The 144,179-nt window shown below is 41.9% G+C and overlaps 6 protein-coding genes across 12 annotated transcripts; 2 read left to right on the top strand and 4 right to left on the bottom strand.

The window, feature by feature from the left end:
* Positions 1-15,099: 15,099 nt before the first annotated feature.
* Positions 15,100-16,211, bottom strand: LOC146633267 (pleckstrin homology domain-containing family F member 2-like). Its single transcript, XM_085352097.1, has 2 exons — positions 15,965-16,211; positions 15,100-15,695 (listed from the first exon to the last, which is right to left on the bottom strand). Exons 1-2 carry the CDS (start codon positions 16,209-16,211, stop codon positions 15,100-15,102), a joined length of 843 nt encoding a protein of 280 aa, XP_085208223.1.
* Positions 16,212-26,395: 10,184 nt separating this feature from the next.
* On the bottom strand, positions 26,396-27,211 carry bglap (bone gamma-carboxyglutamate (gla) protein). Its single transcript, XM_085352096.1, has 4 exons — positions 27,154-27,211; positions 26,998-27,045; positions 26,647-26,731; positions 26,396-26,498 (listed from the first exon to the last, which is right to left on the bottom strand). The coding sequence occupies exons 1-4, from the start codon at positions 27,209-27,211 to the stop codon at positions 26,396-26,398; spliced, it is 294 nt and encodes a 97-aa protein (XP_085208222.1).
* A 5,762-nt stretch (positions 27,212-32,973) lies between these two features.
* On the bottom strand, positions 32,974-35,531 carry mgp (matrix Gla protein). Its single transcript, XM_085352095.1, has 5 exons — positions 35,480-35,531; positions 34,117-34,201; positions 33,955-33,984; positions 33,659-33,764; positions 32,974-33,373 (listed from the first exon to the last, which is right to left on the bottom strand). The coding sequence occupies exons 2-5, from the start codon at positions 34,175-34,177 to the stop codon at positions 33,217-33,219; spliced, it is 354 nt and encodes a 117-aa protein (XP_085208221.1). The 5' UTR covers positions 34,178-34,201; positions 35,480-35,531; the 3' UTR covers positions 32,974-33,216.
* Positions 35,532-74,728: 39,197 nt separating this feature from the next.
* On the top strand, positions 74,729-75,946 carry pde6hb (phosphodiesterase 6H, cGMP-specific, cone, gamma, paralog b). The gene is made up of 3 exons (XM_085352094.1): positions 74,729-74,773; positions 75,580-75,737; positions 75,829-75,946. The coding sequence occupies exons 2-3, from the start codon at positions 75,595-75,597 to the stop codon at positions 75,944-75,946; spliced, it is 261 nt and encodes an 86-aa protein (XP_085208220.1). The 5' UTR covers positions 74,729-74,773; positions 75,580-75,594.
* A 5,504-nt stretch (positions 75,947-81,450) lies between these two features.
* LOC146633263 (retinoic acid-induced protein 3) lies at positions 81,451-83,596 on the top strand. Its single transcript, XM_085352093.1, has 3 exons — positions 81,451-82,579; positions 83,309-83,364; positions 83,507-83,596. Exons 1-3 carry the CDS (start codon positions 81,460-81,462, stop codon positions 83,594-83,596), a joined length of 1,266 nt encoding a protein of 421 aa, XP_085208219.1. The 5' UTR covers positions 81,451-81,459.
* A 4,979-nt stretch (positions 83,597-88,575) lies between these two features.
* LOC146633262 (RNA binding protein fox-1 homolog 2-like) lies at positions 88,576-143,144 on the bottom strand. 7 transcript variants are annotated; one of them, XM_085351423.1, is made up of 14 exons: positions 142,174-143,144; positions 130,037-130,087; positions 115,335-115,538; positions 111,821-111,994; positions 111,370-111,423; positions 111,028-111,120; positions 100,802-100,889; positions 99,693-99,749; positions 99,230-99,377; positions 98,075-98,117; positions 93,960-94,063; positions 92,953-93,028; positions 91,574-91,657; positions 88,576-90,903 (listed from the first exon to the last, which is right to left on the bottom strand). In XM_085351423.1, the coding sequence occupies exons 1-13, from the start codon at positions 142,426-142,428 to the stop codon at positions 91,622-91,624; spliced, it is 1,383 nt and encodes a 460-aa protein (XP_085207549.1). In that variant the 5' UTR covers positions 142,429-143,144; the 3' UTR covers positions 88,576-90,903; positions 91,574-91,621. The 7 variants fall into 7 exon arrangements, with proteins under 7 accessions (XP_085207549.1, XP_085207547.1, XP_085207548.1 ...); XM_085351421.1 differs by lacking the exon at positions 91,574-91,657; XM_085351422.1 differs by lacking the exons at positions 91,574-91,657; positions 98,075-98,117 and adding an exon at positions 97,597-97,639.
* Positions 143,145-144,179: the final 1,035 nt, after the last annotated feature.

Below are 144,179 nucleotides of genomic sequence, written 5' to 3'. Positions count from 1 at the left end.
GTAATCCAAATAAGGGTAGACAGACCGTACTACTGGTGGCATACCACTAGAGTGAGCCAACACACCACAAATTAAGTGAGTGAGCCAACACACCACAAAGTAAGTTAAGTTTCACTTTCCTTCCCATTCATTTCAATGGGCAAAAACTTGCATTAAAATATTCATATTTAAAAAACAATAGAAGTAATAAACACCAAAAGTCATAGCACACCATTCCTGATCCAGCCGCACAAAATGATATAACATATATGAAGCTTGTTCAAAATTTCAGGCGGAAAAAGGAAAATAAAAATAAGAATAATAAATCCGAGAAAGAATAAGAAGTGTGCCTTTTGGCATAGGCACACTTAATGAAGGGTGATTCTCGTTACAGGTTCCAAGACTGCACTCTAGCGATACTGCCCCCTGATGGTTACAAGCAGCAATTACAGCCTCACTGCACTGATGTGCCAAAAAGTGATCGTATGCCAATCACTTTTTGCGTGTTTTTTATGTCTAGATCTCTTTTTATGTTTTTATATAGTTGCTTATATTGTTAAATAGGCTGCAGTAAACAGAGTTTAAAAATGGGTTATATCAAATTTTAAAGCAGCTCTATGAATCTGCTTTATTGTACCTACATTATAAAGATCCACCCAGTCCTTTTCGGCCACTTGAAGAACATCACAGTTTTTTAAAGGACTGCGATTTTTTTTTTTGTGACTTCTGCAGCCCTCCAGGCCAGACCTCGTTTGAAAACGACATTTTTAATGTCAGCGACACTTTTTACCTGAATAAATGAAAGCTGAATAAAAGTCACATCTGATGAAAGGAAGTTTCTTTTTGGATCAAAATGAATTGATCTCATTCATGAGAGAAACGTTTGACAGATTATATGACAGCAAGTCATTTACATCTGTTACCATCAATTATTTTTTGGCAAATACCAGAAATCACTTTGGCAAACGATCACTTTTTGGCACAACACTGGGCACCGGTCATTAGAGAACATGAATGATTATTGAATATTTAGTATGCAAACAGAATGACATAAATCTCTAGCATTCTGCACTGGTGTTGGCCAGAGGGGCCGATGGCGCGATATGGCAGCCTCGCTTCTGTCAGTCTGCCCCAGGGCAGCTGTGGCTACAACTGTAGCTGCCTCCACCAGTGTATGAATGTGAGAGTGAATGAATAGTGGTATTGTAAAGCGCTTTGGGTGCCTTGAAAAGCGCTATATAAATCCAATCCATTATTATTATTATTATTACTTTATTCAAGGAAGTTAAGTAATGTGTTGTCTTTAAAAAGACAAAGATGCGAGTGAATTAAAGTTGGATGTTAAGTTTTGTTCACAGTGCCTGAATATATATCATGGTCAAGAATGATTTCAAATGAGCCCTTTTGAGTCAGATAAATAATAATATAAGTAGTGATAGAGCTGGGCGATATGAGATTTTTTCATATCACGATATGTTTTTTTCATTTCAGGCGATAACGATATCTATCACAATATAAGCCAAATAACTATATTTGTAAGATTTAAATGTGCCGTTGCTCACAAGTAAAATGTGAAATAATCAGCAGCTTGTTTTTAAATATTTATTTCCCATAATAAGTTCAACAGGGTAGATGTACTTAAGGAACATGAGACTTTTTCAGATAAATAAAGGCAAATATTGCAAACTACACAAAAGACAGCCGCTAAAGCGTTTAAGTTTCAAAATAGAACAAATGAAACAGACTAAATTGTCAATTCCACTTAGAAACAAAATATTAATTCTAAAAATAAATCTTAGTTTGTTTTACAGAAGAACAGACAAAACTGACTAACTTTTGTCAATATCAAATAAACTGAGAACTAAAAGGAAATTCTCAATCTCTCCTTGTTGTATAGCTTAGCTTTTCAAACAGTTTTAACAGTTACTTTAGTCTGACAAAAGCCGAATGACGAATTAGCGCTTCCAGTCAGAGACTGAGGCTACGTCCACACGTACACGGGTATTTTTGAAAACGGAGATTTTCCGTTTTCGTTTTAAAAAATAATCCCGTCCGCACATAAAGGGAGAAATGAAGGAAAACGCTGCTATGAACATGCCAAAGCAGCAGGTGGAGCTAGATTCCTAACCGTGCAGAAATGTTGGCCAATCAGAAGTCTAGAAGCCTCGGTGGGAAAAAGTAAACAAAGCTGCGGCATAGAAGCAGAACCGAGTCGTATGTGTGGACGGACAGTAACTGTGTGTATGTGTAAGCATTTAAACACTGCAGAGAGTAGAATTAACAGTAACAGTATTGTAGAAATTCATTTCACCGAAACAATAACGTGGCGCACAGTGTGACGCATGCACCAGTTTATTGTATTTCCAGACTTGCTTTCGGCACAATTTACAGTGCACGCTACTCTGTTTTTTGTCAGACTTGAAATAGCCGAAATACCTTCAAACTACGGAACTTCTATGGCTCTTCCGTTCGACAATCTCTCCGGCATTGGAACCATCATCTGTTTTCTCTTCGGTCACGCTCGGTTGATTTTTCTAGTCGGCACACTCATTTCCTCCATTATGCGCTGGCTCCATTACCTGCTGGCTGCTTCCCAAACAAACACACGTGCGGCTTGGCACTTGTGCTGTACGTAACAAGTGACGCGACGTGACACTGCGGCTGTGATTGGTTCGGCTCTGCGCTACTTTATTTGGATTGGCTGACCTTTTTTTTTTTTTTTTTTTTTTTTTTAAGAGGACAAGAGCGGCGAGGTCTATCGCGATAGCTTAATTTCTCTATCGAGTAAAAGTTATATCGCGATACATATCGTTATCGTTCTATCGCCCAGCTCTAAGTAGTGATTTCTCTCCAACCTTCCTTTCATATCAAAAATCCTTGAAAGAGTAGTTGTCAAACAGCTAACAGATCATCTGCAGAGGAATGGTTTATTTGAAGAGTTTCAGTCAGGTTTCAGAGCTCATCACAGCACAGAAACAGCTTTAGTGAAGGTTACAAATGATCTTCTTATGGCCTCTGACAGTGGACTCATCTCTGTGCTTGTCCTGCTAGACCTTAGTGCAGCATTCGATACTGTCGACCATAATATCCTATTAGAGCGATTAGAACATGCTGTAGGTATTACAGGTACTGCACTGCAGTGGTTTGTATCATATCTATCTAATAGACTCCAATTTGTTCATGTAAATGGAGAGTCCTCTTCACACACTGAGGTTAATTATGGAGTTCCACAGGGTTCAGTGCTAGGACCAATTCTGTTTACACTATACATGCCTCCCTTAGGCAGTATCATTAGAAGACATAGCATACATTTTCACTGCTATGCGGATGACACCCAGCTCTATCTGTCCATGAAGCCAGATAACACACACCAATTAGTTAAACTGCAGGAATGTCTTAAAGACATAAAGACCTGGATGGCCGCTAACTTTCTGCTTCTTAATTCAGATCAAACTGAGGTTATTGTACTCGGCCCTGAAAGGCCTAGAAATATGGTATCTAACCAGATTCTTACTCTGGATGGCATTACCTTGGCCTCCAGTAACGCTGTGAGGAACCTTGGAGTCATTTTTGACCAGGACATGTCCTTCAATGCACATATTAAACAAATATGTAAGACTGTGTTCTTCCATTTGCGCAACATCTCTAAAATTAGAAATATCCTGTCTCAGAGTGACGCTGAAAAACTAGTTCATGCATTTATTACTTCCAGGCTGGACTACTGTAATTCATTATTATCAGGATGTCCAAAAAACTCACTGAAAAGCCTTCAGCTAATCCAAAATGCTGCAGCAAGAGTCCTGACAGGGACTAGAAAGAGAGAGCATATTTCTCCTGTTTTGGCTTCCCTTCATTGGCTTCCTGTTAAGTCCAGAATTGAATTCAAAATCCTGCTCCTCACATACAAGGTCTTAAATAATCAGGCCCCATCTTATCTTAATGACCTTGTAGTACCATATCACCCTATTAGAGCACTTCGCTCTCGCTCTGCAGGCCTACTTGTTGTTCCTAGAGTATTTAAAAGTAGAATGGGAAGCAGAGCCTTCAGTTTTCAGGCCCCTCTTCTGTGGAACCAGCTTCCAGTTTGGATTCAGGAGACAGACACTATCTCTACTTTCAAGATTAGGCTTAAAACTTTCATTTTTGCTAAAGCATATAGTTAGGGCTGGACCAGGTGACCCTGAATCCTCCCTTAGTTATGCTGCAATAGACGTAGGCTGCCGGGGGATTCCCATGATGCATTGAGTTTTTCCTTTCCAGTCACCTTTCTTGCTCACTATGTATTAACAGACCTCTCTGCATTGAATCATATCTGTTATTAACCTCTGTCTCTCTTCCACAGCATGTCTTTTATCCTGTCTTCCTTCTCTCACCCCAACCGGTCACAGCAGATGGCCGCCCCTCCCTGAGCCTGGTTCTGCCGGAGGTTTCTTCCTGTTAAAAGGGAGTTTTTTCCTTCCCACTGTTGCCAAAGTGCTTGCTCATAGGGGGTCATATGATTGTTGGGTTTTTCTCTGTATCTATGAAGCGCCTTGAGGCGACTTATGTTGTGATTTGGCGCTATATAAATAAAATTGAATTGAATTGAATTGCTTTTTCAAAATAAAAGTCCTATGAAGGTTTTATGAATTTTCTCAGCAGTGACCTTAAACAGTTGTCCAAACACACAGTGGAATATATCTATAATACACAGAAACACAAACTTGTGCAGAAATTACATTTTAATCAAAGTCACATGTGAACTATTTACAGAAAATCATATTGTGGGATTTTGACTTTTTGCCCATACACAATGTCAATTTCTTCAAGTCCGTCCTCGTTGGTTGATGTCTCCACCATAGGACGATTCAGTCTCTCCCACAGCTTTTGTTTAATACTTCTCCCCAGCTCTAAACTGTAGGGACGTTTGCGGCCATTCTTGGACCTGCAAGAAGAAATTCAATCAAAATGATGCATGTGGTCAAAAACCATACTGTAACCATTTTAGAGCTGGCGATTTTAAAAAGTGACAGGACATTTGGAGACAAACGTACGTCAGCATGCTATCTACCACCTCATGGTAGACTCGCTGATAATCTTCCACTGAGAGGTTGTGGATTTTTAAAGGGCTGTCACTGGAGCTGGTTGGCTGGTGGTCGGTACTGCATGGCTCGGGTCTGGGGGGCAATTATTTTGACACTGGCAGGTCATCATGTGAGATTGCAGAGGGAGGCACTGAGGTCTTTGGAGGTCGGGAAGAACTGGATGCTGGGCTTCGCTTCCTTTTCCGGGGCTGACTGACTGTTCTGTCACGGCGCCGGGGCCTCTGGGTTGAATTAACAACCTGGGAAAGGTCAGAAGCACACAAGGGAATGTCAGTAGTTAATAGCAACCTCATTTTTTTTCAAACAAGACAAAAATATAAATTTGATGAACCACAATGAAGTCCAAACTCCAAAACCCTCAAATGATTCTGTTCCTGAAATTTTACACATCCAACCTGGTCCTTGCTGCAGCACGGTTGTTTCCTGCTGGCTCTGGGTTTCTTTGCATCACGGGCCTGGCATGCAGTGTTTCTCTTACAATAATTATGGTCTTTGAGGTGATCGGGCACCGTAAGCTGCAGGTATACACAAAAATGACAGTAATGCAGACATCAGTTAGTAGTTCATGAAACATTAAAAAAATAACAAACCCTTTCATATGTCCATAAACTACTTAAACCACTCGCACGGTTGAATAACTTGTCCACAGTGATTGTAACGACAAAAAATATCCAACATGTTCACATAAAATCATAAGAACTAAAACCAGGACAATGCATCAAGGTCAGTGTAATAAAAGACGTGTCAACTTATGGGCTCATCGTGTTAGAGCTTCACTGCTGCATACCCCCAAATGACATGTCAAATAATAATTTGCATAAGCTAAACAAACACCAAAGTCCATGTTGTATTAAACTCTAATTTCTGTTATAATCATTGCTGCTTATTGCCGTTTTTGAACAATGCAGATGCACAAAATACCTTTGTAACTGGCCAAGCTTGGTCACGTGTGGCACTTATATGGTTTAAAATGACATGTAGGATATAAAGAAAAGCAAGCTGCAATAATAGGAGAGCCCTGCCTTGTGTGTGGGGGGTAATGAGTTCAAGATCATCATTAGGCTGTGGTGTAATGAGGGACCTCTACCCAGAGGTGACTGTCTTATCAGGTGAATAATTGTAGCATAAGCCACAATGAAGAAGGAGATTAAAACTTTAGTTAAAAAAGCCCAAAAGCAGAAGCTTTGAGGATTTTAAAGATGATCACAGTTACATGTGGCTCCTGTAAACATGTGACAGTGTGTGTACATTTGAGAATTCAGATGATGCTGCAGAACATGGCTTGCATATTTGTAAATAAACATTTTGGGGATTAGCTTTTCTACAGTGAATAAAGTCTCAGTGTTTACTTGTTTTATTCCCTGATTTTAGTTTTAAATACAAAATAAAGGCCCCCAATCAGGAACATGCACAGCCCCCCCCCCTCCCAAAAAAAGCTAGAAACAGGCCTGGTGATTAGTGATGGGATTTCCGGCTCTTTTTAGAGATCCGGCTCTTTCGGTTCGGCTCACTAAAAAGAGCCGGCTCTTTCGGCTCCGAACCGGCTCTTCAGGTTGTTTTGTTGCTTTAATTAATTTATTATTAACAATAATATAAAATTATGCACAAAAGGAATTACTAACGTAAAAACAAGTGGTTTTATTTATATATGTTTATATATAAATATATGCGGTGGCCCCTAGAGACAAAACACGTACAAACTCCAAAACACATTTCTAGCATGAACTGAACTTCCAAAGCAGAGCTACTAGATCACTTAAATGACACAATTGAAAGCATGTGTGTATTGTTTGTGTATTTATACACAGGCACTCATATATATATTCAAATAATTTAAAAAAAAGTTCATTTACCTGTTATTACCACACACCAAATCCGGTCGTTGGTACTTGCTGGCTTGTGTAGCCACAAGATAACAAAGGCTCAACACTGCGCCCAGCATCCTGGAGCACTTCTGTTGTCTTTTGTACGTGTTTTGAGTTTTTATGTGCTTCTGAGTTTTTACGTGCTTCGGAGTTTGTACGTGTTTTTACGTGTTTTGGAGTTTGTACGTGTTTTTACGTGTTTTGGAGTTTGTACATGCTTCAGAGTTCGTACGTGATTTGAAGTTTGTATGTGCTTTGTCTCTAGGGGCCACCGTAAATATACTTTTATTTATTCACTCCACATAAAATGTAATAAATAAATCATATAATACAAAAATCAACTATTCACATTTCAAGTTTTAACTATTTAAATTTTCAGCTTTTTCCTTTCACAAATTTAAAGTGAAAAGAACACAAAACACTGCAAACCACAACACAATTAAATATAAATTATAATATGAAAACTAAAAGAACATGCATATTCTCTGTCATATGGACCTGCATAAATAAACTTTCTCAATCCTTTATCATCTGCAACCGAAAATAGTTGTGGATGATTACTATACCTTTCTAATGTTGTTGTCCCTGCCTCTCTTTCTCTCTCTCTGGCTCTGTTCCTGTGCTACTGAGTGTAACTACCGCCCCTCCCCCCTCTGCCCAGCGTAAAGCACAAGGCTCGCGTGCAGAGTGAAGCGGAAAAAAAGTGCGAGAGAGAGGCTGAGAGAAAGAAAAAAAAAAAAAACCCTACGTGACGGCTCGCGATAAGGAGTCGGCTCGCGTCGTTCACGTCAAAGAGCCGGCTCTAAGAGCCATTTCGTTCGCGAACGACCCATCACTACTGGTGATCATTATGCACTTGAGTTAATTCGAGATGTAAGATACTCTACTTATTAGCAAAAACTGAACATTTTTATCCCAGCTGCAAACTTTGGTGACATGTCTGCCACAAGATCATTTAATACACGCAAAAGAAAACGTTATTATAGGTAACATACTAGTTTAAATGACTTTATGCACAGTTTACCCGTTTACAGCTACAGTGCAACAGTCTAACATGCAAGTATAACTCCCACGTGCACAGGCCTAAGTTTTTAATGCTTTTTATCCACATTTATGTCGTCTATATTTTCATGTTGCCCTGTTGCAAAGTGAACTCTTTCTGGCCGTCGAGTAAATATTCAAAACTTATTGAAAACGGTCATAAAATCTCACATTTTCCATGATGGATGATGGTTGCTGGGTCGCTTTCCTCCGTGACATGGGAGTTGGACACTTGTAAGGCTGCAAGAAGTCTTGAGCAGAAAGTTGTCTTACTTTTGCAGAAATTTGCAGAAATCCCTTGTAGCTTTGCACAACACGCCGAGTGAAATCTGTCTGAACTATACCAAAAGATGCAATGCAAATAGAACCTGGAGACGCATAGCAACCACGCAACCTGTCATGTTAAATCACGCATTTTTGTACCTACTGTTAAAAATCACTGTAATAATTGTTTTTAGTGAGTTTTTCCCTCAGTTCAACCTCAGTTATGGCGGCTTTTTTAATATTTAGGCATCCACATAATTACTCCATCAAAGTGGTGCGTAATGATCATACGAAAATACGTCAAAACAGAGCAAAAGTGGTTTTATTTGCCACAGCATATCACAGCAGCTCATTGTATTTGAAAACTACTGGATTTCATAAGTTGTGCTTATTTTATAAATGGCCCGGAGAGTAGCAAATTCTCTCTTTCTACTCACTGTACTGAACCCGCTGCACTACCCACTTTCACCAATAGGTGTCACCCTTTTACCGTGGAACCAGCTATGTACAGCTCCAAAGTCAATCGCTAGAGAGATCTGTTGCAGTAATAACTTCTTTCCAAAAGGTGTCTGTATAAAAATCTCTGTTATGCTCTGTCAGTTTGCAGTGCCTTAGTCTGTGGTGACATTTTTGTTGGCTCATGCTCATGAATCCACATGCAACGCACCCTCTGTCCCAGCCTCAGAAATGGATTTAAGACGTTTTAGTTTGATATATCGCCCTGTGGTCAGTTTTTGACATTCGTTTTGTTGCGGTCTTCAAAACAGAAAACAGTTACATCTGAAAGAAGATTTTAAATAAAACAAAAAGGGACAATTATATAATACATAATAATACATAAATGTAAATTGTCTGTTTTTTATACAGCACTTTTCTGCTCCACTTGCACACTCAGAGCACTTTATGAAACATGCCTCATTCACCCATTGACACACACATTCATACCCTTTTATAGTGTTTTTTAAATAACATTGACATGCATTCTCACTCTATACTGTTTATGGCATACAGTATCTGCTTTGTTGTTGCATCACTAAAAGAACTTTTGCTTAAGCAACATGAACCCAGATGGTTTAAAAAACAAAAACAAAAAAACGAATGACTACAGGGAGTGCAGAATTATTAGGCAAGTTGTATTTTTGAGGAATAATTTTATTATTGAACAACAACCATGTTCTCAATTAACCCAAAAAACTCATTAATATCAAAGCTGAATCTTTTTGGAAGTAGTTTTTAGTTTGTTTTTAGTTTCAGCTATTTTAGGGGGATATCTGTGTGTGCAGGTGACTATTACTGTGCATAATTATTAGGCAACTTAACAAAAAACAAATATATACCCATTTCAATTATTTATTTTTACCAGTGACACCAATATAACATCTCCACATTCACAAATATACATTTCTGACATTCAAAAACAAAACAAAAACAAATCAGCGACCAATATAGCCACCTTTCTTTGCAAGGACACTCAAAAGCCTGCCATCCATGGATTCTGTCAGTGTTTTGATCTGTTCACCATCAACATTGCGTGCAGCAGCAACCACAGCCTCCCAGACACTGTTCAGAGAGGTGTACTGTTTTCCCTCCTTGTAAATCTCACATTTGATGATGGACCACAGTTTCTCAATGGGGTTCAGATCAGGTGAACAAGGAGGCCATGTCATTAGTTTTTCTTCTTTTATACCCTTTCTTGCCAGCCACGCTGTGGAGTACTTGGACGCGTGTGATGGAGCATTGTCCTGCATGAAAATCATGTTTTTCTTGAAGGACGCAGACTTCTTCCTGTACCACTGCTTGAAGAAGGTGTCTTCCAGAAACTGGCAGTAGGACTGGGAGTTGAGCTTGACTCCATCCTCAACCCGAAAAGGCCCCACAAGCTCATCTTTGATGATACCAGCCCAAACCAGTACTCCACCTCCACCTTGCTGGCGTCTGAGTCGGACTGGAGCTCTCTGGCCTTTACCAATCCAGCCACGGGCCCATCCATCTGGCCCATCAAGACTCACTCTCATTTCATCAGTCCATAAAACCTTAGAAAAACCAGTCTTGAGATATTTCTTGGCCCAGTCTTGACGTTTCAGCTTGTGTGTCTTGTTCAGTGGTGGTCGTCTTTCAGCCTTTCTTACCTTGGCCATGTCTCTGAGTATTGCACACCTTGTGCTTTTGGGCACTCCAGTGATGTTGCAGCTCTGAAATATGGCCAAACTGGTGGCAAGTGGCATCTTGGCGGCTGCACGCTTGACTTTTCTCAGTTCATGGGCAGTTATTTTGCGCCTTGGTTTTTCCACACGCTTCTTGCGACCCTGTTGACTATTTTGAATGAAACGCTTGATTGTTCGATGATCACGCTTCAGAAGCTTTGCAATTTTGAGACTGCTGCATCCCTCTGCAAGATATCTCACTATTTTTGACTTTTCTGAGCCTGTCAAGTCCTTCTTTTGACCCATTTTGCCAAAGGAAAGGACGTTGCCTAATAATTATGCACACCTGATATAGGGTGTTGATGTCATTAGACCACACCCCTTCTCATTACAGAGGTGCACATCACCTAATATGCTTAATTGGTAGTAGGCTTTCGAGCCTATACAGCTTGGAGTAAGACAACATGCATGAAGAGGATGATGTGGACAAAATACTCATTTGCCTAATAATTCTGCACTCCCTGTACATAACAAGAGAGAAACAATGACTGGACTGTGCAATGTGGATTTCGGTAAGTGTATAAAAGAGGCAACATTTCCTTGTTCCATGTGGTCATAAACAGGTTGCTCTTCATTCTAAGAAAGAGCTGGATGTTTACAGAAGATGTGACGGTGTCACCATTTAGTTAGAAAAACAAAACAAAGCTACACTGTCAAAAAAAAGTTCTGCAAGTGTTTAAACCATTAAAAAAATAAAGTAATCATTTAAAGCACAAAAAATGATGAAAGGAGGTTAAAGTTTTATTGATTTTTGAGATTATGAAGCTTTTGCCTCAGGCCTGTGTCAAGAAACATTAAAGCTATGGAGCAGTTCCAATAAAAAGTTGTGCTGTTACATATTTGAAAGATTACCCACACAAATGTCTGTCAAAGAAATTGTTCATCCATCAGTGAAAGAACAGAAGATACTCTATCTATTCATTGGCACACCTTCAAACCTGGTAAGAAGACGGTAAGAAGTAAGAAGTGCAGGGCACATAAGGAAGGTAAATAACAAATATGCACCTTTACTGGCGTAATGCAAAAACAGGAAAAAGTCCCAAAGAGCTAAGCTGTGCACAAGGAAATAAAACAGAACAGGAATCCAACACCTGAGCACAAGAAAAAGGAAGACAGGTGAACACCTTAACAAAGGGGAAAGTCAAGACTATCCACTACGTTGACAAAAGTATTGGGCCAAACTCTTTGAATCTTTGAATTTAGATGTTTTCAGTCCTGTGGCCATAGGTGTGTAAAATGTAGTACCAAGCCATGCAGTCTGCCTTTATAACATATTGTTTGTGAATGAACGGGTTGTTCTTAAGAGTTCACTGAATTTGAGTGTGATAGTGTGATAGGATGCAACAGTTGCAACAAGTTAGTTTGTGAAATTTCTTTGGTCCTACATGTACAACAATCAGCTGTTAGTGCTATTGTTGCAAAGTGGAACCACAGCAACTTAGCCATGAACTTTTAGAACGTGTTCTCGCTGAGTGCTGAGTCTATAGTGTGTAAAAATCACCAACGCTCTGTCAACTCAAAGCTGCAGAGTTCCAAACCTCACAGAGAGCTGGGCATCTTTTATGCCCAGCTCTCCTCCACTCTCAACATACCCTGGAATAGGAGCTCGAAGAAGGCTCCTCTTCTCTCAGAGGATGGTCACATAAATCAGTCAACCTCAAAGAGCAATTAATATTACTCCCCAACATTATCATATCTGCTATACATAATAATAATAATAATAATAATAATTAAAAGAATGCCAAATATATCCAAGATACTGACAGGTGAGGGGATAAACTTTCAACAGTTAAAGCAGCACATCATCTGCCAAAGCCAGTGGCCTATTTTTCATATTTCAAGTAAGCAGTCTGAATCTGTACCAAGATCTTCATTTCCTCATGCTCCACCTCTTCACCCACTTTCAGGAAATTCGCTGACAGATATACAAACAGACAAATAGCTCTATGTGTCTGATCATATTGTAATTAAAGCATGGGAAGCCCCAAGCATCCCGACAATATGGTAATTTTACTTTTGAACACTAGGTGTTCTAGTCTTTGTGGCTGTACTTCTATTAAACTTCTCAAAAGGGATTCATGTATTTTTTCTTAAACCAACAAGTATTTATTTGTACTTCATGCTCTGTGTTGACCAGTATATCAGTACTAGTGCTGATATTAAATGGGTTCTGTGGAAACCATTCCACATGACTGAGCGAGAAGCAGTTTGCCTCTCAGTCTAATAAACCCTTCACTGCACAAGGAGCCATTTTTGGTAACTTAAATGGACATCAACATTGACCTCGTTATGACTCACTGTGATTTCGTAGAACCAGGTGAATTTCTTCCAGTCAATCAGCAAAGATCAGGTTATGTGGCAGATAATGCAGTGAGATCACTGCATCAGCTCGATCAGCCTGAAGTATTTCAAACTTCAGCGTTCTTCAAGAATTCAGGAAACTGGGTGTTTTTGGCCTTAGCTACTCACACACTTGTCATCATCAGAGATGGGCAGTAACACGTTACAAGTAATGTATCATTGTAATCCGATTACTTTTTTCAAGTAATGAGTAAAGTAAGGGAGTGTTTTACTTGCATCTATTTGAAAGAGTGAGTGTAAACAGAAAAAAATATATCTTATTTTATATTCTGGAATATGCAGAAAATAGGTTTAATTGTCAAAGACTGTTGCATATAATTTAATTTTTGCTTGATGCAATGTGCACAAAGTTAAAAGATTAAAACTAATAAAACAAGTTTTGAAAAGAGACTTTTTTATTTGATTACATTTTGTATGATGGATTATGCAGAAAAAGTAGAATTGGGCTGAAAGGTCTATTGCTTTATTGCCTATTCAGGTTGTGTATCATGTTTTTAAAAAGTAACTAAGTAACTGAGTAACTAACTACTTTTGAAAATAAGCAGTCAGTAAAGTAACGGGATTACGTTTTTTTGGATAAGTAATCAGTAATTAGTTACTAATTTTTTTTTTCAAGTAACTTGACCAACACTGGTCATCATAACATCAAACAGGGGTAACTTAATGAAACCCTTGCATTAGAAAAACTTAAAAGATTGTTTAACTTTTAGAAATTAGTGAAATGTGTAGTATAAAGACGGTGACCTGTTTACTTAAAATTAGCAGCAGGTATTAGACATTGACCAGACGGATCTAAGGAGCCATGATATCTCCAAAACAAAACAAAACAAAACAAAACAAAACAAAACAAAACAAAACAAAACAAAACAAAACAAAACAAAACAATAAACAAACAAAAAAACCTCCAGAAAAACAAAAAACACTCCTAATAAATAAATAAATAAATAAATAAACATAGAACATAGGTAAACAGGATATTTGATGTTGCCAGAACCTTGCATATCACTGTACAGTGATCCAGTGACAGATTTGACCCATTTATACATCATTTTATTTATTCATTTATTTTTTGTGACCTTATAATAGTTTTATTATACTTAAATCACATATATTGGTGTTTACTTTTACTGTAAGTCTTATTACTGCTAAAATTAACGGAATAATTCAATATTTATAATTTATTTAGTTTTAATTGAGTTGCATACAAAAAATGTGCAGAAACCACCACTAGTTAGAAGGCTATTTGTCTACTTCTTGTTACATAGTTACAATTTCTACATCAGTATTTTGCTTTCAGTCGATTTACTGTTCTTTCAAAACTGGCTGACTGACTCAAAAATGTACTCCCTTTTGTTTTGGAGCTGTCTACTGTATTAGGATGTGCTCGATTCAGAGAGTTAACTAGAATGAACTTAAATCTTTGAAAAGAAGTGTAAATGTTTAGCCACATTCTGTTATTACCGCATTATTATAGCAGCGTCATCAAGTACTGTAACACTAGGACGTGCTACAGTTTGATATGTATGTTTGTATGTTATATTTATGAAAAATGCCAGTGAGAAGAAAAATGATGATAAATCAATGGTGCTGTAAAGGTTCTATGTGTTTTCCCGAATGGTTTTTATATACATGCTTATTGGAAAAATGTATACTGTGGGTGAGGAACTATATACGGTTACTTCACTGACCTTGACTTGCACAATAAAAACCCCAAAAAGTCACAGAAGTAAAAGAAAACACTGTAATATGCTCCAATAAGACTCTGAGGGCTAAACAGAGGACTTATTACTAAATGATGAGAGATTTCAGTGTTGTAATAACATCTCTCACAAATTGATTATCTGCACTTTATTGTTGAGGTTAAGGAGCAGCAAAAGAGCAGATACTGGATGCAAATACTTTACATGCATTCAAACAAAGAAACGTGCATTCAGAGTCACATGCACAGGGAGAAGACAGTGCTTTTTGGAATAGAAATATCCTTTATTGTGAAATTCAGCTGTTCCAGCAGCAAAGTGACAGGCAGATGGAGCATTATTCATTTAACTAGCATGGTTAATGGCACTGAATATGTACAAAGATGATATATTCTTGTCTTTTTAAAATTATTTTTTCGACTCACTCCTGATTTGTTATTTACAGTGCAAATTGTTGCGTGTACAGCCTAAGATTAAAACACAAATAGACACAAACAAATAATACGTCGTCACATTTATCTTTACATTTATGTAACTTCATGTAAGAAAATCAACTTTGTGTAATCTGAATCCATTCAAAAGCGTCTTTGTTGCAGTTTATTGGCTACTGTGATGGTATTGACTTTGGGTAATCATAAATGCTCAGTCGTTCCCAAGTCCCGTTTTTGGTGTCCAGCCAGTTGCTGGGAGAATAGATCCCTATCTCTCCTTCCTCCACTTTCTCATTTTCCTCACCAGAAGGACAAAACTCTTCCTCCTCTGAGCTGCTTTTCCCGGCGCTGTCTCCCCTGTCGCGAAACTTCTCTTCATTAATATTCTTGTAGCAGAAACTGCAGATCCTCAGCTTTTTAGTGGGGTGGATGTGATCGATAACGGCACGTTGCTTGGAGCATGAATTGCAGACCAAGAAGCCGCAATTCCTGCAGTGGTGTCGACGATTGACCCCACTAAACTTTGTAGAGAGGCACCGCATGCATTTGCAAGCAGCCGGATCAGGAATCCAGGAAACAGCAAACTTCTTGGAAGGTTTGCAGCTGGTGCCCTGCATTAGGCTGGACCGGCATTCATTGATGTGCTCTATCCAGGCCTTCTTCTCCTCGTATGAAGGGGCGGACACAAAAAAAGACTTGCTCGGTGTTCGGATCAGCCACTGATGCTTGAATATGTCACTGTCCTCCAGGTCTTCCAGCTCAATGTCCTCTAAAATCATAGTGAATTTGATAACAACATAAAAATTACATGGATAAAATGGTATGAGCAGAAAGCTGAACATATGAAGTTAAATTAGCACAGCACACTTGCTATTTTCTACTTGCCAGTCATATTATGAACAGTATTCAATAGTGTTGGCTCTTCTTGAAGCTTTTGTCTATATTTCTTTCTCTTCAGTCATAAAATTGTTTTTTGGCAGTTTCACATTAATCTTCTCACAGTAGGTTAGCTGCAGGAAACGCAGATGAATGTCTCACCTAAAGGGATGATCTTCTGCTTTTTGTACCAGCGACCAGGCACAACAATGCTGCCGTACACCAGAATATCAGTGAAGAGGAAGAGGATTTTCTGCTGTATCTTCTTGCGACCCTGCTTAAACACAGTTCCCTCTCCGATTAGAATCCGGCCCGGCTTGGACAAGGGCTTCCCTGCTTGATGGAATGAACTCTCCACCGCCTGCACACGCTCTTGGTTCTCTCGTTCAAAGGTTGGGTGATCCATCATTTCTTTGGTGTGAACAAGTTGTGCAGCTTGATAGTGTCTGAACTCCAGAGTGCCTTTTTAAACTATTGGTGGTGATGTAACGGGGCGGGCCAAGTGACAAACATGTTATACTGGAAGGCAAGAAAAGGGAGTAGTGAGGCAGTACTTACTGGAAAAATAGAAACTAGTCAAACAAAACAATCAAGAAAGAAAGAACATTTAAAAAAAGTGGAGTCGTTATGGAAAGATTATACAGTATTACATATTTATAAGTTGCTTTAAACGAGGAAAGCTCCCTTTTGTGCAACAACAACTTTCACTTGCTATTTCCAAAACAATATCTTAATTCTTATTTGGCAGAAGAGTGCACGGTAAAATCAACAGTATGATTGTCTCCCTCTGCAGAGTCACTTCACAGAGAGGTGCAGGAATGTCAGAATTCTTTTCCCGTCCTTAATGAAAAAAACAAAATAAATTATGCTTGCACAACATTGCTCAATCAGTATGAGCATTTTTATGGAGAATGCGAACATAAGTTTTGACCCTTTGGGTTAGAGGTGGGATGCCCGGCAGGCTGACTTTATGATTCTTATCGCCTTGCTAAAAGACTTCTAGAGTGAGATGTTTTCATTTTTAAAGTTTTTTGTTTTAAAAAGTTTGTTTTGTTTTCTCCTCCTTGAATCGCTACCTTATCGTGGTGGAGGGGTTTGTGTGTCCCAGGGATCCCAGGGGCTATGTTGTCTGGGGGCTTTTGCCCCCTGGTAGGGTCTCCCATGGCAAATTGGTCCTGGGTGAGGGACCAGACAAAGAGCGATTCAGAAGACCCTTATGAAAAGGATATCGAGGGAACAGTTTACCCTGCCCGGGATAGGGTTACCGGGGCCCCGCCCTGGAGCCAGGCCCGGGGAGGGTGCCCGAGGGCAAACGTCTGGTGGCCGGGCCTTAGTCCATGAGGCCCGGCCGGGCACAGCCCGAAGGGGAGACATGGGCCCATCCTCCCGCAGGCCCACCACCCGCAGGAGGCGCCATAGGGGTTGGGTGCATTGTGTGCCGGGTGGCGGCCAGGAGCGGAGGCCCTGGCGGACTGACCCCCGGCTGCCAAAACTGGCAATAGGGACATGGAATGTCACCTCTCTGGTGGGGAAGGAGCCTGAGTTAGTGCGTGAGGTTGAGAGGTACCGGCTAGATATAGTCGGGCTCACCTCTACGCATGGCTTGGGCTCTGGAACCAGTCTCCTGGAGAGGGGCTGGACTCTGTCTCAGTCTGGAGTTGCCCCTGGTGAGAGGCGGCGGGCTGGGGTGGGTATTCTAATATCCCCTCGGCTTGCTGCCGGTACGTTGGGGTTTTTCCCGGTGGACGAGAGGGTTTGTTCCCTGCGCCTTAGGGTCGGGGAACGGGTCCTGACTGTCATCTGTGCTTATGCGCCGAGTGGCAGTTCAGAGTACCCAGCCTTCTTAGAGTCCCTGGGGGGGTGCTGGAAGGTGCTCCACCTGACCTGGAGACTCTGTTGTCCTGCTGGGAGACTTCAATGCTCACGTGGGTAACGACAGCGAGACCTGGAGGGGCGTGATTGGGAGGAACGGCCTCCCTGATCTGAACCCGAGCGGTGTTTTGTTATTGGACTTCTGTGCTAATCACAGTTTGGCCATAACGAACACCCTGTTCGAACATAAGAGTGTCCATAAGTGCACGTGGCACCAGGACGCTCTAGGCCGTAGGTCGATGATCGATTTTGTAATCGTATCACCAGACCTGCGACCATATGTTCTGGACACTCGGGTAAAGAGAGGGGCTGAGCTGTCAACTGATCACCACCTGGTGGTGAGTTGGATCAGGTGGCGGGGGAGGACGCTGGACAGACCTGGTGCACCTAAACGCGTAGTGAGGGTGTGCTGGGAACGTCTAGCAGAGGCCCCGGTCCGCGAGATCTTCAACGCACACCTCCGGCAGAGCTTCAACAGCATTCCGAGGGAGACTGGGGACATTGAGGCCGAATGGACCATGTTCAGCGTCTCCATTGCCGAAGCTGCTGCATTGAGCTGCGGCCACAAGGTGGTTGGTGCCTGCCGTGGTGGTAATCCCCGAACCAAATGGTGGACACCAGAGGTGAAGGGATCCACCAGGCTGAAGAAGGAGTCCTATCGGGCTTGGTTAACCTGTGGGACTCCGGAGGCAGCCGACAGGTATCGACAGGCCAAGCAGAATGCGGCTCGGTCAGTGGCTGAAGCAAAAACTCGGGTGTGGGAGGAGTTCGGGGAGGCCATGGAAAAAGACTTTCGGACTGCCTCGAAGAGATTCTGGCAAACCGTCAGGCGTCTCAGGAGGGGAAAGCGGTGCTCTACCTGCACTGTGTATAGTGCTGGCGGAGCGCTGCTGACGTCGACTGAGAAAATTGTCAGGCGGTGGAAGGAATACTTCGAGGACCTCCTTAATCCCACTGACACGTCTTCCAAGGAGGAAGCAGAGTCTGGGGATGAGGGGAATGACCCGCCAATTTCCGGGGGCGAGGTCACTGAGGCAGTTAAACAACTCCTTGGTGGCAGAGCCCCTGGTGTTGATGAGGTCCGCCCCGAGTTCCTGAAGGCTCTGGACGTTGTAGGGCTGTCTTGGTTGACACACCTCTGCAATGTTGCGTGGAGATCAGGGGCAGTACCTGTGGACTGGCAGACCGGGGTGGTGGTCCCCATCTTTAAGAAGGGGGACCGGAGGGTGTGTTCCAACTACAGGGGGATCACACTCCTCAGCCTCCCTGGGAAAGTCTATGCCAGGGTGCTGGAAAGGAGAGTCCGTCCGCTAGTCGAACCTCGGACACAGGAGGAACAATGCGGTTTTCGTCCTGGTCGCGGAACACTGGACCAGCTCTTTATCCTCTCGAGGATACTTGAGGGTGCATGGGAGTTTGCCCAACCAGTCTACATGTGTTTTGTGGACTTGGAGAAGGCATTCGACCGTGTCCCTCGGGGTGTCCTGTGGGAGGTGTTGCGGGAGTATGGGGTGTCTGGCCCATTGCTACGGGCCATTCGATCCCTATACAACCGTTGCAAGAGCTTGGTTCGCATTGCCGGCAATAAGTCGGACTCGTTCCCGGTGGGTGATGGGCTCCGCCAGGGCTGCCCTTTGTCTCCGGTTCTGTTCATAATTTTTATGGACAGGATTTCTAGGCGCAGCCAAGTGGCGGAGGGCTTTCGCTTTGGTGGCCTCAGAATCTCATCTCTGCTTTTTGCAGATGATGTGGTTCTGTTGGCTTCATCGGGTGAGGGCCTCCAGCTCGCACTGGAACGGTTCGCAGCCGAGTGTGAAGCAGCGGGAATGAGGATCAGCACCTCCAAATCTGAGGCCATGGTTCTCAGCCGGAAAAGGGTGGAGTGCCCACTCCGGGTCGGGGATGAGTTCCTGCCCCAAGTGGAGGAATTCAAGTATCTTGGGGTCTTGTTCGCGAGTGATGGGAGAAGGGAGCCAGAGATCGACAGACGGATTGGGGCTGCAGCTGCAGTAATGCGGACGCTGCACCGGTCTGGCGTGGTGAAGAGGGAGCTGAGTGTAAAAGCGAAGCTCTCAATTTACCGGTCGATCTACGTCCCTACCCTCACCTATGGCCACGAGCTGTGGGTAGTGACCGAAAGAACGAGATCGCGGATACAAGCGGCAGAAATGAGCTTCCTCCGAAGGGTGGCTGGCCTCTCCCTTAGAGATAGGGTGAGAAGTTCGGCCATCCGGGAGGGGCTCGGAGTAGAGCAGCTGCTGCTCCACATCGAAAAGAGCCAGCTGAGGTGGTTCGGGCATCTGACAAGGATGCCCCCTGGGCGCCTCCTGGGTGAGGTGTTCCAGGCATGTCCCACCAGGAGGAGGCCCCGGGGCAGACCCAGGACACGCTGGAGAGATTATATCTCTCGGCTGGCCTGGGAACGCCTTGGTATTCCCCCGGATAAGCTGGAGGAGGTGGCTGGGGAGAGAGAGGTCTGGGCCTCTTTGCTTAGGCTGCTGCCCCCGCGACCCGGCCTCGGATAAAGCGGATGAAGATGGATGGATGGATGGAAGTTTTTTGCTTTTCCATATTCTCACGGACCTTAGAAAAAAGAAGCATTTTTAACTTTTTATTTTGTGTTTTGTTTTTGTTTTTAGCTCTAACTCATGCAATGTGACGTTTTATGTCAGGGTAACCTGTAAAATGCTTCTTGATGAAACAACAGATTAAAATGGAATAACAAAGCAATCAAAGAGTTAAAATTCATAGTAAAACAGGTTATGAAACTCAGCCAGCCACATGTAAAACAAACACAGTGCACTGCTTTATGCTGCCAAGCCCTTGGCCTCTTTAATTCAGTTCTAAATATAGAAACTAACTATGCAAATTAGGCAGACAGGAGGTATTTATTTCATGCCTAAAGGCTTCTATGGGGTGTGCACAAGGCATAATTCCTGGATGTTTCTGTTATCGCAAAGGGGTAAACAGTTGCCAGTAAAATTGTCAGTTGTGGACTGAAAGTAGAAGATAACCTATTTATTAATGAATAAATAAAAACAATGCACAACAATCCGATTGTTCAGTCTGACGTCACTAGCCGTGTCTGGACCTAAACTCTGCTGCAGGTCCATATATCAAACGATCACTATGGCATTACTGAGAGTTGAAAAACTGTCTAAAGTCTTTCATCTTTAATAAAATGATCAGCGTTCTGCTCTACCAGGTGTAATAATTGAGTTTAACATCCAGGCATCCATGAAAACGGAATTTATGATATTTAACGGAGTTAGAAGTTAGCAGGGAGTTAGCTCGCTAGCTTCTATCTAAATACAATATAGTATGTCCTGACTGCGGCGGTTTGGAAACAAATTAAAACGTACAGCTCTGTTATCACTTCCAACATAAATGAAGACAGAAAACTAAACAGCAGTGACGTTTGTAGGGTTACTGAAGTTTGGCTAGCTGGTATATAATGATGTGCTACGTGACTGCTAGCGACACAGCTATGTTAGCATAATATAAGCAAGCTAACTTTTTTTCCCACTCGATAAAAGTTAACGTGAGTGTTCTCGGTGGTCAGGAACAAATGTAATCGCATGGCAGGATGCTGTAAAAGGACCAAACTCCAGCCAGGAGAACAACTGAGATAATCCATCCACAATACGAGGTTAGTCATTCATATACTGCTGCATGGGCTGAGCTGTAGTTACATCCTAAGGTTTTAAAAACTGAGCTTAAATAAATGATTAGCGGTAATAAAAGCCGAGGGAGGTCAACAGTGATCACTGACTGTTTTAGGAGCTTTTTGAGATCAAATAGAAGAAAATACATAACATTAAGCACGTTAACAACACAAAAGCCATATTAAACGCAGACTACTTTAGGCCCGGAAGTAGGATTCGTCGTGTCATCACTGAACAACCAGATAAATAATGAACAATTATTAACTCTTTTTTTTTTTTTTGCCTGTACTTTAACAATGGGGCGATCGTGGCTCAAGAGTTGGGAGTTCACGAGTTCGCCTTGTAATCGGAAGGTTGCCGGTTTGAGCCCCGGCTTGGACAGTCTCGGTCGTTGTGTCCTTGGGCAAGACACTTCACCCGTTGCTTACTGGTGGTGGTCAGAGGGCCCGGTGGCGCCAGTGTCCGGCAGCCTCGCCTCTGTCAGTGCGCCCCAGGGTGGCTGTGGCTACAATGTAGCTTGCCATCACCAGTGTGTGAATGGGTGGATGACTGGTTGTGTAAAGCGCTTTGGGGTCCTTAGGGACTAGAAAAGCACTATACAAATACAGGCCATTTACCAATCAGAATTGTTGTCTGAAGGCCACGAAGGATGCCCAACGGATTAATTTTTTCAAGTGGAGAAGATATGGTAATGCCATATTGGTCCACTTGATTGGATCTATTTAATTTAATTTAATTACAAATTGGACAGACAATTAGACAGAAAGAAAGACAGAAAGAAAGAAAGGGAAAATTAAAAATAGAGGTGAAGGAGGACAGTAAGACAAGACACTGAGAAAATCCATTGGATCACCTGTTACAAGGAGAAAAAAGAAAACAAACAACAAGAGAACAACACAATACAGAGATCAAAGACAACAACCTAGATACGTGTAAGTAACACTAAATACTAAATATTAAATTGTCGAGCAGCACGCAAGACTGACAGTGAACGATATGCTTTAAGGTAGCAGCCAAGGAAGATATAGTTTGTCTGTGAGCAAGCTTGAGTTCAAAAGGTTTATCCATGTAACGATCTGTTAGAGGGTGTGGGGAGACATAGCCCTGCCCCCCAAAGCATGAAGCAGGCATGGACCCAGGCCCAGACATCCAGAGGCCCACCAGAGTGTGAAAGCCCAAAGAGGACCACCGGAGAGGCAACGAGCTGAGGAGAGCTCCAGATGTGAGGTCACCTAGGAGCTACGGTGCAGAAGCCACAGGGGGCTGCGGTGACGAGCCCGCAGCCAGTTGCGCCAGAGCAGATTGAGCACAGGTTCCAGAGGTCCGAGGGAACCCCACCCCCCGGAAGGGGCCTGACCTGGCCCTGCCAAGCAGCTGCTGGGAGTGAGCCGGGTACATACCTGAGCGCCCAGTCCCGGACATCAACCACCAAGGCACCGACGGCTAAAGGCATCAGCCACCGGCAGGGAGTGTCGTGGGTGGAGACAGCCCTCCACACCTGGGGGGGGCCTGAGATGTTCCCAGAGAGGAGGAGGTGGAGAGTCAACCGGACACACACACCAGACACAAGCTTACATTCCCACCCTCATGCAAACAAATACAAATACTCAGCACTCGCCCAATGTGGAGAGAAACAGTAATGAACACCCATTCACACTCTCCAAACGTACTCTATACTCCCAGGTCCAGGTATCACCGCCCTCAGGGGGGCAATCAGCCCCCTGACCCAGGAGATGTTACCCTTTTCCCTGGGGTGGAGGCAAGCAGACTGCCCCCGGCCCAGCAGCCGCAGGGATGGCCCAGCGTCCCAGACCCCGACCATACTGTCAACTCCTCCCAGGCCCCTGCCCCCAGTAAGCAACCATTAACTATTAAATATATTGCGTTAATTTGTAGCCACTAATTAGCTCAGCACAAAAACAGCGCACGTGGAAATGAGCTAGCCTTGTTCTTTTTGTTTCTAACAATTAAATGCAACATGTCAGTCTATTAATTATTATGCGGATAAAGCACATGTGCTTCGGATTTCACTTTTAATTTGCTCAGATTCTGGACTCTATAAGCAGTTCAGCTATGTATCCCCCTGCTAGGGGGTTCTGTATCAGGCTGGAGAGGCCCCAAAAGTGAACATTTAATCGTTTAAATGTGAGGAAGCCAGAGTACCCGGAGAGAACCCAAGCAAACACGGGGAGAACATACAACCACCACACAGAAAGACCCCAGCCTGATGGTGGAATCGAACTCGGGACCTTCTTGCTGTGAGACAACAGTGCGGCCCATCTCATCTTATGCATCTTATCTCAGGTGACCATTAACAACAATGCTGACGTACACCAAATTACCACTGAAGAGTGAGAATATTTTCTTTCTGATGCGCTTGATCAGAATAGTTCCTTCTCCAATGAGATCCAGCCTGGTTTAAACCAGGGCACTGTTGTGGTTTGGAATGAATTCGCCACGGCCTGGATAAGTTTACGGTTCTCTCATTCAAAGCGCAACTCATCCATCATGTCTTTGGTATGAACAAGTTGTGCTGCTCAAGAGTCTCAGCTCAGGCTTTAAAAGCTTGCCAGTAAGTTGGGTTTTCAGAATGACAAAAATGTTATGTAAGTGTTTTGGAGTTTGTACATGCTTTGTCTCTAGGGGCCACAGTAATATAGAGCCGACTCATAACAATCACAACAGTGTAAGGGATATTTAAGGCAAAGTAAGGGGATCAACAAAGTCATAACGAATATTTGCTTGGAAGCTTACAGAGTTGTTAAGATATTTATTTCTGAGTATCAGGGAGGCAGAATTTATTATTTGTGCTGTCACACTAGAAGAATTGTCAAATCTTATGCTGCTGTACATTTAATTTAAAAATCACAACCAAAATGTGTTAAAAATGTATTTTATATGTGCAGAGAGACATGTTCTCATACTGAAGATATTCTGTTTGATCTTCTCATGGACCTCAGAAAAAAAAGGTCAAAAAAAGTGTTTTAGTATAAGGCACAAAATGAATGTAGATAAAAGCAAAAACAGGTTAAAGGAAATAATGATGCAATGCTCTGTAGGAAGCAGGAAACGCCGACAGTTTCAAAGTCAAACATGCGTGAGACTTGTTGAGTAGCTCAGCTGGTTCATTTAAAAATAAACACACTGCTGCAAAGTCCTGTTGGCATGTGCATATCTTAATGAGGGAAAACAAATGCCAGTAACATTGCCAGTAAGTTGCTCTGGACTGACAGGAAGTAAAAGATGACCTATTTATTATCGAATGAATAAAACATTTTACAACAGTAAACGGTGAAGTAGCTATATGACTGGAAACGTTTGTTTTTGCTTTTTTTTCTTTACTGCTCCCATGAAAATGTGGTAAATATATCTATGCTGTCATGTGAAAGAAGAAAGTATGTCCTCTTTCGAGTCTAAAGTTTTACATATCACATTGTTTAAAAAAAAGAACTGTAACAGTGACATATGACATAATAAAAACGAAATCAAAATGCAGACAAGTCATATTTGTTCAGTCCTTTTTCCTCTTCTACTGTCACAACTGTAAACATTTAATGTGCTAAATGAGGCCTGTAGAGACTGAAATGTAGATCATGGGTTTGTTCCATTTTTGCACTTTCTGACCTTGGTGGGAATTTGCTGGGATCTCCACTCCAGAGCTCCAGACCAGCAAACTGCAAAAACTTTTTTTCTTTAACAACACAACACTTTAACAACACTTTAACAACACAATAATGTAATCTACGATCTAAGTTTCAAAGACAAACATGTTGGGAAACTTGTTTAGTCAGCCACCTGATTCGAAAAACAAAATACCTAAATGCTCCTCTGTGCAGGTTAAATAATAAGTCAGCTGTAATTAAACACCTCTAAATGTAACAATGCAAAACAGAAAGAAGCAGCATGGTGGTGGTTTTTAAAACTTTTAAAACTACGGTACGGCATCACTAACCATACATCTACATCTGTTTAGGTTCATCTCATCTCGCATCAACCTGATGGATTTTTCTTTGTATTAATAGAGAAACTGATCAAAAAGTAAGAAACAGAAGCAGAACGAAGGTACCACAGAGTCGAACATTCACAAACATATTCACGTGCGTACACATTCACACATTGTCTATGATTTGTTTTTCTGCTTGTCTCAGTTTTATTTATGATTTGTGGCATATAGACAACTCATTCTGTGCACCTTGTCTCAGCTATGTTAACTGTGCTATCTCTGTCATCAATTGCTTTCTGCACAGCCAAACATAAACACCAAGAAGAAAACAAGCGAACTACCGGAATACAAAGGAAGAAATTACATCATGATGCACAATAGACCCGTCCGACTGGACACCCCGGTGCTGCCGGGATGATGTCGGGAATGCACAGATCTATCAAAGGAAACAAACAGACGGGGAATCACATGGCACAAAAGCTTCAGAGTTTCAGCGATTTTCTTTTGTGTGAAAATGTTTAAATAAATCATGAACCACATTTCTGAGCCACTCTCAGGCCCTGTTTACCGTGGTCACTGATATGTAGGAATACCCTTTTGATAAAGGAGTAGGACTGGATCACTTTAGTCTGAGAAATGTGATTTTTAAAGTTACTGCAAACTGTATTCACTAAAAGTATTCTTTAAAAAAAAAAAGCAAACTGAATACCTTAAAAGAACTGCAATGTTATATTATAGAGATGATAAAGGTTCATTAGCCTTACATATAATATAGCCTAATAGGGACATCTAGTGGCTAAAACTTGTCAAATCTGCTTCATGAGTTACGTGAATGATTCCTAATCCAATACAACAAATAAGGCTTTAGAAAACAGCACACACAGCAGAATGATATTCATTTTTATTCCGTTTCAACTCTACAGGCGGAGAAAAATGACAGAATTACAGAGATATTCTTGAAGGTGCAGTTAGGAAAGAAAGTAAATCCACCTGCTGGTGTTTGGTTTCTTCCAGTCTGATCCGTCTGCCACACTTTTAGACAAAGAAAAAGCCGAGCTCAGAGGTGGCAATGCAAGAAAAAAGGCAGCTCTGGTGCGCAGTCAGCTGTAGCCTCTAATAGGGGATTGGTCCATAGTAGGCAGTGTAGGCGGCGATGATGCCGTTTATGTCCATCATGTGCTCACAAGCCACGTTGGCCTCACACACTTCTCTCAGGCTGAATGGAGGAGAGAGGACACACACACGGTTACTTATGATGTTTCATACCTTCATGAAAACTTTCCATATCCAACCCAACCCTATTAAAGATAAGAACATGTCTAAAAACATGCAGCAATAAGGTTTGTAGATAAGGTGTGAGATACCTCTCCAGCTGTACCAAGGATAACTGTCCAGCAGCTCTCTTCTGCCTCACCACCGTGGAGGCCTGCTCCCTCTCCACAAACAAACCTGCACATCACAGTCATAAGACATCTGTCAACCTGCTGTTGTTTATGAAAAAAAATTTTTTTTTTTTAAAGATCAGTATAGCATAAAAACAAAAAAAGTCATAGAGAAAAAACAACAAACAACAAAAAACAAGAGTATAGAATATTTTTTGCAAAAAGTCATTCATCATTCATCATTCTTGGTATATCATTTCACTCATGCAGTGCCTGAAAGTTCGAACCCCTTCTCCATTAAACTCTGGACGAATAAACTAATATTAATCATACCCTCCTCAGCAGGGTTGTCACCAGCAGTCTGAGGGTCGGTGGCAGCATCTATCAAACAGAAGGGGAAAAATAAGAACAGACTAACTTTAAAAAACTAATTTAGTTTAAAGGTTTAAGGTTAAAAAATTACATTGCAAATATTGCTACAGCTCTTACCCGAAGCGACACAGATAACTACCAAGAAGCAGAGAGCCAGGATAGCCACGGTCTTCATCTTTTCTTTCTTTTTCAGCCTTCAGTTTAAGGGAAAATGGCCCGAGCTGTATCACTCACTCTCTCCGTCTTTCCTTCTCTTAGACATATATATGTAAAAACACACTCGGTTTATAGATGTAGCCCTTGTGTGACATGGATATGTGATTGGTTAGGGAATCATGTATCACACACCCACACAGATGCAGAAATACACACCTCTGCAAAAATGAAGTATATATATATGTATGTGTAAAAAAAGAAAGAAAGAAAAGGGCATCCACACTCACAGCGTTGCAGAATAAGGGGTCCAAAAGGTGGGCAATGTTTTAAAGCATAGGTGAGGAGCCACAAATATATGCCACTGGAAGGATCTTTCAATCAACATTATTTTACAGCTTCATTTGACCTACTTACCAGATTTGTGTTAAGAATCACAGTTTCCTTTTCCTCATCTTTGCAAAATTTGCAGTTATCTCTGTTAAAATAAAAAAACAAACAAAAAGGAGACAAAAAACAGAAAGAATGAAATGAAATGAAATCACTGTCACCGATATCTCATCATACGTAGTGGTAGTAATATAAAATTTAATGAACTCTTTCAGGAAAGCAGCTCGGACAGGTCAGACTTTTAAAGCGCCCACACACTTGTACATTTAGTTCAGTAAGTGCATGAGGCAGAGAAAAACCATGGCTTACTCACTAAAAAGGAAAAACCACTGTCCCACATTATGCTGCATTATTTTAATCTGAGGGCTTTCTTTTTATTGCAAACCACAGTGATTTCCTACATAGAGAAAGCAACATTTAGAAACAACCATGTTTGTTTGAAGCTTTGTAGACGGGCCATTTAAATGTGCACAGATATTTTTACCACAACAAGTGGGTGGTTCGACAGTTAAGCAGAGGAAAGCTGCATGATGTCGAGTGGAACATGTCGTTTGATTTTTAATGAAAACAAGACTTCCCACAAGCAAAGTGCCTAATACTCTCATGCCACTCCTAAAATGTAATCCTTTCCTGACACCATGACACCCCCCTCCTCCAATCCCTCTCTCAGCAGCAAGACATCTCCCCCCCTCCCCTCCTCCCAAACATCTCCCAGTGTCACAGTGGATCAGGTCAGGAGACAACTGAGGAAGCTTCGCCCCAGAAAGGCACCAGGCCCAGACAAGGTGTGTCCTAGGATGCTAAAGGCGTGTGCTGCTGAACTTGGGGAGCCGCTACAACGAGTCTTCAACCTCAGTCTGCGACTGGGGAGAGTGCCCGCCCTATGGAAGACATCCTGCATCGTCCCGGTCCCCAAAAAGAACCGGCCCAATGAGCTGAATGACTTCCGACCGGTGGCACTGACGTCACATCTTATGAAGACTCTAGAGCGGCTCTTCCTCAACCTCCTCCGACCACAGGTACAACATGCCCAGGACCCACTACAGTTTGCATACAAGGCGGGTGTCGGAGTGGAGGATGCCATCTTGTACCTCCTACACAGAGCCCACTCACACCTGGATGGGGGAAAAGGCACGGTCAGGATCCTGTTTCTTGACTTTTCCAGTGCCTTTAATACCATCCGGCCCTGTATGCTTCAGGAAAAACTGAACAGGATGGAGGTGGACCCCTGCCTGGTCGCTTGGATCTCCGACTACCTCACCGACAGACCACAGTACGTCAGGCTGAAGGACATCACGTCTGACACAGTGGTCAGCAGCACAGGAGCACCACAGGGAACTGTGCTGTCCCCTCTTCTCTTCACCCTGTACACCTCTGACTTCTGCTACAACTCTGAATTATGCCACATTCAGAAGTTTGCAGACGACACAGCCATCATGGGGTGTATCTGGGATGATCAGGAAGAAGAGTACAGAAGTCTGGTGAGGAACTTTGTCGCATGGAGTCACACAAACCACCTGCAACTCAACACCTCAAAGACTAAGGAACTGGTTGTGGACTTCGGGAGGTCTAGAGCAGGTCCACTGCCGGTTCAGATAGAGGGGGAGGAGGTGGAGGTGGTCAACAAGTACAAGTACCTCGGGCTGTGGGTGGACAATAAACTGGACTGGTCATGCAACACAGAGCACCTGTATAAAAAAGCACAAAGCCGACTGTACTTCCTCAGGAGGCTGAGGTCTTTTAACATCTGCAGGAAGCTCCTGAGGATGTTTTACCAGTCAGTGGTTGCTGGAGTACTTTTCTATGCTGTGGTGTGCTGGGGGAGCAGCACAGCAAAGAAGGACTCATCCAGGCTGGAGAAACTGATCAGGAAGGCTAGCTCTGTGGTCGGCATGAAGCTGGACACTCTGGTGACAGTGGCAGAGAAAAGGACATTAAAGAAACTGATGGACATTATGGACAATGCCAGGCATCCTCTGCACACGGCCATTAACAACCAGAAGAGTCTGTTCAGTGACAGGTTGCTTCTCCCCAAGACAAGAACTAACAGACTTAAAAACTCCTTTGTCCCACACGCCATCAGACTGTTTAACTCCTCTCTGGAGGGGAGAGGGAGGGGAAACAGGAGGACAAAGGAGGGGGGAACAACTAAGCTGTAGTGCCTCTTCACCTCACTGTGCAATACCTTTTGTGCAATACTTTTGTAAATAGTCAACGGTGCAATAGACTCAATACTTGAAATGTGCAATTCACTTGTATTTTTATTTTTTATTCCTATTTATTCTATTTATCCCCTTCGTATATTTTATTTATATTGTCTCTGTATTTATATATGTGTGTGTGTGTGTGTGTGTGTGTGTGTGTATATATAATATTCTGTAACTCTGTAACTTCTGTCGGTGCTGTGCTTTTTTGGAAATCGAATTTCCCAGAGGAACCCACCCGAGGGATTAATAAAGTTCTATCTTATCTTATCTTATCTTATCTTTTGTGGGGTACACATCAAACATCTTTTGTTTCAAGCAGACACTGCAGGATTACCTGTGGTTCGGCAGCTCCTCTCTTGATGTCATACGATATTAGCAGGGTGGGCAGAACATTCACACTGTTGGGGGATCCTCATATACCAGGGTTATAGTTGTGGGTTGGTGCTATCATAGCTTTGCAGAGCAGATCTACATGCTGTAGCTCTGTACAGTCACTAGGAGGCAGTGTGAAAAATATGTGGCATAACCTGTAAGAGGTGAAAGTCAAGTGAAAAAGTGTTAAAATCAATCTGTCTGCTGTAGGCATCGTCTATGTTTCTCACACTGCTTTTTTTTTTAATGTTCTGCATGTCTTCCTCTTTGTGGTGATATACCACTCCAGTTTAACTAAGCTTTCAATAAATATTCATCCTACACATAGCATCATCACAACTTGGCTGTGTTTTGTTCTAAGGTGTGAAAAAAAGAAGGCAACCAAACCAAAAACAAGGTATGGGTCCTCACCAGGGGTCAAGGGTGAAACCACAATGAGCGTTTGCGTCTGAGGAACTGCTGAGATTTGAACATGCTGGGTACCATGACTGGAATCACTGAGAACCTACACAGATGTTATGCACTGTTAGTTTTGTCAGATTATTGCATGCAAGCACTTGGCATTGTTTGCTCACCAAAATTATGTGCTCTGCAACACGAAAAATCCTACATCAAATTAGCCTCCAGCTTTAACATAGGCAAACATAGCCTTCTTTAACTGGTCTCAGCTGTGCTGGCTTGTTAACTGTGTTCAGCTGTTGGTGTACCTTGCTAAACAGTTCACTACCTAGAACCTTCAGGAAAGTTGTACCTGGAAAACTTGCGTTGGCACCAGACCAGGTGATGTGGATAGGAAAACGGCTTTGACAGGGGACATTTGAGTCAAGTCACTTTGCTATTACATAAAACTGAAAAAGAAAATGTGTTTCCACTAACACTTGCAATGCATAATTACAAACATGCACACAAAGTACACTCACAGAGACCACAGTTACAAAAGTAGACCACATGTCTTAGGAGGTAGAGAGAAAGAGGAGAGACTTTTGTATAGGTGCAGAAGTCGATCACTGAGTTCACCACACACTAGGACAGCTGACTGTGAGCGCACGATATCTTTAACATTGCAATTCCCATTTGTTTTGCAGCTTTTGAGTACAGTCACGACTCAAATAGTACAACTAGCTGCACAAGCTGATGAATAACACGTTTTTAGTTTCAAAGAAGCATGACAGATACGTCCTAAATCTGACTTGCATCCATCCACTCAATGTCCTCCTCAGTCATACGACTCACCACGACTGCTGCAGAAATGATAGTAGTTGACTGAATTTAACTGAAAAATTAAATGCAGCTTGCACTTCAGTAACTTATCAGCAATGTGGTTGTTTTTCACATCCTTGGAAACAATGGCAGCTGTTTTCCATTCGTGAACTAGAGCCTTGTTGATCAAATCTTGGTATTTGGCTTTCTTCAGGTGGTGAGAGATAACTAACCCGCCCTCCCAGGTCATTTCAAGTTCAGTTATTAAGATTTTTTTGTGCTTCAGGACCATAGAATCAAGTTTAATCAGAGGAAGGTCACAGAGGTCTTTCTGTCCTCCTTAGGTCAACTCGCATTTTTCCAGTCACAAGTTTAGAAAGGACGACATTGATCTGTTGTTTCTTGCCTTTGACCCTCTGTAGGCTGTCTGTGTCCACTTGCACATTTTTGTAAGGACCATATCGTGCCTCCAGCTGTAACAGCTGTTTTAAGAGATCTAGTCGTGGTACCCTGGATTACCTCCAAGGTTAGCGATCACATGGTAGTTTAATGGTGTACTAGAAATCATAATGTCAATGCTCTACTGAATACCGTCCCAGTAACACAAACATATCATTTTTATTTTCAAAGCTGAGCCTTTTAAGTTCACTTTGTGACATGGATGCCCTTTGTTGCTATTTCTAACTAGAGATTTCGAAGCTGGACCGGTCCGGACAGTAGTAGAGCATATGGGTTGTAATTTCACAGTCTGGGTCAATGCTGGTGCCTTTTGTCTCGTTTCAGTGACAGACTACAAGGATTTACCCTCAGGACAATTATAATTATACACTTTCGTGGCCATGTGGCAGCACAGACAGACAAACACCCAGTATAACTGTCATTTTACTTCTACAGCATTTTGACATCTGCCATGTGCTGAGCTGTCCTTGTGTCTGTCTGCACATGTGCAGTACATTCTTCTCAAGACTGCAAGAGACCAGACACCGACAGTGCATACTGAAATCATAATGTAACTCCTCAACACGTCAGTTGTGTAACAACACATTCAATCAGGTTCTGTAGAGCTTTTTAGATACTTGTACTTGATTTCTTCCCATTTTACTGCACTATGTACTTCTGCTGCACTACATTACTGTACTTTGTTTTATAGAAGCACTCACCAGATTTACATTTGAATTCTAAACCATGTGATAAACACTAGAATAACCAAGTGGTTTCCAGTATTTATAGACTGTTTGTGTTAAAGTGGGCTTCTTACATTTATATAATTTCCTTGGGGATTAATAAAGTATTCTGATTCTTGTAATGTGTCTCATATTTATGCACAAGGCCGTATTTAACTTTCCTAATGGTTCTTAAGCACTCCCAAATATTGTTATATTACATATAACATCTGGCATATATTGAAAAACACTGAGAATCCCCAAAGTTCTCACAAACTCATGTGGCAAGCAAATTGCAAAAACAGGATTAAGACCAAACCCATTAAAAGTCATTATATTTGTTTATTGACAGCATAAGTAAGTGGAGATTGTAAGAAATGGTTAGCGGAAAGTGAGCCAAACGCTTCACTCGAGCATATCCCGTAAAGCTCATAAATGCTGAGATCATGCAGTGATACTTGATAAAAGTCATCCTGAGATTACACAAGAAACAGGCTGTAAATTTCTACATGAATATAATGATGGGCTGCTGTGTGATTTGAGCCACATTGACTGGAAGTTCTGGTGTTTATATATAAAAAACAGTTTTCTTGCCAAAAGAGCCCACAAAAACAATTACATAAATTATCTAAAAACTGATGATATGTGGACTAAAGGACCAGATGATAATGAGACTTTTGCATGTGAGGTCCAGCTTAGTATCGGCGAGTCACAGCAGGCCGCCGTGGTTGACTTCTAGCGCCAAAGTATCTGTTGTAGGCCTGCTGGGCACCGTGGTGATAGGCATAGAAGCGGCAGGGGGAGTAGTCCTCGCAGATCTCTGCGCGTCTTTCTGCTGGAGACTTGAATGTCCTGGGAATTAAAACAAGAAGGTTTTCAAAATGAAGAAAAGTAGAGGAACTCTAAACAGAAATGAATTTAATAATTCTCTTTTATCCTGCACTCCAGGCTCTGTGTTTGTGTCTGTGGATTCTTGAAGCACATGTAGATGTTTAATGGTCCAATTAGGCTTTGTCTTAATGAGGCACAGTGCCGTATATGTATGGCAAGCATGCATTTTCTGTGGGTTTGTGGTTTTAAACATGCAGGAGATAAAGTGCTCTGCATTGCATGCCTGCCCATGGTTTTAGGTTTTACCTCCTGAAGTTGTAACTGCCGAAGCCATTCCCTCTGGATGGGATGTATATGTTGCCTCTCTGTGGTGGGATGAATGAGTTGGCTCGGTTTGGAGGCACAAACAAATCTGAAACCACAAAACTTTACTAGTGGGAAAATTTGATTTCAATCAGCATCTGGCATGCCGGTCATGCAGCAGATCAGGTGAAACAAGGGCTGAGGGCATGTTAGTAAAGACTAAATGAGGATTAAATACATCACATTTGTTATAATGGCATGCATGTTTTTCCAGAACCGAGAAACAACATTTCAGTCACCTTCAGTGGATTCTGTGCTTTCATGAGACTCTACGGGAAAAACATGGAATCGGGTTAATCATAAATGATGAATGTCTTATTACATTTTGTTATGTTGCAGGTTATGAATAAATAATGGCTGCCGAGCGATAGCAAAGTGAGGGCGTCTGGGAGGATCTATACCATAGCAGACGCAGAGAGAGACTGCAGCACAGAGTGCCAGAAGACGAAGAAGGCTCCTCATCCTGGGGTTTGTTTATCTGCCTGCCTGCTGGAAACAAAGCAGACAAGTATTTTTGGTAAGTCGTGGTAGTGCTGAAGTAAGAGTTAGATAGGCAGTAGGGAAAAAATAGAAAAAAATGAGACAAAATAAGGCAAAGGGAAGAATGCAGAACACTTTTTTGCATTTTGAGGGTGGGTAAACAGACCAAAACCTCAAGCTGGGGTAAAAAGTGACAACATTTCTGTGGGTTTTGTGCAGATAAACAACCAATATATGAAAAAAATCTCTGTGCATGCTGGCACAGTGCTGCAGATTTTTTTTTAATGGAACAAACACAAAACCACAGATATGAGTCAAAAAGTCTTTTCACTGTGCTGGCCTTAGGTTGAGGCCAATCTGCACCACGCAATGAAACCTCAGGTTGCAAGGAAGAACCGTAAGAGAATAGCTGTGGCCGAGAGGAGCTGCTTAACAGCCAGCGAATGAACAGACTGGAATTATGAAGTTGAGGGTCGCTCGGGGTGTACGCTCGCACCGCACGTGTCTACATGTAAACACTCAACGTGTAAGTGTGAGTGACCTGAGGTAGGGTAAGTGCCACCTGTATAAACAGCAGTGCCAGATGTCTGCAGAAAAGCTTTCATCCCCACGTTCTGTTTGTGGGATTTGGATGGAGCGCTTGTTTCGGCAGCGCTCTTTTTCACCATCAATAGCAGCTTTCATTATACATTCAGAAGCACACACACACACTGACACATGATCCCCTCAGGCATATTTGTCTGCAGTGTAAGCCAGACCCACAGTGGGCACAGAAACAGCGAGCCTGGGGCCTAAAGTTCAAAAAGCGACTCCCAAAGACTGGCAAGGATAGCTAAGTGAGTGAGTGTGTGTGTGTGTGTGTGTGTGTGTGTGTGTGTGTGTGTGTGTGTGTGTGTGTGTGTGTGTGTGTGTGTGTGTGTGTGTGTGTGTGGTGCTGACAAGAGTGTCTACAGAGTTTAATGCCTGTCTGAGTCTCAATAGGGGTCCTAGTGAAGTCCCAGCTTCCTTCCCTGCAGACAGAATGTGCACACATCATTGGAAAAAGCCAAAGAACCAAGATGAGGGTGTACATTAAAAACTCTTTAACAAAAAGAGGAGGGCCACAGGCCTACTTTTCTACCGTATTTTCATTGGCAGATAATTGAAAAAAAAAAAAAAGTAAAGTACTATAAAAATAGTCACAAAATAAAAGCTACGTTTGCCTGATTGTGTCCAAAACTCAAAACTTCTCCTACTTTTCACCTGCAAAGAGTTTTAAGAGATCATTTGCTGTAATTTACTTACCTTGAAGGAAAATTATGGAGTGATGGAAACTGTCTCAATACTTTCTCCTCAGGAACATTTCCTAATTCCTCATGGCAAAGCTTTTTATACTCATCTCTGTCCCCCCACCCCTTCATTTTTCTGTCTCCATCCACCTCCCTTTTAGTCCTCGCAATTTCTCCTCCCTTCCCTTACTATCACCCCACACCCACCCACCCACCCACCGTTTTTTCTACCAGTTAATAAGACCGGGGTATTAGCTCACTCTCTCCCCAACTCCTACGCTTTTACCGAAATAAACAGAGCTGGTGGTGATGGCAGGAGAACTGGAGAAAAACAAGCCGGGGGTAAACAGAGAGACAGAGAAGAGGGTGAGGGAAAGGGTGGCACGATGACAACTAAGCTGCTTCATAGTAGGTACATGATAATATTTGCCACTGTTTGCCAGCATGCCTGCATGATATGAGAGATAACAAAAAAGTTCAGATAAAACATGAAATGGTTGCAGATTGTGATCTAAATATGTCTCTGAGAGCACAGAAATAGCACATACGACAGTGCTGGTCTTTACTTTAAATCTTCCCGTTGCCAAGCACATTTTTAATAAATGGTTTAAAGGAGAAGCATTTATGATTGTGGTCAGCAATAACTGTAACTCTTCTTTTGCGCTACCATAAAAGAAGTCCACTGTGTAAACAGATAATAAGTGACACTGAAGTAAAGCACAACTTTAGTAATAGTCAGTGTTTCCCTGCGGAGAAGTCTGAATAAAAAGAAATAAAAACCCACATATATGAATCAATGTGTATGCCCTTAAATCAGCTTGCTGTAGTGCGAGCCATTTGGTGGGGTTTGGATCGTTAAAGTAAAGTGAGTAGGTTGTTATCGAGAGCAGACTGGAGATGTTTCAAGGGAAATTTTATGAAAGGAAGCTATTGTATAATAGTGGAAGGGGTTTTCCATTAGAAGGAGAACATGTGGGGCTCTGGGTTAGTGCGAGAGTGTAAGGTATCACACATAAATTTAGTAGAAGTTAGTAGAAGTAGAAGACCCTGAGTTTTAAGAAAACATAATTAACTGTGTTTTTGTCTTCAGCCCCTGTCTAAGAATGCTATGGATGTTCCCTTTCATTGTTATGAAAATGGTGCAAAGCATTTTGCTGAAAAAGGACACCAACATAGATTTGCCAAAACTGCAGTTTCTCAAATGCCCACTTGACGGTGGCTCCAGTGTTAAAATGCTAACCTTTACTGCAGAAAAAAGCATGTTCATGAAAACATGTCTTGGTCTCTATATTCAGTTTTACCCTGCTAACAAGTGTGCATTAATTTATTTTATATATTGCCTGTTTTAATATTGTTAAAACTCAAGTTTTACATCATTATAGGCAATCACTGAAACAGACCTGTATATAAAAGATGGACAACTGTGCTGTGACCCACTGGTTTTGAACTCTGGATTTTGAAGGTGCTCTTCCCATCACGATGTTGGAGTTTTGAAGACAGAAATTCCATATTTGAAAGCTGGAATGTTTGGGGGTGTCAAAATTTGTAGGCTGCATCCTCCCGAGGACCCGGCCTTCGCCGTGTATGTGGGCCAGGTCCTCCAAAAGCCGGGTTGGCCGGAAGTGAGCGGCTGTGAAATTGGACGGTCTAGCATTCAGTTTTGCGTCACTAGCTGTCTCACTAGAGTTTAATAAACTCAGCTGCCTGCTCCTTGCTATCTAAAATATAACAGGAAAGTGGCGTAGTTCTGTTTAATCAGTTTTCTGTTTGACATTTATTCAGCTGTGATCTCAGCCAAACCGATTTACTCTTGAACAAATAAAACACTGAAAAAAAGGCAAACAATAACATTGTTAAGGTATCGAAGTGACTTATATATCATGTTTAACCTGAGTAGCAAAAGACCGCGGGAGGTCTGAAAACAATGTGCCGGGAGTTCGCTGTTCTAGCTATTGAGCTGGTGGGTAACAGACATCTCCAAAAACGTCAGAGCACTTTTGCAAATATGTGATGTCTTGATAAATCGAGCAGATATTTGACATTTACAAAGCTACATTCTCGCCTGAAACATCTTAAAAGTTTATTTTGTGACCCAGAAAGAGTAATAAGAGTAATATTAAAACTAAGTAGCCGCCGCCATTGTTGGAAACTGGAATTGGCTGGCCCACGCTATGAATTCTGGGATATGGTGGGCTACGAAGGATACACCCGACCCAGCCTTTGAATCTGGGGAAAAGGGGGACGCATTTGTTGACTGCATTTAAAGGAGTCTAGGAATTTGGACAGCCTTTGTCGCATTGCTGTGACATAATCGGCCTACAAATGAGGCCTCAGTAGGATGCAGCCTATGAATTTGGACACCCCTTTCGTGCATTAGCTAATGCTAGCAAGCTAGGTTAGCATGCTGCATGTCACACAGATGAATGAATGAAGCACTTTCGCTCATCAAAACTAACACACAATCATCTGTGATGGTCTGCATCGTGCAGTCAGCCATGATACTAACAGTCGTGACAAAGAGATTCAGAACTGGAGAAAAACAAGCCGGGGGTAAACAGAGAGACAGAGAAGAGGGTGAGGGAAAGGGTGGCACGATGACAACTAAGCTGCTTCATAGTAGGTACATGATAATATTTGCCACTGTTTGCCAGCATGCCTGCATGATATGAGAGATAACAAAAAAGTTCAGATAAAACATGAAATGGTTGCAGATTGTGATCTAAATATGTCTCTGAGAGCACAGAAATAGCACATACGACAGTGCTGGTCTTTACTTTAAATCTTCCCGTTGCCAAGCACATTTTTAATAAATGGTTTAAAGGAGAAGCATTTATGATTGTGGTCAGCAATAACTGTAACTCTTCTTTTGCGCTACCATAAAAGAAGTCCACTGTGTAAACAGATAATAAGTGACACTGAAGTAAAGCACAACTTTAGTAATAGTCAGTGTTTCCCTGCGGAGAAGTCTGAATAAAAAGAAATAAAAACCCACATATATGAATCAATGTGTATGCCCTTAAATCAGCTTGCTGTAGTGCGAGCCATTTGGTGGGGTTTGGATCGTTAAAGTAAAGTGAGTAGGTTGTTATCGAGAGCAGACTGGAGATGTTTCAAGGGAAATTTTATGAAAGGAAGCTATTGTATAATAGTGGAAGGGGTTTTCCATTAGAAGGAGAACATGTGGGGCTCTGGGTTAGTGCGAGAGTGTAAGGTATCACACATAAATTTAGTAGAAGTTAGTAGAAGTAGAAGACCCTGAGTTTTAAGAAAACATAATTAACTGTGTTTTTGTCTTCAGCCCCTGTCTAAGAATGCTATGGATGTTCCCTTTCATTGTTATGAAAACGGTGCAAAGCATTTTGCTGAAAAAGGACACCAACATAGATTTGCCAAAACGGCAGTTTCTCAAATGCCCACTTGACGGTGGCTCCAGTGTTAAAATGCTAACCTTTACTGCAGAAAAAAGCATGTTCATGAAAACATGTCTTGGTCTCTATATTCAGTTTTACCCTGCTAACAAGTGTGCATTAATTTATTTTATATATTGCCTGTTTTAATATTGTTAAAACTCAAGTTTTACATCATTATAGGCAATCACTGAAACAGACCTGTATATAAAAGATGGACAACTGTGCTGTGACCCACTGGTTTTGAACTCTGGATTTTGAAGGTGCTCTTCCCATCACGATGTTGGAGTTTTGAAGACAGAAATTCCATATTTGAAAGCTGGAATGTTTGGGGGTGTCAAAATTTGTAGGCTGCATCCTCCCGAGGACCCGGCCTTCGCCGTGTATGTGGGCCAGGTCCTCCAAAAGCCGGGTTGGCCGGAAGTGAGCGGCTGTGAAATTGGACGGTCTAGCATTCAGTTTTGCGTCACTAGCTGTCTCACTAGAGTTTAATAAACTCAGCTGCCTGCTCCTTGCTATCTAAAATATAACAGGAAAGTGGCGTAGTTCTGTTTAATCAGTTTTCTGTTTGACATTTATTCAGCTGTGATCTCAGCCAAACCGATTTACTCTTGAACAAATAAAACACTGAAAAAAAGGCAAACAATAACATTGTTAAGGTATCGAAGTGACTTATATATCATGTTTAACCTGAGTAGCAAAAGACCGCGGGAGGTCTGAAAACAATGTGCCGGGAGTTCGCTGTTCTAGCTATTGAGCTGGTGGGTAACAGACATCTCCAAAAACGTCAGAGCACTTTTGCAAATATGTGATGTCTTGATAAATCGAGCAGATATTTGACATTTACAAAGCTACATTCTCGCCTGAAACATCTTAAAAGTTTATTTTGTGACCCAGAAAGAGTAATAAGAGTAATATTAAAACTAAGTAGCCGCCGCCATTGTTGGAAACTGGAATTGGCTGGCCCACGCTATGAATTCTGGGATATGGTGGGCTACGAAGGATACACCCGACCCAGCCTTTGAATCTGGGGAAAAGGGGGACGCATTTGTTGACTGCATTTAAAGGAGTCTAGGAATTTGGACAGCCTTTGTCGCATTGCTGTGACATAATCGGCCTACAAATGAGGCCTCAGTAGGATGCAGCCTATGAATTTGGACACCCCCTTCGTGCATTAGCTAATGCTAGCAAGCTAGGTTAGCATGCTGCATGTCACACAGATGAATGAATGAAGCACTTTCGCTCATCAAAACTAACACACAATCATCTGTGATGGTCTGCATCGTGCAGTCAGCCATGATACTAACAGTCGTGACAAAGAGATTCAGTTCAGCTGTTAGCTGAGGTGCAGCTTAGCACCACTGATTAGCTCTATCTTTAAACACTGGGAGTCTTGTCAGTCCAAATAGCCGCGACCCTACATCCAGAATCCAAATAGATGAATCAGTTGTTGTGAAGGAGCAAACTATCCACACAGGTAAACCTTTTTTGTAGGCTGAAAACAAGCTTATTAATTTTCTAAAGTTGGACATTTTCACATGGGAGTCAATTGGATTTGACTCATTTTAGGAATCAGAAGCCTTTTTTGGCACTTCTGCAATTACTTTATTTTTCAGCCACACAGGCAGCCACTTGACTGGACCTCTCCACTGGGTTTGTGGTATTGGCACCTTTTGGAGTATTTTTAATGCAATTATCTGGTAAAGAATGTGGCCTACTGTGAGGATAATTACACTAGCAGCCCATCCGAAAAGCTGTTGCTTCAGTTTCAGTGGGTGAAAATTTAGTATTTAAGTGTTTTATAGCAGTTTGTTTGAACACACCAAGCTAATCAGTAGGTATCTTTGTTAATTTGATGTACCTGTACAGCTCGCAGTGCCGCTTCTAACCAGCCTTTTTGTCTGGCTCCAAAAAGACACCAAGGGCCAATGGAGACCACTAGCTAATGGGTGACTTCACTGTGGCATCACATTGCATCTTTTATATAGTGTATGATCCTATAATCATATAGTTAACACCTGCTCAAGTTCACCTCAGGTGTATTTAAAGCAGGAGCAGGATTTAAATTGATATATAGTGGGCTGGCCAATCTATTAAGAACAGATCATATCTACCGAAGCATGCGTGCATAAGTCGCACTTCATCAGACAGCTCTCCAAAGGCACCTACATTAAAGTTAACATTGCAGTTACACAATACCCCTATAGTGCCTATCTGAGAGTTATGTAACACCACCATCACATTTGACTCAGCCAGAGCTCTCTGTGAATAGCTGAGGTAGAATCCGCCTTCACCAATGATAAACAAATCCAAACAGGAGGTCAGCCTATGCCAGGAACCAGTGCGGCTCAGACAGACAGATAAACATTAAGACAGACATAACGATAGAGATAAGAAGAAGAGGGGTGCTTGGGTTCAAAAAAGCAGAAAGAGAGAAACTGAGTCAGATGGTGCAGGGACAGAGAAAGCACATGTTGCTGTGGTTGGATGTTTTTGGCACTTCGTCTGCAGACACATTCAGTGATGTGGTCATATTAGGCTGTTAACTGTGGAACCGCTGAGCTGCAGCTCCGATCTCTTTCCACACGACAAAAACGAGGGGAATAAAAGTGAATGAGAGGGATTTGTCTTTAGTCTCCATATTTTTAGTTGTTTGCATGTTAAGGGGGGGGATTTGGAGATTTTGGAGGCTTGCTAGTTAACAGCTCTAAATTTGCTCTTAAATTTGGAGACGGGCAAAAGGGGATCAGATGGGTGATTGAGATGAGGCGGAGAGGAAAAAAGCTGTCAGATGTTCTCTGTTTTGTTCCAGTCATGCTACCCCAGTGTTTTCTCTCTGACAATTGATAATCCTTTGATAATCTTGTGGTACTTTTCCCTCTTCTTATCTCACTCTCTTTTCTGCAAGTTCCTGTCCTGACCTGTCACCTCCTTGGTCACACCAGGGCACAACAACATCAACAACAAAACACACACTATCTATCTCCAGAGAAATATTTAAATTGCACGTTAGGAGAGCCAGAATCATGTTTTTGTAAGCAGCGAAGTGTGCCAGAGTCCCAGACGCACAAAAACTGGAAAAACAGGATGGGAGTCAACTGGCGGGACTGGTGCATGACTGCTGTGAGTAATACGGTTCACCTGTATGGCACATCTGTGCTTGAACTGGCGATAGTTTGAATTAAATGTGGTTTTAATGAAATCGAGTAGGAGGGAGACACAGAACAAGCTTGAGGGAGGAAAATTTCTGCATCAGACTCAGTTGATTCTGAACATATGATAGCAAGAGACATGTCCGTGCAAGGCGTGCAGGAAACTGGTGGGAGGAAGGAGGAAAGAATGAACGCTCGGCCGAAGGAAATTGAAAGGAAAAAAATAAATAGATTAAATGAAAGAATGAGCGTGGAGTTCATAATTAAGAGAAGGCCACAAATGTGTACGCTAACCAAGTCGTGTCTGCATAAACACATATTGTAACCTAATTGGGCAGGGTTGCATTTCCCTCAGTGGGCGAGCAGGTGAACCTCAGGCTGCTCTGCGGCTCGCTCGGTCAGAGCGGGCAGAGCGCAGGCAAACACTCGTTCCATATTTTTGTTCCTGCTATTTTTACCCTTTCCTTCCTTAACGGGCATTGCTGTGATTCACTTTACGTTCTGTTTGAAAACAGTAGACACATTAAGGAGTGAGTGACTCACACTGAGTCAATGAAAACATCATGTGATGTAAGCTCATTCCCCGGCCCTACCCGTGGGATGGCCGAGGGATCCGGCCAGACTGGATGAAGGACAGACATTAGTCAGGGCTGTCCTCCTCTGATGGCTGTGAATTTTGCCATGTGAACGTTAACAAAACTTTCTACGGATTTATTGATGTTGCATAATACCGACATCCAGCAGGGCACACACATCTTCAGGTGTGTCAGTTTTTACTGATGATATATATATATATATATATATATATATATATATATATATATATATTAGGGGTGCAACGATATTCGTATCGATATTGAACCGTTCGATACAGTGCTTTCGGTTCGGTACGCATATGTATCGAACAATACAATTTTTTTCAATTTTTTTCAATATTTTATTTTATTTTATTTTATTTTATTTTTTTTTGTGTCCCGTTTGGATCTATAGCCATCAGAATTGTTGTCTTGAGGCCAAGAAAGATGCCAAGAGGATTTATTTTAAGTGGATCATCATATTGGTCCATTTGATTGACCTTTATTATAATTATGAATTTATTTTATTTTCAGTTGCAAACGGGACAGACATGACTGTGGGATAGGACAGGGGGAAAGAATGAAAGAAAGAGGGGGAGAGAAAGAAAGAAAACCAAAGGGGAGAAAAAAAAAAGAACAATACAAAATTTGTAATTTATTTTATCAACTTTCCTTCTGACGATGCTGTCTGTGTTGAGCGCTCAGTGAATCTGCATTTGACTACTCCGCCTAGGCTCGAGAGTGCAGCCTAGGCGGAGTAGTCGAACGCAGATTCACTGAGTGCTCAACACAGACAGCATGGTCAGAAGGAAGAGCGCAGGGCAAGCTAGCGAGACAGAAGTGGACCTCCCCACCCTCATTCAGATCTGGCGTTTGGAATTATTTTGGTTTTCATGTGACGTATGACCCTGAAGGTAAGCGAGTCATGGACTAAAGTAAAACAGTATGTTGGATGTGCCATGCAATGCTCAATTACATGGGTGGGAGCTAGTGTGTTAGCGCAGTTAGCTCGTTAACGTGTTGGCCGTCTAGCCCCTCTGTATAGGGTAGCTCGTTAACGGAGATTTGCCGTGTTGTGGCGTTAAGGTTATTTCAACGAGATTAACCTGAAAGCACTAGTGGGAACACAACGAATATGACTGCACATTTACACCGACATCATCCTAGTGCAAAGACAAAAACAACAAGCATGCATGCTACAAACTTTAGCCGAGTCATTTAGACAGCTGTTAGCACAGGATTCTCCTTATGGAGACCTGATATGTTTAATATGCTGCTGAGAATATAGCCCAGAAGAAGCGGATAGTATAGCTTTTATTTTGGAAAGAGACATTTCTCTGTAATAAACTCTCTTTTCCAAAGATGAGTGATTCCTCAATCAGATACAGGGCTCGCAATATCGCTAGCCCGACGTCCCGGGGCTATCTCTGCCCTGCCTGTCGGGCTATTGTAGGAAGGAAAAATATATGTCAATGCTTTTGCATTCTTTCAGAAATGTAGCTGGGTAATTATGTCATTGGGTGAGCCACTGTCAATATGTGACATATTGAAATCGTGTTTGAATTTGCGCTTGTTTTTTTGCTTTCACTTTGCAATCGCGCGAACTGTGTATAGAGAGCGACAGCACTGATCTGTGAGTGATGATAATTTGTGCACCAATTCCTCTGACATCGTCTTATTAATTGTTAGCTTACTATGCAAACATGACAAGTGAAATCTCCCGCAGCTTAAACATGTGAGAGGTTGATCGCGCAGAGAATCGCTGAGCTTATGTGAGTGCGGCAGGATATATATTTCACTACGATGACCTGGATGATTGAGAACCTTCACAGACAGATATATATTTTAGTTCTGCTGAGCCAAATAAGACAGGTCAGGGTGAAGAAGTGACAGCCAAAGAAAAGCTTACCACAAAACGGAGAAGTTATGACAAATCAGACTATAAGGCAAAAAGAAAGTGCAGCTTTATGGTTTCATGGACAAAAGAATTTCTGTGGCTGCAATATGACGAGCTAAAAAACAACACGCACAAGGGTTAGGGTTAAATTTAAAAACTGTACTTTTGTGTTAAAATATATATTTATAATTTTAATAAATGACAAATTAAAAAGGCATGAACATTTTTTTTGTATCGAAAAAATATCGAACCGTGACACCAAAGTATCGAACCGAACCGAACCGTGAATTTTGTGTATCGTTGCACCCCTAATATATATATATATATATATATATATATATATATATATACATATATATATATATGTATATACAGTGGGGCAAAAAAGTATTTAGTCAGCCACCGATTGTGCAAGTTCCCCCACTTAAAATGATGACAGAGGTCAGTAATTTGCACCAGAGGTACACTTCAACTGTGAGAGACAGAATGTGAAAAAAAAAATCCATGAATCCACATGGTAGGATTTGTAAAGAATTTATTCGTAAATCAGGGTGGAAAATAAGTATTTGGTCAATAACAAAAATACAACTCAATACTTTGTAACATAACCTTTGTTGGCAATAACAGAGGTCAAACGTTTACTATAGGTCTTTACCAGGTTTGCACACACAGTAGCTGGTATTTTGGCCCATTCCTCCATGCAGATCTTCTCGAGAGCAGTGATGCTTTGGGGCTGTCGCCGAGCAACACGGACTTTCAACTCCCGCCACAGATTTTCTATGGGGTTGAGGTCTGGAGACTGGCTAGGCCACTCCAGGACTTTCAAATGCTTCTTACGGAGCCACTCCTTTGTTGCCCGGGCGGTGTGTTTTGGATCATTGTCATGTTGGAAGACCCAGCCTCGTTTCATCTTCAAAGTTCTCACTGATGGAAGGAGGTTTTGGCTCAAAATCTCACGATACATGGCCCCATTCATTCTGTCCTTAACACGGATCAGTCGTCCTGTCCCCTTGGCAGAAAAACAGTCCCATAGCATGATGTTTCCACCCCCATGCTTCACAGTAGGTATGGTGTTCTTGGGATGCAACTCAGTATTCTTCGTCCTCCAAACACGACGAGTTGAGTTTATACCAAAAAGTTCTACTTTGGTTTCATCTGACCACATGACATTCTCCCAATCCTCTGCTGTATCATCCATGTGCTCTCTGGCAAACTTCAGACGGGCCTGGACATGCACTGGCTTCAGCAGCGGAACACGTCTGGCACTGCGGGATTTGATTCCCTGCCGTTGTAGTGTGTTACTGATGGTGACCTTTGTTACTTTGGTCCCAGCTCTCTGCAGGTCATTCACCAGGTCCCCCCGTGTGGTTCTGGGATCTTTGCTCACCGTTCTCATGATCATTTTGACCCCACGGGATGAGATCTTGCATGGAGCCCCAGATCGAGGGAGATTATCAGTGGTCTTGTATGTCTTCCATTTTCTGATGATTGCTCCCACAGTTGATTTTTTCACACAAGCTGCTTGCCTATTGTAGATTCACTCTTCCCAGTCTGGTGCAGGTCTACAATACTTTTCCTGGTGTCCTTCGAAAGCTCTTTGGTCTTGGCCATGGCGGAGTTTGGAGTCTGACTGTTTGAGGCTGTGGACAGGTGTCTTTTATACAGATGATGAGTTCAAACAGGTGCCATTCATACAGGTAACGAGTGGGGGACAGAAAAGCGTCTTACATAAGACGTTACAGGTCTGTGAGAGCCAGAGATTTTCCATGTTTGAGGTGACCAAATACTTATTTTCCACCCTGATTTACGAATAAATTCTTTACAAATCCTACCATGTGGATTCATGGATTTTTTTTTCACATTCTGTCTCTCACAGTTGAAGTGTACCTCTGGTGCAAATTACTGACCTCTGTCATCATTTTAAGTGGTGGAACTTGCACAATCGGTGGCTGACTAAATACTTTTTTGCCCCACTGTGTGTGTGTGTGTATATATATATATATATATATATATATATATATCAGAATCACAACATATTTACAAAATACAGTGCACATATACAGTTCAGGATCCTGACCCAGCCTCAGAGATCTTGATCCACCAGCATGCCCTGCCTCTATATGCAGCAAAAAAAGAAGAAGAAAAAGAAGTCATTAATATAATATTTTCCTTGCAGCACTGACTTGAATTTAGGTTTAGTACATTGCTGTCATAAAAAAATAAGGGAATCCCAAGGCAATAAAAAATACTGAAAAATAAGGCACTGGTGGAGAAAGCTGACTTCTTAAAGTCATAGGACTGCATAGTGCTGGCTGGTTTTGGTGCATCTGAATGTCTGTATGGATCTGAAGCAGGAGAAAGTAGCAGGTTATGGAGGGGGGGGGGGGGGGGGGGGGGGGGGTTTGGGGGGGGGGGGTGAAGTGTTTGTTTTAAAGGACTTACTCCTGCCTTTCCATTACTATATATTCAGTGGGCCCTTCATTAGGTACACTTTGCAGGTAGAGTTTGGACCCACTTTGGCTTCAATCAGACAGCTATGATTATAAAGGGATGGACATAACAAACCTGAGGGGAGCTGTGGTGATGGCACTATGGGGTTCAAAGTGTGACAAGTAAACATTCTCCTCATCATTATGTCACCAGGCTGAACCACAAGGCAGGCTGGATCCATGCTTTCATGTCGTTTGTGCAAAATGACTCCACCCGAAAGTTCATCATACCAGGCAGGTTACAATCTGCTGGCAGGAGCATCACCCAGTGTGGTCTTCTGCTGCTGTAGCTCATCTGCCCTGAGTTGTTGCCATGTGACTGGCTGATTAGCCCTTACCCTCCATGCAACAGCCCTGCTCCGCTCCTGAAACCTGAAGTAGAAAAACTATATACACAGGCTGCTTTCTTGAACCTCTGTCAGTGTGCTTCATGGGATATTTACAGTAGACTGCTGTTTTTCTCATATTAATGCTTAACAAAGAACCAAATGAGCATATTCCCCCTAAATGTCTTTGAATTTCACCTTTGCATCTCTAAAAATTACACATCAACTAAAAAGCTAATCATCTGACTTTCCTTTCCTGCACCTGCCTATATCTATGATGCCAACCAGTGCTAATGATGAAGACAGTGTAATCGAAGATGTATGATGCATTTCTCTGTCTAAATCAGTATTTAAGGTGGGCTTCAGGGTTGCAAACTGCAAATGAGGCATTATATTTATGCTCTCATAATCAGGATGTCCTTCTCTCAAACACTGGAATCACAGTTGAACTCCAAAACAAAAATCATGTTTCCTGCTTCAAGCTAAAAGGTGGAGAAATGAGAGACAGCATGGGGAATCCTGGTGTCTTAGCTCTTGCTCTTCATCTCCTGTAATCTCTCTTATTGCAGGGAGATCACATAAGTACACACAACTCCAATTAGGAAATAGTTTACCTTGATACCAGAGCATAGCATCAGGTTGAGTCCTGCATAATTTGGGCTTTAATCTCTGGTGAGGGGTCGGTTTCACAGATAGTTGCATAACAGGTTTTTATTTGTGTACCTTGGAAAAAAAACACTTGGGAAAAAAGGCTATATGTTAGCTTTGGTGTTACATTTATTGCACACAGGCTAAATTGTTGAAATATGTCTTGTTAATAAAGGGGTCAAATAAGGAACCTTTGCTGCATGCTTGTGTGCATCTAACTGTGTGGGAGCGCATGTTTCTGTTTCTGCATAGCTGTGCATCGTCTGGGTCTAGTTCTCATAAGAGCACCATCCAGCTTTTTCCCTTTTATGTGCTGTTTACTTTAGTATCCCACTCCACCAGAGACACACACTCTGCCGTGGAGCCAAGTCCAACAAACAGACCTGCGGGGTTTGTGACCAGCATCCACCCAGCCTGCAAAGAAGTTCACACGTAAATCCACCGAACGACAGACACCACAAAGCAATCGCAGACTGTGGCTCTGTAAGCAATGTGAGAGAATGCCATGAGCATTTTGCCCTAAGCCCACGGAGGAATTTTCTCAACCAAGATGAGACAGTGATTGTTATGCATGACCACGAACGCCCTAAATGCAACAATCTGCTCGGCGTCTCTTAAGTAACAAGCAACTTCTCTTGTCTCATCTTTCTGCCTCTTTCCTCCTGCTTCTACCTGCCTTTCTTGCGGCCACACATTCCACTTCTCTTACACACTTTTCTTATCAGGTTGTCTGCCATTTTTTTTAGAAAAATGTCAAATGGTCCCAGTTGCCACTGTTGCCTTGCATCCTCCCCTCTTGGCTCTGTGTTCCTGCTAATTATCCAAAGCTGAATTCTTGGACTGTACATTGGTACATGGGGGTTCTGAAATAGAACTTTACACATGACCTTCAAGCTGTCCCCCATCAATCAAAGTATATAACTATGCAGAAACATTCATATGAAATGTTTGGGAATGTTTGTTGGCCTAGAGACCTGTTGGTGATCCCTGGACAACCTCCCATTGTTAGGGAAAAATGGGATTCCTGACTTGGTTGGTGAGTGATTGCTCGCTGTCTCAGGGTGAAAACAGTCACAAAAAGGTGCAGTTGCTTTTGTCGCTGCAGATATTTATTCATTTTAATGCACCACATAGAACTAGACTATTTATTGTATTTTTTGAACTAAGTTGTCTATTGCAGAAACGCTCAAACAGAGCTTCAGAAACCAGTGGATGGTTTCAAAGTAGTTGCAGCCATCTTTTACATCCTCTTTGTCTTGAAACCAATTTGTTTCAAAACATACAACTTTTACTCTGAAAGTAAACGTCTCGGGTTCTGGTTTACATCACGCTCTTCACAGTTTTACAACAGCTAAGTGAATTTTTGCTGCGTGTTTGCAGACATGTTGCAATTAGGTTTTTGGTACAGCACGATGTATGCAACCAATTTGCATAGAATTGGCAAGCAACATCCCATAACCACTTGCCAAGGTAATGGTTACAGACTGGTCTCTAGACCTGCGTTACTGGGACTAACATGCTTTTTAGGTGATCGCAGGTCTAATCTCTATAATTAATTGCTGTTGCCCGTGTTCATGTGACGGCACCATACTACCATAGCAATTTGTTATCTTGCTTCCTTCTGTTGCTGTACTTTTTCTTTTATTCACCCTCTGATATTTCAGCTTCATTTAATCGCCTGATTTTGTTAGGCATGCTCTCTCATTCTCCTCGCCAGTAACTTTGTGTCTGCTCTCTTTATCTGTCCTTTTCACCCCAGCTTTCTATCTTTTCTCTTTCCCTTCGTGGCAGCAAGGCTCGGTTACTGTAATCACATGCATGCAGCCACTAACACAACAGGCCAAGCAGTAAACCGGTACTTCGTCTGCAAAGGACTTGTGACACGCATGCAGCTACTGGCACAAAGGGTCGAGGACCCATAGCTGGACCTAACAACCTCTGTGAGCTCTTTCAGATGTACATTCCTCTAGCTGTTGTCTTATTTTACATGGACACGCTCAGTGAGGAAACGTGTACAGCTTCAAACGTCTGCCGATTTAACTTGCTGCGCTTCAAAATGTTCTCATTCACCAAAGTAAGCAAATTGCAGAGTGTGTACTTTGGACTTTTACATTGTTAGAGGGCAGCTTCCTGTGAAGCACTTAAATAAAGCCTTGGGATTTTTTTTAAATTATTAGTATTTTTAATTGAAATAAATTCAAAAATCATGACATCACAATGAGCCACAGATGTCTGAGTTTGGTGCCATCTGGCAAAGGTTAGTGTGCTCACAATCACAGTGAACTAATCTGGTAAACATGAGCTAGTAATCTAAAGTAATCCAGAGAGAGATTGTTCTAGCAAGCAGTGCCAAACCCACAAGCTCGTCATTTTTCTGTCTGGGATAGGATAAGGGGGGAAAGTAATTTGTTCTAATAAACTGTTAACAAAAAAGCCTCTAAAAGCTTTACTTCCACCATCAAAGCTTAACGTACAAATATTCACCATGGAAGAGCCTTGGTTGTGTCAGGAGTCAGGATGTCTAGCATTAGAAAATTACCTTCAAGCAGGGTTAGAGGTCTGAAATATGAAGCAAGAATAGGGGCTTGGCAAGGTAACTTCAGGTATGACCCTGAACTTTCAACATTATGAAAGTAGTGAAAGCCTCTGGAGAACTTTAAATGGCTAAATTACCTCCTCAACATGTCTTAAATCAGCTGTGTTGGATCAAGGACACATCGAAAACCTGCAGGACACCGGCCCTCGAGGCCTGGAGTTGCCCACCCCTGAGTTAGTAGAAGTAGGGCTGTGGGGGGGGGGTCACAGCATAAACTCAAAATGCAACTTTATAGCTGTCAGATGAGAAAATAAACAAAGTCCAAAACACAACCTGAAAACAAAAACCAGGGAATCTGGAGAAGGTGAGCACACAGCACGACACAGAGACAGTTTATACACAAGATAATGAGGCTATGGGGAAAACAGGTGGGAGACACAGCAGGAACAAATCAGGGATAACAAAACAAGGGGAAGTTAAATAAAATGCAAACCACAAGAGACCGCCAAAATAAAACTACTAATCAACTGCACCAAAACAAAGACTTAACAGACAAATTTAACATGGAAAGAGAGAAAGACAACCAATCGTGAGCACAAGGAAATCCAAACAACATTAAGGGAAAACCATGAACATAAACTACTTCCCAAAACCCCAAAAGGTATAATAAACTCTCAAATCTCTGAATCCAAGACTGAGGGACCATAATAGAGATTTGTAGGAGGAGCTTTGGTGCAAGCAAGTTTTAATTTTAAAAAAATCTTTAATAGAGACATTAAGTTAAAACAGCAAATCTTTCTCTTTCCTTTCTCACCATGTAAGAGGCTGCAGCTGAAAGAACAAGATGAAAGTGATGTTATTCACATCAAACAACATAACTTGTTCATTTAACATGCAGATCATAGCAGATCCATTGACTTCATGTCCTAACAAAAGAGCTGCAACTGACAAGTCTGTTAACACAGTCACAGCACTGGTAGTAGTAGTGCTTGGTTTAATTTGACCTGCTCATTTTTCAAAATTTTTATATTATTTTTTATTATGGTTTGAATTTCTTTGTAAAAAAGTGCCACTGTGCTGCCTTTAGATTTATCCGTGTCTGTGATTGGTCACATGCTGTCAACGCCTCCTTTTTCACACGAATGCAGTCGCAGCTTCATAGATCAGGAAACTCTGGGTTGAATTATTGACTTGAGAACAACCTTCGTGTGACTGCTGAGCCAGATTACTGATATTAAGGTAAAGTCAGGAAAGGACGATACACACTGAGTGTGTAACACTTGCTTTGTCCTGCAGAAGTTGCAGGAAAAAATGCAGCTCCTCCTGCAGCCACTTGAGGCCGTATCCAAAAGTGAGCTCAGTCCCCACAGACTTGACGAACATTATAGAGATGAAATTAACACGTTTGCACCATGTTATTAAAATATGATTTAAAGCACAGAAGTGGAACTTTTTAATGTGAATCAATCTGCAATAAAGTTATGTGACACATGTGTCTGAGCTTTTCTGATGTAAAGAGAAAATGAATGGAAAACATTCATTTTTGAAAACTGGGATCGTAGTCAACATGAGCAATATTTGTCTATCTAACTATTCACATTGCTACAAGATGAGTCATGAGGTCTATACCCCTGGTTTCCTGTTTAGGTAGCGCTCTCCGGTCTCTCTGAGCTGTGGCTGAATGTTAGGCTTCTTTTATAATAAACACCAACATGGGTGGACGGTGTGCACTTCAAATGGTAAATGGTAAATGGCCTGCATTTGTATAGCGCTTTTCTAGTCCCTAAGGACGATACACACTGAGTGTGTAACACTTGCTTTGTACTGCAGAAGTTGCAGGAAAAAATGCAGCTCCTCCTGCAGCCACTTGAGGCCTTCACTTTATTTATTCTGTCCAAGGCACATGCAGTGTTCAGTACTCAGCCAAACCATAAACAGCAGCACGTAGAAACCAAACTTTTGCAAGAAGCTTTAACACGGAGCTGAAATGTTACACATAAAATGATAAAGTGCTATAACTGATAATGAAATAATCACCACTGATGCATCAGCGTGTGGGTGATAGTAAAAAAAAAGCACTTGGGGTCTTGTAGCCTTAAGAAGAGAATACACTTTTATAAGTACCAGTCCATTTACCATTTACAGTACATATTATAATCCAGATCAATGCACAGTTTTATCTATGCATGTATTTATAAGTAAAGTAAGCATAGATCAGGTTTTAGCAGAAGATCCCCTGTGCACTGTTTACAAAGTGTAGATATTATTGTGCAGAAGAGTGCAAGTTCAGCTTGTCCACGAAACCACTTTATTTATTCATAGCTGACTGTGGTATGCATGAAAAATGTATAATGCTGAGCTTTGACCAAAAATGCAGCAGTGAGAAACTTTAGTAATCTGTCCTCTTTAACCTCCCCTGAAACTAGAAGTGGTTTTCACCTGCCTGCTGTGCTGAACGGAGGGACTCTCTGAGTGTGTCCATACTGTGCCCCCTACTGGTGGAAGAGAGTAATTACCGGTACACGAATGTGACTCTTATCTTCCTGTTTATTTTCAGAGCACATAAATAAAACAGATGTAATACAGAGAGCTAGTTGATTGAACTGCAGCTGAGTGAGTGAGCTCAGAGACTTTCTTCATTCTCACCTGCTGGTTCTGCAAATCCTCAGTTAAACCTTTATTTACTTATTGTGTCCTCTCTCCAGTATTTCTTTTAAAATAAGAAAGCCACCAAGTGATCACCACGAGAACCTTTATTTTAGACTGATTTGTGTGAGTGCTGCAAAAACCCAGTTCCCACACAGTGCCAATATGGACGTTTCTCCTTCTGAATTGTCTTCTGAGACTATTCCTCAGAGTCTTTGCATGTCTCTAGACTTTTATGCTATTAGACTCAATGAGTGCCTCGCTGTTAGTCTGTCTCTCCGGAGCTTTCCTGACCTCCGCCTGACTGCCTGAGAGCTGCCTGCTAGTAATGAGATATTAGCACTGACAGCGGTATCTGGGGTGGGGTGGAAAGTACTATTCCCTCTTCTCTTTTCTCTTCTCCTGGAGCACCATTGCAAAAGTTTTTTACCTCTCCCTCTCAAAAGGAATCGCAGCATCTCTTTCTCATCTTTTTCTTTCCACCTCTTTTCTTTGTTCAGTCTTTCCTTTGCTTCTCACAATATATTCTTTTTTTCCCTCATCCTTCTGCGTATTGCCGCAATTTGAGTGAAGAAGAGGTTCCAATCTATATGTAACCATAAATACTGGAGCAAAAATGTGTCTGGCTCTTTGATGTGTGGTGTAAATATGCAAATAAATGTCCCCAGTGGACACATTTGTGGAATAGAGTAACACAGGATGGATGGCCTGATGTAAAAGGTCCCGGCATTTTAAAAATAATTTAATATTAGATTCCAGGAGTTGCATTTTTCACTTTAGACGACCAAAAGTACTCTGTGGGGAGTTGGCAGTAACAGATTTGATAGAGCCATAAGCAAAACGCCCACACTGAAGGAAACACAGGGCTGCTTGGAGCCACCTTTTCAGTGCCATTCTGTAGGTGCAACAGTAATCTCAGCTGTTGAATGTCAGTATATATAGCAGAAAACAGGCTGCAGAGCTGCCTCAGATGTCTTCCTGCCTTCTCTGAGATTCAAAAATCTGGTGTCATGTTAATATTCTCTGGTAATCAAGTGTCAGTAAATTTTTGGTTGACACTCCAACATAGAGTAACACATCCCCACTATCAATAAATGGAAAATTAACCCTTTCATGCATAGTGGTCACTACAGTGGACAGCTATTTAAATGCTGTCTTCTTGTATTTGTGTCAATGTTGATAGTGTACTTGCACATAAACCACTACATTGGACTCTGATGTGTCACTCCATACCCTGCCACCCACTGGTCGTTTAATGTTACTGTAGATGTATGATGTGTTTCATTGTAATTATTGTTATTTAACCCTGTCATGCATGAATTATGACAACCTCAATAAGGATTTTTTTTAAGTATTTTTATTCATCTTTAGGCATGAAAAGCTGAATAAAAATACTTAAGAAAAAAGTCCTGATTGAGGTTGTCATAATTCATGCATGACAGAGTTAAATTCAGGTAACAAACACCATATGGGCACAAGTATTCGGACATATACACATTACACCTGCAGCAGCTTTTATGACATCCTCACTCCACTGGTATTAATATAGATATGGTCTCCCTTCCTGTTGCAGCTATAAAAGCTTCTACTCCTCTCAGAAGTCTTACTAGATTTCCGAGGGAGGCTCCCCCCCCCCCCATTCATCCAATCTCAGTTCTATTTCCTCACAAAGATCTTTGATGGAGCTGAGGTCAAGACTGTGTCAAGTTCTTCCATCAGCCTCATCCAATCTTGCCTTTATGGACCTTGTTTCGTGCAGTGGGGCACAAGGATGTTAGAACGGAAAACTGACTTCCCTAAACTATCTCCCTTACTTCTAAGTTGGGAGTAAAGAATAGTCCAAAATCTCTTTGGTTAAGAGGCAGCATTAAGATTTATTTTCACTGAAGGTAAGGTTCCTCAGCGAACCCCAGAAATACAACCTCATTGCATTAGTGAATTCACTGACTGTTAGGCAGAATTATATATAATCTTTGGGGTAATCAGGGGAGTGGAAAGAGCTGTGGAAATGAGACACTGGTGTAATCAAGGCAATCAGGACAAGGCAAAAGGGGACGAAGTTAAACTCTAAGTAGATGGACAAACTCCATAAAAACAAACTGATGTTATATAACAAGAAGGCTCAAAATGCTAAGCCAGACCTTCCCAAAGTGTGGGGCAGAGCCATTGCAGGGGGGGCGCAGCATGAAAAGGGAAAAAAACAAACAAACAATGCTTGGACACTGCTAGCACGGGGCGTCTACACAAACGCAAAGCAGGAGATGAAGCATCGCTGAATATGTTTCCAAACCAACTTCATTCTAAGCCAAAGACTAGAAAATATGGCGAAGCATATCTGCCCTTTGGCTTCACCTGCACAAGTGCAAAGGTAGGTCTCCCCTGCAGAATTGGTTTTCCCTTCATGGGGAGCACGCGCTGAGCTGTTTAAATCACGGACAAACAGTACCGTATCCCACATTCTTGATTTTTAGTTCACAAACAGTTGTTGTAATGACTAACTACTCCTGACATTTTGGAGATGTTAGCTCTTTATACAGTAAAGTTACAGCGGGATACAAATAACATCCTGCCACGGTTTGTTCCCCCTGTCTAAATCACGGACAAACAGTATCCCACAGTTGTTTATGTTTTTAAACCCATTTTGCACAGAGAGGCATTTTTTTTTTGACAAATGTATTGATAGCAATGTTGAATATTATTACACAGGAAAAAAACAACTACATGTAAAATAATTACACCGTGATGCCTCTGCCTTTCTAAATAGAGGGACAGTAACTGCATGTTTATATGTAAGCGTGTAAAACCTGAAGATAGAGACAAAATACTGTTAATCTGACTATCTGCCATTCTGCAATTCCTCTCATGTAAACAATAACGTGGTGCACAGCTGACCTGAAATAAGGCACATAGCTTTAACATTGCATGACGAACTCTGTATTCCTCGTCCACGTGTACGCAAAAAATTAGTTTTAAAAAATCTCCGTTTTCGGTGATTCGAAACGCCGTTTACGTGTGGACGAAACAGCTGCGTTTTCAAAAATACCCGTGTAGGTGCGGACGTATAGCGTAAAAGAGTTAGTAGTTTATTTTATTACTACCTGCAGATTACTTGTATTTGCTTAATTGTTTACTAAATGTTTGAGGTGCGAAATAAACCGCAATTGAGCAAAATATGGGTGTGTGCGGTTGGAGGATGTGTTCGTGCGTGCGTGTGTGCGCGTGTGTGTGTGTGTGCGCGCGCGGGGGGGGCGCGAACATTTTTCTGTAAAACAAAGGTGGGCCCAGCGAAAAAAGTTTGGGAACCACTGCCATAAACTGGGACCAAACTTTAATGATGAACAAACTGTTTTATGTTGGAGTGTCTCAATATTTTGTGTTTTCTACACCAGCCAAATAAAATGATATAATTTTGTTATTTTTGTATGACGGTGTTCTAGTTTTAGTTTCTGGGTGATGACGAGTAGTAGTAGTATTATTATTTTAAATATAAGGGTAGTTTTGGCTGCTCCATTATTTCCCAAGGGGTCACCACAGCAGATGGAGCCACATATTAGATTCGGCTCAGACTTTATACCACATGCCCTTCCTGATGCAACCCTCCTATTTCTATTGGTTGGGACCCCCTGAGGCTCTTTGTATTCCTACCCCATATTGAACCGGCGATTTTTCACATGTAAGGCAAATCTTTTAACCACCTTTAGGGTTTTTTTTAGTATATAGTGCTAATATTGTTTTTGTGATTTCCTTCAGTCACATTAATCATGCCATGATAATGTAGTACTGTGACACGCCAGCTATAATAAATATCACAAAGAAATCCTTCAGAGCGTTTCTAGTTAAACGTTTTATTAGCCATACTGTATGTAAATGAAGCGTTAAGGTATCCTCAGCTGTAATAAGAAGGGTAATTGATAGAAAATACTGGACTGGATTTGGTTTTCAGATAGGATCCCCACTTTAAACAGCTTTATGACTTGACAACAAGAGATCTTAGCTGCTGAGTTGGAGAAGGACCATACCAAATGTGCTTTTCAGGGTCACTGGGTTTATTTTCCTGCAGCTCTGTTTTAGAGCCACAGCATGGAGTTGATTTTATAATCTTGCAGCGGTTCACAACATATAGACTCTATAATACCTCAGCCTCCTGGGTTTTAATTACCGCCTAAAAGCAACCATCACGGCGATCACATTGTTGCAAATTCGGTTAAGTATTAATGAGTACATTACCACACTGTGGGTTGGAAATGGGATGTTTAGCTAGCCGGGGGGTGAATACGGCCTTGCGCACACATGGGCCTGAATAATGAAAGTGAACAGATTGTGAATTTATGGGATACAACTGAAGACATAAACATATAAATACTCTTCAATCTGGTTCATTAGCAGTGCATCAAGCTATGTGGCAGAAAGCAGCACTGTAAGCCATCCAAACATGCACGGTTGTTGAGCATTCATGTGTGACTGAGAGTAAGAAGGCAGATGCAAGCTCATGCATGCAAACGTGTGTGGAAATGATTATTAATGAATCAGACATCTGCTTACTCACGAACCCCCCTCGAAACAAAAAACTCCATATTTTTTTTCTATTCAATAAATAAATTCCTTTTCACTCCAACCCAGAAATGAGTGCCGCATTCATCAGGGCTGCAGGCAAAGAGGAAACACAGGAAGCATGTGATGTAAAACGAAGCCGCAGGAAAACAGCTCTTCACATTGTGTGTGATAAACTCGACCACGTGACGCTGCAGAATGTAAAATCACGTCAGCTCAGAGGGCTAATTTCCCCTCTGTTGGACTGCCATAGTAGTGTGAAGCCTCTGAACACTTGCTACACTGAGTGACCCCTGTTCAACTCGCCTCTCCTACTTTCATCTCTTATTCTACATTCAAACACACACAATCCATTTTCTGTCTGTTCTGCCCTTTTGCTCCCACCTTGCCCCCCTTCTCTCGGTTGCTTTCTGTAGCGCGTGAATTGATTTTCCAGGCAGTGTTGATCTGCGGTTTGAGATGTGTGTGATATGCAGGCAGTGAGGAATCCAATTACAGCAAAGGCATTCGTTCTCCTGATGTGCTGGGCCTCCTAACACACAGAGACACACGGTTTCCTTGAATGCAACCCTTATATTTCTGCTGGGTGCAATGTGTGCACACTGAAATTGACTCACATGGTGTCTGCATTTCCTTAAAAAAAATCATGTGTTTGTGCTGAGGTATGGTAGCTTACATACTCACTGTAACAGACTGCTGTAAAAAATGCAGAAACTGTTCTTGGTGATGTTCTGACGCTGAATCTAACCAAGGGACAGCCGCGGGGGCTGAAAAATTAAGGTAATGGCCAAAATGGACATCGCTGTTCCACCTAATCTTATTTTATAATCAGGGTAGAGATCAGCCACATATGAAGTACAAAGGTGGAGGAGGAGAGAACTCAAAAGCCATGGAGGCACACATTCATTTGTAATTGTACTTTCAGACTCAAAATATCAAGGTTCATACCTTTGTTTTATGGTCTGAGAATTGGTCGCCTTCACCAAAGAAACTCCATCTCCTGAATTGAAGTCACATTAAGATGTTAATAAACTTGCATTTATTCCTGATATTGTCACAATTACTTATTTTCAGCAGATTAGACATCCAACCCTCCTTTCTCCTGGGAGTCAGCTAAGCAACAACAGCTGGTTATAAGCTACCACGCATTAGGCTCAAGTGTCCTAATAGTCCTAAAACCGATGAACAGTTTGATTACATTCGTGATTTCGTCAACATCTCACCTTAGTATTGCTGTTGTGGATGAAAAGTGAGCTTCACTGATTCATCGACTCATATCGGACTCCTTTTACAATGTTTTTTAGCCTCTTCCAGAGTAAAAAAATGTACCTAATTACCTCGACTCAGTTTTTAGGGTGGTAGTACCTGGTACCAGGCCCTTTTTAGTACCTACTTAGCCCGTCTGAGTCAATCCAAAAATGTGACGTCAGCAGAGTGCATGCCACGGATTGCCCAGTCAGTGTCGTCACTCAATGAATCATGAGAGCGACTCCAGTTTGGCAAAAACTGTTATTGCCTGTTATTCGGTCTGTAATTGCCTCAACATCATCTATTGTTGTTTTGTAGTTGAATAAAGTCAAGTTGAGCCGAGTAGGTACTAATGGAAAAGAGGCTATATTAACATCTGAGGTAAACAGCCCACACTCACTACAGATGAATGCTGACCACAGTCCTTTGTCCCACAGCGGACACCATAGGTAAGATTATGCATTTGAATTGGGAGAGGAAAAAAAAACAGAACTCAGTTTGCTGCAGTCAACAAAATACTGACATCTAGTAGGGAGATTTTACACAGTAGAATGTTAAACCTCCATTCTTTTTTAATGGCCACCAGGGTGTGCAAACACACTCACAGTCCCCATAGAATCTCCAAAAGTTGGTTCTGTTCATCTGGACGTAGCGTTTTGTGGGAGAAACGTTTCGTCACTCATCCAAGTGACGAAACGTTTGACGAAAGCTGACTGCAGGCTTCCCCAATCTTATAAACAGCACATTTGCATAATGACTGAAACCAGCCCACTGAGGGATCAATGGGAGGTCAGTTCCTTAATCTGAATTATGCAAATTCTCATGACCATTGATCAACAACTACTGACCAAAACCCACTGATCAATGGCCATGAGTACCATTCACAGAGAGTTGGGGAATGGCTGCAATCACAGCATTGTAAGATGGCGAAAGATGTACCCTTAGGCCCCCTCCTCGATTCAGAGATGGTCTTTCTCTTTTCACGTAAATGGCCTCCTTGACTCCGCGCTCAAACCAGCGTTCCTCCCTGAGGATTTACTTTCCTGGATGATTGATAATGCATCAAGAAGTCCTCATAGAAGTTTACGGGATAACAGCTCTCTGACTTGACCCTTAACGTTTGGTGCTGACTTTATGGACTCAGTTGCTTTAGAAACAGAGTTTCTAAAAGAAGAATGGGAGGAGTTTTCAGTTATCCTTCCCAGTTTGGATTCAGGCGGCAGACACCCACTCTACTTTTAAGACTCGGGTCAAAATGGGTTTATATACCACTGCAGCATGCATGCAATTTAAATTTTTTTGTCTTCTCACTCCTATTGTCTTCACTCCTTGTGTTTTCTCCTATTTCCCTGTGCTCGCTTTCTCTTTTCTTTTTGTTAGATTGTTGCAGTTTTCTCCAGTAAGCAGTGGCATCTTTATCTTACACGATACAGTTCCTTGAGGCAACTGTTGGTGTGATTTGGCACTACCTGAACCTGAATTGAACACATCACACTAGGCATTGTAAGTAACAGTTTCATGCTGGTAAATCTGAGTGCCAGCATTTTCCTGTAATTTAACCGTGTATAGGTGTGTGTCAGTGTGTGTGTGTTCCTGTTGCTGGGTTGCTTTAGCATCAGTAGCCTCTGTTAATTACCACTAATGCTAATTTCCATTGCTTCTGAGCCAATAGAGGCGTCATCCACCTACACTGTCCTGTCCTCTGTCATGACAACGTCATGCTCTCCCATTTGGTGATATCCAATTAGTCTCTCCCTCTGAGGAGAAAATGCTCCAATCTAATAAGCGTCCTTTCTTAATACCAGTGGAAGCCTTAAAGCCCAGATTACAGCCCCAGCTCCCTCTGTTAGGCCCTCCCCTTTCAAACCTACTGCGCCTCACTGTCACCGTTTTTGTCTCTCTATCTGGACCTCTCGCTTGTTTCTCTATGCTAATTTTGGCTCAATTAATATCACGTACGTGGGCATTCTAACGCGTGAAGGAAGATTTGTTTTTTTCCTTTTGCTTTTCAGAAGGATGAAAAAAGCAAATGTTTCCCAAATCAGGTTGGGTGTCTTCTTAGCTCATGTGGTTATCTGTCTTTTGCAGGATTCACATCAAATTTTGTTCTTAGGACTCATGTGCACAGTGCAGATGTGAAGCATAACATATAAATGGGTTTATATGCTTCTCACTACAGCTGAGTTACTCTGCTGTGCCCAGAGCGAGTAATCAATTAAAATGTAAGTAATGAGGAAATAAGATGAAATATTAGGTATTCAACATGGATTTAGAGTGATGAAAATGGCACAGGAGGCTGAAAAGCTTTTGAAGAAGACAAATGAAACAGGACGTTGGTATGTGCTCACAAATTAAGGCCCGTCCATCAGTAACCGAAGCATTTCTTTAATTCCCGTTTCTTCTGCTGTAATAATGATTTCAGATTTATCTTTAAATAAAGAAGAGGTCAGTGTAAAACTCAACATTTCTTCAATTTTGCATGCTCGCCCCGTTCTCCCACTCTGTTTCCTCCTGAGTGAAACTGCAGCTTTCTGCAGTGTCATGTTGTTTTGCAGGTTGTATATACAGTTCAGTGAAAATGTATTTGGCTCCCTCAATATTTCTTCGTTTTATTTGTATGTTTGTCGTAGTTAAATGTTTCAGGTCATCAAACAAATTCTAACATTAGGCAAAAATAACACAAGAAAATATAAAATGCAGTTTTTACACGATGAGCTCATTATTTAAGGGGAAAATGAATTCAGTCCTGCCTGGCTCTGCTTTCTAAACCTAATAACTAGTTGTTATTGAGGCGAGCATGTTTCCCATCAACGTGAAGGAATTTTGGCTCAGTCTTCTTTGCAGAATTGTTTTATTTAATTCACATTTGGAAGGTTTTCTAGCATGAACGTCCTGTTAAGGTCATGCCAAAGCACCTCAATACTATTGAGTCCAGACATTGACTGGACCACTCATCAAAACACTTTTTTTTTAAAAAGCAATTTAGTGGTGGACTTGCTGTTTTGTTTCAGAACAAAGTCCTGCTGCATAACCCAAATACACTTGAGCAGTACACAAACTAATTGTCAGACATCCTCCTTCAGCATTTTCTGGTAGAGAGCAGAATTCATGGCTCCATCAATTACAGGAAGTCGTCCTGAAGAAGCAAAGCATCCTCAGTCCATTGCACTACCACCACCACCACCACGTTTCACTGTCGGTATGATGATCTTTTGGTGACATGCCATCTTAGTTTTAGGCCAGATGTAACGGGACTCAAACCTTCAAAGAGGTTCAACTTTTGTCTCGCTAGTCCACAGGATATTTTCCTAAAAAGTCTCAAGATGTTTTTTGACAAACGTGTTTTCTGGAGAAGAGGCTTTCTCCCGGCAACTCTTCAAAGCAATCAATCATTTTCTAACCTTTAGCATCAGTTGGCTGGCAACCCTTTTAACTCCTGTGGAAGCAGTAAGGCTGGACCTTGGGTGTTTTTCTTCCTCTTAATGACTGTTTCTTTCACAACAGGTGCCATCACATGGCTACGGCTTTTTATGCCATTGATATTTGCTGTAACTCACCTGAAGGTACCTGAAGGATTTTACAGATACTTGTTGTACCTTTATCAGATAAAATAAAACTGTACAGCATGCACATGTATCTGTGAATTCCTTTCTCATAAAGATGTTGTAACATTTAAGAGAAGTGAACAAAGCAAAACGTCATCTTTTTACAGCACCACTGCAGTATTTTCTCTTTTCTGTCTATTATTTCCAATTCATCTGACATCAAAGCCGGGGTCCTGTCTGCACTCGTCTCCTCTACTCTGCTCGTAGAGTATGTGATACTCTGTGTTCAGTTTCTGCCAGTAATTTGCTTTTCCTTCACCAAGATTGAATCCAATCATCCTCAGTGTCAGATCTCACAGTGAGGGCCTGCACACGGAGAAAAAATATTAACCATTAACATGTGAATGGCTTTTGAAGCAACAGTAATGCAGGGGAAAATAACCATAAACACATGAAATCAACTATTCATCCTTTTTTTCTTGCACTCTATTGTAAGTAACAAACTGGAGGTCCTGTTTCAGAAAGCAGGAATCAGCACATTTTAGTGCAACATGAATCTTAATGTTTATTCATCTGTTTTACATTCTGCTTTTTCCCTAATGGCTGCAGGATAGCCAAGTCCTCTGCCCTCTTTCTTCCCTAAATGTTTTCATTACTGCCTCAGATGAAATATGGCACATTAATAATTGCAGCTCCACATACTTGCTCCTGCACGTGTCAGAGCTGCTAAGCCTGGCAGACAGAAATAACAGGAGTTTATGGCAGGAAGGACCTTGACTCAGCTGTGAACTGTTCTGCATTTATGCACCGTCATTCCAATTTTAAGACTCACTGAAGGAGGAAAACAAGGAGACTTCTCTCATTGTGTGTACGATGCATGGGCACCAGAGAGTCAAAGGAAACACTGATTTTCCCCATAAGCCGGTAACACCATGCACCAATTTATAAACAACAAATTTCAGTATGTTGATGTCATAAAATCATAAAACTGCTTCATGGAGTAAGGCCTTTTTTCTTCACACAAATAGAAGTCATTCTGTTACCAGCAGCCTGTCTCATTTAATTGAGTCTATGAAAAAGGCCAAAGATACTGCAGTGTGACAGGCGTAAAATAACATTTTTGTGCCAACAAGGTGCAAAAAGCTATGAGACGAATCTCTGAATGGCGTGCAATGGACATCAGGAAGACAAAAGAAGAAGTGTCAGGCCTAAAAAACTACCAAGAGCAGCAGTATTTGAAATTCATGTTCCAAAGGCCCAATAATGGCCCTTCAGTTGGTCCATCTACTGTTCACTGAAGTCTCATCAGAAATGATCTGAATGGAAGGCAAGGAGAGAAGAAAGACTACATGACAAGAAAACTGCCTAAGAGTTCAGGCTGTGCTGAAGATTAAAGGTGGTCCTACCAAATATTGACTTTCAAGCTAGTCAGAATTGTACAAACTGTACAAACCATGTGTGTTTGCACCCAACTCCCTTTTGTTTTTAGCAGAATATAAATAGATGAGGGGTTACTAAAGAGTTTCGTACTTCATTCGTACAAGGGAGAAATGGAAAACTTCAGGAATAGCTCTGGAAAATGTTTTCAGAAAGCTCTCATGACGACAAACCGACGTAAGCCCGAGTAATGAGATTTGGGTCAATCTGCCCATCAGAGATTTCTTCACAGTGTCCAATTAGTTCAGTACAGTGGCTTCTTAAAGCGTTACATAAGAGTGACACACAATGGAAACTTCTCCGTATCCTTGGAATAGACTCTAACAATCAACAGGTCGAACTCTGTGCTCAGTAGTGAAATAAAACCCGTGAATGTTCACTGAAAAAGCAGAAACGAAGCTCTCAAAATGGCCCTAAGTGATCAAAATACAGGGAGAGAGCATGCAGACCGAAACATAAGTACAGACAAGTTGACATTAAAACACTTTGACTTGCAAAGGACACTGAAATATTCTTTGAACATTTATCTGGGAGGAGATACTCAGCAGTTGGAGTCATTTAAATGGAAATGTGAAAAGAAACTAATAATTATGCAGAAAGGAATTCATTTATTCACTATAGGCAATTCTTTGTACTAAAGAAATTTCTTTTTTGCAATGAACGTTTAAAAAAAAAAACTAGCTAAAACTGGAGGGATTCTGCTTCAAAGCTTATAGGAGCATAGCAGATAGAAAATTGAAATGCATGATGTGTTTGCATAAAAGAAAAGTCCTTGGTTGTGTTTTAAATGAATTACTGTAAGCCAAGCCATGGGATTTTAATCTATAAAGAGCTGGAGACTGAACTGGAATTAAATGAATTATGCAAAAAACACAGGAGCAAGCACATTTGGAAACATTTTAATAAGTAATAATAAAACAAAGTGACCTTTTTCATGAATAATCCAACCAATGGCACATGTGAAAGCAGCCTTTAATCAAAAATGATAAATGTGGCGATAGGTAAAGAAAACACAAAGGTTGATGAGAATAAATGAAAACAAGAGAACAGAGGGAATAGATTTCAGTGTATGGAAAATATCAAAGGTGTGACAAATAAAACTGAATAACATGAATAAAATCAAACGGGAACACAATAAGGAAAAAAAACAGAGAAAGTAATTTCAAAAGAGAAAACAGTGATAAGCACCGCTGGTTTCAGGTTGATAATTGAATAATTGATTAACAGTTGGAATCAATCAGATTAAAAACTGAAATCAAACATACTGCACATGTAAGTACCAACATCGAGGTTTTGCAAAGATATAATACAGAGATAATAAAGTTAAAGTCCAGGATTGTATGCATGCTCTCATAGGACTGGTGTTTAACAGTGTTTTGCGCAACCATTTCTGCAAAAGAAATGAACTTTAGCAACCTATATCAACTGATAGTTACATGCAGGAAGGTTATAAGATCCCATAAAATAAGTAATGGCTCAGCCACCCGTACAAAACCCCCCCAAAAATAGTCAGGATTGCCCACCCGCCAGATACAAGTGATCCAGTCAGAATGTGTGAACACTGTGCAGCGGTATTGAGGTCAGAGGGCGCTGCTGCTGTCAATAATCAGCGTGAGCGAGTGCTGAGATGGGATTAAAAAGTGGTGCATGTGTAAAGTAGGTTCAACTGCAGACCTACCTGGACGAGAATAATATAAATGATAAATTCCAATCAGCCTTTAAACAACATCATAGCACTGAATCAGCGCTGCTTCGTGTTTTTAATGATCTTTTACTTATGGCTGATAATGGTCGTCCTTCTGTTTTAGTTCTATTGGATCTTTCATCTGCATTTGATATGGTTGACCATAACATCCTAGTCGCAAGATTAGAGCACTCTGTTGGCATTAAGGGCACTGCCTTGGACTGGTTCAAATCTTACCTCTCCAATCGGCTTTCTTCGGTACATCTGGCCTCATCTTCCTCTTCCCCTGTACCTGTTTGCTGTGGTGTCCCCCAGGGTTCTGTGTTAGGCCCGACCCTTTTCTCACTGCTTCCTTTAAGCGCTATCTTTGAGAAATACCACATTGCTTTTCACTATTATGCGGATGACATCCAGATTTATTTTGAGTTACATGATGATCTCGCTTTATCTTTAAATAACTTTCGTGAGTGCATGAGTGAGGTCAAGAAATGGCTGTTGGCAAATACTCTTATTCTCAATGAAAAAAAGACTGAAATCATGATTTTTGGCAGTAATGCCCTTCGCGCCAAACTTCAAGATGCCTTTGGCTTTCTTACTAGTTCTTTCTCTGATACTGTCAGGAATCTGGGTGTCTTGTTTGACAGCTCCTTTAAACTTGATAAACAGGTGTCTGCTGTTGTCAGATCTAGTTTTTATCAGCTTCGTCTCATCTCCAGGGCCAGACACTATATCCCGTATAATGACTTAGAAAAGCTCATTCATGCTTTTGTAACGTCAAGACTAGATTACTGTAACTCACTCTATTCTGGTCTCCATGTTACCCTTCTACATAGATTACAGACAGTTCAGAATGCTGCGGCACGTATTCTAACTAAAACCAAGAAGTTTGACCATATTACTCCGGTTCTTGCTGAGCTGCATTGGCTGCCTATCAAATACCGTATTCAATTTAAAATTTTGCTGCTTACTTTTAAAATTATCAATAATACTGCACCAACCTATCTTAAGGAACTTTTAAACCCTTATGTCCCTGCCAGGGCTTTACGGTCATCCTCGCAGTTATTGTTAGTTCAGCCCAGATCTCGGTTGAAATCTAGAGGCGATCGATCGTTTGCCTTTGCTGCACCTGAGTTATGGAACAGCCTCCCGATTGGCATTCGGGAGTCTGATTCTATTTTTTCTTTTAAAGCACGCCTTAAAACTTATCTTTTTGAACTTGCCTTTTCTACCCGTTAAATGCTGACTGTTAACTGCGACCTATTGCATTAACTTTTTTTCATTCTTGGTGTTCTCTATCATGCGGCATTGGGTCTGCTATAATCTATGTGCTGCAGTCCATTTTATTAGTGGCTTTCTACTGTGAACTGTCTGCTGTTCTTATTATATTTGATATTAATGCTCTTAACTGTATTATTTTATTGTTTTTTTGTAAAGCACTTTGGTATGCCTAGGCTTTTAATGTGCTCTATAAATAAAGGTTGTTGTAGGTTATACTGAATCGGTTGTGCATCGCCGCCTTGGCTTGCTCTACAAGTGTCAACACCAATCCTGTGACCTCATATTCACCAGTAGACCACGGCCTCAGCTCTTTGCCCTTTTTCACATGAGCTCATGCTTGTTATGATGCGGTTCACGCACAAGTCTGTTATTTATCATGGAGAACTATTACACACAAGTTTAAACCTATTTTTATATCTCTCCCCTTCAGGGCTTCAACGGCTGCTCTTTACACTTTCTGTTTTCGAGGCCAGTGAGGACATGTTTTTATAATAAAAGAAAAAACTTTTTGAATGAGCTGCTCCTGTGCTCTGTCACTCCTTATGCCTGCGATGATACAAGCTCAGTTTACTTGCTCTAATTAGTGCAGATGAGTCTTAGATTGCTCTACCTTTAAGGCTTAAAAAAATCTAAATGGACGTACGGTGGCCCTGAAAGGTCAAATGCACTGCACCACAGAAAAATGCTGCAAAAGCACACACAACCTAAAGGAAGTGTGATTTGGGGAGACAATAATGTGACAGCCCAGCTATTTTTTAAAGGCACATATTCCACACAGCCTTTACTTCAGTGTCTTGATGACATTAGGGTTGGATGTCTCTTAATCTTTTAAAATTCAATGACAAAAAGACAGAGGTGATGGTTTTTAGTAGCCCCACTGAGACCCCCAATGTGTATTTAGATTCCTTGGCCCAGTATGTTAAGCCAACTGTCAAAAACGTAGGAGTCAAAGTGGACTGTGATCTGAAGCTTGACAGTCAGATTAAGGCAGTTGTAAAATCTAGCTTCTTTCAGCTCAGGCAGCTGCTAAAATAAAGCCAATTCTTTCACTGCAGCACTTTGAGACAGTGATCCACGTCTTTGCTAGCACTCGGCTGGATTATTGTAATGCACTTCATATAGGGGTCAGTGCTTCATACATTACTCCTTTACAGAGCGTGCAAAATGCTGCAGCTCATCTTTAAACTGGCACTCGAAAGGTTGAGTAGATTTCTCCTATTTTAGCTTCACTTCACTGGCTGTCTATTCCTTTTAGGATTCATTTAAAAATTCTTTTATTTGCTTTTAAAGCCCCCCAGGGCCTAGCCCCATCTTATCCCTCTGAGCTGCGACAGCGTTATACTCCCACCCGCTCTCTCAAGTCAGCTGATCAGCTGCTGAATGTACCCAGGACTGAGCGTAAACTTAGAGGAGATCGAGCTTTTGCTGCTGCAGCTCCAAAACTGTGGAACGATCTCTTCAGAGATTAGACGGGCTTCTTCCCTACCTGTTTTTAAATCACTCCTGAACCCACCTCTTTACCCTGGCCTTTGACACCGTGTGAGATGTTGGTGTTAGTTTTGTTGTTTTAAGTAGATTCTATGCTGTTTTATCTTGTTTTTTTAATATAAGGCTGTTTTATTTTTTTATGTATTATGTGTTTTATTTATTTATTTTTGTTGTTTTCCTTTATTCTATTGTTTTTAACTTATTTTCTGTACAGCACTTTGGTCCTGTTCTGGGTATTTTAAAGTGCTTTATAAAGAAAATTGGATTTTTTTCTTCCTTACAATACACTCGTTTTCTTTTTAGTGCGTCTCAGTGTGATCTTTCACAGCTGTTCCGTCACGTATTGTGTAATCAAAAAGACATCAAAATATATAGTGAGATTTGTTTTTGTCATCTATTGTGTTTTATTTAAATTCTATTGTGTTTTGTGTGTTTTTTTCAGAATTTTTGTATTTGCTGGTATTTTCTTAATTTGCAGCGTGTTTGACCTTTCAAGGCCACCGTATGGATGGGTAAAAAAAAACAAAAAACCTCCAAATAAAAACATATTTAAAAAACACTGTATAATAATTGTTATGAAGGAAATTTTTGTATCTATAAAGTTAGGCATTTTTAGGCATTTTTACTTCCAGCGACTGACTCGCGTTTGGAGCCGGCCTCTTGTTGCCAGTCAATGAACTGAAGCTTTTGCACTTAAAGGTCGCTGCTTCTTAAATCTTACAGTTGGGTCTGTCATTAGCTGCGTTGCTGAGTGGGTTCTTGGAAAATCTCCACATAAAATTCTGCAGATTTAACTTTCTCCATCTATCTGTAACCACAAAACTAAACCATAGCTGCCAACCAAGGCCGGGTATATTTCAGCCACTAGCAGACAGAGAGAGTTGACTGGAAGCCAAATGAATGTTAATATAGAGTCTCTTCCCTATTTCTTTAATTCTGTCTTTTAAAATAACTCATATTAAAAATAATATTTTGGGTTTTTTTAGTGCAGAGGTGGTTCAAACTGTTTTTTTTTGTCTGGAATTTAAACATAGAAATGTGTCCCGGACACAAAGTGTAAGTTCAGCATTTCAGTGGCATTTCAGACTGTGGTTTATTCCGTCTAGACATTTTTGATTACAAAAATGCACGCCTGGAATAGTTACTGATGGTCTCGGAGCTTTCTGTGTGGTGGGAACCAAACCTCCATAGATCCCAAAGATCGCATGTACTGTACATCTGCGCTGTGTACATCCAAACTCAAGGCAGCCGAACACACACGGGAATTCAGACGGATCATGAAAGAGCTGACCTGTCTGCTGAAGCCATAAATTTGACAACCTTTACAACGCTGCCTGTAAAGTTTAACGCACTGCAAAGACACACACACACACACACACACACACACACACACACACACACACACACACACACACACACACACACACGCTGAAGTATTGAGTCATAATGCTGCCCCAGAGCTACTTTTCAGTTTCAAGCCTGTATGCTAATTTAATTAGTAGTCTCGGTATTAAGTGTTAGCAGTGAGTATTAGCATACAGACAAGAAAAGTGTGGACACTTGACACACTGACCTGTAAAAGAAATCAAAACTGCGTGTAGCTGCTCTGCGGTTCAGTCTGGGCCACTGTTATTGCCTTTAACTGAGGAGTGGCTTGTTAATACCTGCCCTGCTAATATAACGAGGCCACAGGTAAACAAGCTTAGATGAATTAGCTGTACTCACAGCAAGGCAAGTCTTGAAGAGCTGGTTACCAAATTATTTAACTTTGTGTGGAGAACAGGGATCACACCAACAAAATGGACATTAGGAATAATTAAACTTGTATAGCAAATTACAGAGGAATTGCACTCCTTATGTCTTTTGTTTATTTATGTAAATAATCAGTGTCTGACTTCTACTTTAACCACAGTGGGTTTTCTGGGAGAGCAGGCTGGTTACTCAACAATCTTTGTTTTACATAATGTAACTGGTTTGTATGTGCACTGTAAGAATGACTGTACTGTGCTTTTATTTATTACAAAAAGAGCTTTTAATTGAGTGGAAATAGGTTTATTAATAGGTTGTGTATAATTTATAAATAACAAAATACGCGATTGTCCGAATCACAATAATGGGTTTCAATAAGGTGATGATTTTATCACCTTTGCTTTCTGGAATTATTTTAAATATACAATAAGTGGACATCATAAGGGGCTGTCATTGCTGTGGACACGAGTGATGGTGGTGTGGAGGTCTATCTAAGACTCTTTGGGCTTCTGTATGCAGATGATACGGTTTCATATTTTGAAGCTTTGCATGTTAAATTTCCGAAGAAGTTAAATAAAAAGTCTTTAAATTAAGAAACAAACCTGATCGCTCAACACAGTGTCAAGTCATTATTTATCCTAAAAGTTAAAATGATACAGCAGCCAACAGTAGGTAAATTAAAACTTTATTTCTATAGGACCTTTCAAGATAAACATCACAAGTGCAACGAAATACCAGAGCATGAAAAAAGAGGAAAAAAACAAAAACTTTTATGAGAAATAAATAAGTATTATTTCTCATATTTTAACCTATTTTTTTTTAGTAAATTAGGTTATTTAAAAATAAAACAGAATAAACAAATCAAATCAAAATGTGGAATGAAAAACTGTGAAAAATTAAAAAGAAAAAAGTGAAAAAAAATCATCATTTATAAATACAAATATAAAAAGTAGAAGACAATTTAAAAGGTGGAATGGAATAAGGAAATCAACAACAAAAAAATCAAAATAAAATAAATAAGGTTTGAAAAGCAATAAAAATAAAAAACAAAAATGAATCAACACCACAGAAACAGATGTGTAATCCAAGCAAATCAAGTCACTGGTAAAATAAAATAACTACCAAACTATCACTAAGAATAACCGAAGGGCACTGAAAAGAAACATCCAATACATGCTCTGAATGTATGTGTAAAAAGTGTCTCAAAAGGGGGAAGATTTTAAAGAATATTAGAATATTACAGAGTCTTTGATCAGTCCTTCAGAGGATCTAAAAGAGCTAAGGTGGAGCAATAGAGGTGTGAAATGCATGGCTTCATAGACAAATGAAAAGACCCTAAAATCAATCTTTAATGTCCTAAATGAAACAAACCCGTGTTTCCCCACCTGTAGAGTAAGATCCACACTTACATTACACAGCACAGACGTGCAGTCTGTGGTAAAGAGGACAGGTCTGTCCTCCTTCCCTTCTACACCCTACATACATTTAAAGAGGCTTAGCCATTATCGTGTCCTCTTTTAGGAGCAGGTGCATGCATTGGTGCAACTGATCATTGCACAGGATGTGATCACCCCCATATTCAGACTATTTAAAAAAAAATCTGAGAGTGCCCTTTACATTGGTTACTAAATCTAATTTAATAACTAAGAGTAACTATGAATGTGTCTGAGCTCTTTATTTACAAATGAAGGACAGTGTAATCTATAATCTTTTAATACATGAAATCTCTGTCTGTCTGTGAGTTACCTCATCAGTAGTTGAGCAATCAAACCTGGCACACCAATACACCTCACCCCACTGGTTCTTATCTAGATATAATGTCATAGTGTTGCAGAGCAACCACCTACTAGAGACTAAAATGACCCATTTGTAGTTTTTGCGACTGTAAAAGTTTATAAAAGCCTCATAACAGTTTAATTTCACCACAATAACATCTGGTTTAGAAAGTATTGGACATACTTATTTTTAATCTACAAATATACACACCAGGTTTATAGTATCCATATTAAATTACATCATTTGACACATTTGTGAGATAAAAAGAAACTGTATAACTGTATATGTGCAAAAGTATTTGGATTTCAAACCATGTGAAACAGTCCAGACCACAAAAATCTGCTTTTTTCCAGCATTTTTGTGAGGTGCATGTTATTAATATGTTCAGGTAAACCTATGTTTCTCAGGGTGAGTAAGTATAACAGTTTGCTAATAACATTCAACAGGCCAAAGAATACTGTAGCATTAGCATCAAATGACTAGTGTTATTAATAACAGGCATACAACGCCACTGTTCGCATAAAATTACATTAATTGTTGATTTGAGGTCATCCATACAAAAGAACATATTGTCAATATTTTAGCATGCCTCAAGACTTCATAAATCATGTTCTCATTTCTTATTGAGAGCTCCTCTGGTTCCTCTGTAAGTGCACAGGATGAAAGGCTGGTCTGCTGAGCCGACTCAGTTTACATGTTAAAATGTACTTTTTCCCGCTGCCATCAACCCTGTGAGGTTCATATTTGTGACTTGTTATGATGACTGAGACGACACCCTGATCTTCTGATTTCAGTCAAAAACTGGTAACAACCGCACCTTCATTTCATGTTTAGGCTGATGTTACTCCACCGATAGGTTAAACTAGTAAACATACCTCCTTCACAACCCGACCACCTCAGAACTGCATCCTTGTTATTTATCTTATAAACGTTCAGCTTTATGTGTATTTGTGTAGCTTAAATGGTGCCATTTTGGCTCGGTTGTGTGAAGCGTGCACATTTTTCCCATGTCATGTTTGCTGTGATTAACAGAATCCTAAAAACATCTTTGAAATATTTCTGTAATAAACTGCTTATGATCTGGATGTTGTGTTCACTGTCTTGTATTGTGTATAGTTGTATCTTTGTTACAATTTCTACTGCCCTCTTTTCCAGGTCTCTCTCTTTATTCCTTTTTTAAATGAAAAGATTTTCAATTAAATCAGACTTTTACTTGTTTTTGGATAAATATAGGAGTGTATGTCTGTGTGGTTAAGTTTGCATTAAACGCCTCTTGACTTTATGTTAAATTAGCAGAAATTAGACGATGTCTTCCTATGTTTTGAGTCAGCGTTATGTGGTTGTGTTGTGTCTTTCTCTTATTTTATCCCGCTTCCAAGCAGTCTAATCTGGGATCCGACCTTTAGATCAACACTTTCCACACACAGCCCGTATGGAAAAGACGAGAAAGTTTCGCTCTCCCTCAAACAGTAAATATTTATATGTTATATATATATAAGTCTCTCAAGACTTACACATCTTGTGTTATGATTTATTCATGCAAGTTGTTTCTCATGTGAAAGTTTTCATGAGCAAATCTAAAGTATTAAATCAACTGTGGACGTTCTTTTCCAGATGAGTGAGGCTGAATTAATAAAGCATTTAAATGTTAATGGCTTAGAGAAGTGTCGATTAAGAATTGCAGTTTTTCCTGTCATTTTCCTCCCTTGGGATATTGGAATTTTAAAAAAAGATATCAGGTAGCCACCCAGCGAGGCTCAGTTTAACATTTCCTCTTATTTCATCTCCACTCTGTAGAAAAAATATTCACAAGCATGAAGTCGAAGGTTGCTCATCTTGCTCTTCATCGAGTTCTAGATTTTTTTTATGTTCATTAAAAAGAACGGAACTGGCAGGAGGGAGGTCTTTTGTTTTTTATTGGTGTTAATGAGTTCATTTACTGTTCAAGTGGACCTCCCACACTGCTGCAGGTCTCTGAGAGTGAAGCTGCCAAACTCACGCTGTGAAGGTTCGGACCGAAACGGTTGCGTAGTTAACGCTGATTCCAGGAATACCTGTTAAACCAAACATGGCTACAGAAACTTAATGTGTAAACATGTTGTCATGTTGTCATTTTCCAGGCTGCAAATGTGACATTATCAAATTCCCACAATAAAACTGAAATGCACTTTTTTTTTTTGCTTAAATCTTCATGCATATATCATGTGTAATTAAAGGTAAATAGCCGAGTTTACTATGATACTTCTTGGTATCATAGAAGCATTATTGGAGAGTCTAGAAAGGCTGGATCTTTGACTTTGGGCCTGAACCTGAGTCAATGAGTGTTGTTGTTGTTTGTTTTTTCAAATTTCATACCTCTCACATTAAAGTTGCTTTTAATTGTATTTGAGCTGTTGGTATGGTTAAATTTCCTCAAGGTCGGGTTGCTCTTTGTTTACTGGTGTAGCTGCACAGACCCACATGTGAAAACAACGTCTCACATGGGCCTGAAACGCGACCGGCTGTCTTCTCACGACAAAGCTAAATGCAGGCGTGCTGGGGGTTTAGAGGGATAAGTGAGATAAAAGTCCTTCCAGATTGATCTTTGAATGATCTGTTCCAGCAGGCTGCACCACCTCCATCCCATGGCAGGTAGGACAGCAGTGGGGCGGGGCCAATGGGAACAAGGGAGCTGAGAGGTGGGGAGGGCGGGGAGCAGAAGATCCTGGATGGGTGGAGAAGTTTGGCTGACCTTCTCTGGTGACCATGTGACTGGAAAAAGGCTGATGTGGGGATTAGAATTAATAGTATAAAAGTGCAACACAGACAACACACTTCACTTACTCAAGGAGCAGAGAGAAGCAGCTCTGAGCAGCAACTGGGAAATCTGTGACTGCAAGTAAGTGCAAACTCTGCAGCTGCAACTTTATTGACTTTGTTTAGTGATGAAACTACCCGGGTGGCGCTACAATGTAACATATAATAAGGATAAAAGTAGCAGTAGATACGTAGGTACGTGGATAACTGACAGCTGGAAAGATAACAATGATAATTTAGTGTGATGATAATGTATCTGCTAAAATTGTAAACGAATACAAGGAAAGCAGGAAGAAAGACAACAAGGCAATAAAAAAAAAAATAAAATCTACATCTATTTTGGGCTAACAAAGATGCACTGGATTTGCAAAACGTTCAATCAAAGCAAACAGATGGTCGTGAGCCTGCCGGGCAGCGTCTCTGCATCACCGTTCAGCTGAAAGATCAGGAGAGCCTCTGCATCCGCAGGCTGTCTGTATCTGCAGGTGGTGCATAACATCACAAGCCAGGGTGTTCTTCCACCTCTGTCAGAATGCCTTAACAGTGTTAGCAGTCAGAGGAAAGGGGGGCTCAGAAAGGACACGGCTTAAGACGAGAGCAAAGGGAACAGGCAGGGATGTTTTGGTCAAGGCGTTTTCAATACAGTGAAGAGAACGCCGTGATGTGATTTGACAATAACAGCCTCACTTATTCAGCCAACATGTCATTCTTGCTGTCCAAGAAGGGCAATTAGTCCACTGTGGATTACAGTGGGATTAGAGCTAATCTGTCTGTAAAGCTAATCTGTGTAATCTCCATGGATTGGCACCGAGCGCTGGAAGCAAACAGGATTAGCACGAGGGCAGCAGGAGGCAATGCGAGGCTTTATCAATGTCTTTCTGCCTTCAGAGATCCGCAGTAGAAATGAACGCCAGCCCCCCAGCAGGAAGCGCCCTGGCCCCTGGTGGAACCAAAGGCCCCACTACACCCAAGAAGGGGCCACCCAAGTTCAAGCAGAGGCAGACCCGCACATTCAAGAGCAAGGCCCCCAAGCCAGGCCAGAAGGGGTAAAACACAGTTTTTGTGATATTTAAATGTATAGATTAGGGAACAGATCAGGACTTTGGACGCTCACCTCTTTGTTTCCTCTTTCTCCAGCTTTGGTGATGATATCCCTGGCATGGATGGTCTTGGCACAGACTTCTCAGTGGTGTGCCCATGGGAAGCCTTCGGCGACATGGAGCTCAGCGACTTGGCCAAATACGGCATCATTTAAACCCACTGCCTCCAGCCTTCCTCGCCTGCCTGCACCCTTCCTCTGTCTAATCCTTTCCACCTGGCCTTCTCTCCACCTCAGCTTGGCACGTCGTGATAAGGCTGCCAGCAAACCCCCTAATGCCCTCTCGTCTATCTACCTCTTGCTTTGCGCCACTAAGTGGACGGAAAGCATAATGATGTTGTTGTTTTTATATTATAATATGATACTGTTTACAGTATATATACTTGAAATGAAAAGACGAGAAAACCATCTCCACCTACCTTTTTCCTTTCCCCTTCATCCACCTAGCGTAGTCTCCTCCCGACTCCTCCCCCCTCCTCATGTGGACTTCCCTGCCTCCCTGTGCCACTCCCGACCCACGGCAATGGATGCAAGCAAAACACTTGTCAACACTAGCTTGTATTTGCTTCTAGCTGTAATTACAAATGTAAATAATTTGTTCTAAGCGTTAAACCTTTTTACCTTATCTTCCATCTTCCTTTTGTACTTCCTCCCTCTTTTGTTTTGCATTGTATTTTCTACTCCTTGTGCACAAGGTTGTTGTAAACACCAAGGGATGCAGTGTGGGTGTGCAACATGCTGTAATGGTGAAAAACTACAATGCTCTTTCACGCGATCATTGAGGAGGAATTCCTTTTTGTCCTGCTTTCCATCTCTTTCTGTCCTTGCTGCTACCTGCACTTCCCTCCTTAGAGAAGTTAAAGGCAAATAAGTTTTGTGTTTGCAAACACAATATTATGGAAGATGTGTTGTGAACTGGCATGTCCAAATAGCTGAAATAAAAATCAGTTTATTTTCACTACTTTTACTACCCTCATCTTTTTTTCTGAAAGACATAAACAGAGTAACATGGCATTTTTTTTAAATCAGTAAAAGAAAAATAATATCAAATCACTATTAAATCATAGACTGTACATAAATGATGGACCTGGCAGCATGACATCACCCACTGTTTTGAGTGTATCTTGCTTTATCACCCATTTCCTGCTAAATGGGAGCAACAATTTATAAAATGAATGACATGTTGTATAAAACAAGGTTTAAACAAGCATTCATTGAAGAGATCAATTGAGGAGTGGGATTTTTTTCTCTTTTATACTTGATAATCAGGCTTCTTTTTATCAGCCGATAGGAAAGAATGCTACATCAATTTAAAACACTACAAAAGAAGGACGTAAAAAATGAGACATCCTGCTTTGAAGCCTCGAGATGAACATTTCTTTATCACCATGTTGGTTACAAAAACACGGTGGTAAACAGGAAAGGTGGATCTGACTATAAACACCATGCACCCATTGGCTGATGATTTCTGATTGACAGGTCAATGATATGTCTTCCTGCTAAACGGTGTAAAACAGTTACGGTGGTCCCTCGCTATAACGCGGTTCACCGTTCGCAGCCTTCCTGTTTCACAGATTTTATTTGTGCAACTTTGCATGTTTGTTTTTTTTGTTGGTTTTTTTTGGGAAGTGCATTGTGTTCTGCGTCGTGATTGGCTGTAGACCACTGTCAATCAATCTCCTCGTGTCTCCAGTACAGTACAGAATGAGTTCAGCTTGTCAAATTTACATAAATCTTCGACCGCTAGCAGTGTGACTCTGAAGTGCTGCACTGTATGTTTGTAAGTTTTCTCCCCAACAAACACAACAATGTCGATTAAACATTTTGCACCATCAAAGGCAACCGTGGGGGCTTTGGTTTCATTGTATAATGCTGGACTTATTTTTCTACCAAGGTTTGAACTTTGAGAGTTTAAACAAGAGAGAAAATGTGAAAATGTTGATGCCTGTCTGAGAAAAGTGTATAAAGTGTGTAGTGTATAACAATAATAATAATAGTAGTTATAAAAAATAAAGCTGGCTACTTAATGGATTTCACCTATCACGGGTTATTTTTAGAACGTAACTCCCGCGATAAACGAGGGACCACTGTAGTACTTAAATTTTGTTACGTATAGATATCAAACACTGTCGATCACATCATTTTACAACAGTAACTAGAGTACGCTGCTGGTATACGGTTTGAATCAGACCTATCTGACAGACTCCAGTTTTTTCATGTAAACAGGGAGTCAGGGTTCTGTGCTGGCAGCTCTTTTTTTAACATTATACATGCTTTGTTTAGACAATATCATTAGGAAATGTTGCTTACATTTTTATTGCTATCCAGATGACACAAATTAATTAGTCAAACTACAGGAATGTCTTAAAGATACAAAGGTCTGGATTACCTCGAAATCCCTGTTTCTAAATTCTGACAAAACTGAGGTTATTCTACTCTGCCCTAAAAATTTAATGATGTCTAAGCAGATACTTACTCTGGATGGCACTACCTCAGCCTCCAGTAATGCTGTGAGTCATTTTTAATCAGGATATGCCCAACAATGTGCATATAAACAGGTATGTAGGACTGTGTTCTTTTATCTGTGCAGTATCTCTAAGATTAGAAACATCTTGTCTCAGAGTGATGCTGAAAAGCTAGTCCACCCATTTCTTCTAGGCTGGACTTTTTGTTTCCTTATTTTCAGGCTGTTCTAAAAGCTCGCTGAAAAGATTCTAGTTGATCCAGAATATTGAAGTACTGATGCATTCGTTTGTGTTTGTTCTTGCCTCTCTATGCTCTCCTTTTTCATCCCTTTTCTCCAATGTAACTGGTTGGAGCAGATGGCTGCCCCTCCCCCTCCCTGAGCCTGGTTCTACCGGAGGTTTTTTTCCTGTTCAAATTGAGTTTTTCCTTCTCGCTGTCTCCAAGTGCTTGCCCATAGGGATCTTCTGTAGGATCTTAACCTTACAACGTAAAGCACCCTGATGCAACTGTTGCTTTGAGTTGGTGCTATATAAATAATTAATATAAGTTAAAGAAAAATGTATTGATGAAAGATAAATTAATCTAAAACCTTCGTCTCGCTTCATTTGCTCTCCTTGCCAGAGAAGATGATCACAATACTCATTAGACTATTTTAGTGTCCCCCTTAAACACTTCATGTCCCATAGAGCAACTGATATGCTAAACATTATACAGTATACAAAATACACTGTATAACTAATGAAACTTCTTTGCAGGCTATTAAAAGACTTCATGACATTTTGCTTACAGACAGCAAGTCCCAATTTAAATGCAAATATTTGTGCTCTCACATGAAAAATGGTTATTTTATTTGTGTTGAGGTTTTTATGTGCTCATTAGCACAGCTAGGAAGATTTTTGAATCTGGTGTTACAGTCGTATCAAAGTCTGCAGATTACAAAAAACTGGGGCACGAATCCACCAGCCATCACAAAATTTCACTGTATTTAGATTTTTTTTTTTAAAAACTAAATGAAACATTAAAAAAAAGAGAAACTAATCAAAATAAATTAAAATTATCTACACTAAAAGACTTTAGTTTTAGGCTTTGGTGAATATGTTTATTGAGACTGGTATGACCACATGACAGTGAGTCAGCTCTGACTGTGTTTGTGTTGTACTCCAAACGTCTTCAAACTTGCTCCTGGCAAACATTAGAAATCAAAATGCTACACCCAACAGACTCTAAAGTGAAACTCGCAAACCCGAGAGAGAGAAAAACAACCGAAACACAACTGTGCTCAAAACAAACACTGTTGAGGATGTTGTGTAGAGTCTCAATGTAAACCTCGACAAGGTCTCAGTACAAGGAAACCATCGGGTCGCTAAACGTGGATTCGGATTCCTTGGACTAATAAAACTGGGAATATGCTCAGTCATTGCTCTCCATCCAGTGCGAGAGAGTTTAATCAGATCCAAGTTGGTGGAGCACCTAAAATACAAGTTTACCTTCTCAATGCAGCAAGAAAGGCCCCAAAAAGTCTTAAAGACACACTTTCTGTCAGCATCCTTCAACACTGTCGCGCTTCCCAGACAGCGGGGTTGCCGAGTGTCTAATATGCACACAGACACTCCATGTACAACATATTGGTGCCTTTGAAACATTTATTCGAAGGAGACGTTTACATTGGCCAACATCCGTGTGCACACACCCTGCTCCTGCAACAAACCAGCTTACAAATGGAAAAAGTCCCTCTGGGCTTTAGAGCAAACTTTAGTTGAAGAGTGACTTAAGCTTCAGCTGAACACACCCTTAAACAATGTGCGTGTGCAGGCATGAGCGGAGGTGTTACGTATGGGCTTGCAACGGTGAAAAGCGTTCTCTGTTCCTGATGCAACCCTACTTGTGGCGAACTCGCCAATTTCAAGTGTTTTGGCTGTGATTTACTAGTAACCAAGGAGACTGCTGCTCCTGTTCTGTATCCAGGTGATGGTGGGATGAGTCAGGCGGGCTCGCCCTAACGCCCTTGATTCTTACTTCTGCTGAGCTGTGACCCTGCACCTCAGGTGAAACACATGACCACATTATCAACAGACGGGATGCAAATTCTTATGGGAAATGAGATTCATAAATCTGGGAGGTGTGACTTCTCATCGCTTCCAGGTGTGCGGGAGCCCCACCTTAATCACAGGGAGGGACGCAGCGAAGCACAGCAGACGGGAGGGATCTAAAAGCCAAGAATTTGTGGAGGTACAGGTTTCCAACCTTCTAAGCAAGTTGAAAACAATCCTCTCCGGTGGTGCTTTTGGACCTCGTCCTTTTTTTCCCCCTCTTCTCCCTTGTGCTCATTTCTCTTGCTGGCAGAGAAATGAGCACATCATCAAGATAAGAGGTGCAGAACATCAACAAGAGTTTACCGCAGCTTGAACGTCAGACTGAGACTAGTTGAGTGTAATTCGGAGGAGGTGGATCTGCTTATACTTGCATCCCAGAGGATAAAAGGTAAGTGTATTCGATAAAGGTTGGGTCAGGCTTGTGAATCTATTTATATTTTGATTTGATGTCTAATAATAGACATCAAAATAATGTTTGGAATTGGTAAAAACCTCTGTAACCCCCTGTGAGCAAGTGATGGGGCAAAGTTGAGGACACGAGGCCTTTTTATCCTGTGCTAAAACTGCCAAAAAGGTCATATTTAAATCTCTGGTGCTGGAACAAAGACTCCACTGTGTAATGCGGGAAGTGCTCCTCAGCTATCACAAGTGACTATCTGACTGTCTCTCACCTCTAATCTTAACTGGTTATAACCGGCAATCGTGTTATGTGACGGCGCTCGCTACGTCTCCTTTTCTGTCCTGGCCTCGCCTCCATGTTGCAGCTAGTTTTTCCTCCAAGCTTTGCAACGGCTCATTCATTTCCCTGCTTTGTTCTGGCATGTTTATACACTCCCTTCTCCTCCTGTGCTCTTCACACGAGCTACTGTCAAACCTCTTCTTCCTTTTGTCTCTTCCATGCTGTGACCTCTGTCATGTTAGCTTCCATTTCACCATGCTTGATTTGCAGACTTTTAATGCGTTTCGGACAAACTTCTCCTCCCGACTGACAGTTTTGCAGTCAAACATGCGTGAAATGTATTTTACTCTTTTTTGTTTCAGGATTAAAGACCTGCCACATCAAAGGACGGTTAAACAAAGGAGGACCGAATCCTCGTGTGGATTACTATAATGAATATGGCCCTTTCATCCAAGAACCTGAAATCCCTTTCTCCCCTCCTGTTCCTCTTTTATGCCCCTCTCACCTGTCTGTGCCAGTCAGCCAACAGCACCTCAACCAGTACCACAACCGTTTCCTCAAATGTTACATCCCTGATCGGAGTCCGAGGCTGCGGCAACGGGCTGCATCCCATGTACAGGTATCTGTGTGACCGCCGGGCAGCATGGGGGATTGTGCTGGAGACCCTGGCCACTGCGGGCTTCCTGCTAAGTATAGGGCTCCTCTTAACCCTGCTGATCTGGTCCCTGTGTGTCTGCATCTCATCCCGCCATTATCGAAAAAGCAACATCGGAGGCATGGTGGCCTCCATGTCCCTGTTCCTGTTGGCCACGGCGGGGATCTTTGGCATCACCTTCTCTTTCATCATCAGTCTCACCCCGCAGACGTGCCCCACTAGGCTGTTCCTCTTTGGCGTGCTCTTCTCGCTGGCCTTCTCCTGCCTGCTGGCTCGCTGCCTTGCTCTGTTGGGCTTTGCAGCAGCTCGAGGCTGGGGAGAGCCTGCTGTGGCTCTGGGGCTCTTCACTGTGCAAGTTATCATTGCCACAGAGTGGCTGATCATCGTGTTGGTCCGGGATAACAAGCGCTGCGAGTACAGCCAGGGGGAATTCGTCATGCTACTGATCTACATCCTGTGCTTACTGGCTATCAGCTTGATTCTTTCCCTGCACCTCCTGTGCCGCAATTATTGCACTTACAGCTACAGCTACACAGGACCCATCAACCAGCAAGGGAAGCTGCACAGTGGGCTGGTCTTCTTCACACTGCTTCTCTCTGCCTGCATCTGGGTGGTGTGGATCACTATGTTCACCAAGGGGAACCCCGAGCTGGGCCGTCGGCCAAATTGGGATGACCCAGTAATTAGCATTGCCTTGGTAGCAAATGGCTGGGTGTTACTGATTGGGCATGGGTTGTCCCAGGTCGCCTTCTTCTGCAATGGGGAAGTGAAGTCCAAGGATCTCCCTTTGAGCTTTGCAGGATGGACCAGCCCCAATGCTGATATGCCAGGACTAGGAAGCCAGAAGGAGGGGAGAGACAATGGAAGTTTTGAGAATGACTTGGAGAACAAGAGAGGTGAGATGCTGTTGTGTTGATTAAAAAAAGTGTGACTTACAGTTAGATGATTTGGGACATAAAGATAATATGATTATTGAAATTATCTTTTGAAATTGACTATTTAAATCCTCACCGCATTCCTAACCACACCTGGTTGACTAGCAATCCAAGAGATATCTCATTTTCTTTGACAAAGACCTAAAAATACCAGTAAATATTCACATATGTACAATAGAGCTGGTAAACTAGAATTTTCGCATTTAAGGATTTATACTAAGTCACGTGTACGGAAGAATTCAGGATCGACCTGACAGTTTAAAAGATGTTCATCAGTACAAGCCTATTACTCTCATGACTTTATAGGATATGATGATTATTTAATAAAAGACCACCTGGGATCCACTCTAATCGGCAATGATTATTTCTTTTTAATCAATTTAATGCCCCACTTTTTTGCACTCCTCAAATCTACATCATCTAACTAAAGTTTGCGTGCACCACAGATCCATAAAGGATGTTGTTTCATTCTCATTTTAAAGGCGCAAAAGCAGGAAAAAAACAGAATAGACTAACTATGATCAATAAGGACACATTAGCCAAATGGCTTTCCTCAAACATGAGGTAAAAATGAACCCAACCTTAGAAAATGACTCCTGATATCTGTCAGCTCAGCTCTCACTGTGCGCCTTTACGATGAACGCATATAATGTATATAATTAGCTGACTGTGTAACGCGTCTCCCTTCAGGCCGGAGAGCTGAGCAATCGCTGCGATCGCCCTACGAGTCGGGATTCTCCATGACGGTGAGTACTGAAGGATAAACCATCCGACTCCTGCTGGTCCAACATTCAACAGTGTGACCTTTTAACTACGTGACTGAGCTATATTGTAGGATTAATTGGACTTTATCGAGGGTATTAATTGCAGCGATGTTTTGTGTTTCAGGAAATCGACACCGACAAAGATTACACCATTCCTCGCCCTCAGACTACCAACTACAATGAACCCTATGATGAATATTATGGACATGAATAAAACCTTATCTGAATAAGGCCTTACACACCTCATGGCCTAATTTGTACTTTAATGTGCAAAATGTAAATATTTTTAGTATTATAAGAAATGGTGTTTTAAGTGTGTTAGTAGGATTTAAAATCATATGTCGCCCCCAAAGAGAGCAGGCTCAGCAGCATGACTCATCTGCTTGAGTTTCATCATCGAGGCTGGACGGGTTCAGATAGTCCAGCTTTGTTCTGGCAAATCCACGGGGCGAATTCTCAACAGTGGGGCGTCTCAGTCACGGTGTGTGTGTTGCTACTCGGAGATGGCAGATAATAGCCCTGAGGTGACAGGAGGCGTGAAAGTGTCGCTTTGAAGGTGCCAAACTGCTGAGCAGAGACATCCACGAAGGAGCGAGAGGACAACTGAGAGGAACGAGAAGAGAGAACGAGGTGAGAAAGGAAAGGAAGGCGGGATCAGACGAAATGAGACAAGACAGGAGGAGATAGGACAGGAGATCCGTCAGCGCTGTGGGAGGGCTCGTGCCATCACTGATCAGCATCTTCATATTCAAAGTTACGTCACAGTTACACGTTTCTGCAAAACAACTGGAGTGATGTAGAAAGATACAACATAGGCATCTTTTTACCCCGTAACACTTTAAAAATACGGCCTGAGGCCAAGTGCGTAATTCCTCTGTGATTAAACGGAATGTCAATACTTTATTATAACGTAATTATATTTACCTACAAATACTTAAAGGTAGGCACAAAGGAATAAGGGGATAACAAATCAGGGTTTTACAGAAAACAAAGAAAAACTTATACTGCAAGTAAAGCTAATTAGTGTGTAAGTAATTTTAGTAAATTTAAGCAGTGCATAAGGCATTATGAGTAGTGCACAGATTCTGCAAATTTGATGGTATTTGTTTTTTCTTGTAAGGCAGAAAAGTCCTCAACACATTTATATTAGTAAAAGAAAAGCACAGTTGAATAACAGAACATCCATCCTGCAAATCAACATAATGAATATTAAATAAACAGGCAAGAAAAGCAAGATTAATCCACTCCATAATGCAGCCTGTGCTGAAAACTACAGTGTGTTTATGACATGTGATTTTTGTTTTTTTTCTGTAAAAACCCAACTTGTTCTCACCTTATTCTAGTGTGCCTACCTCTAAGTATTTGTAACTAAATGTAATTACACTGTAACTTTAAAAAAAATGCACTAAAAGTCCATTCAATTACAGGAGAATTACGCTCTTAGTCACTTATTATAAAGTGTAACCTTTATTTTACAAATGCTTGCATAATGTGCTCAATAAAAAAAGACTTCTACATAAAGGATTTCGTTCTGTCAGAGCTCAGTCTTTTTTAATGTCCACTTAATAATTTGAATGCCTCCTTGCAGTAAACAAACACTTGTGTACAGGGAGCAGCCACCAGGGGGCAACGTCGTAACAAGTCATAGTAGATGACTAGGTAGATGTAAAACCTTTTTAGTAGCAACTATCATAGTCACGGTTTCATTTACAAGAGGCAGAATGTGCAATAAGAAATTCGTCCCTCTGTAATACACGGGAGAGAAGATGATTCAGTGTGCCATTTATTTTCTTGCCCCCTCCCTTCCTCCCTCCGATGGCCTGTAGTGATTTGCCATCCACAAAAGGTCAGTTCCCCACTTCAAAAGATGCAATCTCTCACACACCTCCTCCTCTGTCAGGCCTCTGCCTATTCTTCCAATTAGCCCAACTTCAATTACTCAGCGAGAGCATGCCATCAAATTGGCAATTGGCCTCTTGTGCATTAGTGCAATTAGCAGGGATATGAGGTTTCCTGCCACATCCAACCCATTTACGGCCATTAACTCTAGATGCAATTAAAGATTGTTCCAGTTTGTTTCCCCCTTGGCAGTGATGAGCAAGTTTGGAGGTGGTGGAAGAGCTTATCATACAGTAAATTTGGTCTGGAGGAGTAAAAACAAAAAGAAAAGAAAAGTCAAGAGTTAACTGCAACGTAGCACCGCTGAGCTGCGTTAAACGGTGGGCATGTGGCGCCTCCATCAATCACCCGGCTCGCGCCCCACAGAGGAGGCCACGTTTCTGGACTGTCTGAGCAGGGATTCTTTGGAAGCTTGTTATCTAAATATTGCAGCATTCAGTTGACTCCCCGACTTCTCATGTCTAATGAGAAACTCCCTTATCTCTGCTTGGTATAGGGTTTTGTTCTATTTAAAGCAAGCTCGCTCCTGATTGGATAACTTCACTTTAGACAAACACTGCAAAGAAAATGATAAGACTGACACAATCATGGGAAGGAAATAACATAATGGCTGCCAGCTCAACAAATCCAGAACCCTATCTGAGAATGTGCTCTATCACCTCCTGATAACTGTGAGGTAAGAGGGTCACTGCATCAAGAAGAAATGGGAGTCAGTGAGTGCCTTCAATTTCTGAGGATCCTTCAAAGTGTTTCTTTAGACAATGCCTGCCTTCTTCACTCATTCTCAGCTCAGTCCTTTTAAAAAACAGAATTTGTTTAGTTGAATCTATGAAAAATAGATAACATAGATAACAGTGTCCTTAAAAATGGACAAGTGGAGGACCAAAGAAGTGGCAAGGCTTGTAAAAATATATACGCCAGATGAGCAGTATGTGAAAGTCAGGTCCTTGAGACATATGAAAAAAGATCCAGACATGATGCAGGACCTGAGAGATGCATCTAGCCCTTCAGTTGATCAGTCTGCTGTTTGTGAAACGAGGGAGAAAAAGCTGAGGTCGCCAAAATACACAAGAACCTGACTGGAAATCAGTGGCAACTGGTCTGATGGAGTGATGGATCCAAATTTGACATTATTGGTCCAAATTGTTAATATGCAGAGAGGTCATCAGGACAAATGTATAACAGAGAGTGTCTACAGCCGGCCATGGCTCTGACATGGTTGGGTTGCATTTGTTGGAGCTTATCAAAGCTGAAGGAAACTGTGGATGCAGAAAAGTGCCACGAGATTTAGATCAAAATGTCTGATTGGCAACAGCTTCATTTTAAAGCACGACAATGATCCCAAACAGACTGCCAATGCAGTAAAAGCAGACCTGGATAGAGAAAAACACAGTGGAGCACCGTCAGTCATGGATTGGCCTCCCCCAGAGCCCGGACCTCAACATTACTGAAGCAGTGTGGGCTCATGTTGACAGAGAACAGAACAAAGCCAACATCCCAAGACGACCTTTGAATATCCTTCCATAAGCCTGGAGAACTATTCCTGAAGACTACTTAAAGAAATGACAAGAAAGTGTTGAATAAAGGTGGTCACACCAAATATCGACTTTCAAGCTTGTTAGAATCGTACAAACTCTGTTTTTGCCTTATAGACTGTAGTTACATGTATGTTTTCACAAGTCACTGCACCTATTTTGAATTTCCTAGCAAAATATTTAAAAACAGGAATGAAGGACAGCTCAAAACTTTTGCATAGTACTATATGCAATTCTCAAATTTGGATGTTTGGGGAAGAAAAAGTTCCTGGCTTCAGATTGTGATGCAGAGTGGATGTAAAGTTGATTCAGTTGCAGTTTTTAAACAGAGCTTAAATGTGTTTTTCAACCCTCAGCTTCACGCAGCTCTCTCCTGCACTTCAGAAATAATGCACAGCAAGCATCTCCAGTTTCCAACCCACCTCTGTGCACTTTAAGGAACTGCAGCTCGGAAATTACTCAGGATTTGCTTAGTTTCAATAAATACACTAAATTTACTGGAGGTCATGTGGGAGCAGAACTGGGTGATCGTTTACGGAGCGAGAGGCAGGTATGAGTGCGAGAGCCTGCGACACTAAAGGCCAGAAAAGCTAATAACAAATCAAAGACGGGTATAAAAACCAAACAGTTTATTATTATATACATTCAATAATAATGAAGAGAATAAACAGAAGGCAGACACAAGAATGGCAAAATAAAACATTGTGAGAAAATACAAGTCACTTACTTAATTTTTAAAAAAAAAAATCACTTGGATAAATGAGCCTTTGAGAGCATGTGACAGGGAGGAGGAAAGGGAAAAAAACTTCACATGCAATTTAAACCCATTTATTAAACTGCTGTACAAAAACTCCCACTGGGCTGACTTCTTGAGTGCAGTGCAGGGAGTCGGGGTGTGGGGTGGGGGGCATCGGCAGCCAGCAGCTGAGGATGACTTTTGTTTTCAGTCCGTGTTCCTCGAGCGCACCTGTGCGGTTACTTCGCAGCTTTTCAAAATAGGATTAACTCCCAATTAGAGGAGGCAAAAAACCAAAACAACAACAACAAACAAACAAACAAACCAAAAAAAGCGAGTGAAAGCAGCTGCGCCGTGGTCGCTGCTCAACAACGGCGCCGTGACTGCAGCTTGTTGCCAGCTGGATGAGCGAGGCGGAGAGCTTTCTAAATGAGCATCTCTGTGGGCAGGTTCATAATAATAACAACACTAACACGGCTCTGCGCAGAAGCTTTTCACCGGGGTGGACTAATGCTGTTACTCTTAACATTTTAAGGGTTTTAAAAAAAAACCACAGGGGGGACAGACAGGTGATTACCATGAGGACCACACAGCAGAGAGCATAGATAACCCAGGTGGACTGAAGTGGACTGGACTGCCCCCCCCAACCCTCCCCCACAATCCAGACACTGTGCAGGGCCTGAACCGAGAGCAGCCGTCACTGCTGTCACCCCGCATCACACATCATCCCAGGTTCTCTCTCTTTCTTACTCCCCCCGCTGTGTAAACACGCCACGCTCCACCTCGTCTTCCTCCTCCAGCACTGCGATTTGAGTTCATGCACAAAAAAGAAAAGAAAGACTCGACACCCTTCCTCTCTCGCAAAAAGCATGCATGCATAGCAACACTTGTGGTAATACTTGTAAGAAAAACAAAAAAACAAGGAGGTAATGCTCATCAAAAATACTCATTGGACCCACTGCACACAGTTTCACAATCATACAAAAACAAAATACCCCCCCACCCACCCTGTCCTTGCACTGTACTACCCCGCCTTCCCCCCAAAGAAAGGAGCAGAGTGAGAGGGAGAGACAGTGGGGGACGCTGTGATTCTGTCAGCTGATGATTAATGGCTCAGCTTCTCACCTTCACCAACACTGCCACAAAGTCCCTTCACTGACCGCCCACACATTGTTTCATTGTTCAAAAAAAAAGGTGAACACTGCTGGGCCTCTGGACCCCTTTTGACATCGTGCCGCCCCCCACCCTCCCCTCCTAATTTACTTTTTAATTTGGCCCTTCAGGAAAATGCACTTTGAAATATCCTCTCGGTCTACCTGCCTCTCCGTGCATCCCTCATGACTCCATCTGCTCTGATTTCCCTTGTCTGCAGCAAACACCTCTGCATCTGCACTGTGTGCTCATGTGTTAGTGCAAAAAAAGAAAAAAAGAAAAAAGAAAAGCTAATAAATGACACTTAAGACCAAATTAAACCCAGCAGTGTCATTATATTCTGCAGGCTGGATTAAAGGTGTATTCCCTGTCTTGCAGACATTGCTTTTATGACATTTCCCAGGGGTGCTGCTACGACGCTGTACAGCTTCAACCCACACATTAAAAAAAATAAAAATTACAGCTAAAGAATAAAGTAAAGGCAGAAAAACACAAAAATAAAAACAAAATACACAAGGACACACAAAAAAAAGAAATGTGCTTTCCTCTGAAAATCTTTGGAACTGAAAAAAAGGCAAATAATAGCAATAACGACAACAACCACGTGAGAGTAAATGCAGATGCAACACATACAGGTCCTGCTGTGCCTTCATCAGGTGCACCAGGAAAGCTTTGAAAGTATTCAGAGTGAACCATCCCAGAGAGCATGATGAGGGGCCTAAGAGTTACATAATGATGTGAAAACCTAGTGAAAACACTGCATATAAATAGAAACAAAACCGATAATGAATCCCGTCTCTGTGCTTCCCTGCACTCTCTGCTCTGCCGAGTCGAGATCACACACCATTTCCCGAACGACGGCCAGGAGGGCTCGGCGTCCGTTCGACTGACAGGTTATTTGTTTCCCAACGCGGGTGGTGCGGGTGCTGAAGCTAGTTCCACTCGTGTCCTGTGGATCTTTTTGATGTGATCGGCAGGAACGTCTGACGGTTTAGGAGATAGAAACGAGTCCTTTATTTCTCCTTTTGGAAGAAGCAGACTTAAGGACGAGGCCTTTAAAAAGACGGTCGTGATGTCTCCATGTTGGAGTTGCACTTGCAGTAATGACTGGAGTATGTGCAGGCGAGCATTAAGGACAAAAACTCAAAATCACTGAGCCACGTGGTGTTTTTTGTTTGTTTTTTCCGACATGATGACACGTCTGCGGCAGGCAAAACAAACGAGGTACTGCAGAAAAAAAAGACCTTTTTTTCCTTGTCTTTTTTAAACAGTCTCTTTGTGTTTCCTTTTACATTTGGCCAGGACGTTTTAAACGTTAGAAAAATGCCCCCCCTCCCCCCCCAAAGACATGCCATATAAGTTCGAAGTTATTAAGAGAACAAAAAAAGTGGTTTCTGTCAGAAGTTTCCTCCAGCTGAAAGTTGGATGTTCCAGCGTGGCAAAAACAAGAATAGCTCCTACATCCTCTGAATTTGATTCTTTTCTTTTTTTTTCAGTATTACATGATACTAACATCAGAGGGATGTAGGGGGGAGCAGCTCTATGTCAACGTAGTGTTTAAAAACAGAAGTACCTTTTTCTAGTATCATTTAGTGAAGTCTGACACTAAAGGAAAGTGTAGAGGAATCTATACTTGGTGTTTAATGTAAGAGTGTGTGTGTGGTTAGGTCTGACAGGACAGTGGATAAACTGGAAGTCTGGATATTTTTAGGGACAAAAAAATTAAAAAAAAAAAAAGATTTTGTAGTGTGCAGGATGTCATAGGAACAACAGCAGTCTGTCTCCTTCCAGGTCCTGTAGTGTTTTTTCTTAAAAAAACAAAAACAAATCTAACAAAAAAGCATCCCAAACTGTGTCCTGTTGCTCCAGCTCTTTATACAAGGGATACACTCCTGGCAGTTTTTTTGTTTTGGGGGTTTTTGTCATCGTTTCCATGTCAGTGATGGACACAAAAGTACAGGAACTGAGTTTCAGTTGATGATGTGGCAATGACTTCTCTCGCCACAAGACAAAAAAAAGGGAAAAGAAAATAATAAAAGGGGTTGTTGCTATAATCTGCCTGCAGAAAAAAAATGTAGGGGAGCTCCTGCCAAGCAAAGAGCCTGAAAAAGGGTTTTGGACCAAAGTGAAATTCCTTGGATGTGATTTGTGGTTTTAGTAAGGAGCAAACCTACTGTATCCAGCCCGGTATAAACTGGCCTGAAAGACACAGAAGGGACAACAGAGTCATGAAAGTAGACATATACACATAATTTAAGAAGAAGAAAAACGTGCTGAATGCATCTATAAAAAGCTGCTATTACACCGCTTACAAGAAACGTACTGACTGAACTAGAATTCACCCAAGACCGCAAACGCCTCCATTTATTTGTTCTTCAGAAAAATTCAGTGACATAAATGCGGCGCGACATCTTGCAAAAAGATGGACGAGAAAAAAGTCGAGTGAGGTCACGACGTAGGATTTTCAATTCATGATTAACACGGTCAAAAAAAACCACACAATGCTATCATCAAAACTACAATATTTCACTGTCAACACTTACACATTTTGATGCTCACTTTAAAAATAAAACCCATTTATGGTCTTGATGGGGGGGCAACACATTTTATAGCTGGTTTCAAATATCAAAATATTTTATTTAAAAAATACAGCTGATGATTCTCCCAACCAATCACACTTCAGAGTCCCTGATTCTAGCTTCCTCATGGAGGCTTTTATCAAACTCACAAAGTGAAATAGCTAATAAATTGAATTGCAAAATTTTTATTAAAAAAAAAAAAAAAAAAAAGTCCACATTGACGCCACAACGTACAGATTAAATATCTAACTCCTCATTTTTTTCCCCAAGAGTTTTTCTTGTTCACTTACACAGATGTTTGTCAAATATCTCAGAATCACTGCATCGTGATAACTTCGTTATCTTATCCAAAACCCTTCAGTTGATCCAAAACACTGCAGTGACAAGAAAAGGCACATAATATTTGTCCTTCTCCTGACACACAAAGTCTTTAACAGTCAGGACCCATCTTATTTTAAAGACATCATACTATTATGGCGTTATTTTTGTGCCACTATTCTGAGCGCACGTAAAAAAAAGTTTACAGGTGCAAGTGTTGCATTTTGAGGAGAAATTTATTGTATTTCGTCCAGAACTCAGGCATCTCTGAAAACGTTTAGAGCACTTTTGCAAATATGTGATGTCTTGATAAATCGAGCAGATATTAGAAGTTTACACAGCAACATTCTCACATGAAAATATCTTTAAAGTTAATTTTGTGACCCAGAAAGAGTAATATTTCAAACTCCGCCACTTTGTGTTCCTCTGCCACTGCCTCGTTTGAGCTTTGGATGAAATGCATTCTGGGATATTGCATTTCGTCATTCCGAGCTGATTGGAGACCAGAACAGCCAATCAGATATTTTTGCATCCAAGTCTGTGATTGGCTGGTTTTTGTGGCACAAATATAACAGTGTTCAGAAAGAGTTGAACGCGCACAGGCAGAAATGTTGAGAGCGTGAGCAACACATTGCGAGCAAGCGCAAATACAAAAACTGAGCGAGAGGAGCTGCTATTGTGTGTGTGTGTGTGTGTGTGTGTGTGTGTGTGTGTGTGTGTGTGTGTGTGTGTGTGTGTGGATAATAGCAAACACTGAAATACATTTTTTGCACGCAGCAATGAATTTTGTTCACTCAAATTCAGCTTTTCTTCGCTCAAAATAAATTTCTCCTCAAAATGCAACACTTGCACCTGCAAACTTTTTTTTACGTGCGCTCAGAATAGTGGCACGAAAATAACGCCATATACTATCACATTTTCCCAGTACACCACATGACCTTCATGCTGCAGGCTAACTTGGTGTTTCTAGAGTTTCTAAAAGTAGAATTTGAGGCAAAGCTTCAGCTTTCAGGCCCTTCTGCTGCTGAACCAGCTCCTATTTTGGAGTTGGTAGACTCTTGTTAAGATTAGTCTTCAAACTTTCAGCCATGGTGGATCAGGTGACCCTGAACCATCAGGGTCATACTGCTATAGGCTCAGACTGCTGGCTGACTGACTTCACGCTCCCCCCACTTCCTTTAAACAGGGAGTTCTTTGTTCCAACAGTCGCCTCATCAATAGATTGTTATGAGCTGGTGCTACATAAACAAAACTGAACTAAACTGAACATAATGTGTCGCACACCCAGTTATTCCATTATTCCCTCCCTACTGTTCTACTTATGTTGTAGAGCTTGTGTCCGTTTACTCACCATGGCTCCCACGCCGTAAGCAGCAGCCGCCGGAGCTAAAGCGTGGTATGGGTCTGTAGTGTACACCCGGCCATAACTGGGAACAAAAACACAAGAGATTACTTAACAAGGTCAAAATAAGTCTGGCAACTATGAACTTTGCTGTTGTCCTGTTTTGGAGAGCTTCCTTTCTAATCTCCCTTTGAACCCTAGCAGGCGGCCTAATTTTGAAACTTAAACGCAGGTTTAAAATCCACAGAAAGAATAAATGCATCTTTTGCAGTTGCTTCAGCACAAACAGAAGTGGACGATTACTTTTTTTACGCACAAAAATAAAACTGGTTGATGAGCATCTGTAGAAGAGCCCATTTTCAGTCATATATCGAAGTTATTTCCTCATTGTGCTACAACCCAGGCAACAGCAGCATTAATCCATCACACACTTTAAAATATATTTTATTTCTATCCAGTTAAAAGCTTCACATAGGCCAACAGCACGTCAGCTAATGCAAATCAGCGTCCTGCCATGCAATACCTGTGCGCTGCCTGACATTAACCAGCCTGCAGAATTCGATTAACTCTAATAAAATTAAATGAATGAAAAGCGGATGAGGGGAAAGTCCTGGTACAGTCAAATGATAATTCTTCATGTCAACATTTTATTCTTTCCCCTCTTTCATCTTTTCTGGCTCTCCTGCGCACATAAGGAGCCACACATTGTGCAAACATTGGCTTGAAAGTGCAAATGCTCCCCCCACTGCGTCCCAATGACAAAAACCCTCAGATACAAGATTACATACAACTCTTACTGTTATCTTATCAAACTGTTATCCAACATAAGTGAACCTTAAATCCCCAAACTCGATTAAAAGTTTTCTCTCTTACTCAAAAAATAAAAAATAAATAAAAAAGCCCCTAAAACACAATGAAGGATCAGAGCCTTTCAGAATATTAACGCTTCACCTCGGGAGCTCTGCCGTACAGTTTAGCGTGTCTACGTGTATATTTGTGTCCTGCCTTGACCTCACCTGTCACTGTAGGCAGCAGCTGCAGCGGTTGCCCCGGTTACAGCCGCAGGCTGGGCGTAGCGATAAGCGGCGGCGGCGGCTGCAGCAGCAGCCGGGTAACCTCCCTGAGAGAGACACATACAGCAGAGCTAACTCGCACGCCTCTGAGGAGGAAGATACCTGAGCTACGGTGTGTCAAGGAGGAGGGGCGGGAGAGATGCAACAAACTGACATTTGGTGCAGAAGTTACGAATACTTTCTTCTGTGTATTCAGAGCACAATTACTTTCTTATCGTCTACGATAAACATACAGTTTGTGTCAGTATATTGCATATGCATAGGGGGAAAAGGAGGAGGTGGTGGGGCGTGATGGAGGAAATGTTTTATCAGTGAGACAGGGAGAGGAAATTGGACTGTCGAAGTCGAGTTAGATTGTATTATTACCGCTACGGGAGAGGGGGAGGTAAAAAAAACAAGTAGTGGAAGATAAAATGCGCACACATCTGAGGCCGTATAGAAACCTCAGTGTCTTGGGAAGATTAAAGTAATGAACAGATACATCAAGAGGACTCCTACAGCTCTAAGGACACTAACGGATGCTAGTGTTGCATTTCCAGTGGTGATGGAGAGTATTTGCTTATGACAAAAACAATATTTGTTATTAGAAGTGTTTCTTTTGCATGGATTTAGAACAAAGACAACAGAGAGAAAGACTGAAAAAAAGAAGGAAACAAAAAGGTCACACACACTGACACACCCACACAAGCCTAGACTGACACTAAAATCATCTCCTTGCACTGAGACTGCATGCATGACCCAAAATTACAATCCAGACCTCCTTAAAAAAAGAAAGACAAATAAAAAGAAACAAAACAATCCCACTGCATTTGGACCTGATCAGAATGGAGAATATCCAATCACAACAGAAACATCCCAGCATTCTCAGCGATGGCTACGAGACACGGACCAGAGGGAGGCAGGTGGGGTACAAAATGTTTATTAGTGGGAGAGAGCAAGGCTTTCTGGGTAAGTGGAGGGAAAGAAGGAGCAGTAAAACAGCACGCCGGCATGCAGCAGCTGATCAGCACATGCTTCAATAATCATCCTGGGGGTGTGCAGTTAATTCAGGAAGAGACCATGTTCTCCATTTCAGCTTGAGCCCCCTCTGGGCAGAAGGCTTTCAGGGCACTGACTAACGTTCACGGGACACTGCTGTAAAATCACAGCCTCAGATTTAGAAACAAAAAGTTTACAACACAAGGAACTTCGAGTTTATGATAATCTGATAATAATAATAATATGGTAGCATCCAATTGGAAATATAGTTTGTGTTTTAGTTTTTGGAAAACGCAGTACAGTCAAAGGTTTAGATATACTTGCAAAAGACATCTATGGTATATTAAAGCAGTACTGGGGCAATTATTTCTGCAGCCAAGTTTAAATAAACCTGATTATGTGAAAGCATATATTAAAACAACATTTCTGAAACAAAGTAGCACTAGAGTATCTGCATTCACCGCCTTATGGAAAAGGTGCAAAATACAATGATTTGTAAATCATTTACGGCTTATTTTCGATATAAAACATGAAATACTGAAACTGGGGAATGTTGCACCATGCTGCATCACCTTGTCCTGTAAAAAAAAAAAAAAATGTTTTGTGTCTGGACTGCAGGGAGGTCAGTTTAGCACCAGAGGGGTGTACTATGAACCATAATTAGTGGCTTAGTGGGCCACGTCGAGCTCCGAGTATGCTTTAAACTACATTTTGCACCATATACTGAGTAATTACTCGACAGATGCTGTACTTACTAAGCCACTAATCTACCTCGTTAGCTGTGAGATATTCCTTTAGTTGGTTTTCTAGCGTTACACAATTTTTCCAATCACTTGTTGTACCTGCTCCAAAACAAAACAGAAAAGTTTCTTGCCTAAAATTCAAAACTACAAACTTTTCAAACTACATCTCTCGGTTTCCTTTTAAATCATTTACAAATCATTGCACTCTTTTATTTGCATTTTAGGTCAAACTTTCTTAAAAAAACGAGTGATGCCAGGTCAAAAAACAGAAGCACAGGACAACCAGATGTCTGCTTGGTGGTGATGTGGAGGGGGAAATCTCAGCAAACCACTTCCTGCTGAGTTATGATCTGAATCACTAGATTCAGCATGATTTTCACTGAGTAAATTAGAGGCCTCAGTAGATTAAAATAAACAATAAATAAAAAGGGACATTGCTACCATATGAGCATGCTCAGTGCACGCCTCAGCCCTTGCCTCTGGTTTCAAAATAGCACGAGTCAGTCTCATGAGGTTAACCTGTACTGTACAGTCATGTGAAAAGCAGCGTTGTTTACTGGACTCTATGCAGTGCTGTGAAATGTTCAGTGTTATGCTTCCATTAAAGCCTGGATTATAAGCCGCTGGCCGAGAAGTTATACCTGTTATGCTTCTGGGCGCACGTGTAGTTGGTGTGTTGCGATGTAAATTATCCATGGATGAGTCTGCACAGGCCCTCATGCCAATCATGTGATGATATTCAAAGTTTGGGTCTATGCATTTGTGAAATAGTGTTACATCCCAGTTAGATTGCTTTGTATTTGTGTGTGGATTGAAACGTGCTTGTGAGTCCTCAACAGTTAAACACAAATCACTCATTTGTGCACGTTTGTAAACCTTTTGAGGCAACTTTGTCTCCATATAGATTTTTGGCCATAATCCACAGCACCACGTTTTGTGAATTGGGTTTCTTTGCACCGTGGAGTCACAGAGTCACTCATCACAGGAAAAGGAGCAAATCAGCAGAATGGCTGAAAAAAAGAAGTATGAGCAAAACGCCTGCAAATCTAGACGAATAAAAGCAACGTTGTGAAGAAAAACAGGCCAAAATTCCTCCACGACGATGTGAGAGCCTGATCTCAGTAAACAGCTAAGGGCAAACAGAAAACGATCCAGTTATTGCTAAAGTTGGCGGTTTTCTTCACAGGACTGCACCGAGTGAAAACTTCTCTTTTCTACATGACTGTAGGCCACTGATACTTACTAAAAATACAGTCAGCTTTTGTAGCTTATTTTTGACCAGTCTGAGTTGTCCTTGTATCTACTGAGGGATCTAAAAAAGAACATTAAAAAAAACCCTCACTTGTTTTTCAAGTGACATAAAAAGTCGATTTCCTGCCGTCTCAAATAAAGAGCAGCTGTAGAAATAATTAAGGAGCCCAAACTGCAGTGATATAAGTGTGTCTGACAAGTGAATGCAAACATTTGACCAGAACTTTTACAACTGTATGCATACTGCCATCTTTTCCAACACGAGAACAAAATAAGAGCAGGTGTCATTTTCCACCAAAACTAGCCAACCAGACAAAAGAGACCAGGTTCTCTTTTGAGCAGGAAGAAAAGCACTCCATACAATTTAGTACTTTTAGTTAAAAAACAAAACAAAAACAAAGCTCTTTCCCACAACTGGAAAAGCAAGAACAAAAAAGAAAAATCAGTGAGTTAGTAAAAGAATAAAGCAAAATTCAAAGCAGCGGTAATTTTTAAAACAACTAAAAGACAACATGTTCCAGATCAGATCAGAAGATGATTCATAAGATCAGAGGAGGTAGTACAGTAAAACAATGCACACTCAGGGTTTGGTGTTGAGTTGACCCTACCTGAGGCAATCTGGGACTAAGGACTGAGTCCTGAAACACTAGTCTATAGAGAGAACAGAAACAACCGTTGTCAACCTGGATGCACACACGCACGCACACACTCATTCACTGACGCACGCTGCCGCATCCGCCTACAGAGCAGCCTTTGTAGTGGTGTTGTGGATCCCATCACACGATGTCATTTATTCAGTTTTATTTCATTTTTAAATGAACACAGCTGGTGCTCAGTTGTGTGATAACCAGCACGTTTGTCGACGAAAAACAACGCTCATGCACAAAAGACAAAGGACCTTGTGCAGGTATGTGGCATGTCGTGCTTCTAAAGAGTTCTCACCATTCACCATTATGGAGGCAGCTCTGTGCAGCGCATGACCGGACACACATGCAGAATCACCCCAAGAAGAAAAAAAAAAGAGCAGGAGAAAGCCGTGAGGGGAGGGACAGAGATGGTGTGTCGGTTGGAGGTGAATTTACTTACATATAAGTCTGCGGCTCCGTAAAACCCATCCTGATACACCACGCTGAGAGGAGGAGGAGAACATGGGAGGGGGAGAGAGAGAGAGAGGGGGACAGAGCGGAAGAAGAGCAGGAAGTGGAGGGTGCAGTGCGAACAGAGTGGTGCACGGTCCCAGAAACCCAGGGTGGATGGAGGTCACAACACAGCAAAATAGAGAAAAAGAGGGATCAGGTAGAGAGAGGGAGAAAAGGGAAGAAAGAGGGAGAGAGAGAGAGAGAAAAGTAGTTATTTCACACCCATGCAGCATGCAGAGGAAATACAAGTTCCATTTAAGCTCCACAACTGCATCTCAAAAACATTAAACAATACACTCGTGGGGCTAATACATAAAGGTTATTGAACTGAAATGAGACCATAAACGGCTATTGCTCCCCAGCGAGTAGAAAATCTGGCCAATAAAGGCCATTTTGAATAGATCGTTTTATGAGGAACGATGTCTGGGAGGTGTAGTTTTCAGTGGAGCACGTATGGAGAAGGTATTTCCTGCATCCCTCACCCACCCCACGCACAATTTCATCTCGTTTCGCTTTATTTAAATGTCATGTACAGACAAGCCACCGGTCAATTTGGCTTTGAACTGAATACGATCGCAGTCGCAACCCCCATTAGCCAATCATCGCAGCACAGCAACAACATGCACAGTGCACACACACCGAGGGAACAAAAAACGCAAAAACAAATCATGGTAAACGTGAATAATCTAAAGCAAATCTGTGCGCAAGGTGACTGCTGCTGTATAATGTCTGCATGTGGTCCGTGTGTGTTTATGCAAATCTGCTGACGGTAGGATCTATGTGTTTATTCAAATGAGGCTTCAATGGTGCAATCCCATCAGTGTGTCACACTCCACTGAATAGCTTGTAAACGGACTGACAATGTGCCAGTTGGACTGCTGAAGAGAGTGAAGTGTGAATAATGTTTGAGCATGAGGAGTGAATGAGCACAGCTGTGTTAAGCAGAGACCTGGTCAAACAGAATTTGGAAAATGACTCATGAGGTGATGCTCGGCGGATTTACCGAAGCACTAAACAAAACAGATCCTGATTTTTTTTTCTATATCCAGAATGAGCTTCAACAGCAACAGCTCTTGTTTATAAAGAGGCAGGTTATCCTCACCCAGGATAGGCAGGGATGGCAGGCTGCGGCACAGCGGCCCGCACAGCACTGTAGACGGGCCGGCCTCGGCCCCGGAGGTGGGCACCGCGAAATGCCGCTGCCGCTGTTGTGGCTGCTGCTGCTGCTGTAGGGTAGGGAAACCCTGGAACTGTAGGCGAGGAAGCAGATAAAGAGGACAGGAGAGGATTAAAGGAGGAAAGATGACAACCCAGGTAGGAAATGGGATGACAGTATATAAAACAAAGTGACACTCGGAATAAATTGAAAGAAAGGCAGAGGAACATTCCAACTATAACACAGAGGACTGTATCAATAAAACTGTCAGTGAGGAAGAATGCTGGGTGAGCAGTGCATTAATACAGATTAACAATCACAGTGTGACTAAAATGTAAAGTGGGGCTGTCACTCTACAGCCAGACAGACCATTTTTAGTGTGGCTTGAAGAGACAGAGATGGACCTTACCTGCGTAGATCTCTGGTCCATACATAGCTCCCACCACAGGACTCAACTTCCACCCTGCTAATAGTCACACAGAGAAGGGAAAGAGCAAATGATAAACAGGAGCCGTCTTTAAAGTGTTAATGCCTGTCGCATGCATAGTGCTACCCCTCAGCGACCTTGTAGAAGCACTTACGGTATGATAACAGTACCCCATCTGTTTTTACAGCAAAAATGGTTTATCCAGTATATTACATATGGTGTACTGTGGATATGTTCTGATATTCCCTTTTACTGCTGTCATCAGTTGCTTGCTATAAAGTTGCTGGTAAATCTACGAGAAGAAGCTGCTATTCAAACCTCCTGTTTGCAACGACAACCAATCAAAACATAAAGAATACAATTCTTGTGTTATTCGTTTTTTTGGATGAACTGACCGACTGCACCAGGACCGATTATAAAATACATTTTGATTATTAAAGTTTCTTTTGTGAACTGTGAATGACGCAGAGCTCCGAGTGTTTTCACACCTGCAGTTTGTTTAGTTTGATCTGAATCAGTTAATGAGTTTGTAGCTTTTCCCTTTAGTTTGGTTTCTTTTACAAAAAAATGCATCACTACAAACCACGTTCAGTCAGATTATCAGGTGTGTCTGAGGCAGGAGAAACAAAAGTAAACGTGGGGAATATGGATTCATTTTACAGCTTGTTGCTAGCTCGCAATGACCGTTTGTACACTCTGTGCATTGATGGTAGCTGCTGCATCCCAGAATGCAAAGCATACCTCGCTATCACTCAAACTTGCAGGTTGCTGGTTCAGCTCGCTTTCACACTGTAAACAAACCATACAGACCACCACCTCTGATGCGTCTCGGTGCAGTTGTTTTGGTCTATACCCGAGTGCCAATTTGTTCGCATCTGCTCAAACGACCCCGCAACAAGTAAGAAAACTGTGCCAGAGTCCGATTCAAATGGACTAAAAACCAGAATAAGAATAAGAAGAATAAGAACGCAGAGCTGGAAATGAACTTAATGGACTGCGAAGCTATAAACTATTCTCCGCATGTACCTATGATGTTTGTATTTTTAGACAGGCTTGGGTTCATTGTTTGTGCACATCACAGTGTGTGTTACCATAGGGTAGTGTGCTGAGAGCTTCTCCATTAGGATAAGGGCTGACCATCTTCTTGTTAGTCATCACTCTGGCGGTGGCGTTATTCACCTGGGGGATGGAGGAGCCAACAGTCAGAGGCACAGACACAACAGCTCAGCAGAGGAAAAGTAGCACATAGTCTGAAATGTAAATCTCAAGGCCAGGGCTGATATGCGTGGTGTTTTGTACAGTAGATTGAAAAAGCCTGCTGCTGTGTTGAGTTATTATAATAGTCTCTGCTCATCGTGTGGCTGACTTTGTTATTAAAAAGGAAATAGCGGTGTCATTTGGGATTATGGTTAAGCAATTTAGTTGTGCCAACATTGTAGCTTATCTTCTTCCCCCAATCAGCCTTTCCTAGTCTGCCACATTTCTTTATTATAATAATTATCATCAAAATGCACCCTTGAAGGTCAAACAATATTTTCTTCTGCTGGCACCACATGTTAAATATTGTGCACATTATAGAGAAATCTGCCTCTGCAGAATAATGAAACACAACATCACAGGCTGGAAAATAAAAGTGAGTGCTGCTGCATTTCATCAGCGACGAGGCTGCTGACTCTTGTTTATGTAGCACGTGTATGTTTGTGTGTATAACTGGATGGAGATTGTTAGGGGACTTTTTAGTCATCATGCAATAAAAAGCAGGTTGCCCAGTAGAGATTTAGTGATTCGCTATGAACAGATACAAGGAGTGCCACTGGTGACACTGGTTGTATTGTTGATGTGCGCATAAACAGGGGTGGGGATACAGCAAAGGAAACTGAGCTGTACTTATTTTTTGGCAAGTACTGTGGCTTTTTCTTCTTCTTCTTTTTTTTTTAAAGGGGCGTGCGTGTTCTGTGCATGCTCGCTGACATTTCAGACTAATGCTCCGGCCTTTCAATCCAAGACGGCTGATAATCTCCTCTCTGAGCTTCAAAGGCTTCTACTCCGGTCCCTTGATCTATCCTCATCTTCCTTTGATGGGCTTTAAGAGAAGGAGATTGTAGCTCCCTGTAATAACCCATACTGTCCAAGTGTGCTGTTGAAGTTGCACATTTGACTGTGTGGCAAGCTAAAGATTAATGACCTTTTGCCCAGCGAAGAGCCTCTGCTTGTGTGTGTGAGAAAGAGAGAGAGCGAGAGAGCTTGAGGAATGAGAGTGCTTGTGTGCGCATGCACGCTTCACTCCAATTTATAAGACCATTAAGGCTGCCTTTCGCATCGCCCCTCTCGGTGAGTCATGTTCTTTATCTGCAGAGCTTCATTCAAATGGAAATGAGGTTTACCTCATTTTTCCCTCATTGCAAATGACAAGGTCAGTGGCAAATGATTCAATTAGCCAGGCCCGGCTACCTCTCTCACACAACTGTGTGCTGGTGTCTGAGTGGAAACATTCTGAAATCTCAGTTTAGTCAATGAATCAAATTTATGCAAACGTTTGTGTTACAAGAGGGAAAATTTCCCAGAGGCTTTAAGCCTGAAGGTAACACTACACTTAAGGCCATTATATAGCGAGCGCACTGCAAAAAAAAGCGACACAAAACTTTTTACTATATGTATATTCAGTATCAGTGTGCTTTTTGACCTACAGTGCACTTTTTGCCAAATACAGTGATCTGATTTGTCACTGTTAGAAAAATGCTTCAAATTCATCCAGTGAAATCACGCGGTCGGTGTGAACGTTTCAATTATGAATAGACGAGTCTAAAAGATATCTAGCACAATATATTTGGATGGATATGCTGTGTGCAAAGGCCTTTACCCTGTAGCAACGGAACATTTAAGCTACTCTAATAATCTATTTGTTTACTGAGGTTTTGCAAGAAATGTGACCTCTAACCACGTGACGTTAACTTGTCTGCCATTTTGGACATGTGACAATCACGTTGGCAGTGTAGGATCAGGCCAATAAGGCCTAGAGTTAGATCCACAACCGTCTCACAGCCAAACTCACGGGAGACAAATGAGCATTTCCCAGTTCAAAAAGTTTTGAACACCTTTTGAAACGTGTTTGTTGCTGCATGAAGGCAAAAACTTTGCCATTTCCGATTAGCACTTTTTCAAGTTTAACTACCACGTAGCTGGTGGTTAGCCAGCATTTGCAGACAACCATGAAAACCCGCCGAGAAATGCATCAATCTCTTAGCGACCAAAGCAATCACAGGGTGTTTGCATCTGAAACATAAAGGAAGCACAGCCAAATCAGTCGGGGAATACAAATACTGGTTGTATCACATCCAATAGGGCAGACAAATCTTCGTTTTTCCATTATGTGCATGACATTGCATGAGAAATCTAAATATATAGCTATTTTGTGTGTGTGTTTGTGTGGTTTGTGTCATGCGCAATTAATGAAACTGGGTAAACGATCGGCAGAAACACATGCAAATCAGCAGAGACCAATACGGAAGGCAAATCTTAAGTGTTAATGATTAATCAAACATTCATCCTTTCTCAGCCCACTTTTGCCCTCCCAGTCGGACCCGGACAGTAAAACCAGACAAAAACAAAGTCACATTTCCATATGAAACCAAACTTGTGGGGTTTACGTACCTAAAAAGAAAATTGTTTTAAAAATAAAATTCAAAAGAGAGGGGGAGAAAGAGTGGGGTAAAAAACATTTGTTCGACAAAATTAATAATCATATAACACAGAAATTACACGCAGCCAAATACGGGCGCATCACATGACCAAGAGTGAGTAACAAACTAAAAAAAGAAAAGAATGAACAAAATTAAAAAAAAAAAAAAAAAAAACCATTTTAAAAAAGGAAAATTTCAGCCAATCAGCAAGCGTCGGATGCAGCATAGAGACCAATCAAAACAATCGCAGCACTCCCACACCAAACACGTACGAGACAAGGATGGAGGTTAAGAGTACGGGATGCAAAAGTGAGGAGTAAAGAGACAGAGCCAGTCCATGTACGAAATAAACAGGAGAACGAAAAGATGGAGTGAAGAAAAACGAGAACAAGGGAGAAATTTTTACATGAGCAACACACACACAGAAAAAAAACAAACTAAAAACAATTACTCTTTAAAATAAAACATATATATATATATACCAAGGTGCATCATTCAAAAAAAGCAATCAGTTTTGGTGACCATTCTCCTGAAAAATCTCACTGTATGTGGTGGGTTGAGAAACAGAGCACCAAAGGATGGAGGGAGGAGAGAGAGAGAGAGAGAGAGAGAGAGAGAGAGAGAGAGAGAGAGAGAGAGAGAGAGAGAAGGAGAGAGAGTGAGAGAGAGGAGGAGAGAGAGAGAGCAATCCTCATTCCCAAAAAAGGAGAGAAATAAAATAAACACGAGACACTATGCCAGGCATTAAAACTGTGTGTCACAAACTGAAAGACCAGTACACTATGACTACTACTACAACTACTAACACACAGACAGTCCACTACAAGAAAACCAAACCAAAGGAACAAAAAAGAAAAGTAAAAGAAAAGGCAGCATAATAGAGACCCAAAAAACAGCAAGGTAAACCCCATATCGGTTTAGAGATGCATATGGTTACACAAAACTCGCTGATTCAGTAAGTGATAACAAGCTGGGGGCTGCATCAGCTTTTCATTCACTCAAACTTGTTGTTGTTAGTTTATTGAAGGCAGTCACTTTAAAATGAGTTGCACCAAATAAACTACTTCTTATTTAGGTTTCATTTAAAATCTAAATAGAATAAAACACTACATTCACAGCTAAACACTCCCAGGCATTGCTGTTGAGTAACAGAACCAACCAAAAGAGTGAAACCAAGTGCATCTTTCCAGTGGCCAGCAGGGGGCGATGCCTCCGGTCAGAATTTAATATGAGGAAATTAAGCTTACTTAATTATTAAGAAATAATTCACTTATGGCCCTATTTGGCCTTAATGGAAAATCTAACCAGCACTTAATGTACCGTATTTAGGCATAGTCACGGTTACCTGCTGGTTCAAACTGAGCATCACAATGAGGTAGAAATGTGATATAAGTGTCTTCAAATGTGACATGCTTGTTAGTGCCAGGCAGGCTGAGGAATTCACAAAAACTGCTGATCTACTGGGATTTTAAAACCCAAGCATCTCTAGGGTTTATACAGAATGGTGTGGAATGTCCTCAGTTTTTCAGTCTGTTCCAGTTGCTGCTGTGGCATCATCTGATATATAGTTTAACTGCAAAAACCCCTTCCAGCTACCTCGTGTGTGAAGTGTTCACAAGAAAAACAACATACTGCAAACTTTCAAAGGTATATCACAAACATCTGTGAAGTTCCTGTTGAAAAAGGCTAACAGGATAGTAACAAGTTTTAATGGTGCAACCCATTTTATTCAACTGCTGGACTGGAAATAAGAAACTTTCCAGCCAAACTTGTATGAAAAACTGGTGCAACTGTGTCTGGATGGTTCCTAATGGTTTTACTTGTACATCAATTGAAGAAAACATCCCAATATATATATATGTTTATTGTTCCAATTGTTTTTTTAACGTCAAGGCAAAGCCAGTGTGCTAGCCTCGGTATGTACATTTGTGAAATCTTTGCCTTGGCAGTAAACACAGAAAGGGCTCTCCTGGCATAGCGACTGTCTGCAGTATGATATGCCAAGATCCTGCCTCGCCACATGTTCAGCATTAGGCCTCGGCCTGTGTGAGCGGCAAATCATTTTTCAAAACACCGCGTCCAATTGGCAAATATCTGATAAATGTGCTCTCCCCGAAAAGCAGACAGACCGGTGAAATTTAAAAAAAGAAATTAAAGAAAAAGAAACAAAAACTTGAAAACCAGGGTAGCCTTAAATTGCCCTGCAAGTTCTGCATTCAGTCAAAGCGATCGTAGGCAGCACAGGGAGCAAAGCTTTGTTTCATTTCTGCTGATTTCTTTTTTATTAATCAAGAAATGGATGCTATATGCATTGAGTCCAATGGAGAATTAATAAGATGGGATTGTAGATAGCCGTGTCATTGCAATAAAAGAGGAGGGTGATTACATTCGGTCATTCCCAGTGAGGTGTTAATGACGTGGTGGAGGAGGGAGCGAGGGGGTGGGGGGCGGCCATGTGGAGGAAATATTACTGCTAAAAAAGATCAGGTCTGTTGGAAGATGCTGTGTCAGTCTGTTTGTGTGAGTGTGTGTGTTTGTGATATTGCAGTGTGCACTGAAAAATGACACAATACCAATAAGGCCTCACACTGCATGGGCCTATCGCATTAAAAGCATCGGTATAGAGAAATGTAAAGATTAATAGTGTTAATGTAACAATAGATAAATACCCATTTGAAGGGTGGGTGGGAAAGGGGATCAATTTTAGTGATAGATGTTTGTACACAACTTACCGTTACCGTAGAAACAGCGAGTGGTTACCGTGGAGACTGACAACAACACACAGAAGTCGTCAGGGAAACAGAAAAAATATAATAAATAAAGGAACAAATAATCCCAGGAACAAAAGAAACCTAAATGCCCCTCCCCGCCCTCCCCACCAACCACCACCTGTTTTTGCCCCAAACCTGATAGCAGCATAGTTAGAGCTCAGAGCAGAGTACGAGAGAAAGAGGAAGGGAAAGGAGAGAGGATGCTAGCTCTCGATGCTCTCACCATTGTAACAACAAACACGTGGCAGCAAGGTGTTCGGCGCTCTAGAGAACATGGTCCAGAAGAATGGAGGTAACTGGGGAGGGGGACCTTAGCCACAAAATAACTAAGGAGCAAATGGAACACCTCCAAGGAAAAGAAAAGAATAACACCACCCTCCATCGTTAGAGCAGAATAGCAAAAGTCAGTTTATTGCTGCCTGGGTCTATTTCCAGTCAAAAGGGCAAGCAGGGACATTTTTGGATAGAAATGGACTGATTCTTGTGTAGCAAAGTTACGCCACAGAAGGAAGAAATGTGTGTTTGGACACTGAGTGACTATAATTTCCACTTTTATCCAGTCACCACAAAAGAGCACACTGAAGGCCAGTCAAACAAGAAAAACTAGATGGATGATAAAATAAAATAAAATAAGGAAAAAAAAACAAAGAAAACCGACCAAACATCTTTTCGTCTATTCCAAACTAATCAATACGAAATGACAGAAAGACAAACGTGACTGGCGAAAAGAGAATGAAGGGATATTGAAGAGAAAGAACAGAGCAGACACACAGCGACAGATCAAGGGTTGAAAAGGGCAAAGTGCAAACTCTCTTTCCCCGTTTCTTTCAACCGCTTTCTTCGTAAACACACACGGACACGCTCACATTTCATTCATTAATCTTGGCCGCGGTGACTCATGCAGTAACAGAAAGCTCAAATAACAGATCAAATACTGTGTGTGTGTGTGTGTGTGTGTGTGTGTGTGTGTGTGTGTGTGTGTGTGTGTGTGTGTGTGTGTGTGTGTGTGCGTGTGTGCGTGCGCGTACGTGCAGGGTGGGGGGCCGTGGTCATCTATGACAGGTGAGCCTTCGAATCAGACCGTGGCTGATCCTGTGACTTGCATTCGAGTTCATTCAAATGAAATTCTCACGGGGAAACGACTGATTGAAGGCCCAACTGTGTCTGTTAGAGGAGCGTGTGGCAGCAGCACCGTTTGGTGAGAATATGCGTTGTCAGGCATGCAGAAACACAGACACAACTGCTTCTCCTCCCTTTTCACCCGCACACATCCATGCAGCGATGACGACACTCCTCGGGCTCGCTTGCACCCCCGACTCGAGTCCCTACTTTGCATGCAAAGCTGCACCGTTCGTGGCACAGAGAGACACACACGTGTCAGCCATTCTGTGCTCTTGTGTTATATCTGACTAAAACTCTGCGCCGCGGAGGAGCCTTCACTTCCCATAACACTCCAGCAACACAGATCGATCGCAAACGCACAATTCTAGAGCGAGGGTTAGTGAATGGGAGTTTGCAGGGTCCAACATGGTCTCTGTCTCAATACCATTTCTTCTATGGATGTGTGAAGACCTGTAAAATATGATACTTGCAACAACTTAATTTTGAGTGTGCGATCAAAGTGTGCTTCGATCATGATTATTAGGATTAATCAAAAAGTTAATAGCCTAGCATCATACATCTTCACCTTCAGACGGTCCCGTATAAATAAACAAAGAAGGAAACATTAAAACTTAGCTCCCTGAACAAATGAAAATTGCTCTGTGTGACCAGCAGCTGTTGTTCACACAGAGCAGAATCCAATCATCAGCCAGAAGCACAGTTACGACAGCTGCATTGTTTCAAAATGTGCGAGGCGCACACCAGATGTGTACACCAGCCTAAAAATAAAGTGGACCCATTATGTTCGTTCCAAGCTCTACCATATTTATTTTATTCCAGCCCTATCTTTATTCATCCTATCCCTGTAAGCTGACTTTCATCTGATTGGCTGCCCCTCCCAAACAGCAGTGGTCTGCTTGAGATGACCATATAAGGATATAAGCTCCTGACTGACAACATACAAATCAAAGACAATTAAAAAACAAACAAATATCTGAACAGTAAGCATTGAGAGGACTTGTATGCGCAGGGATGACACTAAACCTTATTATCTGAAATTTTAGCTATGTTTAACATAAGCATCTACCTTTAGAGACAGAAAATAAGAAAAAGGCTCCCTTTAATTTTTCTGTAACTGGAACTGAGACTATGATTGGACCCGAATCAACTCCGCTTACAGCCACTAACTACAAGTAGAATAAATCTGTGATAGCACGTACAACATGTGACTAAAATGTAGATAAAACAACACGTTAATGACAGCCAAAATGGTACAGTCAGACAGATGCTTGGAGTGTGGGCTGCTTTATGTCAGGGCATACACACAATCAGAAAGACAGCCATGGATAGATGAAGATGCGCATGTTTGAAAGTGTGTACAAGATCCACATTGTCACAACTATATATAGGCCTATAGCACTCAATGGTCTATATATAGAGTAAATGGTGATGAGATGGGAAGAAGCAGGTATAGACAAAGAGAACTGTAGTTGGGCCACTTACATGGATACATTGGAAGCATACAGGAAACTGACTTCTTCAAAGCGCAGAGTTTTATTCCAGACAAAGAGAAGTACAGTGTAACTTTAAGTACAACAACTCTGTTTCTACTCTCTTTCATTTAATCCACATACATGCACACTATGGGGAGCTAGTAGGAAAACAAAAAGGAAATAAAATAAGACTACCCAATTCCACTTGCATGCACCAAGAATAAAAACAAGCCAGCACTCGAGTACAGTACAGCATTCCTTTATCAATCATTGAGTCAAAATCAGTCTAGGAGTTCAGCTATCAAGCCTTTTTCCCCCAGTAAGTGAAACAAGCTATAAGCACTCAGGTGTAACTCAGTTCATGCCAACCGAACAAGTAAATTAACAGCCCGTCACCACAACTAATTCAACAAAATAGCCATACATAATAAACATGCAAGAATAAACATCCAGCTGTCAGCAGTACTGCCTCAGCGAGGCTCCAAATTACCAGATTAAAATATAAATCATGCACAACTAAATCTACATCAGCTAAACCCAGGCCACTGGATAGCAGTAAACTCTAGTCACACACGTAATGGTGAAATATTTATGTCTAAACAGTCGCACAGGCCTATATTTCAGAGTTTCTGAATTATAAAAGAAATGTGAGATTTCACTGTTGCTCTTTTACCATATTTGTCTCTGAAAACAAACTTCAACAAACTCTGAAATCATACGACCGGTTGAAGCGTGAGTTACTGCAGCGACATCTGCGAGAAAGGAGAACTGCCAGAGAGCATTGCCTGAAATAGAAATGTCCGGCCGTTTTTCCTTGGCTGGAAGAATGTATAAACACAAATCCACTGTTTGTCCTGCGCCAGCCTTTTGTCTTCAAGCCCATGCACCATAAACAGACAGAAAGAGAGAGGCTGCTCTACAGACTCCTGCTGCTGACCCACCATGCGGCTGATACGTGACTCACTACGAGGCCATCGCTGCTACTGGAGTTCAACAAAACACATGCAGAGTGACGACTGAAAACAAAGATGTCTTGCTGTTTGACAAGTGACTTACATCATGCAAAAATCTGGGAAGAGTCACAGAATCAGGTTAAAGCGATGCCAGGAATGGCACAGGTTGTTGATATACAAAAGGAAAAACTGATGCATGGTAAACTGGCTCCATCAGTATCCATTCAGCTTGCTGACTGACTGAAGGTGGAGGTGGCGGAGGGGAATATAATGTTGTACCAGTGGATGCAGGTGGATGTTTCTCATTCTCCACCACACTGCAGCAGAACTGAGAGTACATAACTAAAAAGGTTCCAGCCTCATCCATCATGCAGGAACTGCCTTGCACACACCCACACACAGACAGACACACACATACATACTCGTCACAAGGAAATCACCACAGTAAGCCCATGCACAAATCCTGGCTTACGATGGCACAAGTCAAGTGATCCAATATGGATAACTGGCTGATTGAAACCCCAATTAAAATAAAGAGGGAAGGAAAAAAAAGAAAAACTCAATTCAAAAACTAAGAACATGCTTCAGGTAAAACATGGGAAAGAATATGTCACACAAAAAACACACAACCTCAAACCACAAAAACCAGAAAATAAATAAAATCAAGTGTACATTTCATCAGAAAGAACCCAGACTTCCATAAAGTGAGCATGCGTCAGTGTTGCTGTGATTCCCAGCATGCTGCTGTTGCATCAGGAGCCAAAAGCTGTCACAACCACTTAGCTACAGCACCGGGAGAGGGGAATACAGAAGGATTTCTCTATGCTGGGGGAGAAAAATAAGAGCATCTGACAGCAATCTGCCATGCATCGTCCTTTCACTGCGTTCCACTTGTGCCCTCCGGTGCAAAATGCACAAATCTCATTCCAATTGTTGCACGAGAAGTTGTAACGTTAGCGTGGCTGCAAGTTGTGCATCGGTTGAGGGGGGCAGGTAAAAAGACAACAGGTTAATATACAGAGGGCAGGGGGGGAAACACTTCAAAGGAAAAGTACCCAGCATGCCTTAGTGTAGTGTTCTTGCACCCCTAATCATTCCCACCACAAAAACAAAACATCAAAATAATAAATCAAGTCTTTTGGGTTTTAAAAACAAGAAACATATTGCAGAGGACCGGTGTGGGATACCACTGGGCTGCATCAGAGCATATCACTAAAGGGAGGATGGGAGCTAGCACGTCAGTGATCAAGCAGAATTATGGTGGGAGTAGAGAGAGGAGACAAGAAAAGAAGGAAGAGAAAGGGAGAGAGCAAAATTACCTCAATCTTACGACCTTCCACCAGTGTGCCGTGGAGCTTTTCCCTGGCTTTCTCTGCGTCTGCGCTGTTCTCAAATGTCACAAAGCCAAAACCCTGTGGTACGCAGCAGAGGTTAGAGAGGTTGATGGTGAGTGAGGGGCATGTCAGAAGGGACTGCCGACCGGTAGAGGACAATCTGCGGGACTCATTCTGACACTGTTAAACAGATGACTTTAGTTCTGGAACAGCGATTTCTCACGCGGACTGCTAATACCACATGACAAGTAGTCACAGTTACACAGGAAATCTTTCAGCAGTAAGCCGGTCACAGCATTGAGTATCAGATGCTTGATGCACACTTACCTTTGAACCCCTCTCATTGAAAATAATCTCAACATCCAGGATCTTCCCAAATTGCTGCGAAGAAATTTGAGGAAAGAAATATTAGCCAACAATCTTATATCAATAAGGGATCTCACGATTCTGTGCTTAATTAATAAAAGTCATTAAGGGCCATGTAAAGCTATTTGAATTAAAGCTACTTTACACTAGGGGTCACTGTTACACAAAAGACAACATTTGCATTTTAATGTGCATTTCTTTGCGTTGAACTCTGCTCCATTTCTTTCCTCCTACTTTGACACTCATACAAACATGATGACACAGATAAGAGAACACCCATCAGTCTCCTTTCTTTATGAGCGTTTCACTCTTTTGTCATTCGCTCTGAGGCAGCCCCTTATATGGAGGACGCAGGGTGTCTAGACGGATTTATTGATCCCCACCTTAAAAATGAGGCTCCAACAGTTCTTACCCCAAACATCTGCCTGAGGTCTGGGTCCCGGAAGCGGAAGGGGATGTTTGAAACATGGAGGCGTTTGGGGGTCCCTTTGGCCTCTGTCGAGTCTCCTGCTGAGCCTCCCGCTCCTGTGCCTCCTGCGCCGCACTGTACACCCGCCTCACCCTGAGACGTCTCCTCTGTCTTTACCTGTTTGTGGGAAGAAGAGGAGAGTGAGACAGATGGAGTCAAGTTATAGCGCTGTATAGATAGCAGGAGAAGAAGAAACAATGGAGAATAAACCGAAATGGAAAAAAAGACAAGCAATTTATTTTTATTTTATTTAAATGCCTGTTGCCTCAACTCCTCTCTCCTTTCCTCTTCAGTACAGCAAGTCAAAGAACTCAAAAGTTACAAAAATAAAATAAAATAAAGATATGACACTACGTATCTGGTCAAGCTGTGGTAACCAGAAAATACTGCCCTCCTATCCAGGTGTGAGCTGCACGGTGACTTGAGCTTTTTTTATTTATATAATACTCAATTTTTTATGTTTTTAACACATTGGTAAACAAAAAAGAAGACATGAATTTGAATAATGAAATAAAGATTCAATGTGAGTCTTAATACATTCTTATATTTAGATTAAAATCTACTCATTAGCTCAGTAGCGACATGTTAGACCGCTGTTATTTGATCATCATATCAATAGGTGTACTTAACATTATGTATTTAAAGTTAAATTTAACTGAGGGGTCAAAATGCCAGACATCATCATAAGAAAGCGTGTTCCTCAAAGAGGCAGCGGCTATGTTCAGAGGCACTGATGTGATCAGTGTGAAAAGCTCCTCCTACTTCTAAAAAAAATAAGAAGAAGAAACAAAATAACTGATCAAAGTTTCTTAAAATAACATGGACAAGTCAACTATAGTGAAAATAAAGAGCGCCCGTTGCATTTTATGCCTGTTTTCTGATAAGATACACGCAAAATCCTTCAAAGTAAAAGCCTGTGGGGATCGTGAGTCCAACTTGACTGGCGGTTTCTCGTTTTGATCAAGCGTTTGGGGTTTTTTAGCCTCAGCTAGTAACCCAGATGGGAGGGACTAGGAATCAACAATGAAACAAGCTGAGAAATGAGAAGAGGTGCGTCCACACAGTTTTGCCGGCAGCCTCGCTCTTATGCCTGTCTACACAGGATGCGTTCAGGGTTGTTCGTAATTAAAAGTTTGTAGAAAGGAGTCACCCAAATTCACATATCCTGCAGTCTAAAAGTTTAGACTCCAAGTAAAAGCACAGTTTTTTGCATCTGCATATAAAGTAGGGCTGCTCGATTATGGCAAAAATGATAATCACGATTATTTTCACTGAAATTGAGATCACGATTATTTGACGATATTTATTTCGTCCGCCAGAGCTTATATTATTTTGTTTACATGCTGTAGTGCCATTTGTGGGAGCATTTCAAGTTGCTATACATCAATACAACTGTTATAGCCCATATTTTAATAATGTGTATGCATTAAGTCCATAGTAACTACATTAATTGCAAAAAAGTGCAATAAACTACAAAAAAATTGAAAATCGTTTTTGTTTTTACATATATTTCTACTTGGAGAAATTTAAGAGGTTTATCCCTCAAAACTTTAAATACAAAAAAGTTGCAAAAAATAGTTTACAACAACAGGAAATTTATTTTGAGTGTCTTCATAGTTTTATTTTTGGAGATACAGCAATTTTTATATACTGCAGGAAAAACAAAAAAACAATCCTATTTGCAAAGAATGTGCATGTGCATCAAAATAAACTATTTCCAGCAGTGCAATTCTAAGGCCTACAAGTAAAAAACTAAATTTTCCGCAAAAATGACGTCACTTGCGATAGTTCACGTTGACGTCTTTTTCAATGTGGGAAGTGTTAAGAACAGCTGATCGGATCGGCAAAGTGTTTCTGGAATATTATGTTTTTGTTCCTGCAAGCTCTTTTTATGCAATTTTTGCAAAGCTATATGTGGAAGGAAACCGTGACCGAGGACAAGCTGATGGCATAAGAAGTAAGTACAACTCCTCTGGTTTCATATGGAAAAAAATTTATTGTGCTAGCTTAGCGTTCAGGTTCTACAGGGATTTAAAAATAGTTACACAAAACGAGCATGCTGCTCTGACCGGCTTTAAAGGTTTAACAATAACAATGTATTGAATAATGACTTTAAAAAATAATATAAAATAGTGTGCAAATACTGATAACAGTGCAAATGTTTGCAATATAAGAAATAAATGAAAAATGTGAACTTTGCAGTGTTGCTCTGTGGTGCAGCTACGACACCATAGCAAAGTTTACACACTGTGTCTACTTGATCCACGTCTGACTCCGCGAACCCATAATGTTTCCACACCACTTAAGTTTTTTTTTTTTACCTCTCTTTTCAACCAACGGCAGTCCACTCCTCTCCAAATAACTTCTGCTTAGCTTTCCGAGCTTCCCTCGGGTCCTCTTAATTGTTGTGACGCGTGTTCGAAATGCAGAGCAGTGCGCTTGATTTGCCACATGGAGCAGCGCGAGAGTAAAGCATGAGGGAGGGGCTAATAATCGGCTCAGTCATTTTTAATGATCGTTGAAAGCCCAGATCGTAATCGTGATTAAAATTCGATTAATTGAGCAGCCCTAATATAAAGCGAAAAAGATTAAAACAGAAATGTCTCAGTTTGATCAGATGAAGATGAGATGAATGCTCATTTCATGCCAGTATCTTTAGGGAGGCAATGTGATCATATTGACTTTTAGCAAATGCAGTGAGATGTTTTTATTTTATTAGATTTGGCTGTTGACATTCAAGCTAAGCTAATATAAACACAACATGGGAATTTAGATCCGTAGCTCCTTGCTATTAAAACTAAAATCACCTGACGATTATTTTACTGCTGTTAGAGGAAAGTCAACTAACCGTCAGGTGTCGGTAATGAAGTCTGCTGAGGAATGCCAAAAACTGAGCAGGCACCCACTGTTACCTCAGATTTGAGAGAGTTAATATTATTGTGGCAGCACAGCGTGTCGTGGTTTATGAGATGAATCATTATCAACTTGTAAATTCTGAACACATTTTAATGATCACTAAATCACTGTGTTTTTAATTTTCTATAATAATTAGTCAACAAAACACACCTCTCAGCTTTTCATGTATTCATGTATTTTGAAACTGGGTTTTTTTTGGAGACGTGAAGTATAAATGTGCCCGTCTCTAAAGCACTCTGGGTCAACGTCTGTTGTTTAAATGTGCTTTAGGGTATTAAAAAATAGACAACATAGAAAAAATAGGTTCAGACATTTTCCATGGATATTTAAGGTACACGGTTTCATTTCCACAAATGTTGTAATACAGTTCAGTGGACTACACACTGAACTTAGAGGATAGTATCAATCGATCTGATACCAATACCAGTTTTTGCTATACAAACTATTCATATTTGAATCCGTCCGCCCACCTCTACAAGGTATCAAGTATATATATATATATAAATAAAAAAACAAAGGGAAATGAAATCGTGGTGCTTACATTGCTGCTGTTGTTGTTGGTGGAGGTGGGGGCTCCATTTGCACCAGCCCCTACCTCTGCTGCACCTTGGCCTCCAGCACCAAACATGGCCCCAGGGCCAAACTCTGTTCCTGGTAGACCGTTTTGAGGAGGGGGTGGAGGTGGGAATGCTGTAAAGGGTGGGGCCACCAAACCCTCCTGTCCTCCTGTCGAATCCTGAGAGCCCTGCGGGAGCGGGGGAAGGAGGGGGAGGGGGAGACAGAGACAGCTTAACATATATTCTCAGTGAGCTTTTTACAGCGACTGCAGCTCCCTGACGGAGAGAGAATGAGGGGGTTAAAATCCTGCCTATCAAATTTCACTCTCTCTTCCTCTCTCTCTCTCTCCTTTACCACGCAGTCACTGCTTCATTCCCTGCCTCGCTTTACCTCCATATCTCTGACAGGCATGTGTTTTCAGTCAGCCGACCATGAAATATTTACAGCAAACAGATCTATTATTAGGGCAGTATGGTGGCGCAGTGGTTAGCACTGCTGCCTCACAGCAACAACGTCCTGTGTTTGACTCCCAACATCTAGCTGCAGCCTTTCTATGTGGACTGTGGGTAGCCCTGCTTCCTTCCACAGTCCCAAGTCATTATTACTGGGGTTAGATTAATCTAAGTATGAATGTGAGTGCGAATGGTTGTCTCCCCAATAGACTGGTGACCTGCCTCTCGCCCTGTGCCAGCTGGAATAGCGACCCCGATAAGGAGGGGATCATCTATTATTAAGTTGCGAAATTTGATACAAGGTTTGAGATACAAAGATGCTTCTAGGATGGATCGACAAGTCGGTAGATAAATACTAACAGCGGCATGTAAACTGTGACATATTTACATACACTGCTGCATTGTGTGACTACTTGGGAAGATAAGCTGTACTTCAGATTAGATGCGGGAGCTTCACTGCCTATGGCTCTGTATCAGCAGCAGGATCACCTACAGATTCTTTAAAGCTGCTGCTGCTGCTCCAGCACGCTCACAAATACACACACACACATATATCTTTATGTTGTGTGTGTTTGGGTGTGTGGTGACTCTGCACTATTGCTTGCTTCAATCATTTCACACACTCAAGGGCATTTACAGCAAAGCCAGAGTAAAAGAAAGGTAGAGGATGGACGGGGAGAAGCAGAATGATTAGATTAGATTAGATAGAACTTTATTAATCCCTCGGGTGGGTTCCTCTGGGAAATTCGATTTCCAAAAAAGCACAGCACCGACAGAAGTTACAGAGTTACAGAATATTTTATTATATATATATATATATATATATATATATATATATATATATATATATATATATATATATATATATATATATATATATATATATATATATATATATATATATATATATATATATATAATACACACACACACACACACACACACACATATATATATATATATAAATACAGAGACAATATAAATAAAATATACGAAGAGGATAAATAGAATAAATAGGAATAAAAATAAAAATACAAGTGAATTGCACATTTCAAGTATTGAGTCTATTGCACCGTTGACTATTTACAAAAGTATTGCACAAAAGGTATTGCACAGTGAGGTGAAGAGGCACTACAGCTTAGTTGTTCCCCCCTCCTTTGTCCTCCTGTTTCCCCTCCCTCTCCCCTCCAGAGAGGAGTTAAACAGTCTGATGGCGTGTGGGACAAAGGAGTTTTTAAGTCTGTTAGTTCTTGTCTTTGGGAGAAGCAACCTGTCACTGAACAGACTCTTCTGGTTGTTAATGGCCGTGTGCAGAGGATGCCTGGCATTGTCCATAATGTCCATCAGTTTCTTTAATGTCCTTTTCTCTGCCACTGTCACCAGAGTGTCCAGCTTCATGCCGACCACAGAGCTAGCCCTCCTGATCAGTTTCTCCAGCCTGGATGAGTCCTTCTTTGCTGTGCTGCTCCCCCAGCACACCACAGCATAGAAAAGTACTCCAGCAACCACCGACTGGTAAAACATCCTCAGGAGCTTCCTGCAGATGTTAAAAGACCTCAGCCTCCTGAGGAAGTACAGTCGGCTTTGGGCTTTTTTATACAGGTGCTCTGTGTTGCATGACCAGTCCAGTTTATTGTCCACCCACAGCCCGAGGTACTTGTACTTGTTGACCACCTCCACCTCCTCCCCCTCTATCTGAACCGGCAGTGGACCTGCTCTAGACCTCCCGAAGTCCACAACCAGTTCCTTAGTCTTTGAGGTGTTGAGTTGCAGGTGGTTTGTGTGACTCCATGCGACAAAGTTCCTCACCAGACTTCTGTACTCTTCTTCCTGATCATCCCAGATACACCCCATGATGGCTGTGTCGTCTGCAAACTTCTGATGGATTTATTTTAAAAAAAAAAAAAAAAAAAAAAAAAAAAAAAAAAAAGGCCATCAAGTTTGGGGTCAGGGCTGCTTTTTTTCTACCAAGCTAGGCAGGATGACACACCGCATCCAACACCATTAACCACTGGTCTGGTCTCTGCCATGGGCTGTATCTGGGCTGGGTGACGCCTAGAGACACTCTGTCTCCAGACAGCCTTTTTAATTAGGCAGAGTAACTAAGATGCCGCAAAGCAAATGGGCTCTTTCCCTTTCTCTAATCCTATAGCCCGACTGCTTACTGTTCTTCTGCAGTCACAGCCGCAGTGGCTGTAAACAGTCAACCGAGGCTAAAAGGCCCATCTGCAACACAAGCAGCTTCCTGGAGTCTGAGCCCAGCTGATAGTGGAGGAATCAGAGGAGACTGCGTAATCCACAAACAGGCTGGAAAAATCTGGGGAACTCGTCCACTACTGTTCTGACTGCAGGAAATGCATGTTAGGGGAAAAGGAAAAAAGAAAACTGTGTGTTTTGCATCCAACTACGGTCTTTGTCACCTTGTGATAAAGACGGCCCATCAAAAACCTGTTCAAAAAGAGATAACGCGCCATTAAAATTCATTAGCTGGGCCTTAGCCTGGCTATGTTAAATCAAAGCTTAAGCGTTCTTGTTAGGGCATGTGAGCTCATAAACGTGCAGTAGCCTGTGTTAAGCCACCAAAGGGTGTGTTCTTCAGGCATATCCCGACCCATGGCTGAGTCACAAAAACACACTCATAGTGCAGAAAGGAGGAAGACTGAGTGGAGAAAGGAAAGAGTGACAACATAGCAAAGAGGAAAGGGGAATTAGATCGGGCCTGAAAAAACTGGACTACGTGCATTTATGCAATGCTAACAACTCAAGCTGCCGTAGTCAGCCAAAGACAGTCACACCTACTCGGCAACCAATGAACTGCTTTTGTGAGAGGGGGAGTAATTCTTTTTAGTCTACATTACTATAAATACTCATAAAAGCTATTGTTATTTTAAAGGGAATCCCTAACTATTTTTCCATGTTGTTGAGAAACCAAGCTTCACATCCAGTTTGGGCTGCTGTGGACCTGCTGCTACTAACAGACAGCGGGGCTCGGTGAAGCTGTGGCTGCATGCGAGAGTCCAAACATTCAAATAAACCAATCCTGGTGCGTTTACACTGAAAGCCTTGAGCCTTTCACACAAACATTGGTAGAACAACACTGACAGGTTAGCTGAGTGCTTTTGCATGATAGGTTTTGTTGTTTGCTGAGCTGTGATGTGCAAAAGTTTACACTTGACTTTTTGATCATCTGTTCTCACAAAACACAGCCACACTGACTATTTCCAGCAGTAGCTACGGCGTAGATTTCCGGCTGAAGCATAAATCCACAGTAATGGCAGACCAATATTAATTTGGTCTGATGAGAGCATATCAACCAAACAATGGACCAGATGACCTCTTCTAATGCCGCCACCTGCTTGTAGCATAATTAGTTATACGAAAAAAAGCATCTTGAAGTATTGTACCATTCATCATCCTGCTGCTGAGGCTTAACAAAACAAACAGAGTGCTTATGACCATGTTTGTGGACTCAGATACCAAATTGAAAGATACAGTTTTTTTAAATGAATTATTGGATAAATAAATGAACTAATAAACAGGACAAGGAATAAAGCTGTCACTGGATCCAGATCAGACTGGATAAGACTACAGTGTTAGGGTGACACAGGCATTCCCGACCCGCTGACTAAGGAGCAGTGCTGCCCTACATGGCAGCGTCACATACTGAAAAAAGGAGAGAGGGGGGAAAGGAAAAAGAAAACCGTGGAAAAATGAAAGGGGGACTTAGCGGGGAGAGAGGAATTATAGGAAATAATGAGACACTGCATTAGAGTTACGTCTGGTTTCAAGAAAAACTTTCCAAAGGAAGAATTTTGACGCTGTAAGATAAGATTAAACAGGATATGCTTCTTATTAAAGTGTCATGAAAAGCAATCTGAGCAAAGGTGAAAACAGAGTAGCTTCAAGTATCAGCTGAAAAGCTCACAAAATTAAAACCTGATATCGCAAATAAGAAACCACGACATATTCATCCCAAAACACACAGTGGGCGATTTACTTGAGAGACCTGAGACTGTGTTTTTACATACACACAGAGGATTCTGGCGGGGGGGGGTCACCTTAGGTGTTGACACCAGCCACAGAGTCAACACCCAAATTGTGATGATGCTGAAAAATTCATGACAATTTGTCTATTGCAACTATCTACTAAGTTGTCTGGCTGGAGGCAGAAATACTACTCACAGATTCTTCTCCAACTGCAGTCCATCTATTTTTCCTTTCCCTTCAGCTGAAGTCAGTGTGCCTGTGTTTATCTCCCCCGTCCACCCACCCTTCCCTCTCTTCCCTCCCTTCATTCTTGCCTGCCACGCTTGATGAAAGCAAGAGGGCCATATTTTTTCGCCTTCTTTCAAACCCACTGGCTCTCTCTCCTCTCCAGTCACTCAAAGCCCCAACTGCACTGATATGTCCATCAAACAGGCCACAGCCCCATCTCCTTATACAGCTGCCTCTATGCAGACGCTGCCTCTCTCTCTTGAATGTGCGCCAGTTGTCATTTAGAGGTACATCCATAGTGCACTGGCTCACATCCAGAGGACACATAGATAGATATCTGGCAACAAAAGTGCCTCAACACAGAACCTTAAGTTGAAGCTCCCGTTCCATATGCTGCAGCTATAACTGTAATCAGAAGCAGCTCGTAGGTTAGCCTTAACCACCGACTCCTGTTAAGGCTGTCAGGAGCGTCCGGAGTGATCAACGGCGAATATTTAATGCTTTGGTTGGAGCTCTTGAGTGGGAGAGCAGTGGGTGGGGTGCTGCTGAAGACGATGAAAGCAGGACACACAACTTTATATTTAATTAAAAGGCATTTTCTCTTAAGGACTCTGGTTTTATAACCACAACGTCGTCTGACAAAAATGACCACACGCAGCTTTGCTATTTTTACAACTGTTTTAAAATTAGACACAGCCTAAAAAAAAAGTCTTTTATTTTTTATTAATATCACAAATTGCACTGCCTCCATTTTGGTAACAAACTACTAGAACAACATTGCACATGTGCCTTTTTGCTTTTCTCTTCCAAAAACTGCACAGAGATGACTAACAGAGAGGTGCAGAGAGTGACCCCATGCTCGATGGCTAGTTGTTGCTAAGGAGGAAAAAATAACAAACTCCAAAGAGTTGTCAAGTTGGGAAAAACTAAGCTAATTAACTGAGTAACGATGACGGTTGGGGATCAGGGAGATATCCAAGCTGAGGTGGTGTCGATTTCCACTCGTTTAAAATAAAAAATTAACATAAACCAAATACCTAACCCGCTGTATGAACTACAGACTAACCCCACGCTGTCTGTCAGTGTCAGCGGCTCCGCAGCTCCGCTGAGATCTGTGACATGCAGCCTGTCGGTTTTTGACAGCTCTGATCAACATCACCATCAGTATCATTACCATAATCACACAGACTTCTCTCAAACACTCGCACTCACTTTGGGCGATGTGTCCTAAAAATAACCAACCAAAATTGTTTTCCTTTAGAAAAACTGCAACAGTCAATATCGGCAGTGTGTTGTGCAGTAAGTTGGCCTGCGCATACAATAATGCATCACGTGCAAGACTGTCAGTGTTTTTATGACAGTTGATAAAGAGCAGCTGGAGCACCATCGCTGTGCTGAAGTAAAACCATCACCGTCTGAGTATTTGGTCAATTATATGAAGGTCGAAAAATGAATCACAATAATTATCGTGACAATCAATTACTCCTCAATAATAGTAATAACGGGTTATTAGGTTCCATTTATTTAGATGACTGGATTTGATGTTTTAATTGTCAATAATGACAGTGAGTTGATATTAAAGTGTTTAAACTATTGATCAGAAAAAAATACATTTGCAAAGCAACTTTTGGCTCGGATGAAATTATAACAGGGATTTCATTTTTTTTTTTTTAACAAAGCATCAACAGAACTGCAGAATAATTAATGATGAAAGCTATGTTAAAGTCCCACAGCAGCGACTGAGGCTATAATATGATTTTATAATGATTTAATAATATTTTTCCAAAAATATTTAATATTATGAGCAATTTCAAGAGCAGTTTAAATTAAAATATAAACCATAAAATTTCATTAAATCCCTCATTGAGATATTCCAGTGAAACCCAGCCATGGAGGCCTCGAGCCAGCGTTGGTCCCAAGCTCAGATAAATTGGGAGGGTTGCATCAGGGCGGGCGTCCAGCCTAAAAATCTGTGCCAGACCAAAAATGCGGATCGTGAAGAATGACCTTTCCGTATCAAATCGGTTGAAGCAGCAGGTCAGTGGAAAATATGCCACTGTTGGGAAAAGACAAAGGATGGAAGAACAGGATGAGATGAAAGCAGATGATTTACTGTGTGGACCCTTAAGAAAGAAGCCAAAAATGGAGAACAACACTGATATATTTCAGTGAGGAACTTGGATGCCAATTTCAGGTTAATGTGTCCAAATTCGCTGCACACTGTCTGCAATCTTTCTACTGCATGATAATTCAGTCCAAACACTTAATCTGCCCATTTGCAGCCTGACATGTGATCTGCTGCATTATGCATTTCACCAATTTCCAAATCATAATAACAATATTTCTAAGAAGTATGCTGACTTTTATGTCATTATGGCACTCAGCTCATCGCTGCACTTAACACTTAAAAAATTAAAGCCTCCCGACTCGTTCATTTCAACCGATTTACAGAGCATTCAGCAGTAAAATCATCTGTTAAACCTCGATCACTGACAATTTGCAAACATTAAAAGGACCAATAAAAATCTAAAAATCACATAAGTTCAGAAATCGAAAATCTTAATCTACTCTTGGATAAATCTTAGATTGCCAACACTGAAAAATGCTACAAGATGGACCATTCGTTCCCTGCTGCCATACCTTTTGCAGAAGATGATGAAATGTAAAAGCCCAGCAGCACTGACTTCCTGCTGCAGTGTAAGCTAGGGTATGGTGTGTGTGCAGACACCCAGTGTTACACTGCTGTTTATCATGCAGGGGAAGGTAACCTAGGAGATACAGTACCGCATACATTTCGGCTTCTTGTTCTGTGTGCACGTATTTGCTGTGAGGTAACATGCGGAGTGCTTTCACACCTCAACCCGCATCGCACAGGCCTCGGGCAATGGCATTTAGAGCAGCAGCATTAGTGTCGGACAGCATCACGGTGGCTTTTACAGGTGGTGGGAGAACAGTTAACCCTCAGGTGGAGCAGTTTCACACAGTGCATTAGACCACCAATATGGAGGACTCTGGCTCAGTGTTTATTTTGGTAACATGCACGATGTGTGTCCCTCTGTAAAATTGGGAAATTAGTTTTCTCTGGAAGTTTCTATTTTGAGACTTGCAAAGCACAAAGAAACACCCATAATCAAAAAGGATAACAATAATGAATAAAGCTAAGCATGCAACTACCTAGAATAAACTGTCTGCTGTTGTACTGTAATACTCTCAGCACACACACAGGCAGCTGTCTCCCACAGACAAACATGCACACAGAACCCAGAGGATTAAAGACTTGGGTGTGAATCCCCTCCAATTTCCCTGAAGATCTGTCGCTGCATGGCACTAACTGAGTACTCTCTTGCAAACAGAAGACGTTTTAGGACTGGCACATAAGCAGCCAAGTTGGGGGACCATGTGCTGCTGTGACAGAGCCTGCACAGTCACATGATCGTGTCCAGTGTGCAATGCAAAAACGGGCTGCCAATTAAATGCCTCGACTAACACGACGCACGGCCGGGCAATACAGCTGCAAATAAATCATCACCAAATTTAAATTTTGATTCAAGTTTGATCTTTTTCCCTGCATGCTCAATAAACTAAGACATAAACATATTTTTGGGCCTACATGAGCAAAACAGCTGGAGAGCTTGGAAGCTTTTCATCATTTTGCACAGTTTTCAAATGCAGGCTCGAACAACTATAGACCAGTCTAGTTTTGACACAGTAAGAACAAAGTCTGCTGCCTAATTCATCTGCTCCTGCTGTTTGTGTTTGTTGACATCAGCCTCATATCTGCAGATACCTGCTGGCTAGCTCGCGTTAGCTGCCCAGCGTGTAGGGAACGAACAGACTGAACAAAGTCTAATCCACACGCTGATCAGTTGACTCTCGTGGCTCGAACCACCATCACCAGATAAGGTGCCCCGCTGGCAAAACAGAATCCGAGAAATGAAGCGTATTTTCCACCAAATGCACCATCAAGCTAGTCAGATCCAGTCAGTGACAAATTCTAACTGAAGCTAAGTCTTGCTATGGCAAACCTTTAGTATTTCATCAACTGCACTGCGGTCACTAGCTGATGTTTATCCACAGTATGCTATAGAGACGTGTCACCAAAAATAGAGAGCATTGCCATAAATTTTGCAGAAGCCGGTGTGACTGGTGATGTGTCACCTTCAAAGTGCATTCCCACATGGGACTAAGGCACGGCCCCCCCTGCTCTCACACCCTTCAAGTCATTACCTCAATTCTCCATTTGGCAATACTCTCTTTAAAAGACGAATAACGTGTTTGCCTCACAGCTGCGCAAGCTTGCAAAGCAAAGATTAACAGAGGAGGGGGGGAAAGAAAAAAACAGCAGAAACACGGGGGGGAGAAAGAGACGGCTCATGTGCACAGTAACACAGCAGAGGTCTGTATTTACATTCAGCCTCAATGACCATAAAAGGTTGGCTCTCGCACTGCCTTGGTGTGAACAGCAGCAGGGTTAGTAGTAGCGTCTTTACTGTAATGGTTTTTTTAAGAGCTTTTAAAGAAAAATGTATAGGTTAGCACAACTTTGCAGTCACTGAATAAATTTGGAAAAACTACAACGTCAGTACTGAATTTTACACGAGTACAAATGACATATTAACTGAGAAAAGGTCAGGGAAAAGCAAGGGAAGGAAGTTTAGGAAGGAGTTTATCTTTATTTTGAATTTTGCGAAATGTCAAAAATTTAATTTGACATTTGCAGACTGAAGTTGAACTGGAAAAAAAATTACTAAAGTTTTTTTTTTCATTTTTAGTTGATAAAGTTGATGATGATTTTGAAACAACAGAAAGAAGAAATGTCAAAATAAAAAGTTGACATTTTCAAACTAAAGTCACCTCAAACAAGTTGACCTCATTCTTAACATCTCCATGTTATTCTCATAATGCAAAACGACTTCCTCTGTGATTAAAAACAAAAGAAATGCTGCTTTTTCCCACACTACAAATGTCGTCCTACTCTATGAAGTTGACAGTATTAACTCTGTAGTAGCTACTGTTACTGTAGCTATTAAGAATACACAGATTATGCTGTGGACCTATGAAGGGTTAAAATGCATAGAGTTGAGTTTTGCCATTAGAAAAGGAGGGGGTGCTAGTAAAGTACTCCAGGAACTGCAGAGTGTGTGTGTGTGTGTGTGTGTGTGTGTGTGTGTGTGTGTGTGTGTGTGTATAAAGTAACAACTGTGCTTCAGCACCTGTCTTCCTCAATCCAAAGATGAAGTTTAAACCGCATGGACAGCTTGAAGAAAATCTCAGCCTCCACCCCTCTGCAAGTGACATGACACGACACGACGCACACACAGACACACATCCATATGGAATATAATCTGACACTGTGTGCAGTCAGCATGGAGAAGGCTCGCAGTGCCCAATGTACATACATGTCAGCACAGGCAATCCAAGCAGCAGTTGCTACTTCGCGTCTGCACGCGTGTGCCTCACAGACATATCCCCCAATTCCCGACACCCGCCTTGAGGCCCAAAGGAACCCAAGACCAGAGAGCAGGACATGCTAGAACAGAGCCAGAGAACAGCTCTCATCCTGAGGCTGTCTTTGAGCTAAAGTAGCACAGACACGCCCACCATATGTTAAGAGCAGCCTTGCGCACAACACATCAACTGTATAAACATTATAATCTGTGGTGTTAAGTAACTATTAATGCAAGTGTGCTGATACCCTGCAAGCACACGCTTTGCTCCTGTGTATCGTCGGCACTTCAGTGTCACCAGGACAAAATGCTGTATGGTTAACAGAAAGAAAAAAAACTTATTTCGTTTCTATCAAAACAATCACAGATGGGTGCAAAGAGTTAAAAAAAGTGAAATGAGCAGAGCTGCAGGGACAAGCCCTGCTGTCGGCCTGATGCTCTGCCAACTATCTGAAAAAGGCCTTACCTGGGCCAAGACACAGCTAACCAGAGCAGGCCACACCATGAACAGCAAAGCAATTACTGCTTCATCACGCCAAATTAAAATAAATAAATAACAACAACAAAAATCATTTACATTGTATCTTGTTTTGCTAGTTTGGCCCTCGCGATACTAAAAAGCCACTTGAGAGAAAGAAGCTCTTGCTTGAGATGCGAACTCACCGGTAGCATAGCTTGGTAGTACAGCCCCATCATTGTCTGATCTAAAGGAACAACTGCTGACCAGCTTTCCACTTTCCCGTTCCTTCTCCTCTCCTTTTCCGTCTGTGTCTCTCGTTCTCCTCCTATTCCTCCTCTCCCGTGTCTGTGCTCCAGGACCATGAGCTGACGATGGCTTCAGTCCACGTCTGCCTCACACATTCAAATTCTCCCTCGTTCACTCCCTCTTCCTCCTCCTGCCGGTGTTGCTTCTTCTACTTCTCCAGCACGCGAGCCTCGTCAGCCTGTCACTCTCTGCCTCGCTTTTGCTCGTCTCTCCGGCCCTGCTGCTCTGATCCCCCTCGGGCCTTTCCGTCTCTCTCCTCTTGCCAACCCGAGTCTCTTCCCTTCTTCTCTCTTTGCTCTGCGTCTGTCATTCACACACTCGCCTTACACGTCCTCCTGCTCTTCTCCCCCCCTTTGCTTCCTCTTGTTCCCGCCCCTCTTTTTAAAACTTTCCCTCCCTTTCAGTCTCAATCCCTCCTATCCATCAAAGCATCCATCCTTCCATATAGCAATCTAACCCTGTGTCTGGATGGAGTCAGAAAGCTGATGTTGTTGCCGTCTCCTAAAGCCCCCGGAGAGAGACAAGAAACGGGAAAGGAAGAAGATGCTGCCTTCTATCCACGCACTGGCTGCCTGAGAGTACAGAACACGAATGCGACCCCCACTGCATTGCAGCTTTTTTTTGATGATTTATTTATTGCGTGGCAGCCTGTCAGCTCCAAAAAAGCAGTGGTAGGTAGGCCAGCCGGTAGACAGCTAGGTAGCTAGCTGCGTGGGTAGGCTCCTAGATCACCATCTCTCTGCTGCAGCTGTCTTCCTCACACAGATGGAAGTCTCACAAAACTGAGCAAGCGCCAGCCCCGATTCCACTACCTAAACCTCAACCTGAACATTACGCTGCATTGCACCTTTTTCTTCTTGGCTCAGTTCCGTCACTTTCCAACACTGTATTGTTAGGAGGCGTTTAATTTGCAGGCATGAGAGTGCAGTTCCTTGCGCTGCATTTTCATATGGGAGGGACTGAACTCTGCAGGGGGAAAAAAAAAGAAAAAAAAAAAAGCCCTGATGCCAAGCATTCAGACATCTGCTGAGTCTGGCTAGAACTGGGTCCAGAGGGATGGAGGGATGTTGGGAAGGAAAGATAAAGTGAATGGACGGAGGTGGTGGTGGTGATGGCAGAGAGAGGGGGTGAGACGGAAAAGGAGCTGGGATGAAGTAGAGGGGGACAGGGACTGAAGGGGGCAATGGATGTGAGCGAGAGATAACAGGATTGGGAGATAAATGGATAAAAACGTTGGGTGGAGGGGGGGGGGGAAAAAAGAGCGAGGGATGACAGGATTAGGGCTGTAAGTGAGGAGGATGAGAGGATGAATAGGGGATGATCCTGGGATTAAGTACACAGGCTGAAACACTGCGATAAACACATGCAGTCACACACAAACACATGCACCGAACGTACACACGCAGATGCGCTCTGATCATATCCATGCTGCTGCACCTTGGCTGGAAAACAGACACACATGAATTCAAACAAAGGGCTATATCCATCCAGCGCTCACCAGCTCGTCCAAACAAAGGCCTGTTCTCCAAACACGGTATCTACAGATGATCAGCAGCCCTGCTCAACTACTCTGCAGGACATGTTCACAACAACTGCACCTCCTGTGTGCAGGTTATTACATCTGCTGCTAAATGCCAAAGAAACGCTTAGGTGTGCTGGTTCTGTCTTGTTTGTATGTGTGTCTTTAACTCTGATCATCAACTCTAAACATCAGGAAACCGCGGCCCCAGAGGACTGACCCCCCTTAGAGAACAGGAGACGTATGGCAGCGGCGTCCCCAGTTAAACGCGTTCGTGTTGACGCGGGCAGACCTGCGGGCAGTTCAAATGTGCATAAATAACATAAGACAGACGCATTACGGAGACAAATGCACTGCAGCGGTGAACAAGCCAATCTTGCAAAGCTAGGCTTGGCTAACTCCATTTGCATGATAACCAGCAGTGTGCTGGAGACTCCTAATGTGTGTGCTCAAGGGCAGAATACATTAGCAGGGACGACTTTTTAAATCATTTATAAAACAAATGCAGAGGTATGCCGTGGCTCTGAATTTAACACCGGGCGAGAGTTCACACACGCTGCAGATCAGAAGTGATCTCTCTGCCCAGGTGTTTGTCTTACAAACAGATGGACTCGGGCAGAGGAGAGCCGAGACTGGAATACAAGCTTGCTCTAACTAAGAAACTGATTGTGTGCCCCTGCGGGCAAGCCATCTTAAATAACTTGCTTCCATTTCAGTTTTAGCTCTGTGCCACTTCCCTGCTTTATTTCTCGTCTTCCTGTCTCGCCTTTAATCTCTTGCACAACATTTGTTTTTAATAGTCAGGTTGACATCCACCCAGAAATTGTAATAAATTTGATTTGAAGCACGAAAGCCTGAAATTCTTTTGGTGTCTCCCCTCGTGTTCTCCGAGAGCTGCACTCCCACGAGAGATGTTACCAGGGGTAGAGCAGGAGTGGAGTGCAGGGAGCAGAGGAGGGAGAGGAGACTAAATGAGAGGATGAGGTCTGTGAGAATCTCCATATTGTGATGCGAGGAGGGAGGCTGGGGGGCGAGAAAGCTCACAGGCCAACACTTCCCTCCTGTGGCACTGCCAGAGAGCTGCACGTCCCAAAACACAGCCCTCAGATGCACAAACGCTTGCACGAAGACAAAAAGCGCACACACACACACACACACACACACACACACACACTCAAATGGCACGTGTGCATGCACACACATGGGCACTGAGCTGGTTTGAGCTGCTCAATGCGCTCTGCTGCTTGGAGGTAGATAAGAAAATAGTCAGCAACCCTGCCGCTGCACACATAAGTCACTAATTACTGAGAGCAATATGCTGGTGAGACATTCAGAATGAGAACGAAACAGAGAATATGAGAGAGAGGCATAAAGACAGAGAGAGAAGTGCGAAGGGGATGTGAACGGCGTTGTGAGAAAAGCTCCGCATACAGAGCGTGCAAGGCGAAGAAGGTGATAGCATAATTTCTCTCCACTTTCTAAGAATCAAGTCTTTGAAAGAGAAGCTCAGTCATCACTGGTTTCTCTTCCATCGATTCCTCGAAGAGAGATGAGCTACCAAAGGTGAGGCAAGGCTTTCATTACCGTCTAGATAATAATGTGGTCGTAAAAACAGACTGAATCCTGCTACATATGTGAGGATGGTGAGGACAACACTGCTAGTTTTTACTGTGCAAGAAGAATGACATGAAAGTGGACTATCACAAGTGTAACTTTCGATTTAAAAGGGGGCTGAGCCAGTCCATCTATCCTTATCATATGCCACGTATAGTATAAATTGATAAAAGAAGTTTAAAAGTAAGATCAGGCGTCATCCTACTCAGACAGTGTTTTCAACTCTTGCTCTGTGTGACGTCAGTGAGAGCGGCTATCGCTCATAGGGACACCAAAGGCGCACAGTCGTGTCCAACCTTGTGCCTGTGAGGTGCAGCCAATCAGAATAAGGCTGGTTTAAAATGGAGATCAGCTTGTTTTAAAGGAGCTGCACCGACGATCAGGGATTAAACTGTAAACAAAACTATTTTAGCAGTGAACAAGAATATGGAGGTCAACATAAACATAACAGGTCCCATTTGAAGAATACCAAAATGTTTTCTTTATCCCATGAACAAACAGTGTTTGATTCAAGTGGACTTGACAAACTCACTTCCAGCTTTTTACCATCAGACGACTGAAAGCAGGCGTACTGTTGAGTAAGTCAAGGTTTTGTATTTCATTCATTTTTTTATTTTATTTTTTTGGCAATTTATTGTAACAGAGATTTGCGAGCAGTCACTCGTCTCTTACCTGACTGTGAGGTTGGTATCCATGGAAACCGGGATTTAAAGGCTCATTGTTCTGCAAGAGACAACAGGAGGGATGAGAGCAGCGTAAGTGGCTGTGCTTTTGAGAAGTGAGTGGATGCAGCAATGGCGCTCCAAAGAAACTTGTGCGTTTTAGATGACAAAAAAATCTCAACCCAACTTGTGAAAGCAGGAGGATTTATACTGTCACAACCCTTTTCTGTAATCTAAAAGCACAAGTCAAAGTACTTCAAGCATTTTGAGACCTTAAATGACACCCGAACACTAGCAGGGGACTAAAGTTCAAACGAGCAAAGACGACGTTCTTGCGTGGGAAAACAACTGATGAGTGAATGAAGTTAACAGTTAACAGTCTTGTGGATGCCGTGACTGATGAACCATCACTGCAGCTTCGCAAACTTTTCTATCCAGTCCCACCAACCAATCAAAATCCACCGAGCCCATCCCTCATCGCCCCTGTTCAGAAACCAGTGTTGTGGTTAATTGCTCTGTAATTACTTTTAATTAGATTATTTCTGTCTCTTTCGCTCCATTTTCTCTGTGACTATTATTTTCCCCCCTCTGTGTCATTTTGCCCCGGCAAGAAGAGCCATTGTTTGCTACAGAGCTCGGTGAAGAGGAGGGGGCAAAAATGAAAAGACAAAAAGGAGGCGGGAGATGGGGGAGGACTGGAACAATGGGGAAAGTTAACTAAACGATGATATTTTGACAGCAGTGAGAGAGATCACTCCGGTACGGTCTAGCCTGCTGGCATGCCTCGAAGAGAAAACATGACCGCCTAGCGAGACTCATGCCTCTGCTCTCGATAAGGAGCTGAGGCATGAGTCTCACTAGAGGGAGAAAGCGGGAAGGGAGGAGGATAAGGGGAAAGGCCTCCGAGGGGGGAAAAGAAAGAAAGATGTGTATGTGTACATGTTAGAGGGTGGGGGTGAGTTTGAAATCTTTTTTAGAACTGCTGATGTTTTCATTACATTTAATCAGCAAAATATTCCAAATCCATGTGCTGGTCATCAACCCCCTACACTTTGGCATGAACGCGCCCCTCAGTTCGGCCAGCACTTCGAGGGTGGGCCCCGTAATGCCGCAGCAATGAGAAGGGGCAGATTTGGCTTCTGAAGAGTGTCAACAGAGTTAACCTCCCGGCCCTGACCCCGATGCTGCCTGCCGCGGGAATCGCTCCATCGCTTCAAACGTTCATTCGGCCAATCGAGGGCAAGCCTGCGTGAGGAAGAAGGGGCCGGTAGGACCGCAGCAGAAAGACAACAGAAAGACAAACAGCTTTTAATCTGAAGAGGTTAGAGATATGAAGGCTAAGACCAAAACACAGATGGGATGATGATGATGATGATGATACACGAGAGAATGAAGAAATGGAAAGAAGTAGTGTCTAGACAGAGAGGGGGATAGAGGGAAGCCAAATGGGGAAAAGTGAGTATGATGTTTTGGTTTAAAAAAAAAATAAAAAATATGGACCAGATGTAAAGAATGGAAATAAGAAACCTTTTCTTTTTTTCTTTTGATGCATGAGCTGTAAACTCTTAACTCTGGGCGGGTCTGTCCAGACTCGGGGCCCGTCCCCCCCTTGCTTGAAACAGCCCTTTCTTTGTCTCCTCTCCCCACTTCCTGTTTCATCTGGAACCAATTTCCCCCTCGTGCCTTGTCCCCAGGGGGATCACTCTCCTTGGTGCGCCGCGCTTACAGTGGGAATGGGCAGGCTTACATCGAACGACATACTGACCGCGTGGCGAGCTGCTGGTGCTCGATGCAGCGCATATGGAAATGCAGTAAAGGAGGCCCGTTCAGAGCAGAATTTAAAGTCCACAAAGCCCCAGGCGATGTCGGTGGGAATGACAAAACTCTTTCCTTTTTTGAATTAAATAAAGAAAAGAAAAAAACAACCCACCACACTGCAGTGTGTTTCAAAAAAGGCCTGAAGTGACGATGCGGTTTAAAACTGGAGCTGCACTACTTATTTATTCTTTAAATGGTGGTAATTTAGCCATATGAGAAAAAAAAATTACACCCAACTACTGGTGATTAATGACGTAAATGTGCATTCTCATCACACTCCCAGTCAAAGTAAGGGTGTAGGCACTGCACTACCAAGGAGGACAACTGGAATGCCACTGAAATCCAAACCAAAATTACCCGTGACCATCAAATTGCAGAGTCGCTGCTGGTTCTACTTTGGGAAGAAAAAAAAAGCGAGAGAGAAAGAGAAAGAGGAGGAGTTTACGTAGAAGAACAGAAGGAGGGGAGAAGAGGGGGAGGAAGTTTAGCAACATCTGGAATCAATCTGTCTGCAAGAGAGGAGGGACTGGAAGAGACGGATGGGGAGGAAAGAAAGAAGCAGAAGAAGAAGAAAAGAACCAGATGAAAATAAGGACAGACACACAGGAGAAAGAGGAATGTGGGTAATAAGAGAGCCAAAGCCAAGAAAGGGGAGAGAAATAAAGCAGTAAAGTATTCGCAAAATGGAGACAATGAGTCATAAGTGAAGAATGCCATGTGATTTATATTTTCTTAAAGCAGGGTGGGGGAAGGAGCTCGAGGGGTTGAATTTGATACCAAGTTTTTACAGACTCGTTTACCTACCCCCACACAAACCCAGGCACACACAAGCACACACTGCCTTTGCCATATGGCTTTACATCACGTGGCTGCTGAAAGGTATACAAAAGTTTATTCCCGACAGCTTTTTATAAAATAAATAAAAATGAACGCAGCTGTGCTGCTTCGCTCGGTCTGAGCCCGTGCAGGTTCAGAGCTGTGCTTTCATGCCTCACTTCTGTAACTTTCCATTAAGTTAATTCCATATAGTTTGCGAGCGAGGAGGAGCCTTTGAAGGCGCCGGCCGGCTGACTGTGGAGGGCTTCAGTCTGCGCTGGCAGGGATCAGCAAAAGCACAGAAAAACCAGTCAAACGCTCATAAACACTGACTCGACAGAGGGTAAAAACTAAAGGGCGTCTCTCTTGTTTATTTTCTCTCTCTCTCTGTCTCTGACTTGCTATTTTAAGAGGAGAAGGAAAGAAGTTGGGAAGTTGCTGGAGCAAATGGGTAGAAGCAAGGGAAAAAAGTGGAGCAGCAGTGGTGAAGGAAGACAAAATGACATGAGGTCAACAGATGGTGAGAGGGGAGGGAGACTAAGGGAGGAGGGGAGACGGTAATTAGGCAGGCCGCTGCAGGCTTCCAGCGGTCCCAAACAGAACAGCCCGAGGAGGTGGCTTTGTGGTCTCATATCACCAAATGTTAGGGGGGGGAAAATAAAAAACACACCTGCTCCCTCCAAATCATCATGAAAAAGACTTTTTTGATATATCTGCTGCTGCATGCCTATGTCTGAGGTGTGGCAAAATAATCTAGGAGGGGTGATTTGACAAATGTCAAATCACAGCTATGCTAACATCTGATCAGCTCCACCACCAGCTCTATCAAGTCAACAAAACCCAACCGTGGAGGAGGAAACGTAGACACCAGCGTACCGTATTATAGCTATGGAGAAAAGTGCAGAAGAGCCACAAAGTGATGGATATGGTGGACTCGAGACGGGTGTATTAAAGCCGAGAGACGACGCTCAGAATGACAAATGCATTGGAGGTAGTCAATATGTGAGGACATAAGGACAAAGACCGAGAGGAAGCGCAGAAAGACAAGATGAAACACAAGCTTTCCCGAGAACTGAAGGCTCATTTATCACAACAGCATCTTTTTCACTTTACAGACCAAACTGTGCCCACACAATGGCACCGCTACAACTACCCGAGTTTCTCTCTTTTAAGCGATGTATTTTCTAAAAGAGTAGGAGTCTTCAACACCTCTGATGTGAACTGGACACATTTTTTTTTTTTTTTTGGTGATGGTGGTGGTTCCGACTTTAATAAAATATAAAGCTCGAGGGCACTTCACTGGGTGGATTTATTGATGACTGTTTCCTCTGTACCGACTGTGTGGATTTGCTAATAAAAACAGATGACCTAGGAATTGGGAATTATGCAGGTCCCCGTACGTCTCCGCATGAAGGTTCCTGCACAAGAAAGCACTCATCTATAGCTGGACCACATTGTTATTTCACTGAGTTATATTATCTGTTTGCCCATCTGTCGATAAACCTGTCCTAATCTTGTAAACGAGATCACACCTGCTCACTTAAACTCAAGGAGAAACCAGTCAGATTTGGGTGGTTAAAGTTTAAGAAAGCATCTGCAAACTTTACCACCACATTTTTGACCAAAGAAAAATCTTATCATTATTTGGTACTCATTACAATACTATAAAGAATTCCAGTCCTTGTTTCAATTATAAAACTGTCTAAATAAGAAACATAAAATGCAACTACTAAAAAGTGGAGGAAGAAAAATTCAATTAGCATGTTTAAGCCTCCTTTGAAACAGAGCAGCTCTAAAGCTCTGCAGGCCAGCTTTGAGTCAGCTTTCAAAACCAGACTGAGAACGTATGATTCATTATCCTGTTTTTATGCAAATGAATCACAAAAGTGGGCTACCTTGATAACAAACAAAACATTTAGGAGCCTCAAAGTTTTAAGAATAGCAAAAGTTAAGCGAGAGAGGCCAGTTTCAGTTTAATTTTGGCTAAAGACCAGCCACAGTTTGAGTATACCGGTAAGCTATTCTATTCTATTCTAAGCCGGCAGCGTTGGTGGTGAAAACAAACAAATCTGTGCACATACTGTTAAATTCTCCATTTTCCTCTTCAACTTTTCTTTTTTTGGATTTGGAATCCATAAGTAGGGGGGGCTCAGGACTTTTCATGTAAGTGTATAGACCCATGCTAACTACTCAAGACTACCTTTTTTTTTTTTTTTTTTAAATTACAAAAAAGTCTGGCCCTTTGGAAGTGAAATATAAAGAAATGGCCCAAGACTTTTGCACAGTATCAAGAACACGTGAAAGAAATTTCACTACATCTAGAACAAGCGTCACCTTTGAACTCAAGGATGAAGCGATTTAATTTTACCGCTCAATGGTTCTACACCCCTGTATCTCACAACTGTTTGTCCATTCATTCCAAATAATGTAGAGATTACAATCAAACATCTATTAGGTCAAAATGGTGATGTTTAAAATAACCTTCTAAAGGCATTTACAATTTATTTGAAAAGGTCACGTGTCAAGTTTGGACAGACAAGGCAGTTGTGTAACTATCTAAATATTGCAAGTGCCAAAAGTGTTTACTGGACAAATGTCCAGTTAGTGATTTAACAGATGTGAACTCTTTGTTGCCTTTATCACAAAGTAAAGCCGAGAATTTAAAAAAGATTTGATGAATGTTGTAAATAACACAACACAATAGCAAAAGGATCCAACTGTTAATGTGGCACAACTTCAAAGGTCAAACTGTAAATTAACTGGTACTGGACTAAGCCACCAAGTTAAACGCAATTCATAAATTCCACCAATAACCTGCACAGGTTGCTTCACTCTTCTCTGTCAGATCTAATTATTGTTTCAGTCTGCCGAGGCAGAGCTCTTAGTGCACTGTGGACATGCTTTATGCTGTAAGGCCTCATTAATAAAAGCTTTAAAAGAACTAAATAAAAATCAAAGAAATACAAAACTATCGCAGTGCATTCAGCTGAAGTTGGGAAAACTCACATAGCAAACCAGGGTATCATTCATAGACAGCTGTGATGGGTATTGTGGCAGCACATCGCAGATGACCCCCATGTAAGGGAAGCACTGAATTGACATTTGGCTGTATGTGTGGGAGGAGATGGGAGCACATGTGACAGTTTGGGGGCAGCCTTGGGGAGGAGCTATGCTGGGTGGGGGAGCAGTGGCATGATGACTATAAAGGGAGTGCTAGCATGAAAGTGCCATGTGAAGGAGCTGAAACCAGGAAATCAAGTGAGAGACAAAGGGATCTCAAACCTATTCTGATCTCTTTATGAATGGTGGCGTCTAGAGCAGGGCGATATGGCCAAAAATATTTATCACGATATATATTTGAAAATTTGCGATAACGATATAACCGACGATATAATTGATGCGAGACAAAATACAACTCCACAACATTACTAGCGCAAAAAGACAACCTTCCATTTATTTTCACTTAAACAAGAAGCTGGTTTTTATGTACATTAAAGCTTTATAAAAATGTAACAGTGCAAATGCAAATTCCTTGCTGAAAGTTTAACCAAAAGGCATTTCCAGTAGAAATGGGCTGACATATCCTGAGCATAACCATGTATAATATCCACTGAAGTTAAAAAGAGGTGCTTTGCAACATTAAACTGCAGTGTGCAGTACGTATTTTTCGCACCATAAGGTGCACGGGATTATAAGGCACATTAAGCGAAACAAAGCAGTCAGATAAATCAAACTTTATTAAACTCATTCTTCTTGCTTCCTCCACTTCTGTACCATTGATTCATTAATGTTGAATTCTCTGGCAGCTGCTCTATTCCCATGTTGTTGCAGTATATTAATGACTAACCTCGTATTGTGGATGGATTATCTCAGTTGTTCTCCTGACTGAAGTTTGGTCCGTTTACAGCATCCTGCCATGCGATTGCATTTGTCTCTAACCATGAAGAACCTTCACGTTAACTTTTATAAGTGGAAAAGTGTTAGTGTTCGTCCTCCAGCTTCACTGTTTATGTTATGCTAACATAGCTGTGTCGCTAGCGATCACGTAGCACATCATTATATACCAGCTAGCCCAACTTCAGTAACCCTACAAACGTCACTGCTGTTTAGTTTCCTGTCTTCATTTATGTTGGAAGTGATAGCAGAGCTGTAAGTTTGATTTTTTTCAGAAATCTCTCCGTCAGAACATGCTATATCATGCTTAGGTAACTAGCGAAACTAGCGAGCTAACTTCCGCTAGCTTCCTGCTAACTTCTAACTCCGTTAAATGTAATAACTTTTGTTTTCATGGATGCCTGGAAGTTAAACTTTATAGTTACACCTGGTAAAGCAGCAATGCTGATCGTTTTATTAAAGATGAAAGAATTTAGACAGTTTTTAACTCTAAGTGATGCTGCAGTGTTGTTTGACCTGAAGCATACGGAGTTTAGGACCCAGATTACTCCCAGATTTAAGAGCATCTTAGTCCGACAAATATGACAATAACAACGGCCGCTTGCATGTTCTGCAAAAAAATGTGCTTTGTTGTGTATCTGATGGACAAACACCAAACCAGTTCCACATCACTGAAGTTGCACCATTTTTACAAACCAATTCTGGTTCATCTGTTTCACTCAACAATCGGCCATGTGCGTATGAAAACAAAGGCACTGCGCATGCGCGTTTTACTCCCATTCTATCGCGATATTTCATTTTCCTATCGTTGCCTAACATTATACCGGTATTACCGTGAACGGTATAATATGGCCCAGCCCTAGTGGCGTCCTTCTTTTGTCTGCTGTCGATGCTTGGGTAATAATGCTGTTGCGTAGTGAGCTGAGCTGAACACAAGAAGGGAGGGAGAAAAGAGGAGTTGAGCAACTGCATATGGGGAATTTTAGCTTATCGTTGCTGGTTCAAAAGTCAAGGGTGAGTCCACTGTGCTGTGGCTCAAAGTTTAACAGCAATCATTAACAGCTGCACAGCACATAATGCGAGACCAGGTTGGGACTGTGTGACCCTCTGCAACACATGTTAGCACATTAGTATGTGCCGAACACACAACTGGTCCCACACCTCCCCGTCCTCCTAACACTTTCCACTTCTGGGGATATTTCTTCTTAGCATAATGGCAGTTGCTGACTTCTGGCTGCTTGTGACTAATGATTTTTTTCATTATCAGTGAATCTGAGTGTTACTGTTATCTCAAGTCATCTTTTAAGGCTTTAATAGTCTTAAAATTGAAAAATGTGCATCGCAGCTAAACAAAAACCCTCTGTCCCTTTCAGTTTACAATAATGTATGGAGGAGAAAGGCAGTTAATCAACCCAATTGGGGAGGATGGAAAAAAAGAAAAAACTACTGATAAATCATGATCAAACAAAAATGCAGATTAATCTTCTCTTCACTTATTACTTGCCAACAAATCATTTTGTTTCTTCCATACAGGGTTTCCTGTTACCTCACTGACACTTTTCCCTGTCTTTGCATTTCTTTTTTCATCACTTTTACTAACCACTAATAAGTCTAGCTGTGCCAGTCAAACGAAGTCAGTGTTAAATCCAGGGATTACGCTCACGTGCAAACACGCAGGGATGAATAGTTATTACACACTTTGGGGATGCATGCACAGAGGGTGTCTTAGTAGTGCCTGCAGAGTGTATGCAACAAAATTGAGGGCATGCAGATGTGCACATGGAGCCTCGTGTTTACCACATTATGACAACAATGCAATCACATGGACCCAGGCAGACCTTTGGATACATGCAACACACATGTAACTTGGCAACACTTATAATTGATTTTAATAGCTAAAGGATTTGGGGTTGATCAGCTTTTACACATCTCACTGGGGAATGCCTCAGCTGGAAAATTTTGCTGTAGCTACGTCACAACCACAAACCCCTCCATAACCTACAGCATAATCTGAAGCGTACCTGCCCAGAAATGTCACTATAGGTTGGATTGGCCCATTATTGTGATTGGCCTGTTCAGCACAATTGATTCATCGTGTGCATTTTCGACTCGTCTTTTGCTGCAGTTGATGAATTTTTCAGCGAGAAAATGACAATCATCCTCTCACTATAAGGAATAATAATCATAACACATCATAATATATGGACTCACAAATGTCAGCAAAGGAAAGAAGATCACCAAAACTATTGGAATGGACATGAGGGAAATACACAAAGACCAATATTTTTGCCTATGATGCACAAAAAAAGAAAAAGAAAAACAACAAGCACGGGGACTCTGGAGGGAATAAAGTCCACAACCACACTTTAAACACATAATGAACCAACACAAGCATAAATGCGAGCAACAACGTTAGCCACTTACATGGTTTATGTTGTAGGTTTGACAAAGACCCCCCGCAGCAGTCTAACGCAGGTCTTACAGTAAGCTCCAATCAAAACTCCTCACACATGCAGAGAGAAGCACAGAAACTACCGCCGGCAGAAATAACAGACGCAGTAAAATTTTACACTGCACTAAAATGAAACAAGGGCATATAAACTATTTAAACAAATTGTTAAATGTTCAGTTTTACATATTTTTTAAATATTTATGCATTTTTATTGTTTTTGTCCTGTGGCTTTGAGGGCCTAAGGGGAAAAAAAGGAGGTGCAATTACGGTGGGTACATGTAATATTGTTGTGATATCCAAGGTTCATGAGACTTTAAAGTTCTTGTTGCAATTTACTTTCTTGCCTGGGCTGCGGGGGTATTCTTTAACGTCTCTTTTCTCAGGCAACCATCAGCTCTCATGTTTGCAGCACAATAAGTTCTGAAGCTGCTCAGCAGACTAAACTTTAACTTCACTTGTTCCACGAGAAGTAATGATTCTCAGTGCTATGGATGCTGCTTGTGGTGAACACTATGAATAAAAAAAAAAACGTGCGCTATCGGTGATAATCTTTTTCAGTGATCTGTTCATACATACCGCCCACACCCCCCACCCCAACTCCACCCTGGCCCCATTAAAGCGATCGCTCTGGTTAATGCCCTCTCCTAAATGAGCTTTGATCTCGTTAGCGCGACACAAAGCCTCTTTACTGCCAACGATAGGACAAATCGGCTCTCCGAGAAATGCGGAAAGAGGGAGAGTTGGATACTGTACTCCCACTACCTCAGCGCAGACAACAGTGCTGCCTCAAGGGGAAGCATCAATAAGACCAACAGAGCGTACCAAACATACAAAGAAAGAGCGCATAGGGGGAGATGAAGCGGAGGGGAAAGGGGGGAAAAGGAGAGAGGAAAATAAGACAACACAGCTGGGAAAAAGAAATGGATATTCCACCGATTTGAGTGATGGGAGACGGGCTGAGAAATGAAGACATTATCAAAGATGGCAGTGGGGGAGATAGATGGGGCGGCACAGAGGAAAGAGTGAATCCGGGGGGGGGCTTGCCTCAGTGGCACGCTGAAAGCCTGTGAACCAGGAGTCAATTAGCAATCTGGAAATATGCCTGGGGGGAGGCAGGAGGGGGACAAATCAGAGGACAGATAAGGGTGGGGGTGGGAAGGGGTGCAGTTTGTATGAGGTGGAGCGGGGGAGGAGAGCAGCAACAACAAAAGAGGGGAGGCTGCACTCTCGTTTATTATTACAGTCCTGATTTGCAGTCAGCCTGGAAGGTCAGAAGTATACCAGCTCGAGCTCACTGCAGGAGCCCTACAGTAATTGCTGGGTGCATTTAGTTCAAGGAACATCCACTGGAGTCATCATCTCCATCGCGAGCAGCCATGCAGCGCCCGAGAGCTACTCGATACATCCCCTCAATGTCATTTTCCGATTTATTTATCCTTTGCATAAAGTGTCACTGAGCTGATTATCGTCATTCAGGCCCTGTCCTCATGCTTATCTCTCCCACAACTGATGGTGTCATGCCTGCCATCCATCACTTCCCTCGCATACTTTATCATGCCGCCTGATGGATGCAAACTAACCGCTCAGATTTTCACTCTGCCATCAGTCTCCTTTATCCCACCTCCCCACCCCCACCCCAAAATCCCCACATCTATCCATCTATCAGTCCCCAGTCACACCTCTCTCTCTCTCTCCTCTAATCCACTCGCACATTGTGCCCAATTAAACCACGATCCTCGCTTTCCCCTCTTTATCCTCCACGTGCAACCTTCGGCGCACTCTCTTTCTCTTGCTGTAGCCTCATCCTCCCTTTTATTTCATTTACACGACCTCACCCCGACCCCAACAATCAATACAACCGATGGGCAGCGAGAATCCACCACATGCCGCCCTGCTCATTGTCACATCATCTTTGCCAGCGGGCTATAACCTTTTCCCATCATCAACATCCATCCTCTGTGAGGCTCACTGAGCATCACAGCATCACACTTGGACCTTTCTGTCTTTGCAGCGGGTCAGCTGCACAGCCCATTGAAGCATTTTACCAGTTTCCCCAGGATTCAATTACCTGCAGACGACCTCAAGTCGTGTCCGCCTGCCCTTCGACTACCGTTAGAGCAGTTTCCCTGGTCTTTGAAAAAGAAAAAAAAAAAAAACAAAACCCACCAGACGTCAGCTGAAATTTTTCTCTTGTACTATTGCATTACAGGGGCACTTCAAAGCATGTGTGTGTAGGTGTAGGAATGATGCGTGCTGTGTGTTTGCAAGAGAGAAATAAATAGCAAGAGATCCAGGCAGAACAAGTGAGAGGTGCACCCTGCGCCTCGGCAGTTCTCTAGTTTACTGTAACGTACACAGGTTGGTCCGGGGAGGCAGGAATGGACGCTGATGCTTTGCTGTCTCAGCAGTCGAGTCATAAAAGCAAGGGAAGACCCGTGTTAAGGAGGGGCCCCCAGAGACCCTTCGCTCCTTCAAGCTCAAAAAAAAAAAAGGCTCTGTTCTTTGTCTTTCTCTGTGGTGACCCCTCCCCCAATCCTTGTCTGCCTCTCTCTTTTAACACCTAGCGACAATCATGGGGGGGCACGGAGCCATTAAATGCCCTGCATGTGTGTGTCAGGATTTCTGAAGACTCACTGACAAATTATCCGCACAGTTCAAAGTAATTTCATCCACATAAGTATAAAAATACAAAATCCCTCGCAACATGTGACAAAGCACTGGTTTACCTTCTGTGAGGCAGGCATGATGAATGGCTCTGATCTTTGCCGTGGTGTCTGGGACTGTCATAGCAATGGAGCCTGGATCATATTACCTTTGTCTGGTTTGGTAAGAGCAGCACCAAGAGGAACAAACAGCAAGCCTCGATAATCACAGCAAGCAACGCGTTTACTACTGAGACACTTTTCCTGCGTTTCGCTTGTTATAATTAAAGGATTTGCTGTTGCAACGATGCATGATTATCAAGAGGGGAAAATGCGCGCGTGGAGGGGGGGCTGTCAAAAACATCATCCTTCCTAGCTGATGCTTAGAAGCAAACAGAAAAAACAGCGAAGAAGGAAAAGGAGGGCGGATGATACTGAGTTCAGTGAGCAGCATTTGTAACAGATGGAAACAAAAAAGACACAGATGTGAGAAACATATCTTTTGTGTTTACACTGCATTCATACCTGGCCAATGTCACCGACAACACTCCCGGTCCCGTCTATCCTTGGTCTTTTGCACTCCGCCCCGGACAAGTCAGTGAGGGCAGCGGCAGTCTGAGCGTCGGGCTCCGGATCTCCTCTCTTCATCCCTCGGACCACGGCTGGACCCCCGGCCGCGTTTGCATGGGGTCCGGCTGCTGTATCAATGTCCCTTTCCCGGTCCATTATTCCCCGACTAACGGGTAGCATAATAGATGCAACGTCGGTCGACATTAACATTGGACGGGAGACAGTCACCAGTCAAAAGTCTCTTTGGCTTTTTCTTTTCTTTTGTTACCTTTGCCTTCTCCTTTTGGTTTGTCCACGGCTCGATATTCACAATGGATTTGGCTTTTCCCAGACAGATAATATTGAACGGATTTTCATCAATATACACAAGCTTGCACTGTTTATTGTCTAACTTAGCCTTAGCTATGCGAGACACCCCTTTAAAACCATGGCAGAATCCAACACAAAGCACATTAAGTACAGTTGTCCCTCTCTTTCTTTTTTCCCCCTGAAAAAAGAAAAACGACGACAGTGTCCTATTTTAATAAAGATCACACGTCCGACTCTCGGATGCCTGACAAGCTAATTAGCTAGCTAACATCGGCTAGCCTGCTAGCATTACATTCCGCTAGCTCTCTTTATAAATGTGGCTCGGAGAGCACACTCTCGCTGCCAAGAATAGAAAATGTTGGAAATTAGCTTCGCGTAATACTACTCCTTCTGCGGGGCCAGCCAGTCACCCTCTCCTCTCGCCCCTAAACGCGTGGGGATTTTTTCTTTTGCAGTGAACTCCTCTGTGGTTCCTACCAGCTTTCCCCTTGAATTCTCTCCCTTCTTGTCCGTTCCCTCGCCTCGGTCTGCTGTGGATGAGTCTTGGCGTGCGTACCTTGGCTACCGACGAACACGATTTCCTCTGGTCTCAGTCCCAGTTGGTGTAACTCGTAGTGTGTAGGGAGCCCGAGTGCGCTGATCTGCGGTCAGATTTGCCCGTGAACACCGGGCTCGCGGACAGGGGGAGTGAGGTAAGGCGGGCTGGTCTGAGGTCTGCCTTTCCTCGGTCTCCTTCTCCTCCTTTTTTCCCTCCTGATCCCACCACCTCAGAGCTCCCTCCTCCTCAACCCTGTTATTTATTTATTTTTTCCCAGTTAATATAAAAATTGCACTATTTTGCAGGTCGTGACGATGCCCAAAAATTATTATTTTTTGCGCCTAAAATTACCTAAAATGTTAAGCAGAAAATAAATAATAATAATAATGAATAATAGTAAAATATATAAATATTAATGAAATATCTCAAAAACACAAAAGCCACATTTTGCTTTTGAACAACATATGATTATTATTATTTTTATTTATTTATCTAGTTCGTTATTTTTATTGGGAGTCAGCTACTCCCATTGTAACAGTTTTGTAGCAAAATACGCCTCCAACATTTGCAAAAAGGAAACCTACATAACCACATAAATGAAAACACGCAGCTAATAGCCAAAGGCCTAAAGTACTTAAATAAAATGGGAGGGGGGGATTAAACAAATCAATCAATCAAAGGAGCCCAAAACCGGCCTTTCCACTTTCGGTTTTTAAGCAACGCTTCACAGCACAGTCGTGTTTCTTAATGTTGTTGCGCCCCCTTGTGGGTCTTCAGTCACAAAGCGTCCGATAGGAAACCGCTTTCATCCTGACTACCGGGCTTTGATGTTATATAATTCATACAAAAAGTAACACTTATCAAATACAGTTGCTGATGTGAGGAAATGTTTACAGTGACCAACCAACAGAAAAAATAAATAAAAATACTTGAGCCGTAAATCCTGCACCTCACCTGACTGCCTTAAAACAGATGATCGCAGTCACTTTCTGCTCAGCTGTCTGTGTCTAAATGTGTGTCATGATGGAGGTATTGTATGTTTATGTGTGTGTGTTTCCCTTCATCTCTGTGACTCACTCTAACGACACCCTTGTCTCTACCTGTCTCCCTGCCA

Source organism: Diplotaxodon limnothrissa, linkage group LG4 (genome assembly GCF_057381915.1).
Source record: "Diplotaxodon limnothrissa isolate DT_005_m linkage group LG4, D_limnothrissa_male_GT1.1, whole genome shotgun sequence".
Taxonomy (NCBI): Eukaryota; Metazoa; Chordata; class Actinopteri; order Cichliformes; family Cichlidae; genus Diplotaxodon; species Diplotaxodon limnothrissa.
Note: the sequence above shows the minus strand (reverse complement) of the source record. Positions and strands in the feature narration are given on the sequence as shown.

What these genes read in the sequence shown, in the direction of transcription:
- LOC146633267 (XM_085352097.1), bottom strand. Translation starts at nt 16,211, where the DNA reads ATGATGGATCACCCAACCTTTGAACGAGAGAACCAAGAGCGTGTGCAG. An exon ending in GCAGAAGATCATCCCTTTAG is followed by an intron (nt 15,696 to 15,964) that starts GTGAGACATTCA and finishes CTATGATTTTAG; the next exon opens with AGGACATTGAGCTGGAAGAC.
- bglap (XM_085352096.1), bottom strand. Translation starts at nt 27,211, where the DNA reads ATGAAGACCGTGGCTATCCTGGCTCTCTGCTTCTTGGTAGTTATCTGT. An exon ending in AGTTATCTGTGTCGCTTCGG is followed by an intron (nt 27,046 to 27,153) that starts GTAAGAGCTGTA and finishes TCTGTTTGATAG; the next exon opens with ATGCTGCCACCGACCCTCAG. An exon ending in TCCTTGGTACAGCTGGAGAG is followed by an intron (nt 26,499 to 26,646) that starts GTATCTCACACC and finishes TCCTCCATTCAG; the next exon opens with CCTGAGAGAAGTGTGTGAGG.
- pde6hb (XM_085352094.1), top strand. Translation starts at nt 75,595, where the DNA reads ATGAACGCCAGCCCCCCAGCAGGAAGCGCCCTGGCCCCTGGTGGAACC. An exon ending in CCCAAGCCAGGCCAGAAGGG is followed by an intron (nt 75,738 to 75,828) that starts GTAAAACACAGT and finishes CTCTTTCTCCAG; the next exon opens with CTTTGGTGATGATATCCCTG.
- LOC146633262 (XM_085351421.1), bottom strand. Translation starts at nt 142,428, where the DNA reads ATGTTAATGTCGACCGACGTTGCATCTATTATGCTACCCGTTAGTCGG. An exon ending in ACCTCAGGCAGATGTTTGGG is followed by an intron (nt 111,424 to 111,820) that starts GTAAGAACTGTT and finishes ATTTCTTCGCAG; the next exon opens with CAATTTGGGAAGATCCTGGA. An exon ending in TCTCAGCACACTACCCTATG is followed by an intron (nt 99,750 to 100,801) that starts GTAACACACACT and finishes TGTGACTATTAG; the next exon opens with CAGGGTGGAAGTTGAGTCCT.
- mgp (XM_085352095.1), bottom strand. Translation starts at nt 34,177, where the DNA reads ATGAGGAGCCTTCTTCGTCTTCTGGCACTCTGTGCTGCAGTCTCTCTC. An exon ending in AAGCACAGAATCCACTGAAG is followed by an intron (nt 33,765 to 33,954) that starts GTGACTGAAATG and finishes TTGTGGTTTCAG; the next exon opens with ATTTGTTTGTGCCTCCAAAC. An exon ending in GGCAGTTACAACTTCAGGAG is followed by an intron (nt 33,374 to 33,658) that starts GTAAAACCTAAA and finishes TTTAATTCCCAG; the next exon opens with GACATTCAAGTCTCCAGCAG.
- LOC146633263 (XM_085352093.1), top strand. Translation starts at nt 81,460, where the DNA reads ATGAATATGGCCCTTTCATCCAAGAACCTGAAATCCCTTTCTCCCCTC. An exon ending in TGACTTGGAGAACAAGAGAG is followed by an intron (nt 82,580 to 83,308) that starts GTGAGATGCTGT and finishes GTCTCCCTTCAG; the next exon opens with GCCGGAGAGCTGAGCAATCG. An exon ending in AGTCGGGATTCTCCATGACG is followed by an intron (nt 83,365 to 83,506) that starts GTGAGTACTGAA and finishes TTTGTGTTTCAG; the next exon opens with GAAATCGACACCGACAAAGA.